Raw genomic sequence first — 144,179 nt, forward strand, 5'->3', positions numbered from 1 at the left:
ATCAGCGGAGGTAGAGATCAAGAAAGAACATCAAGTGTTGATGGTGAATAAAACCACTACGTTCAAGAAAGGCAAGGGTAAGAAGAACTTCAAGAAGGACGGCAAGGGAGTTGCCGCACCCGGTAAGCTAGTTGCCGGGAAGAAGTCAAAGAATGGACCCAAGCCTGACACTGAGTGCTTTTATTGCAAGGGAAGTGGTCACTGAAAGCGGAACTGCCCCAAGTACTTAGCGGACAAGAAGGCCGGCAACACTAAAGGTATATTTGATATACATGTAATTGATGTGTACCTTACCAGTACTCGTAGTAGCTCCTAGGTATTTGATACCGGTGCGGTTGCTCATATTTGTAACTCAAAGAAGGAACTGCGGAATAAACGGAGACTGGCAAAGGACGAGGTGACGATGCGCGGCGGGAATGGTTCCAAGGTCGATGTGATCGCCGTCGGCACGCTACCTCTACATTTACCTACGGGATTAGTTTTAAACCTCAATAATTGTTATTTAGTGCCAAGTTTGAGCATGAACATTGTATTTGCATCTCGTTTAATATGAGATGGCTACTCATTTAAATCCGAGAATAATGGTTGTTCTATTTATATGAGAGATATGTTTTATGGTCATGCCCCGATGGTCAATGGTTTATTCTTAATGAATCTCAAATGTGATGTTACACATATTCATAGTGTGAATTCAAAAGATGTAAAGTTGATAATGATAGTCCCACATACTTGTGGCACTGCCGCCTTGGTCACATTGGTGTCAAGCGCATGAAGAAGCTCCATGCTGATGGACTTTTAGAGTCTCTCGATTATGAATCATTTGACACATGCAAACCATGCCTCATGGGAAAAATGACCAAGACTCCGTTTTCCGAAACAATGGAGTGAGCAACCAACTTATTGGAAATCATACATACTGATGTGTGTGGTCCAATGAGCGTTGAGGCCCGCGGAGGATATCGTTATGTTCTCACTCTCACTGGCGACTTGAGTAGATATGGGTATGTCTACTTGATGAAACACAAGTCTGAGACCTTTGAAAAGTTCAAGGAATTTCAGAATGAGGTAGAGAATCAACGTGACCGAAAGATAAAGTTCCTACGATCAGATCGTGGATGAGAATATTTAAGTCACGAATTTGGTAGGCACTTAAGGAAATGTGGAATCGTTTCACAACTCACGCCGCCGGGAACACCTCAGCGTAACGGTGTGTCCGAACATCGTAATCGCACTTTATTGGATATGGTGCGATCTATGATGTCTCTTACCGATTTACCATTATCTTTCTGGGGATACGCTCTAGAGACAGCTACATTCACTTTACATAGGGCACCATCTAAATTCGTTCAGACGACACCGTATGAATTATGGTTTGGGAAGAAACCTAAGATGTCGTTTCTAAAAGTTTGGAGATGCAATGCTTATGTCAAGACCTGAAAAGCTCGAATCCAAGTCGTAAATATGTGTCTTCATAGGATACCCTAAGGAAACCATTGGGTATACCTTCTACCTCAGATCCGAAGGCAAGATATTTGTTGCCAAGAACGGGTCCTTTTTGGAGAAAGGGTTTCTCTCGATAGAAGTAAGTGGGAGGAAAGTGGAACTTGATAAAGTACTACCTCTTGAACCGGTGATTAGCGCAGCTCGGGAAGATGTTCCTGTGGTGCTAGCACCAACTGAAGAGGAAGTTAATGATGACGATCAAGGTACTTCGAATCAAGTTACTACTGAACTTCGTAGGTCCACGAGGACACGTTCCACACCAGAGTGGTATGGCAACCCTGTCCTGGAAATCATGTTGTTAGACAACGGTGAACCTTCGAACTATGAAGAAGCGATGGTGGGCCCAGATTCCAATAAATGGCTTGAAGCCATGCAATCCGAGATAGGATCCATGTATGAAAACGAAGTATGTACTTTGACAGACTTGCCCGATGATCGGCGAGCAATAGAAAACAAATGGATCTTTAAGAAGAAGACGGACGCGGATGGTAATGTTACCATTTATAAAGCTCGACTTGTCGCTAAGGGTTATCGGCAAGTTCAAGGGATTGACTACGATGAGACATTCTCTCCCGTAGCGAAGCTAAAGTCCGTCCGAATCATGTTAGCAATTGCCGCATACTATGATTATGAGATATGGCAAATGGACGTCAAAACGACATTCCTTAGCGGTCATCTTAAGGAAGAACTGTATATGATGCAGCTGGAAGGTTTTGTCGACCCTGAGAATGCTAACAAGGTATGCAAGATCCAGCGATCCATTTATGGGCTGGTGCAAGCATCTCGGAGTTGGAACATTCGCTTTGATGAGATGATCAAAGCGTTTGGGTTTATGCAAACTTATGGAGAAGCCTGCGTTTACAAGAAAGTGAGTGGGAGCGCTGTAGCATTTCTCATATTATATGTAGATGACATACTTTTGATGCGAAATGATATAGAACTCTTGGACAGCATTAAGGCCTACTTGAATATGTGTTTTTCAATGAAGGACCTTGGAGAAGCTGCTTACATACTAGGCATCAAGATCTATAGGGATAGATCGAGATGCCTCATAGGTCTTTCACAAAGCACATACCTTGATAAGATATTGAAGAAGTTCAATATGGATCAGTCTAAGAAGGGGTTCTTGCCTGTTTTACAAGGTGTGAAATTGAGCTCAGCTCAATGCCCGACCACGGCAGAAGATATAGAAGAGATGAGTGTCACCCCCTATGCCTCAGCCATAGGGTCTATTATGTATGCCATGCTGTGTACCAGACCTGATGTAAGCCTTGCCGTAAGTTTGGTAGGAAAGTACCAAAGTAATCCCGGCAAGGAACACTGGACAGCGGTCAAGAATATCCTGAAGTACCTGAAGAGGACTAAGGATATGTTTCTCGTTTTTGGAGGTGACGAAGAGCTCGTCGTAAAGGGTTACGTCGACACTAGCTTCGACACAGATCTGGATGACTCTAAGTCACAAACCGGATACGTGTATATTTTGAATGGCGGGGCGGTAAGCTGGTGCAGTTGCAAGCAAAGCGTCATGGCGGGATCTACATGTGAAGCAGAGTACATGGCAGCCTCGGAGGCAGCGCATGAAGCAATCTGGGTGAAGGAGTTCATCACCGACCTAGGAGTCATACCCAATGTGTCGGGGCCGATCGCACTCTTCTGTGACAACACTGGAGCTATTGCACTTGCCAAGGAGCCCAGGTTTCACAAGAAGATCAGGCACATCAAGCGTCGCTTCAACTCCATTCGTGAAAATGTTCAAGATGGAGACATAGATATCTGTAAAGTACATACCGACCTGAATGTCACAGATCCGTTGACTAAACCTCTCCCAAGGGCAAAACATGAACAACACCAGAACTCTATGGGCGTTCGATTCATCACAATGTAACTAGATGATTGACTCTAGTGCAAGTGGGAGACTGTTGGAAATATGCCCTAGAGGCAATAATAAAATGGTTATTATTATATTTCTTTGTTCATGATAATTGTCTGTTATTCATGCTATAATTGTGTTATACGGAAATCATAATACACGTGTGAATACATAGACCAAAACATGTCCCTAGTAAGCCTCTAGTTGACTAGCTCGTTGATCAACAGATAGTCATGGTTTCCTGACTATGGGCATTGGATGTCATTGATAACGGGATCACATCATTAGGAGAATGATGTGATGGACAAGACCCAATCGTAAGCGTAGCACAAAGATCGTGTAGTTCGTTTTGCTAGAGATTTTCCAAATGTCAAGTATCATTTCCTTAGACCATGAGATTATGCAACTCCCGGATACCGTAGGAGTGCTTTGGGTGTGCCAAACATCACAACGTAACTGGGTGACTATAAAGGTGCACTACGAGTATCTCCGAAAGTGTCTGTTGGGTTGGCACGAATCGAGACTCGGATTTGTCACTCCGTATGATGGAGAGGTATCTCTGGGCCCACTTAGTAATGCATCATCATAATGAGCTCAATGTGACCAAGTGTCTGTCACGGGATCATGCATTACGGTACGAGTAAAGTGACTTGCCGGTAACGAGATTAAACGAGGTATTGGGATACGGACGATCGAATCTCGGGCATGTAATGTACCGATTGACAAAGGGAATTGTATACGGGATTGCTTGAGTCCTCGACATCGTGGTTCATCCGATGAGATCATCGAGGAGCATGTGGGAGCCAACATGGGTATCCAGATCCCGCTGTTGGTTATTGACCGGAGAGGCGTCTCGGTCATGTCTGCATGTCTCCAAACCCGTAGGGTCTACACACTTAAGGTTCAGTGACGCTAGGGTTGTAGAGATATAGGTATGCAGTAACCCGAAAGTTTTCTGGAGTCCCGGATGAGATCCCGGACGTAACGCGCAGTTCCGGAATGGTCCGAAGGTAAAGAATTATATATAGGAAGTCAGGTTTTGGCCATCGGGAAAGTTTCGGGGGTCACCGGTATTGCACCGGGACCACCGGAAGGGTCCAGGGGGTCCACCGGGTGGGTCCATCTATCCCGGAGGGCCCCATGGGCTGAAGTGGGAGGGGAACCAGCCCCTGGTGGGCTGGTGCGCCCCCCCCCCCTTGGCCCCCCCCTGCGCCTAGGGTTGGAAACCCTAGGGGTGGGGGGCGCCTCCACTTGCCTTGGTGGGCAAGCCACCCCCTTGGCTGTCGCCCCCCCTTGGAGATCCCATCTCCTTGGACCGCCCCCTCCCTAGGGGGCCTATATAAAGAGGGGGGGAGGGAGGGCAGCCGCACCCATTCTCTTGGCGCCTCCCTCTCCCCTTGCTACACCTCTCCCTCCCGCAGAAGCTTGGCGAAGCCCTGCCGAGATCACTGCTGCATCCACCACCACGCCGCCGTGCTGCTGGATCTTCATCAACCTCTCCTTCCCCCTTGCTGGATCAAGAAGGAGGAGACGTCTTCCTCAACCGTACATGTGTTGAACGCGGAGGTGCCGTCCGTTCGGCGCTAGGATCTCCGGTGATTTGGATCACGACGAGTACGACTCCCTCAACCCCGTTCTCTTGAACGCTTCCGCTCGCGATCTACAAGGGTATGTAGATGCACTCCTCTCTCTCGTTGCTAGATGAACTCATAGATTGATCTTGGTGAAAGCGTAGAAATTTTTTATTTTCTGCAACGTTCCCCAACACAGACGACATTCCACACGCGTCTCCCCCTCATGTATAAATATCAACGTCATCAATAAAGAATGATGCATGGCTCACTTTACATCTCTGTTACTTTGTATCAATTGCTCTTTGTCGATCTCTTCTTTAAACAGAAACTAGCAGAGTGGCCCGCTCAATGCACGGGCTAGAATACTGTAATGATCGTTAGAACTTTTGAGTGTTTCAACTTAAGAAAGTTATGTTGTGTAAGACATAACGAAGGAGAAATAAATGTGGTTTATTCTTTCCTAGTAGATATATAATATCATATATTCATTTTATTCCATCACACTTAGAAAGGAGTTGGAAAACATTGTATGTAAGTCTACAATGATGTATATTTTCTATTGGTGAAAAATAAATTATTTATTAGCAAATGATCTTTCAAAGTGAATAATAGTTCTTATTGTATTGAAAAAAATCAATATGTGATATTACTTCATTTGGTTGCCATGTAGCATGTTTTCATTATTTTACTAATAGAACAACACAAGAAAGCTTAATAAAAGATCAACAATATTATATGTACATGTCATTGATTAGTGATTCTAGCAAGCATTGGAGTGTTTTCACGACATCATGGCATTGTGTTGAAACTTTCAATGTATTGAATTTTATTGTAGTTGTTTACACTCTAGTAAAATGTGTACGAATTAAGCAGAAGAACTACTATTTAATAACCAATTATATATAATAGAACTATTGATCAAAAAACAGCTCGAACAGATACAAAGCATCTATTGTATTGACAAATGTACCACTCAGCAAGAAATGTTATCTCTAACCATCTTAACCGGGAGGAAAATTATCTGTTGAAACAAAGAAGTCAAATCAAGCGACCAGATAATATCTCAAGCACATAGTACACATCTATTTTTAAATAAATAAATTACATTAGATGTCATTCTCTCAACTCCCGTAACAGCCATGTGCTTGCGGCAAGTCTGGCCTGGCACTGGGTATGAAGGTTGTTATCTGCTTGATCAAAGATACCAACACCATAATGAGGATGTTGCACGTGGACTCATTGCACTTGCATAATGCTGGGGAGACTTTGTCTTCATCTTTCCATGCATGTGTCATGGATTGATGATCACCGAGTCTTAGTCATGAACATTGATATAACTTCTCCCGGGCGAACATGCAGAAGATCAAAGGGACAGTGTACATGTATCCAGTGCTTCACTTGCTGTGACGCAGATACATATGGAGAGATGCGAGTGCCAGAAAGATAAAAATAATCAAGGTTCTTAAATATGTCGAGAAAAGATTGTATATGCTAATAATATGAGAGTACCAAAGTAATTGTAAAATCAAAACAAAATATAAAGCCAAAATGGCTTATAGTTGTTATACCTCATGATCAATTTGAGTTAGTATACCAAAACAGGGCATGTCGGGTATCAGCACAATTTTCATTTTTACCAAGGGGACCTTCCAATTAGAAAATTAGCATTAGAGAATTTATTATGGATATTTACAAAGTTTTTCATGGGATTAAACCTAAACCAGATAGCACTACATGCAGCTACTCACAGAGCAGGAAACTACAGTAGCTATGCATGAGGATATCTGGCAAAGCTAGTTGGGCCACAAATTTGAAAGATGATATTACCTAATTGAGAGCAGCAGGGAAACAACAGATCAATATGCACATTATATATGTTTTTTTTATCATCTGCATTTTATATGAGTTAGTAAAGCATACTGCAGATTTCCGAACGGAACATACCTACCACATGAACCGTTTCCCTATGGAATCATACCATTCATATGTAATAGTGAGCTTCCAAATTATGTTCAGACGACGCATTGCTTAAAGCCATAACGTGCATGTTAGCCAGTTGGAATACTTCAATCCCTCTAATAGCAATGGCAAATTACCCTGCAATTTTGAGAGGAAAATAGTAGATCCATGGCTGTCTAATACTACATAGACATGATTAAACAAAATCAGATAGCAATCAATTAGATTTGGACGAACTTGCCGTATGTATTGCATGTATATTCCAGACAAAATCAGATCCTTGTATGACCAGCTGCTTCACAACTCATGCACCTGGCTTGGACCAAGAAAAAAAAAAGATGTCATCCCATGCCATTCTCTCAGTGGCGCATAGATCACTCTGGGCCTTAATTCACCCAACTGTACCGCAAGTCTGGAACAACTTTTTTTTGTACGGACCACATCGAATAGAAAGAATATGAGATATGATGAAACAAAACTGAATCAAATAAATTTATATCTGTAGTGTATCGGAGCTCTGTTCAAAATCAGGCTTCGCAGCAGAAGATAAATAAACAAATCCATCGTTTAAACATATCACAACAAAATAGAGGAATCCATTATATAGACGAAACCTCACAAAACAGAAATTACACCTTCCCCTTCTCTCTCCTACATGTCTTGCAAAACCACATCAGCCTTTGCATCAAGGAAGCGCTCCTATTGGGAACATGGATTTGAGGATTCAAGATCAAAGGTCGTGTCTTGGTGGCAGCTCCCATGAGGGTGCGGCCGAGGGATCAATGGATCAGCACAGGGAGGAGGCGGCTAGGTCGAGGGTTCGCGGAGCTGCCCAGCTCGTGTGGGGTATATGATAGGTTAGTCCATCAGCTAGGGTATGGGAGATTTGAGGGGAAGTACGATTAGATTAATGGCATCTCACCCGCAAAAAAATAGATTAATGGCATCTAATTTTTTGCCGAAGGAAAATAACCTTCCGTGGAATATGTAACCTCCTATGGGATATGCAATGGCAAAGGTGCGTAATTTTCCTTTTACTTATATCGAACGGCTGTAGATTTTCAGTCAATCCATTAAATGGTCAGATGTTTCTAATTTTTGTGGTAATTTCTAGGTTATTTATCTTTTTTCTAGTTACCCCGTAAAGTACTTTTTATATATAATAGATTTCTAGGTTATTTATCTTTTTTCTAGTTACCCCGTAAAGTACTTTTTATATATAATAGATGATGCTCTGAAGACTTTTAGTAAACTCTAGCTGTGGCTTTAATTATATGTGAGTGCCAGGTTGCCATTAATTAGTGTACATTCATAATTACACAGGTTTTTCATACTTTAATACGGTTCTAGAGCACAACGCGCTAGCTAGCTCCATGGATCGGTCTTCAACCGCAGCTTGAGGAGCTCACTCTGGCCATCAGACATGACACCTCCGTGTCCATAGATTGCTCTTTTATTAGACAAGCACGGGCGGGCGTTGGTAAATGCGTATGGGGCTGGAGAGTGGATCCCCTTTCAATGGTGAATTCTGACATGAACAATCTGAACAATGTGAAAACACCAAGAAACTGGGATTAGGCTGCAAACAGGGATATGCTTAACATAACTCTGAACTGAAGCCTGCCTCGACATGTTCGCCGTGCTACATCTTTAGCATTCTAAAAAATCAACAACGGAAGAACTCCGCTGTCCTGTTTTGGCTTTAGTTATCACCAGGCAACACAGCATACCTTTCTATTTGCAATGTGTATGTATTGAATACACCGATGGTGCTGCAACAGAAGGCAACGAATACTACCGTAGTACTAACCAAACCTGACAACCGCATTCGATTCCATGACATGGGGGCATCAGGTTCGAAGCCACCAACAGATCTAAACCTGGGAGTCGAATGCAACTTCCTGGTAATGAGTTTCGCAACTGTAGTCTTGGTAATATAAGCTGGGAGGTCATTATCAAGAGCTTATATTACCAGAACAATTCTATTTCAGTGTAGAATACAGGGAGATTCGGTCATTAGTTGCAGTACTGTTCTGTAATTTGGACGAGGTCTTTTTTCTTGGTGCCTACGAACGAGGTATCTAAAGTCTTCAAGTCCTTTATGCTTTATCTGGGGTTGGTAATACTCCCTCCGTCCCAAAATAAGTGTCTCAAGTTGTACACAAGTTGAGACACTTATTTTGGACGGAGGGAGTAATTAATATACTTCCTATGGCTAAGTTGTTGATGATGTGTCAAACCTCTGTTTTTTCTCTTGAGTAATGTGCTGCTGATAGTGCTTTGCCTGTGTATTGCATCCCCTTCCTCCTTAACAGGCAGTTGTCATGGTGTGCTAGAAAGATTCAGTCGTGATATAAGCTCATACTAATAATGAACGGACTTGAAACATTCAGTCTTAAGTTCCGGAATTGTTCTGTGTAACTCGGAATAGTATCCTTGGTCCTAGAATTTTGTGCACGGTAATGCTTTCTCTACTGCTTTGCGCTACTTCAATGTTTAGACTTTTGTTATCTAGCATCTTCTCAAGGTTCAAACCGAAACTCTTAGTTACTCTGTTTGATCTTACTCTGGAATCTGGTGATCTCAGAGGAACCACAGAATGCGACGCTATTCTAAAAGTGCGAGGTGGACGTTACATGGATCATTTGACATACCGGCGATGTTAGAGTGGATCGTAACGTCGAGCCTGAATTACTTGTTGAAACGGACGTGGATTTTTTGAGCTCAGGCTCCTGGACACCTCTTATCCTTACCCTCCAATGTAGCTTTGAGATCTATGCTAGACAGCTAACTTACTACATGATTTTTTCTCTTTTTTGGCTTCAGTTAGCAGATCAACAGCTGAGGCAGCATCCATTTCCAGCCGCAGAGTTTATATATTGCACACTTTGATGGCACTGCAACAAGAAGAAGCTTAGTACTAACGAAACCTGAGAAAATGCATTCGACTCCATGATTCAAGTTCCAGAATTAAGAAACGTCTATGCAAAGTCACAGATTTGTAAATTAGCTGGGTGTTGCCATCAGAGAAAGATCACGTTGTGATATTAAACTCAGTGAGAACACACTAAATGACCTGACAAGAAACATTCACTCATAAGTTCCGGAATTCTTCTGTAACTTGGAGTAGTATCCTTGGTCCTAGAATTTTGTGCACGGTAATGCTTTTCTTATGAAAAAGAAGGGAACAAGGTAGTGAGGATGATTATCTCTGCTGCTTTGCTCTACTTCAGTGTTTAGACTTTTGTTACCCAACATCTTCTCAAGGTTCAGACTGAAACTCTTAATTACTCTGTTTGATCCTACTCTAGAATCTTGTGGTCTCAGAGCAGCCAGAGAATGCAACGCTATTTGAAAAGCGTGTGCTGGCGTTACATGGATCATTTCACACACCGGCAATGTTAGGGTGGGTTGTAATTTCGAGCCCGAATTGCTAGCTGAAACACCGGCCTGAAGTAAAACTACTACTCCCTGGGTATCAACAACTAGACAATTGACCCAGATCATTATCTACATTAATTTCCTAAACACTACAATTTGATCAGATTTTACAATGAAACGCCATATATAGCTAATAGTGATTGAAAGTTGTGATCTCCTTTTGCCTGAAGAATAATAAAGGACCCAAAGGCAAAAGGAGATGCAGTCATATCATTATACTATTGCGTCGTAAGTGTTGGAAGCTCGAATCACTGCGAGATGACCTCTGACAGAACACCGATGTTTTCAATTCTGAACTATCCATGTTTTAACCTCGTCCGTGCGTGATTTTGGAAACAAAGTGACTCTATTAGTAAAGATCTTGAGTGCTTGTTCAAGCACCAACTTTGTCCTCATTCTATCAACAGAACTTTGGCATATGACATTAGAATTGGTTTTGTTATTCTTATTGGAACTACTATGCAGTTAACAAAATTGAGAAGAGAAAAAAGATATAGAATTTCTTCACACCAATGGTGAGATAGCAGCGAGAGAACTATGAGATAAATCATGCTAATCATGTTTAGGTTGCACGCAAAGTGGTGCCGTTAATTGTGAAATTTTATCCTTTTGATGTTCCCATCACAAACTCTCAACACTCCTAAAGAATGACATACCAGTCAAGTATGCAACTCTCTCCAACTATATATACGTCCACTTTGTCTCGTGAATATCATATCAATGGTCTCAACATGATATCTTGTCAACTTCACTTGGCCACAGTGAGATTTTGGAGGAAACTGAATCCACACGTATGATGTAAAACTTCACAACAACTTAGGCTCGTTGGCTGAGAGGATATAATATAGGGTTGTCTTCAGCAATGGAAGACAAGAGATGACAAATCTTCCAGGATACTTGCCATGGTCATGTTTGGGTATGGTGGTAATTTGGCTCACCCGCTAGACATCAGGGAGAGTCCAATTCTACTGGCCATTTTGTAACTGGAATTCTGTTTATGTTTGCACTTGCTTGAGTGTTTGAGATGGACTCGAGCCAGTCGATCGGATTTTGAGATTTGAACTTGTGGTCGTTGCAAGTAGCAACAGTGTAACTTTCATACGGTTGGCCAACTCTGAGTAGACGTTGAAGCCGTTCAACTCATACTAGATTCAAGTGAGATATGAATTAGTTAAGGAACCATACTAGTTTAGCTTCAGGTTGCTCTTTTATTTTTCCTGAACCACACCCTGGCAGGTGTATCAGCTTGAGATTCTTGTGTGAAATAAAAATGCTTGAGGTTGCTCTCCGTGAAGTCGCCACTGTTCTTTGTCTTATTGTCTAGGGTATGGCTAGCTTTCATCTCAGATGGGAATTAACTAAGTCTTATCTTGGTAACAATAACATATCATGTTTGTGCTATTTTTTCTTCTTCTCACACTTATATATTCCCCCTTTTTATTTTTGTTTCTCAACATTTTGTTGTATTTATTGATAAAAAAAACGTAAAAATTCAATGGTCCCACTGCACCTCATCACATCGGCCACACATAATGGCAAGGCACACTACATTGATCTCCTCAGACCTAGTCTGCATTGGAAGAGCCAAAACTCTCCTCACTTGGAATATACGGGCGTCTGATGTGTGAAACATAGTGAGAAGAGGATCGGGAGATGGTAGAGAGAAGAGGAACCGAGAGATTCAGCTTCAATATGGAAGAAGCAGTCCTAAATTTCTCATGATCTACATGAGAGTCAGTAAACAAAAACACGCACTGTATCTGAGAATTATATGCTGTACTCCGATTGTAGCGGACCTTCTTCCAATTTCTATTTTTGACGGATCTTTACAATAACAAAAAATGCATCTAAAACATGGAAGTTAAGAAGAAGGCATAGTGGAAGCTAACAAAAAATGCATCTAAAACAATGAATAAGACACTATAGTTTCCTTTATGCCACTGTCAAGTTTTTAGTTAAGTTCAGATTTTTGTTGGTGATAGCAAATTAATCGATCCTGTGCTCGTATTACATAGGAGGTATCACGTGCCTACCTCTAACAAAGTACTAACAAACATATATATCTTGAAAAAACCTGTCTTTACAAATCGCTGGGTAGCAAGATATATTGCTCATGCTAATAGTGAGGTTGCAATCAAATAACCATTTGCAACTGTGAGCTATCATGATTTTGATTCTCCTTCAAGTTTCTCAAGCACGTAGAAAGCATTGGGAAAGACCACCACCGTGGTATGCAACACCACCCATATCCATCTATATATACTCCAGATCCAATCATATGATTCAATAAGGAAAGACCACCTCCGGGAATCACAACCATGGTCTCGAACTCTCGGTAAGATAGGCTTAACCAGCAATTCAATTGGCTTTCGTGAGAATTTGGAGGAAACCAAATCCGATCATATGATCCAAAACTGCTAGCTGGATGCATTCTTCTGCTGCTCTCGTCAAGTTCGCCTGGTTTTCTTGCTGAGTTGTGAGCTTTCTCGTGGCTGGAGAACCCGATAGCAAGCCCGAGCGAGCGTTGGGTTTTGACTTTGGACGATGCCAAAGAGGTCGCAGAAGTGCTGTGACGATGCGAAATTAGTTTCTCGTTCGCGTGGCCTAGTTCTCGAAGGATTTTTTAAAAAAGAATTGTCTTTATGTAATCATTCTGAATGTATAAAACGGGATTCAGTCCATTTTCTATTCCAAGAGCGCTTGGTCGATGAAGAGACCTCCGGCTTCAGTCCTTTGGCTGTCACGACCTAATTATACTGAAACCGAGTGGAAACAAAAGTGTTGGACGGTACAGTCTACTTCAGCTGCTGTTCGTCGAGAGAGGTTCAACTGAGCGAAACCGCGTGTGTGCGCCATATTTTAATTTTCAAAAACTCTGATGACTTGGGTTTTTCTCGAGCCTGGTATAGCCCGGCTGGTTTTCCTAGACAACCGCGATGTCTCTTGGTTAATTCGTGAGGAGAGAGTTAGGAAGGTTCCAGGTGAGTAGGCCACCGTAGTGACATAGGTAACTCCGTCCTCCGATATACGCTTCTACGCCCATGCAACCGGCGATGACCCCTTCTCCTTCAAATGGAGTTATGTCTGCTTCAGCTGCTTCGCTCCTCGGCGGTCATCTTCATCCTGCGCCTGCATCATCTCCCGGAGCAACAGGATCAGAGACGAGCAACAGGTACGTCATCCATCTCTGCAGCCTGCACTTATCCATCTCTGCAACCTGCACTTATCCAAGTCCTTCATCCGTAAACTAGTAGCTGCTTACTACGTATTAGTAGCTGCTTACTACGTACTGGTGCAGCCTGCGCCGCAGCTCGCAGGTTTCGAGGACAGGAAACAGAGTGACCGCACACAACCTGTTTGGTTCCAGGCGCCACCGCCTCCCCTTCCCTTTTCTTTTTCATTTTCGTTTGCAACTTTAATTATATAGAGTGGATTAGAAGTAAACACAGGACATGATCAAAGAAACACCTAACCTTTCTTGGTCACGGTCCGTCAATCTCGTTGTTTTTTTATTTAAGAAAAGGCATACGCCCGACTTTATAAATAAAGCCACCAGGCAGAGTATCACAACCAACAACCAAGACAACACAGTAGCAAAGCAACAGCTATGAAGGTTCGCATACATGGTTAACTAGCCAATCATGGCACGCAGGCCAGCTCTCAAAAGACAGGATAGAAGGAAGCTAGTTAAGGCACCGCCCGATTTCGTCGCGCCAAGGAGGAAGCCGTGGACCGAATCTTCGATGCCATATCGTCGAACGCCTCGTGGCCTGCTTCCTTAATCAATAATCTCCACTGCTGCAGAAATACACCAGTTTTAAATAAGCATCTCACGGGGTTAGCCGGGAAGGAAAGTTCGATAGTAAATTTGTTTCTAGTGGTCCACAACGACCAACAGATCGCTGCAAACCCAACCCAGAAGACCCTTTTAGAAGCCCCAGATAAGCCGCTGGAAAGTCGCCGCAAATCCTCGAAGGACGAAGGATTCCAGTTCACTTGCAATCAATAACGAATACAACACCAAACGAACTTAGCCAAAGAGCAATGAAAGAAGATGTGCTCGGTGTTTTCAATGGCCCCACATAAGGTGCATCTATCAGAGCCCGGACCATTCCTTTTTCCAAATTTGATCAGCCGCGGGGAGCTTCCACGAAAAGCTTGCCACATGAAAATTTTGATCTTAGGAGGGATACAGGCACTCCAAATGCACTTGAACTTGGACGTAGGGGAGCCAGATATAAGTTTAGCATAGACAGACTTAACCAAAAAGCGACCAGAAGAGGAATGGGGCCAGACAACCGAGTCCTCTTCGTCCGAAAGCATGGGGAAGCAAGCAGTAAGGCGATGCCAATCTTCCAACTCTTCAGGAGAAAGAGTTCTACGAAGGTCTAGATCCCAGTTATTTAGCGAGAGGTCGAAGATAGAGATCTCTGGATCAGAGCAGTAAGAAAATAAGATCAGGAAAGCCACTGCGAGGGTGGAGTTCCCGCGTCACCAATCTAACCAGAAGCGAGTAGACTTACCATTTCCAACTACAAACTTGACCAAGGATTGAAAAACCGCATGAACTTTAACGAGCTAAAGCCAGAACAGGGAGCCACCAGTGGATGAAGCAAACATGGGGCTCGAGTCCGGGAAATACTTAGCCTTGAGAATGGATAGCCAGAGGGGGCGCTCCACGGAGGTCATGATTTTCCACCACCACTTTAGAATGAGGCACTTATTCATGACAGCCGTATTAATGACGCCTGCCATTGGAATGGCAAAGAAGTACGCAGTAGGGGAATCACCTTTTAGAGTCCAATTAATGGTACCCCTTTGTCTCCAATACACTTCCTCCAGACGGTGCAGGGCTAAAAGGGCCTCTTATAAATCGTAACGAGCCTGCCAATCAGAGGGGGAAAGGCCAGAGCCATCGGCGCGAGCATCCAAGAGGCCAATTTGGGCAGCAAGCCAAGCCTTATCACGCCTTGACTCAGCAGCGTGGTTCTTAGCCGACCTGCGGAGAAATTTACGAAGGAAGTATGAGCATTGGTGCCAATCATCCATCGGTCCGAAAGAGCGTCGAGGAGAAGATAAGAAAGAGGAGATCTTATGCGCAATCAGGTCAGCAAAACCCTCAACTAGAAGCCAAGAAGCATCAAACTGGAAACGCGGAGAAGAGACAGTCCCATCGTCAAGAATCAGGGGCGAGTGATCAGACCCCACGATGACAGAGCCCAGAGGGAAGCCCGAGGAAGCAAGGAGTCCCACCTGGGGCAGATGAAAACATGATCAAGAACAGATCGAGTGGGAGCCGTTTGACGATTTGTCCAAGTGTAACGGGCACCAACCCTAGGTATTTCGCGCATAGCGGAGTCCCGAATGAAAGCGTTAAACGCGTCAGCAAGCGGCCAAGAAAAATTAGGCGAGTTTTTATCCAAAGGAGAGCGCATCAAATTAAAGTCGCCGCCAATAAGTAAAGGGAGGTCTCAAGACTCTATCTTATTCAGAATTTCATCCAAGAAGATATAAGAAAGAGAGTGGTCAGCCGGACCATAAACAACCATAACTTTCAAAAGCATATTGAGGGAGCGATGGGATACCATTGTACTAGCCCAAAAATGCCATGATCAAAGGCAATAAAATCAAACATATCTCTTTTGGTGCCAATAAGAATTCCACCCGAGTGACCAGACGAAGGCAAATAATTCCAGTTAAACTTGTCGATCCTAGCAACAACAGAGAGTTCATTCGGGGAGAAGGAAGGTTTCAGGGTTTCAACCAGGCCAATGATGTCTATGTTCTCAGAGCGAACAAGGTCTTTAATCTGGTCCCTGCGCCCCCTAGCGCCGAAACCCCTAATATTCCAAAATAAGGCCTTCATCGATGAGAAAGGTTTTTTATGCAAAGACTCGACCTGCTTGGGGCAATGCAGGATTTAGATCACTTGCCAGCCCCGCGCCGATGCGCAGGGGTGGGCACCTGATCCCTTTCAGGTCCCACCTCGACCCCACCGGCCACTACCAGTGAGGCGACAACCCTTGAGGCGGCCTCCTAGGCCCTAGAAATATCCGCCTGAGCCCTTTCATTTGCCCGGACAATGTCCAATAAAGAAGAAGGAGAACCGAAACTAGGATCACAAGAAATACCTACATCCTCTAAGATATGCAAAAGATGATCATTGGACTGCAACAGAAGGACTAGACGAACAGGGGAAGATGCAGGGATAAAAGGGGCAGGGGAGCATGGGGGAGTACCTGAGGGAGGCAGATCTCTGGCCGCAGCGCGCCGTGCCGCCCGATCAGCTACCTGCTCGCCGCTATTGGAGATGCCGCCGCTCTTGCGGGCAGTGGAAGCGGGAGAGCGCACCGGCGTGGGGCGGGCACGGCACGGGGAAGCCGCCGCAGACGAAGGACCCGATGCCGCACCCAGATCATCATCAAGCCTGCGGCAAAGCCCCTGCCGCAGACTGCATGGAATCACCAGAAGCCCTGCTGCGCGCGGAGAACTTTTTGACAGACGATTTCTTCTTTCTCGTGTACATGGGGCCGGTCGGGGGCAGATCTTCAATACCAGAGAGGGAAGGGGAGGCGGGGCAGGCTGGGAGGTTGGAGCACACATCAGAGAACGGAGTGCCCATTGCTCAACCAGAAGCCGCAACCCCCCCATCAGCGCCGTCCAGTGAGTCCTTGTTTCCACCCTCCACCGGGGCGTTCTCCTTGAGCAAGTCACGATCTTCAGGTGTTAATCCATCCCATTCCGACTAGGTGAAATGAGCAAATTGCCATGGAGAGAGTCATCCGGGAGGCCACCACCGTCCTTGTCCTTGTCGTCATTGCCTGAGGCTGGGTGAGGGGGTGGGGACGGGGGCGACGCCGGAGCCGCATCACCCTTGTCCCGAACCCTAAGACGGAAACCACCAGCAGAGGGGAAAACATCAACGGAGCCGCGAATGCAATGAGGATCAACGCACGAAACCCGCAGACGCACAGGGCCCAAGACAAGCAGAGACTCCGGATCGACCTCGATAGGTTTGCCAATGAGAACACCGAAAGCCATGATAAAGGCAACGGAACAAAGTGTAGGAGGGATGTCATCGACTAGGACCCATACACCAGTCAGCGAAAAGATAGCTTTCGAGCCATTGGAGGTTACCTTGACAGATACGACCAATTGGTTGAGGGGAAGAGTGAAACTATAACATGAAGAAATCATCCACAAACTTTCTTTGGAGGGGAACAAGGCAGGGAACTCAAACTCAGAAAGTTGGAGAATCTGCCAATCGCAACCACCATCATCCCATAGGCGGAGTTCGTCGAGAAGAACCTGGGGGGAGATAATCTTATCCTTGACAGTAATGATGCCAGAGTTCGAGAGAGCAGGAATGGGAACCACTAGAGGAACCTCACGGCCGAGAGCGAAAAAACAACAACCACGAAGACCAAGACCATAATGCACAAAGGCTGGGGGTTTGATGCGGTTTTGACAATCGACCTTAAGATGGATGTCCTCTCTGCAGATGAGACATAAGGGGGTGTTTTGACACCAAAGTGACCACGACGTTGGCATGCAAAATAGGTGAGGGTGGGGTTGTCCACGTGGGAAGGAGGAGGAACACGCGCCGGGCCGGGGGGAGGCGAAGGAAGAATACCATCACCAACAGATCCAGACGCAGAGCCAGAGACCCAGCCGCCGGAGGCGGGGCGGCGGTCTGGCACCCCAGAGGAGCCACGAGGCACGAACCGACTAGCCCCCCCCCCCAAGGAGCCGCCGGAACCCGCATTGGAGCCCCCGTCGAGGCCGCGGCACCACGCAGAGGAGGGGGCCACGGAGTCGGGCCAGCAGAGCCGGCCCTACTAGCCACGGCCGCCACCTCCCAAGGATCCGAAGCGCGCGACGCAGAACGACCCAGAGGCACAGAGGGACCAGCCGCCACCGAGCTAGAACCATGGGAAGGAGGACCGCCAGGCACAGCCGTAGCCCCCCCCCCCCCCCCCGCACCGGGCACGATCCGCCTGGAGCTTGGAGCGTCGCGCAGCCTCATACTCCAGATCAGCCTCCCCCTCTCGCCGCCGCTTTTGGCCAGACACGGCCTCGCTGTAGGACACGCGTGAGTGATCCATTGAGACAACCGCCGCGAATGAGAGAGAGAGAGAGAGAGAGGAGGAGGAGCAGATCTGGAGAAAACACAGATGGGGAAGCAGAGGTAGCACAGGTCAGAGGGAGAGGCTGGAAACCCTAGGAATGGGGGGAGCGAGCCCTTCCGCACCCATATATACCCCGACCGCGCCAGGCCAGGGCCGATGGGTTGGCCTGACAGGGGAGCGAGGGGATCGGCTTGGGCCACCTGAGGCCCAAGAGCCACAAGAGGAAGGGGGAAATCCGAAACACTGGCAAGGGGGAGAAGGGCCCCCAACCCAACAGGACCACCAGGCTGCACGGAAGCCCGAGACCCAGGAGCTGGCACCACCACGGAAGGCACCACTAGACCTAGGGTTACAGGCGACCCATCCGCCACCGACAAGGACACCAGCGAGCCCACGAATGGAGCCCTGGCGGGGGAAGTAGCCGGAGAGGAGGGGGAGAGAATGGGACCGACGCCGGTGCAAAACACCGACCAGGCCCAAGGATACCACGAGCAGGAGACGAAACAGGAGCGCGGCGGCGCCCGCGAGGCACGCGCGTCCAGCCATCCACGGCCAACGCAGCGGAGGCAGGATGACCGCGCCCGCCAGCCGCGAACTTACGACACCGACCCGGAGCCGAAACAACGGGCAGGCCGCACGGAGGTGCCGGTCGGGGAGGGGGAGGGGGGAATCGGAGTCAGAGTCCGAGGCCTCAGAGCCAAGAGCCCAGAATCTGTTGGCGGGGGGAGGATCTCGAAGGGCTGAGCGAGGAGAGGACGACGGTGAGAAGGCTGGGGACGAGCCCGCGCGGAAGCCGCACGGGGACGCCAGGGATGGGGAGGTGGAGGGGGGGGGAGCCCCACGCCGACACCGCCAGGGGGGGAGGGGGAGAGGGGAGAGAGGAGAGCCATGCACACCATTTGACAGTGCTTGGACGGGGGAAGCTCGTTGTTCTTGCACCCTGCGTGTTTGATAAAATGCCTTTAAGAGGACAGCAACAATGCTGTTCACTCATTTCGTAATAAATATTGTCAAAATGGTTGTTTGGATGTCCGGATGATACCGTACATTTATTTATAGTCTCCATGATAAAGCTGACTGGGGGATGCTTACTGAAAATTTTATTTACAAATTAGATTTAACTCATGGATTTGAATTAGTTGTAATCGCTTTATATAAACTTCAGATAAAGAAAGAAGGCAAAACTTCACTGGACATTGGTCTATTTTTACAACTCTCTGAGCCATTCACTTAAATGTAAAATTTAACTTCATATTGCTCTAAGTCTTATACTAGTTAGCATAAAATTCTTTTAACTAGGTGGCTACAAGCGCAACCACCAGGTCATTGCAGAAGGCATGTCAGACAACTAGTGCAGTCGACCTTCTCTCGGCAGAATAAAATCCCTGGGTCGGACTCCTTCTAACAGAGAACAGTTTGTACAAACCATAGTCCAGCAAAAGAGGGAAGGTACAATCTGTTCATATTGCATCTATCCTCACCTGAGATAATTGCTACTGCTTGAAAAACGTTCTTATATTATGGGATGGAAGGAGTAGTAGGTTTCAATATTGTACTCATCAAATCTTCACAATTAAGCTTAATTTTTTTTTGTATTCATCACAGCAGTGCTCAGACTGTTTATGGAAACATTCAAGGCAGTTGCTGGTGTATTTGCAGACATCAATGCATGTCGGGATTTTTTTGGCTGGGTCACGCCATGCATCCTAGTGGCCCGACATCAGCTGCTGGGTGAAGGCAATGCAGCTATGCAACACCAGATTCTGGCTGAAAGGGAGCAATTTCGTCATTTGGAAAATGACATTTGGAAGCTCCAGACAACTATGCCCAAGATGCTTGACCTTATTGAGCGCGTTGAATGGCAGAGCCATAAGAAACCAGCAGCCGAGCTTCTCCCGCAGTAGTATTGTGAACGGGTTGGTGGGGGAGCAGCTCGAGCGCCATAGGTGGGGTGGCTACCTGAGCGCTTGGGGCTTGTCATCCTTGTGGTGGCAGGCAAGGTTGGTCTTCGGGTGCTGGGGCGGCGTCGACTCTGTGACGAGTGGCGTCCGTTGGTGCTGGCCATCACCCATGGCCGTGTGGACGGCATGGGTTGCTCGGCTTGCGTGGCGCGCAGCGACAGGTTCTTCTCGCCGGACCTGGCGTCTGATCTGAAGAAACTCAACCCCACCTCCGGGCAACCTGTCTTGTCCCATCTGGTTCCTTGCCGACAGGGGTAGTTGGGGTGGGTGTGAGACCGGGGGAAAGCCTTGACCGGCGAGTTGGTCACAGCGATGTCGACGCCGCTGGTGCCTATCCCCTCCATGGAAGCTTTGTCGAGGTCCTTTACGCCCACCCATTCCCTTCCTTTCGGATGAAAATCCTAGTCCCCTGTTTTGGGCGACGGTGGCACTCCATGTCACTCCCCTTCTTGAAGGCGTCGCTTGGGGACTGCGAGGAGGCCTGTTGCTGTATGTGGTTGGTGGTGGTGCTATGGTTCTCTTCGTTCGCGTCTACGTTCAACTGCTCTTGTCTTGCCATGTGATTGTTCCATGTGCGGCAGTAGTATTCTTGGAATGACCTATGGTTGTTGTTTCCCAATCCTTTTCTGTTGTCAGCCTGATCCTCTTTGGTTATCCATGTTCTCGGGGGAACCACTCCGCCTGCTGTCGGTGCGGCGCCCTTCGATCCTGGGCGAGAGGGTAGGGGCCCTCTACAGAGGTGGAGACGGATGACTTGGAGATCTTGCTTGGCCTCTGAGAGTGGATAGCGGCACATTTCCGGTGGTAGTTCTAGACATTTGCTTCCTCCCTGGTGGCGGTCATGTTGGTAGACAATGGCATCGGCGCTGCAAGCTGTGCTTCATTTTCCTTCGGCTGGTGTGCTTGTTTTGCTGCTGCCTGTGAGCTGTTGTAGCAGCACTTTGTATCTGCCGTTTTTTTTTTCTTGGTTGTGGTTTATTCGATGTAACTCCTGGCCGGTTGATGGCTTTGTTAATTCAAAGCCGGGCTCTTCTTGAGCCTTCGTTCCAAAAAGCTTCTCCCGCACATCAAAGATGTAGTTTATGATGCTGAGGACTTTCTTGATGAGTTCAAATATTATGCACTCAAGCTGAAGCTTGAGGAGAGCAAGAATTCAGGTGAAGAACACATGCATGCTGCCTTTCAGGAGTTTTTCATAAGTGTCAATAATTGTGACCACTTCAACAAAGTGAAGGAAATCCAGGGTAACCTAGATCACGTCTATCACCAGTCGAAGGATTTGAGATTGCATAAAGCACCATTGAAGTTTGACAAATCAACCAGGCCAGACACAAGTACTTTTTCTGAGGTGCCACAAGTATTTGGTCGTGAACAAGAACTGAAGCACTTGGTGAAAATGCTAGGAGTACACCCTAGCAAGAGAGGGAGGACTGACGGTGCAGCAAGCTCAAATGAGTTGTGTGTGCTTCCCATATTTGGTATGGGGGGTGTTGGAAAAACAACTATTGCACAACAAATCTGCAATGATGCAAAAGTGAAGGAGCACTTTGACTGCATTATGTGGGCATGTGTTTCTGATGATTTTAACATAAAGAGGTTAACTAAAGAGATTCTGGAGCAAATGGAACAAGATACAACATCTGATAATCTGAATTATCTTATGAGAAAACTGGCTAGTTGTGTGGAATCGAAAAAGTTCTTACTTATCCTTGATGACATGTGGGGTGATACCATGAGAGATGGTGGGATGGAGTGGGAGAAATTTTGCGTACCTTTGAGAAAGGCTCTTCAAGGAAGTATGATTTTGGTCACCACTAGATTTATAGAGGTTGCTAATCTAGTTAGCACTGGCATGAAGAGCTACGAGTTGGAGGGTTTACAAGATGTTGTTTTTTGGGAGTTCTTCAAATTATGTGCATTTGGATCCAATAGGACCTGCAATGACCTAGAGTTGGAGCGCATTGGTGAAAAAATGCTTCCAAAGTTGAAGGGTTCTCCTTTGGCTGCAAAAACTCTTGGACGCTTGTTGCAAAGGGACCTAAGTAGAGCACATTGGGAATCTATATTAACAAGTGAGTTGTGGATGTTAGAACAAGATGTGACTGACATTTTGCCAGCCCTTCGACTGAGTTATATGTACCTACCACCATTATTGAAGAGATCAATTTGTGCACTGTATCCCAAGGATCACAAATTTGATAAGGAGTTTTTAGTCGACATTTGGATAGCACAAGGGCATGTGGAACTTCAAGATGCATCATTAGCTTTTGACGAGCTTGTAAAAGGGTCATTCTTTCAGAGATCAGCCAAGTCAAATTTTCAGTATGTAATTCATGACTTGATGCACGATACAGCACAACTTGTCTCGAAGGATGAATGTTTCATCATAAAACATTCAAGTGATCTTGATAAAATCCCTTCAACTGTTCGTCATCTGTCAGTATTCACTAACGAAAATATTGGCTGTTCTGAATTGAAGAGGTTATGCAACAAGAAAAAATTGTGTTCATTGGTATGCAATGAATCATACAGCCGCGCAAAAGATTTTGCTCCCGTCATTGACTGTTGGTTCAAGGAACTCCCAAGAATCCGTGTACTGAGTTTTAGGTTGTCTAGAGTAAGCCAGTTACCTGAGAGTATGGGGAACTCAAAGCATCTGCGATACCTTCGTTTACTCGGAAGTCATACTTTCAGAACCCTTCCTTCATCGGTTTGTCATCTATACCTTCTCAAAACTGTAGAAGCTAAGGATTGTGTGTTCCAAAGTTTCCCTGAAGACTTCAGTGATGCCATGAGCTTACAAAAAATTAAATCAAAGGGCTTTAATTATGACAAGGATCACTCTAATGCACTCTGTATACAATGGACTGGTGATCAGGCGATACACATGATGGAGAACCAGATTGAAGCACTGCCTCACTGGAATCTAAAAAATTTGAGAATACAAGATTATGGAGGTGAATCTTGTCCTAGCTGGCTCCATCCTAACCTCCTGCCAAGGTTAAGTTCTCTGGAATTGAGTTATTGTAAGAACATTCAGAGTGTATCATTTTTTGGGCCGTACATTTGTGATACAGATCAGGAAGACAACCTTCGCTGTCTTGAAGTTTTGGACATCAGAGGTTGTCCTCAAATCAATTGGCAAAGTTTTGTGGCCTTCACCCCTTCTCTTAGAAAGATTATCCTTCATGACTTCGGGTATTTCACGGATCACTTTGTGAGCTGCTTCCACGACCTCACTGTCCTCACCGAATGGAAAATGTCGACCAAATGGTTAACATCCATTCCCCTGCAAGTCTGGAGTAGCAATTTTCCAGCCCTTGAGAAACTGTATATTGTTGATTGTGCCTCTCTTATGTCAGTTGGGGTCACTGACGCAAGCAGCAGCAGGAGTGTTGGAGCATTCTCATCCCTTATTGTTCTATATATTAGCGGCTGCAGGAAATTGTTGAGCCTTGATGAATTCCTAACACCTGCTTATCTACCTGCTGCAAAGGAAATTTGGGTGACATGGTGTAATGAATTGACGTCCCTGCCAGTTGATAGGATCCACCATTTTACTTCTTTGCAGAGGCTCGTTATTGCAAATTGTCCAAAGTTAAATACACCGATGGTACTAAGATTACCATCCTCCCTTAAGCATTTCAGTTTGGAGTCATGTCTGGGCATAGAGTGCATCGATATTCGCCAGCAAGGGAGTACTCCAGCTCTGGAGGAATTGAAATTAACACACTGTTCAACCCTCAGATCCGTTGGCGGTTCAATAGCAGTTGCTCAAGTAGAGTCTGTGTATATTCTTCATTGCCCAGAGCTGGTAGATGTAAGACAGCCTCTTCGACAAGGAAACTGGTATGTATTATGTCACCAGAGTATGGTTGCATTATGCATTAGCATTTTTTTTCCTCTCAAAGTATATACGTGGCCAGCTATATGTTGATATCTTCACGTCTTTTTTTTGCGAAATGAAGCTCAGTATATCCTAACTTGAAACTAATTAAATTAACCTTTTTTTATAAACTCTAGAGTCTTTCTTTTTAGCCAGATCCACACATTGGAAAGTGTTCTACCGTTGCTGGATTTATGTTAAACATTTCATGTTGCAACAGCAATCAAGACCCAAGTTGCTTTGCCAATTTTTGGCAATGAGCCAAGCAGGCCCTCATATAATCCAATATGATTAGGGAGTTTTCTATTGTTAGGAGATATAAGTATTGATAAGAAAAGACGAGTGTAACTAGTATATGCTCAAATAGCGAATGAACAAAAATGGAAAATGATATAACTTAACCATATCCATGAAGGGCCCAGATTTTTTGGACAAGCAAGCAATATGTTAATTAATCGATAGCTCATCAAGAACCATTAGCCTTTCGTGCAAACTATCAAGAAATTTGCATTTTATAATTAAGTATTAGATTAACCACCAAAGAACCATCACTGTATGAAATGGAAAAAAGAGAGAGTGGCAACATCCATGATGGCTGCCTCCTCAGTAACGGTGATCATCCCCACGTTACTGCTCATCGGCTGTAGTTGGTCGGCCGAAGCCACTGGTGAGTCTGCATCAAAACATTATCAAGTGGAAATGAATGAATAGGCATAAAAAGTAAAGAAAAACTTCTACTCCTTCTGTTCACTTTTATAAGACGTTTTAGACAGTTCAGACAGAGCCCAAAACAGTTCAAGGTCAGCTGTCTAAAACTTCTTACAAAAGAGAACGGAGGGAGTACCATTTATTAAAAGATATCTGTAGCAATTTATAATTAAGTTCAATCTGATGGCTTGTATCTTCATGATGTTTAATGCGCCTGCTACATTAGCAGTAAGTTGTACAATAGAGAAGGATGGCAGAGGTTCATGATTTTTAAGTATACTATATCTCCTCTTCCTATCAGACTTTTGGAATAGTTGGTTGATAGGAATATATAACATGGTATCAGACTTAAGGTCTTGAGTTCAACTCTCAGTCCACGCATTAGAGCTGCATGTGTTGCATTGATAAAAATGGAAAACAATTAACATCCTTTTCAACAAGGCAGCAGATTTTCTTTCCCTCAATCATTGTAGTTACTTCACTAGGTTTTACTCCACGAGCACTCATGAGGTTCAGTTCAGTGCTTGGCATATTCCCTCAAAATATCCTTTAATTTAGTACTCCCTCTGTAAACTAATATAAGAACGTTTAGATTACTACTTTAGTCATCTAAACGCTGTTATATTAGTTTACAGAGGGAGTACTAAATGTTGAGTACGCCATGCTATCAAGTTCCATTACTCGTTTGAGAGAAGTTCGAGTACTCAAATAGCTAGGTTCCTGATTTGTTTTAGTTCAGTTTTCCACAAGGGATACAACTTATTTCTCAAAGCAAGTCTGGACAATCAATGTTAGATTCAGTTAAAGGATGAACAATATTAATTAACTTTTCTTTCAATAATCTACCATCTAGAAAAGACATTTGATGGATTTTATGACTGTATTTAATATACAGGGGGGGTCTGATATGATTCAAATTAAGGAGGATAGGTCTTTTCATCTTCCGCAAGTCACGACAGGTGCAATGGTGTGTCATCTCTGCATATTACAGTCCTTGGAGCATTGCATTGAAAGTATAAAGTTGTCTGGGTGATAAGTCAAACAGTACAATGCACTTTACTCTTCTCAACAATCCTGCTACCATGGTGCGGACATCGGTACAAGTAATTAGGAGCAGCCTCCTGCTCTTTGATGTTTGACAGACTCATTTTCCCCTTGCAAATCATACCCTTTTGGATTCCATCTGTCCGCTGAAGCTTGTTTTGGCGAAAAGGCTCCACTTTCTGTTCCGAGTATGTTCAAAAAATGTGTGGCTCGGAACTTTGAACTTTTTTTAGAAACAACTTTGTACTTGTTTGAGTGAATATATTTTCTAGTATTTTAATCTCTTATCTATTTCTTATCCCATTATCATGGAAATGCATTTGCACACTTAATTTTATCTTTGAAATAACTCACGAGGCAGATGAAAATTGCAATGCCATGGTGATTTACCAGGTTTTATGTGCGAACGTTACCTAAACCTGGTTTCTAATTAGTAAAATTTGGGGACTAGGATGATAGTAATCTTCTATCTATCTATCTTCTTCTATTATATGCTTATTAAAACGATAGAAAACAAACGGTTAAGATTCATCTGTACAAAGTTAAGATATTGAACGGTTGAGATTTGTTAAATAGGGCCGTGAAGGATCGCTAGGGGCTAGATTGGGTGCCGTCCGGCTGTAATAAAGGAAGAAAGTCCAGCTTAAAAAAAGCTGTCCGACTGCATGTAGGAGTTGTAGATGTTCTAAAAGAGCTGGTCGTCCACGTCTTCATGTAGGAGTTTTAGATTTTGTAAAAGAGTTGGTCCACGTGTTCCACTCAAACAAGTCCGTGACAATGAGGCGAATATATCTGTTTTTCGATAAATGACTAAGGGCATGCCCAACGCTCCACTTTGGACGGATGCCCCAGCTCTATACGTCACTCCCGATTGTCCAGCTCAGCTCAACTAGTAGCCTGCAGACCAAGACGGGATCCTGCAGAGGAGGTAGTCTCTTGGCTGACAAAAGTAGGAGAGAGTTGGGAAAAGGGAGAGAGATGAAGCGATCCAGCCCTCCACGTTCACTGAAGTACAGGAAAAAGAGGATGTATATGTCATGCATTGGTTTGATGGGGCAGCTTCATGCATTGAGGGTTTGACAAACTAAATAATGCCCCATCCATCTTTACTCACGTGGAAGAGGTGAAGCATTAGGAAGGTGATGCTTCCATTGTACATGCCCTAATACCCAGCCACAATTATATAAAAAGTAAGGGGCAGCTGCAAATACCTGCAGTAGGATGGAAACATAAAAAAAGCAAGAACTTTATACAGACTCAACTCCACGGGAACTCGCCACATCAATTTGAACAAAGGCATCCAGCCGGCTATACATGCATGTGTGATACTATCAAACATGACGTGCAAGGAAAAAAGAAAGGGAGATACAAATGTGTCATGGGCCGGTTTATACAACTGTAACGTGATCAAACTGAGAGATACGAGAACTGTCAGACGTACGTACGTGCACATGCCAACCCACCCGCAAGGACTCGGCTGAAATCACTATTATGACCTTTTCAGCAATCTTTGCCACAAAGTGAACTCGACATGAAAGTATTTCACGATCTGACCCTTTTAGCAACGCCACAGACCGTGGCGTTTCTTCTCCATATAAAAACGCCGAGCTAGCTAGCGTTTCAAATCCACATTCAAACTCCGGAGTAGCTAGCGTTTCCAATCCACATAGAAACACCAAGCAAGTGGGCGTTGCTGCCTTGGCCAGAAACGCCATAGGGCTTGGCGTTTAGGCCCTGGGTTTAGGAGCAGCTTTTTTACTTTGGCAACGGGGAAGCGAATGGGCTGGGTGCCAGCGCAGAAACGCCAAAGCCCTTGGCGTTGCTTACCTGGTCCGCAACGCGAGCAACCTGGGCGTTTCTCCTTTGGGCAGGAACGCTAGCTAGCTCGGCGTTTCTCCTTTGGGCAGGAACACTAGCTAGCTCGGCGTTTTTATTTGGGGAAGAAACGCTGCGGGCTGTGGCGTTGCTAAAAAAATCAGATCGTGAAATACTTTCATGTCGAGTTCACTTTGTGACAAAGTTTGTTGATAGGGTCAGAATAGTGATTTCGGCCCAAGGACTCAAGCCAACCAGTATAACACAGGCCGTCCGTTGCAAAAGTTATATAACACAGGCCATCAGTTTTTCTGATGGGATTCACTGGACCAACATACTTACGTACCAATCAAATATTATTTTTGACTGGAGTAAAAATGATAAATTAGTTCAAAACAAAGACAAAATTCTAGAAAAACATTAGAATATAGAACTATATATATATCAACCACGTGGGAAAATATTCTCTACTTTTGCTTTTAGATAAAAACATACTGATGAATACATGTCATTTGCATTTTTATTTGTATATAGTCTAAATGAAGCCAATAATGTATTAGATCTCATAATGAATTTATACAAAAATAATAGTTTGGATTTAAAAAATATATATGCTCTATACTCTATAACACCAGCCAGCGATGCAGTGACCTACTCGGTTGCTGATGCAGTGAACTAGCAACGCCATGTCGGTTTGCAACCTTGACAACCACTCCATCTATATGTATTATATTCCTGTGAAAATACTTGGTCGTTTGGAAACATATGGTAATTGATTTATCATTAGTTTTTGAATGCTTGGTCGTGACAATCACCTGAAGCCATAACCAGAAGTCTCCATCGCCTAATACTAACGGTCGGTCGCACCAACAAACGGTCGGTCGGACCCGTGTCTCATCGAAGGGACACGCATCGGCTTGGTCTGACATGTACGACCAGTTACATCACTGACTTGTGCGACCACATTTGAGTAGTAGTACTTAAAATTTATGTTCCACTAAACTCATCTGGAGCCGTTTCGTGCCTCGAAACCAAAACCATCAATTAATCGTTAGCTTGTTCCCATCTCATTCCAAAGTACTGCCATGCTATAATTAAGTGCAAACCTGCTCACACCTACTACCTCCATTCTGGTTTATTAGTCTTCTTTGTAATTTGTGCTAATTTTTTTTACCAATGATTTAACAGATGAATGTTAGTGCATGTTAATAAATTATATAGTTGGATTCGTATTTGAACATAATTTTTAATTATATAATATTTTACGACATGCATGAATATTTTGTTAGTGAAATTTATGGTCAAACTTTGGCACAGATTACATTGGAGACCAATAAACCAGGACACAGGTAGTAGTATGTATCAAACCTGAACGGGTTCCCACTATGCAGGTTTTAGTACTAGTGCTAGTACTAGGTTATAAAAAGGGGAACTACCTAGCCGAAAATTACTCTACCTTCCTCCTTGAGGGAGTCCTGGACTAGGGGGTGTCCGGACAACCGGACTATCATCGTCAGCTGGACTCCAAGACTATGAAGATACAAGATTGAAGACTTCGTCCCATGTCCGGATGGGACTTTCCTTGGCGTGGAAGGCAAGCTTGGCGATACGGATATGTAGATCTCCTACCATTGTAATCGACTCTGTGTAACCCTAGCCCTCTCCGGTGTCTATATAAACCGGAGGGTTTTAGTCCGTAGGACGAACAACCATTACAACAATCATACCATAGGCTAGCTTCTAGGGTTTAGCCTCCTTGATCTCGTGGTAGATCCACTCTTGTACTACCCATATCATCAATATCAATCAAGAAGGAGTAGGGTTTTACCTCCATCGAGAGGGCCCGAACCTGGGTAAAAACATCGTGTCCCCTGTCTCCTGTTACCATCCGCCTAGACGCACAGTTCGGGACCCCCTACTCGAGATCCGCCGGTTTTGACACCGACATTGGTGCTTTCATTGAGAGTTCCTCTGTGTCGTCACTGATAGGCTTGATGGCTTCTTCAATCAACAACAACGCCGTCCAGGGTGAGACTTTTCTCCCCGGATAGATTTTCGTGTTCGGCGGCTTCGCACTGCGGGCCAATTCACTTGGCCATCTGGAGCAGATCGAAAGCTACGCCCCTGGCCATCAGGTCAGGTTTGGAAGCCTAAACTTCACGGCTGACATCCGTGGGGACTTGATCTTCGATGGAGTCAAGCCACAGCCGAGCGTGCCGCACTGTCACGATGGGCATGATCTAGCTCTGCCGCTGGACAGTACCCTGGAGGCCGCACATAAGTCCGCTCTGACCCATAGTTCGGAGCCGACCGCGCAGATCGAGGACAGGTGGCTGGACACCGCCTCGGGAGCTGCAACTTCCACAACGATGGAGCCGAATACTGACCTTGTCCCTTATAAAGCTCGTGACTCCGAGGCGCCGGACTCCTTGTCGGACTCCGAACCTCCTACGCCCCCGCCAATCGAATCCGATTGGGCGCCGATCATGGAGTTCACCGCTGCGGACATCTTTCAGCACTCACCCTTTGGCGACATCCTGAATTCGCTAAAGTATCTCTCTTATCAGAAGAGCCCTGGCCGGACTGCGGCTAGGATGGCTGGGATGCGGACGACGAAGAAATTCAAAGCCCAGCCACCACCCACTTTGTAGCCACTATCGACGATCTAACTGACATGCTAGACTACGACTCCGAAGACATCGACGGTATGGATGACGATGCCGGAGATTACCAAAAACCAGCGCCTACCGAGCACTGGAAGGCCACCCCAACCCATGATGTATATATGGTGGACACCCCAAAAGGAAGCGATAACGAGGGACAACGGGACGCGGCAAAGGATAATTCCGCCGACAAACAACAGAAACGGCGACCCAGACGCCGCCCTAATTCCCGCCTCGACAAAAACAGCACTCCTAATGACCCAGCAATAGAGCAGGGCAAACCAGTGGACGACGAACATGCAACCAAGCAACCATCCGAGTAGGACGAATCGGATAATCAACCCATGCCCGGCGAAAACAACAGTCCAGACCTCACGCCGGACACACCACCGGAGCATAAGAACCTCGCCACTGCAAGAAGTCTGAAAAAAGGAAAAACGAAAGCTCAAAACAGCGGAAGACACACTCAGAATGAGGTGGAGCAAAGTACTCAAGACCGCGGACAAATATGGCAATAGCCACCAAACAAAGAGCTACCCGAAGCGCAAGCTGCTACCAGAATTCGACGAGGAGGCCATAGAGCCCCCACAGTCAAAAAGCAACGAGGCCGCCTGGCCGGATAGACGACCAGATGACAGGCCAAAAGCGACAAGCGGCGCCGCACACAAGACGACACACGATCCTCACAAAACAGATGGCCCGGTCAGGTCCATTTATGGGCCAAAAAAGAGGGCCCCAGAAAGCAACACAACACGCCGCATGCTTGAAGATAACAGCACGCCTAAATACAGGGGCGCCGCACACCCACTATGTTTCACCGATGAGGTGCTGGATCATGAATTTCCAGCGGGATTTAAACCCGTAAATATAGAGGCATACGACGGAACAACATACCCCGAAGTCTGGATTGAGGATTACATACTGCACATACACATGGCTAGAGGAGATGATCTCCACGCCATAAAATACCTACCCCTCAAGCTCAAAGGGCCAGCTCGGCATTGGCTCAAAAGCCTCCCAGAAAATACTGTTGGAAGTTGGGAAGAGCTCGAGGATGCGTTTAGAGCAAATTTTCAAGGGACCTATGTCCGACCTCCGGATGCAGACGATTTAAGTCACATAACTCAACAGCCCGGAGAGTCAGCGCGCAAATTCTGGAACAGGTTTCTTACCAAAAAGAACCAAATAGTCGACTGTCCGGACGCCGAAGCCTTAGCAGCTTTTAAACATAATGTCCGAGACGAATGGCTCGCTAGACACCTCGGCCAAGAGAAGCCGAGAACTATGGTCGCACTAACAAGCCTCATGACCCGCTTTTGCGCAGGGGAGGACAGCTGGCTAGCAAGATGCAGCACCAGCGACCCGAGTACATCCGAGATCAGAGATGGAAACGGAAAATCACAGCGCAGAAAGGACCAGCGATGAAATAAAGAAAAAAGCCCAAAGAATACGGCGGTCAACGCCGGATTCAAAAGCTCACGGCCGAACAACAAAGCACTGCCTCTTAAGGACAACAGTGAAGAGCTATCCAATTTAAACAAAATTTTGGATCGGATATGTCAAATCCACAGCACCTCCGGAAGGCCTGCAAACGATACCCACCGAGATTGTTGGGTCTTCAAACAGTCCAGCCGACTCAACGCCGAACACAAGGGGCTCGACGCGCCAAGCGAGGATGATGACGAACCCCACCAGCAGAGCGCCGGAAAACAGAAGACTTTCCCACAAGAAGTCAAAACAGTAAACTCACTTCATGTGATAACACAAAACAACAATGCGGCACCCGCCAAAGTAGGTGTCGCACGGTCCACCCCAGCGGAACCCCGAGATTGGATGTCAAAACCAATTACTTTCGACCACCTGGACTATTCCAGAAGCATTCGAAACGCAGGATGGACTGCTCTGATATTGGATCCTATAATCGACAGACTACAATTTACACAAGTCCTGATGGACGGCGGCAGTGATTTAAACCTGCTATATCCGAACACAATCCGCAAGTTGGGGATAGACCTTACTAAAATTCGACATAGCCGCACTTCCTTCAAAGGAGTAACGCCAGGCCCCTACGCCAAGTGCACGGGCTCCTTACTACTAGAAGTTGTGTTCGGGTCACCCGACAACTTCCGACGCGAAAAGCTAATCTTTCACGTTGCCCCATTCAAAAGTAGCCATCAAGCACTATTGGGACGTGAAGCTTTTGTCCGCTTTAATGCAATACCACACTACGCGTCTCTTACACTTAAAATGTCCGGTCCATGCGGCATCATCTCATTAAAAGGTAGTTCAAGACCCCGGACACGGCTAGACGAGTCCGGCATAAAATAAGCTAGGGACTCCCTAGCCGCACACCCCTTTACAAGGGGCTGTGCGTATGAGCTAGTATAGGCTCAGCTTCATTCATTCATTCATATTTCGATTTTTAATTCATTTTTTGCACAATTACTTTTCAAACTAAGTTCCTCTCTTTTACAGATGAACAACGTGTTACACCCGTCCAGGATACAGCACAACGGAGACACAAGCGCAAACGTGCAGTAGGGACCCATGCAAGGATTCTTTTCAGATTAAGACCCAGCGTAAACCTTTTTTACTGTCTCTTGTTGCTATATATCCCCTGGTTTTTCATTATAAACCAGAGAGGAGACTGACGTTTTGGCATCGGCCGCGTCAGAGGACCTTGCGTGTACCTGGACACTAGGTGCTTAGGGCATTGTTCTGCCCGCTATCATAAAGACCGAATACCTTAGGGAGTGTTCGGCGTCTCGAGTTAGGCCTTATATGCATCAGCTCTGAATCATGTCTTTGGTCAAATGTTGGGTTTGCCCGGCTCCTGTGTTTTGCTGCCTTACGTTCCGTATCATCGGCTAATGCGGCACCAGGAGAACTACTGCTATTGTGCCCCGGTTCGGCCGGGCGAGCACCTCAGTAGAGAAAGCCGAAAACTGACTGTCATGATACAGCGAGAGACTGGTCAACCACTCGATCGACTATCGGAATGTTTAGAATTCCTCCGCTTTGACGACGGACCGTTTCCCGGTTAGGCACATACGCGCCCCGAATTTGGAGAGCGCGGTGCCCCTAGGGGCTATATCGTAGCCCCTCCCTCGAACTCCTATGGCTAAGTGAAAGTGATAAAGCATTATAGTCCGGTTGCCTCGTTTGCTATGCTACCACCTCCTTCACAGGACCAAGACGTCGGATTAAGTGTGAAAATGCGCTATTTTTGCGAACACCCCCGCACCTTGTGCGTGGGGGCTGAAGCCGACGACTGCCATCTTTCAGGTTATACACACGTATACATAAACGACCGCACAGGAGATATTTCAATACTTGAACGCACGAGTACCAAAAAGCGCTGAAATCATAAACATCGTTTTACAAACCAAAATGTTCACTTGAACATGACATTTTTTGAGCACTGCGACTCTATTACACGAGGACCATGCAGAACTTCCCCAAAATAGTGCTCAACGGGTAACCGGCTCTCGTCCGAACCCTGGGTCACAACAGCGGTGGCATCCATCTCTGTCCAATGTGTCTTCACACGGGCGAGGGTCATCCGTGCACCTTCTATGCAAGCCGACCGCTTCATCGCCTTGATATGCAGCACTGCCCCAAGGAATTGCTGCAATAAGTCAAAATAACTCTTCGGCTTGGGCCTATCCGGCCAGACATGAGCCACGATATCCTTCATGGCAAGTCCGGACAATCTATTCAGTTCAGCCCACTCGGCCAGCCGATCGGTCAGCGGAAGTGAACGCTCCGGACTATGGAATTGAGACCAAAACAACTCTTCCGTCTTGTGATCCTTCTGACTTCGGAAGTGCACAACGGCATCTGCCGCACTCGCCGCTAAGTCCATATAAGGATCCTTCGGACCCCACAGCTGGCCAAGCTGAGCATACTTTGGATCTATAAACCTTCGGCGCAGCAGAAAGGGCTTGCCAGCCACAATGTCTCCGGCCTGGCGCAGCTCCTCCTTTATAGCCCGCATTGCAGAACGGGCATCCTTGGCTTCGGCGATGGCCTTCCTCAGGTCTTCTTGCTCCACTAGGCATTCCCTTTCAAGAACATCATTGCGGTCGGTAGCATCTTTCAACTTCACGGCCATTTCGGCCATCTCCTCCCTGCTTCGGCAGTGTGCAGCCCTTTCGGCTTCTAGCTCTTCGGCCGCCCTCGAGGCAGCCGTATCACTCCTTCTGGCTTGCTCCTTGGCTTGAGCAAGTTCTGCCCGAAGGCTCTCCACAGCAGCGGCACCATCTGCATTGAACACACATGCTGTAAGGAGTGGGCTTCGGCTCCCTTACTAGGTGACCACGGAGAAAAAACCTACCTTGTGACTCGTCAAGTCGTTTATTGACCAGCGCGATGTCCGCATCCGCAACGTCGAGCTGCCGCTTTAGTTAGGCAACTCCAACTGTCCGGCTAGCCACCGAACTATCCGCCACCTGCTTAGGAAAGGCGTAAATCAATACCTAGGATTTTGATCCTCGGCACGCTGTCGTTCTCGACACCCTACCGAGTCTCAGGGGCTACTATCTATAAAGGGCGCATTTTATGTATAAAACTGTCAAAGGGTACGTCAGTTTTACGTACCTCAAACCCCGCCAGCAAACTTCTGACGGCATCACGCAATCCGCCTTCGGCGGATGAAATTCTTTCAATCACCGTACTCATCAGTGTATGGTGACCTTCTGAGATGGACACGCTCTCAAGCAGATCCTTCAGCTCCCCCAGCCGTACACCAGTTGGTGCCGAATTATTCGGCCCTGCCGGACTCGGGGATACCCTCCGTGACGACACTTCAGGCTCGTCCGCCCTATCCGATTGGGCGGCAGATGGAGGCGTCTCGCTCTCCATCATCTCCGGACGGAGTTCCCCCGAAGACGAGCTCATCTGAGAAGGGCGGAGATCCGAACTACAAGGTAAAAACTTAAGTTATCCTCAGAAGCACAAATAGGGATGTCCCTTATTACAAAACTCCCTTTTTTCTACTCACGGCTCGCTGGAGGGCTGATCCTTTAGGGGAGACTGTGCGGCCGGAGCCTCTCCGGACGCAGGACCCTCTGGTGAAGATCTCTTCCCCCGCTTCGGGGCTTTGGCCTCCGGGTTTTCGGAGGCGGTCCTCTTCTCCCCCTGGAAGGAGGGTTCTCGATCCCCCCTTCCTCAAAAGCCTCCTTGGTTGAGGCGGTAGTTCCTCTGTTCTCCCCTTCGCCTTCCTCTGAAGGCGCAACCTCCAGCATCCTGACCAGCACGGGATCCGGCGCGGTCTCTGGGAGGGGGGCCGGACACCGTATCAGTTTTGCTTGCGCTATCCACTCCTATTTAGAGGGCAATTGGTCAAAAGGCGAATCATAGAAAGGCAAACAAACGGTATGTCCGGACACGGAACTACTTACTTGTGTATCCGGGCGATTGCAGCTTAGGCCGGCGTCCTCGGTCAATTCCGGACACGCCTCTCGTGATCCGAAGAACAGTTTGTACATCTCCACGGGTGTCGTACCCATGAAGTGTTGGAGAATTCGTGGTCCCTCCGGATTAAACTCCCACAGCCGGAGAGGACGGCGTTTGCAGGGCAGGAGACGCCTAATCAGCATGACCTGCATCACCACGACCAGATCGATCTCCCTCGCTTGGAGGTCTTGAATCCGGCCCTGCAATAGGGGCACGTCTTTTGACGGCCCCCAGTTGAGCCCTTGGCTGACCCATGACATCAGCCACTGTGGAGGGCCCGAGCGGAAGATGGGCGGCGGCTTCTGCCTGCTGCCCCTGGGAGCGGTTATGTAGAACCACTCCTGCTGCCACAAGCCGAGCTCCTCCTGGAAAGAGCCCTCGGGCCATGGAGCGTCGGCCCTTCTGCTTACAACCGCCCCGCCGCACTCTGCTTGACGCCCCTCGATCATCTTCGGCTCCACGTCGAAGGTCTTAAGCCACAAGCCGAAGTGAGGGGTAACGCGGAGGAAGGCTTCGCAGACGACAATGAATGAAGAGATATGGAGGATGGACTCCGGAGCCAAGTCGTGGAATTCCAACCCATAGTAAAACATGAGCCCTCTCACAAAAGGATCCATCGGGAAGCCTAAACCCCGACGGAGGTGGGATACAAACACGACATACTCGCCGGGCTCGGGGGTGGGATGACTTGCCCTTTGGCGGGCAACCTATGCGAAATCTCGTAAGTCAGGTACTTGGCCTCTTGCAGCTTTAGCACGTCCTCTTCCGTGACGGAGGAGGGCATCCACCGGCCCTGTAGGTCGGAGCCGGACATTGTTGAAGGTCCGAAGCGCTCGAATCTGGGGCTCTGGGTGTTGGAACTCGGGGCAAGGAGTAGATTCGATTGAGGATTGAAGAAAAGAAACGAGCCTTGGTCCCATTATAAAGAAGGGAGAATACCAAGAGCCGTCCCCGTGACCGTTCGGGACTCGCCTCCGATAGAGGGGGCGTGGCAACGGGCACGGTTGGGTTACCCATGTCCGTATTGATGGGAATCCCGGAATAAGGGGAACACGATCTCTGCTTCGACAAGACGTGCCAAGGAAACCGCTTCGCTAAACGCGTTGAGGTGGTATAATAAAAAACGATTCAAGTAAAGGCTTGGTAGTGGTGTGACGTCATGCCACAAAATACGTCAGCAGATTGAACTTGTGTACATATTATTCTCTCTACGGTGGAATGTGGAATTTATTTTGCAGAGCCGGACACTATCCTGGCGTTCACAATCTTCTATGAATTATTCGGAGGAGGAACCCGCCTTGCAATGCCGAACAATATGCGCGCCGGACTCATCGTCATTGAAGCCTGGTTCAGGGGCTACTGAGGGAGTCCTGGACTAGGGGGTGTCCGGATAGCCGGACTATCATCGTCAGCCGGACTCCAAGACTATGAAGATACAAGATTGAAGACTTCGTCCCGTGTCCGGATGGGACTTTCCTTGGCGTGGAAGGCAAGCTTGGCGATACGGATATGTAGATCTCCTACCATTGTAACCGACTCTGTGTAACCCTAGCCCTCTCGGGTGTCTATATAAACCGGAGGGTTTTAGTCCGTAGGACGAACAACCATTACAACAATCATACCATAGGCTAGCTTCTAGGGTTTAGCCTCCTTGATCTCGTGGTAGATCCACTCTTGTACTACCCATATCATCAATATCAATCAAGCAGGAGTAGGGTTTTACCTCCATCGAGAGGGCCCGAACCTGGGTAAAAACATCGTGTCCCCTGTCTCCTGTTACCATCCGCCTAGACGCACAGTTCGGGACCCCCTACCCGAGATCCGCCGGTTTTGACACCGACACTCCTCATAATAAAGTCTTTCTTGTTCGTCCGTCCTTGCCATAGCCGGTGTGCAGAGCGCTAGGTTGAGTACTACTCATAACAAGGCAGCGGTGATCAAGGCCGCAAAAAAAAGAGAGGGCTCGCCGCCTCGCGGAGACCTCAAAAGATCTCTCACGGGCAGGTGAGGGCTCCCAGGAGCGCCCTAGCCGCGGAGGCGAAGATGCCGAGCTGGCGGCGCTGGAGTCATTATCCCTCGACGACATGCCTGATCGGCTCAATAAGCAGAAGGAGTTCATTGATGGTTTGGTGGAGTTGCTGAAGGAGAGCCTCGACGACATGCCCGCTGAGCTCAATGAGCAGGGGGAGTTGACCGCCGGCTTGGTGATGCTGCTGAAGAAGAGCATTGCCTCGGATAAGAAGGCGACCGGTGAAATTCTGCAACTTCAGGAGGACAATGCGAAGCTCCGCCACGAGCTCGACCAGGTGAAGGAGGAGAACACTGGCTGGAAGAAACTGCATGAGAAGAGTAGTTCCTCGCTGAAGACGTTGCACACCCTCATCATGGGACAAAAGGAGGAGTTGGAAAAGCTCCGCATCGAGCACCCGGCTGTTGTCAAGGTACGTAATGCAGCCGTGGAAGAGATGATGAAGGCTCGCATCGAGAAATCCTGCATCATGGACAGAATGAAGAAGATGGCAGAGGAGATGCACGAGCAGATGGAGGTCATGGAGGCGATGAAGAAGCAGTTATGACTCCATGGTCAGCAACCCTTTATGTAGTAGAGAGCAGCGCCCCAGACTTTGTGTGTGCGTCTTCCTTCTTTTTGGGGGGGATAATCTTCCTTCTTCTTTTGCTCATGTGTTTCTTCTTTTGCCTCAGGTGTTTCGCCGCACGTGTCACGTTCTCTGCGAGGCATGAATAGAACAATGCTAACGATGAGCGGCACCGTGAGATCGATGACTAGCAAATTAGATCATTTTTATCGCCATATCGCACTGGGTTGCAGTGTTTCGTGCTCCTCAGTCGTACTAGTACTCTAGTGAAAAATTTGAGTATACCGCACGGTTCGTTGCTCCTTCTCAGGTCGTCGGCGACATTTATATGAGCAGTCAAATCACAAGGCCATGCCTTCCAGCAGTAATGAGTTGTCAAATCACAAAGGTCCTCGCCTCTCGTGAAACCGACCAAGCGAGACTGCCCCACCCTCTAGCCTTTTAAATGTATACTTTTGTATAGTAGTAGTATCAATGGATTGCGCCATGGAGCAAAACTCATAAGATGAAATTAAAGAAAAAAGGTGGTACATATAGAGAGCACTCGTCGTCAAATTATGCATATAGTACTATTAAAAAAGCTAGTACGTGCTTAGATAGGGTGCTAAATTCGATTAAAGAAATTAGCATACCTATTTAATTCCTGGGTTTTTATTATTTATGACACTAGTTGTGTCTCACTACTCAGTTTTGCCATTAGAAGTTACAACTACTCAAAAATGCCATCGATCCGTGAGGTGCTTGCTCAGAAATACAATTAGATATGTCAAAAATGCCATCGTTCCGTGAGGTGCTTGCTCAGAAATACAATTAGATATGTCAAAAATGCCATCGTTCCCTTAGATGTTTGCTCAAAATTGCCATTAGACATTGTTATTTTCACGTCAAACCCGTTGACCATGTTATATGACAAAAATAAGTTCAGACCCACATGTCGATTCTCTCTATCTCTTCCTCCTTTAGATTCTTCTCTTTTCCCAGGACTGTGGTGTACTCAAAATCTCGCCCAGTGACCCACTCTACCTTTGAGTTTTCGAAGATGCATCTGAAGTGAACAAGACATCCTTTCATCATCGCGAAAGAACGGATGTAGATGACATCGAACTCATCGCCGGTGATGGTTCTAACCTTGTACTCACCGCCGATCATGGAGATTTGGGACGCCATGGATTTGGGAGGAGGGTTAGGATTAATGGAACTGCTGTAATGTGAAAGGACGGGACGACTAGGAGCGAACTGCCGTAATGTTAAGGAACGGACAGGGACGAGTAGGAGCGAACTGCTAGCGGTTTTCCAATTGTAAAAATGTTGAGTGGGGCGCGCGAATGGCAGGGCTTTCTATGCTCCCATGATACTGGCTTCCGAGAGTCCTTGCATCTGAGATCGAACGGTTGCATGGCGTGATTCTAAACCTATGGGTGAATATCCTATCCTGTAGAGTTATTCTGCAAATTTTCAACAACTTAGCATGCAATCGTTCGATCTCAGATCCAAGGGCTGTCAGCAGCCCACATCATGGTCGCGCCTACCACAACCATTACCTCGCTCGCGCAGTCGCGCCCTTGGAGATTTCAGATGGCTATACATGAGCAATTTTTTTTGCCTATTTCGCATGCATGAAACTACTTCATCCGTCCAGGTATGTTAGGCTATCTGATGTTGGCATGTCGTATACAGTAATCCCCTCGGTCTCCCCGCCTAGCCCCCATTCCGGCAGTGCGTCTAGCATCGTTGGTGGGCGTGTGGAGGTGTGTCTACGGCAGATCTATCTTTGGTGGATTTGCTCGGATTTCGTCGTTGTTCGTCTACGTTCGTGTGTCTTCGGTTTGGATCCTTCCGATCTACGTTATGTTTCATCGGCGCGGTTGCTGTTCTAGGGCGCTGGTCCTATGGGGCGTTAGCACGAAGACTTCCCGACTGTCTACTACAACCAGTTGTGTCCGGCTCCGGCGATGGAGGGGCGAGGACGGCGGCGCGCCTTCGGCTCGCTTCGGTACTTGTAGTCGTCTCTAGGTGGTCTACGAATCTGGATGTAATTTTTATTTCTGGTATTCGTTGTACTACCTTGATTGAATATGAATAGGTTGGAAGTTTTTTCGCAAAAAGAAAAAAAAATCCCTTAGTCACTTATACAACATGTTTAGCAGTAAGGTTGGCTATAAGAGTAACTTTTTTTATTTCTCTCTATCTCTTTCTTCGTATTTCCTCCGTTTCAGTTTACATGTCCTACAAGTATACCTAGATTGTCAATTTTATTGGGAGCAGATCCGTGTTCATTGCTACAGGACGGGAGATGAAAATGAAGATGCCGCCATTGCTGTCGTGCAGTGAATTGGAGACAACGCGGAGAGGAATGGAAGGACGCTGCCGGTCCATGAAGATGAGCAAACTAGAAGACCATGGCGGGCTCCAGCAGTAATGGGTACATGACAAGCGCAGTGGCACTATTCAATAATGTTGCTCCCAACCAGAATACTCAAAGATATACAACAGTGTGCACGGATCCTTATGTGAACCAAGGACTGATAATGAGATCACATAGTACTATGACCCATGACAAATTCTCGATTTTTTTTCTGTTTTTTGGCTTCAGTTAGCAGACCAACAGCCAAGGCAGCATCCATTTCCAGCCGCAGTGTTTTTGGCTATTTTTTTTCTTCTTACACTTATATATTCCCCCTTTTTTATTTTTTGTTTCTCTACATTTTATTGTATTTTTTTCTTAAAAAAAGTAAAAATTCAATGATCCCACTGCATCTCATCACATCGGCCACACATAATGGCAAAGCACACTACATTGATCTCCAGAGACCTAGTCGGCATTGGAAGAGCCAAAACTCTCCTCACTTGCAATATACGGGCGTCTGATGTGTGAAATATAGTGAGAAGAGGATCGCGATATGGTAGAGAGAAGCGGAACTGAGAGATTCAGCTTCAATATGGAAGACTCAGTACAAAATTTGTCGTGATCTACAGAGTCAGAAAACAAAAACACGCACTGTATCTGAGCACATGTACTCGTATATCTGTTGGTTAGCAATCTGGTCTGAATTATATGCTGTACTCCGACTGTAGCGAACCTTCTTCCAGTTTCTATTTTCGACGTATCCACCGTTCCAGTATCTATGAAGGAGCAATCCTAACCGCCACCACCTCCTCCTTCACAAAAAGCTAGGGTTTCTGCCTCCCGCCGGCGTCGCCGAAGGTTTGCCTCCTCTCCGGTGGCCCTAGGGCCATGGGGCGCGGTGGATCTCGGCATGGGCCGGAGGGAGGGCTCCATGTTTTAGTCTTTCTTTCAGTTTTGCTAGGGTTTGTGTCTTGCTCAGGAAGACGAGACAGCGGCGGCTCCCTGAAGATGGAATAAAGGTCTCCCCACCTAACTCCCATTCCGGCGGTGCGTCTAGCACCATTGGTGGGCGTGTGGCGGTGTGTCTCCGGCGGATATATTTTTGGTGGATTTGCTCGGACCTCGTCGTTGTTCGTCTACGTTCGTGTGTCCTCGGATTGGATACTTCCGATCTATGTTATTCTTCATTTGCGGCGGTTGCTGTTCTGATGCGTTGGTGTTATGGGGCCTTAGCACGACGTCTTCCCGACTGTCTACTACAACAAGTTGTGCCCGACTCCTGGGATGGAGGGGTGATGACAGCGGCGCGACTTCGGCTCGCTTCAGTGCTTGCACTACCAGAACAGGGCCATACCCCGACGGCCAGAACAATGCCGACGGCCCCCGTCGGCTTCTCCGGAGATATGCCGACAGCCTGGTTCTGGCCGTCGGCGTACAAAGGCCGTCGGGCTACGCAGAGATAAGCCGACGGCACCCGTCGGCATAGAACGGCCGTCGGCCTAGCTACATATACGCCGACAGCTACCGTCGGCTTACGAAGGCCGTCGGCATACACGTGGGGCCCGGCCACCCCCTGGCAAACGGCGTCAGAGCTATGCCGACGGCCTAGACGGGGGGCCGTCGGCATAGGTCCGCAGGCCACGTCATTGATCCAGGCCGCACCATGCAGAGGCTATGCCGACGGCTGCCGTCGGCATATCTGCCACGTCAGTGATCCGCGGCACGCTGGTCGGATCTATGCCGACGGCTAGGCCGTCGGCATAGTTAGATTTTTTTCCGTACATATTTTTAATGCTTTTTTGTGTATTATTATATCAACTAACATGTAGCATGTTAAATATAAACATACATATGAATATATATCTAGTTTGTATTTTTTTCATATATTATGAATATATATATATATATATAGTTTGTATTTTTTCGAGCACGTTAATAATGTGCGGTCATGTTCTTTTAAATATAGATCCTTATATTTTATTAAAATCAAAAACAGCTATGCCGACAGAAGTTTTGTGGCAGTTGCAAACGCCCGACACCCGTCTCCAGAGAGTGACCCCCCTCACATCCGCGGTGTGCCCCCCCTCATGGACGGCGCCGCCGCCGGCACCTGGAGGGGGGAAACGGACGCGTCGGGTCTACACGGAGTGGATGTAGCTGTGGTTTTTGCCCGGATGTTGCTCCCGGGTGTCCCTCTGGGCCGACCTAACACAACCGGGTGGAGAGGTCCACTGGTCAAAGCCCGTCCGTGGGAAGTCAGAAGGCTAGATCTCGTGGTCAACCGCTCCAGGGTTAGGCGGGACGGGGGCCCTGGGGGGTAGCAATGCCACCGGAGCGTCGTATCGGGCCCTCATACATGCGGGGTGGTGTTGTGGCATGTCCGAAGAGGCGGCACGCGTCTCCGGTGCGTGCCCCCCCCCCCACGGACAGCGCCGCCGCCGGCACCTGGAAGGGGGAAACGGACGCGTCGGGTCTACACGGAGTGGATGTAGCTGTGGGTTTGGCCCGGATGTTGCTTCCCGGTGTTCCTCTGGGCCGACCCAACACAACCGGGTGGAGAGGTCCACTGGTCAAAGCCCGTCCGTGCAAAGTCAAAGGGCTAGATCCCGTGGTCAAACGCTACAGGGTTAGCCGGGACGGGGGCCCTGGGGGGTAGCAATGCCACCGGAGCGTCGTATCGGGCCCTCATACATGCGGGGTGGTGTTGTGGCATGTCCGAAGAGGCGGCACGCGTCTCCGGGTTGTGGCCCCCCTCACGGACGGCAATGAAACGGTAGTAGACGTTCTGCGGTAACGATGCAGCGTGAATATTATTAAATACTTGGAGCGCGATAAAATCATGAGTTTTTTACACAACGTGGGCACATGTGCTATAGGACTGATGGTAATTTTTCATAATTTTTTGTGATGGAGAAGTATCTGAACACTTCCCTCTACGCGGATTGCTCTTCGCACGTCTACGACTGTGGCCGGCGGCCTCCGGGGGCTAGCATACCATCAAATCTGTCAGGACCCCGACTCAATGCCACATCGATCTAGCATGTAACACCTCATATCACTTTGCGGCCTCACGCACGGTATTCCCACGGTGTCGCCTTACCTTTTCCCGGGACCGTTTGCGCCTTTTGGCACACGTATATGATAGTGTCGCTAGCATCCATATGATAAGGAGCCCGGGCTGACATGGCTAGTCGTAAACCCAAAGTGGCACAAACTTACAGGGACAGGCATCCATGACCCTGTTGGAAATATGCCCTAGAGGCAATAATAAAAGCATTATTATTATATTTCCTTGTTCATGATAATTGTCTTTATCCATGCTATAATTGTGTTATCCGGAAATCGTAATACATGTGTGAATAACAGACGCCAACATGTCCCTAGTGAGCCTCTAGTTGACTAGCTCGTTGATCAACAGATAGTCATGGTTTCCTGACTATGGACACTGGATGTCATTGATAACGAGATCACATCATTAGGAGAATGATGTGATGGACAAGACCCAATCCTAAACATAGCACAAGATCGTATAGTTCGTTTGCTAGAGTTTTCCAATGTCAAGTATCTTTTCCTTAGACCATGAGATCGTGTAACTCCCGGATACCGTAGGAGTGCTTTGGGTATGCCAAACGTCACAACGTAACTGGGTGACTATAAAGGTAGACTATGGGTATCTCCGAAAGTGTCTGTTGGGTGACATGGATCAAGACTGGGATTTGTCACTCCGTATGACGGAGAGGTATCACTGGGCCCACTCGGTAATGCATCATCATAATGAGCTCAGAGTGACCAAGTGTCTGGTCACGGGATCATGCATTACGGTACGAGTAAAGTGACTTGCCGGTAACGAGATTGAACGAGGTATTGGGATACCGACGATCGAATCTCGGGCAAGTAACATATCAATAGACAAAGGGAATAGCGTACGGGGTTGATTGAATCCTCGACATCGTGGTTCATCCGATGAGATCATCGTGGAGCATGTGGGAGCCAACATGGGTATCCATATCCCGCTGTTGGTTATTGACCGGAGAGTCGTCTCGGTCATGTCTGCTTGTCTCCCGAACCCGTAGGGTCTACACACTTAAGGTTCGGTGACGCTAGGGTTATGAAGATATGTATATGCAGAAACCCGAATGTTGTTCGGAGTCCCGGATGAGATCCCGGACGTCACGAGGAGTTCCGGAATGGTCCGGAGGTAAAGAATTATATATAGGAAGTGCTATTTCGGGCATCGGGACAAGTTTCGGGGTTATCGGTATTGTACCGGGACCACCGGAAGGGTCCCGGGGGTCCATCGGGTGGGGCCACCTGTCCCGGGGGGCCACATGGGCTGTAGGGGGTGCGCCTTGGCCTAGATGGTCCAAGGGCACCAGCCCCTATAGGCCCATGCGCCTAGGGTTTCCACCATGGAAGAGTCCATGTGGTGGAAGGCACCCCTAGGTGCCTTGGGGGGGAGGGAAACCTCCCCTTGGCCGCCGCCCCCCTAGTAGATGCCATCTACTAGGGCCAGCGCCCCCCCTTGGCACCCCTATATATAGTGGGGGGAGAGGAGGGATTTCAGACCAGCCCCTGGCGCCTCCATCTTCCCCGTTACGTCTCTCCCTCGTAGTCTCGGCGAAGCCCTGCTTCTGTGACGCCCTGCATCCACCACCACGCCGTCGTGCTGCTGGATCTTCATCAACCTCTCCTCCCCCCTTGCTGGATCAAGAAGGAGGAGACGTCTCCCGTCCCATACGTGTGTTGAACGCGGAGGTGCCGTCCGTTCGGCGCTGGTCATCGGTGATTTGGATCACCTCGAGTACGACTACATCATCACCGTTCTTTTGAACGCTTCCGTGCGCGATCTACAAAGGTATGTAGATGCATCTAATCACTCGTTGCTAGATGAACTCCTAGATGATCTTGGTGAAACGAGTAGGAAAATTTTTGTTTTCTGCAACGTTCCCCAACAGTGGCATCATGAGCTAGGTCTATGCGTAGTTCTTCTTGCGCGAGTAGAACACAATTTGTTGTGGGCGTAGATTTGTCAACTTTCTTGCCGTTACTAGTCCTTTCTTGCTTCAGCGGTATTGTGGGATGAAGCGGCCCGGACCAACCTTACACGTACGCTTACGTGAGACCGGTTCCACCGACTAACATGCACTAGTTGCATAAGGTGGCTGGCGGGTGTCTGTCTCTCCTACTTTAGTTGGAGCGGAATCGATGAACAGGGTCCTTATGAAGGGTAAATAGAAGTTGACAAATCACGTTGTGGCTTTAACGTAGGTAAGAACACGTTCTTGCTAGAACCCTAATTCAGCCACGTAAAACTTGCAACAACAATTAGAGGACGTCTAACTTGTTTTTGCAGCAAGTGGTTTGTGATATGATATGGCCAAAGTTGTGATGAATGATGAATGATCTATATGTGATGTATGAGATGTTCATGCTATTGTAATAGGAATCACGACTTGCATGTCGATGAGTATGACAACCGGCAGGAGCCATAGGAGTTGTCTTTATTCTTTTATATGACCTGCGTGTCATCAAGAAACGCCATGTAAATTACTTTACTTTATTGCTAAACGCGTTAGCCATAGTAGTAGAAGTAATAGTTGGCGAGCAACTTCATGGAGACACGATGATGGAGATCATGATGATGGAGATCATGGTGTCAAGCCGGTGACAAGATGATCATGGAGCCCCAAGATGGAGATCAAAGGAGCTATGTGATATTGGCCATATCATGTCACGTTTATTATTTGATTGCATGTGATGTTTATCATGTTTTGCATCTTGTTTACTTAGAACGACGGTAGTAAATAAGGTGATCCCTCATACTAATTTCAAGAAGTGTTCCCCCTAACTGTGCACCGTTGCGACAGTTCGCTGTTTCAAAACACCACGTGATGATCGGGTGTTTTATTCAGACGTTCACATACAACGGGTGTAAGACAGATTTACACATGCAAACACTTAGGTTGACTTGACGAGTCTAGCATGTACAGACATGGCCTCGGAACACAGAAGACCGAAAGGTCGAGCATGAGTCGTATAGAAGATACGATCAACATGAAGATGTTCACCGATGTTGACTAGTCCGTCTCACGTGATGATCGGACACGGTCTAGTTAACTCGGATCATGTAATACTTAGATGACTAGAGGGATGTCTAATCTAAGTGGGAGTTCATTAATAATTTGATTAGTTGAACTTAATTATCATGAACTTAGTCTAAATATTTTACAATATGTCTTGTCGATTAAATGGCCAACGTAGTCCTCAACTTCAACGCGTTCCTAGAGAAAACCAAGCTGAAAGACGATGGCAGCAACTATACGGACTGGGTCCGGAACCTGAGGATCATCCTCATAGCTGCCAAGAAAGATTATGTCCTACAAGCACCGCTTGGTGACGCACCCGTTCTCCCTGCAGAACAAGATGTTATGAACGCTTGGCAGGCACGTTCCGATGACTACTCCCTCGTTCAGTGCGGCATGCTTTACAGCCTAGAGCCGGGGCTCCAAAAGCGTTTTGAGAGACATGGAGCATATGAGATGTTCGAAGAGCTGAAAATGGTTTTCCAAGCTCATGCCCGGGTCGAGAGATATGAAGTCTCCGACAAATTCTTCAGCTGTAAGATGGAGGAAAACAGTTCTGTCAGTGAGCACATACTCACTATGTCTGGGTTGCATAACCGCTTGACTCAGCTGGGAGTTAATCTCCCGGATGATGCGGTCATTGACAGAATCCTCCAGTCGCTTCCACCAAGCTACAAGAGCTTTGTGATGAACTTCAATATGCAGGGGATGGAAAAGACCATTCCTGAAGTATTTGCTATGCTGAAATCAGCAGAGGTAGAAGTCAGGAAGGAACATCAAGTGTTGATGGTCAATAAAACCACTAAGTTCAAGAAAGGCAAGGGTAAAAAGAACTTCAAGAAGGACGGCAAGGAGGTTGCCGCGCCCGGCAAGCAAGCTGCCGGGAAGAAGCCAAAGAATGGACCCAAGCCCGAGACTGAGTGCTTTTATTGCAAGGGAAGCGGTCACTGGAAGCGGAACTGCCCTAAGTACTTAGCGGATAAGAAGGCCGGCAAAACAAAAGGTATATGTGATATACATGTAATTGATGTGTACCTTACTAGTGCCCGTAGTAGCTCCTGGGTATTTGATACCGGTGCAGTTGCTCACATTTGTAACTCAAAGCAGGGGCTGCGGAATAAGCGGAAACTGGCAAAGGACGAGGTGACGATGCGCGTCGGGAATGGTTCCAAGGTCAATGTGATCGCCGTCGGCACGCTGCCTCTGCATCTCCCTTCGGGATTAGTTTTAAACCTTAATAATTGTTATTTAGTGCCAGCTTTGAGCATGAACATTGTATCGGGATCTCGTTTAATTCGAGATGGCTACTCTTTTAAATCTGAGAATAATGGTTGTTCCATTTTTATGAGAGATATGTTTTATGGTCATGCTCCTATGGTGAATGGTTTATTCTTTATGAATCTCGAACGTGATGCTACACATGTTCATAATGTGAGTACCAAAAGAAGTAAGGTTGATAATGATAGTCCCACATACCTGTGGCACTGCCGCCTTGGTCACATAGGTGTCAAACGCATGAAGAAGCTCCATGCTGATGGACTTTTAGAGTCTCTTGATTATGAATCATTTGACACGTGCGAACCATGCCTTATGGGTAAAATGACCAAGACTCCGTTCTCAGGAACAATGGAGCGAGCAACCAACTTATTGGAAATCATACATACTGATGTGTGCGGTCCAATGAGTGTTGAGGCTCGCGGTGGCTATCGTTATGTTCTCACCCTCACTGATGATTTAAGTAGGTATGGGTATATCTACTTAATGAAACACAAGTCTGAAACCTTTGAAAAGTTCAAGGAATTTCAGAGTGAGGTTGAAAATCAACGTGACAGGAAAATCAAGTTTCTACGATCAGATCGTGGAGGAGAATACTTGAGTCACGAGTTTGGCACACACTTAAGAAAATGTGGAATAGTTTCACAACTCACGCCGCCTGGAACACCTCAGCGTAATGGTGTGTCCGAACGTCGTAATCGCACTCTATTAGATATGGTGCGATCTATGATGTCTCTTACCGATTTACCGCTATCCTTTTGGGGCTATGCTTTAGAGACTGCCGCATTCACTTTAAATAGGGCTCCGTCGAAATCCGTTGAGACGACACCGTATGAATTATGGTTTGGGAAGAAACCTAAGCTGTCGTTTCTAAAAGTTTGGGGATGCGATGCTTATGTCAAGAAACTTCAACCTGAAAAGCTCGAACCCAAGTCGGAAAAATGCGTCTTCATAGGATACCCAAAAGAAACTATTGGGTACACCTTCTACCTCAGATCCGAAGGCAAGATCTTTGTTGCCAAGAATGGGTCCTTTCTGGAGAAAGAGTTTCTCTCGAAAGAAGTAAGTGGGAGGAAAGTAGAGCTTGATGAAGTATTACCTCTTGAACCGGAAAATGGCGCAACTCAAGAAAATGTTCCTGAGGTGCCTGCACCGACTAGAGAGGAAGTTAATGATCAAGATACTTCTGATCAAGCCCCTACTGAAATTCGAAGGTCCACAAGGACACGTTCCGCACCAGAGTGGTACGGCAACCCTGTCTTGGAAATCATGCTGTTAGACAACGTGAACCTTCGAACTATGAAGAAGCGATGGCGGGCCCGGATTCCGACAAATGGCTAGAAGCCATGAAATCCAAGATAGGATCCATGTATGAAAACAAAGTATGGACTTTGACTGACTTGCCCGTTGAGCGGCGAGCCATAGAAAATAAATGGATCTTTAAGAGGAAGACAGACGCGGATGGTAATGTGACCATCTATAAAGCTCGGCTTGTCGCTAAGGGTTATCGACAAGTTCAAGGGGTTGACTACGATGAGACTTTCTCACCGGTAGCGAAGCTGAAGTCCGTCCGAATCATGTTAGCAATTGCCGCATTCTATGATTATGAAATATGGCAAATGGACGTCAAAACGGCATTCCTTAATGGTTTCCTTAAGGAAGAATTGTATATGATGCAGCCGGAAGGTTTTGTCGATCCTAAGAATGCTGACAAAGTGTGCAAGCTCCAACGCTCGATTTATGGGCTGGTGCAAGCATCTCGGAGTTGGAACATTTGCTTTGATGAGATGATCAAAGCGTTTGGGTTTACACAGACTTATGGAGAAGCCTGCATTTACAAGAAAGTGAGTGGGAGCTCTGTAGCATTTCTCATATTATATGTAGATGACATACTTCTGATGGGAAATGATATAGAACTCTTGGACAGCATCAAGGCCTACTTGAATAAAAGTTTTTCAATGAAGGACCTTGGAGAAGCTGCTTATATATTAGGCATCAAAATCTATAGAGATAGATCGAGACGCCTCATAGGTCTTTCACAAAGCACATACCTTGATAAGATATTGAAGAAGTTCAATATGGATCAATCCAAGAAGGGGTTCTTGCCTGTGTTACAAGGTATGAAATTGAGCTCAGCTCAATGTCCGACCACGGCAGAAGATATAGAAGAGATGAGCGTCATCCCCTATGCCTCAGCCAAAGGTTCTATTATGTATGCCATGCTGTGTACCAGACCTGATGTTAACCTTGCCGTAAGTTTGGTAGGAAGGTACCAAAGTAATCCCGGCAAGGAACACTAGACAGCGGTCAAAAATATCCTGAAGTACCTGAAAAGGACTAAGGAAATGTTTCTCGTTTATGGAGGTGACGAAGAGCTCGTCGTAAAGGGTTACGTCGACGCTAGCTTCGACACAGATCTGGATGACTCTAAGTCACAAACCGGATACGTGTATATTTTGAATGGTGGGGCAGTAAGCTGGTGCAGTTGCAAGCAAAGCGTCGTGGCGGGATCTACATGTGAAGCGGAGTACATGGCAGCCTCGGAGGCAGCACATGAAGCAATATGGGTGAAGGAGTTCATCACCGACCTAGGAGTCATACCCAATGCGTCGGGGCCGATCAAGCTCTTCTGTGACAACACTGGAGCTATTGCACTTGCCAAGGAGCCCAGGTTTCACAAGAAGACAAGGCACATCAAGCGTTGCTTCAACTCCATTCGTGAAAATGTTCAAGATGGAGACATAGAGATTTGTAAAGTACATACCGACCTGAATATAGCAGATCCGTTGACTAAACCTCTCCCTAGAGCAAAACATGATCAACACCAGAATTCCATGGGTGTTCGATTCATCACAATGTAACTAGATTATTGACTCTAGTGCAAGTGGGAGACTGTTGGAAATATGCCCTAGAGGCAATAATAAAAGCATTATTATTATATTTCCTTGTTCATGATAATTGTCTTTATTCATGCTATAATTGTGTTATCCGGAAATCGTAATACATGTGTGAATAACAGACGCCAACATGTCCCTAGTGAGCCTCTAGTTGACTAGCTCATTGATCAACAGATAGTCATGGTTTCCTGACTATGGACACTGGATGTCATTGATAACGAGATCACATCATTAGGAGAATGATGTGATGGACAAGACCCAATCCTCAACATAGCACAAGATCGTATAGTTCGTTTGCTAGAGTTTTCCAGTGTCAAGTATCTTTTCCTTAGACCATGAGATCGTGTAACTCCCGGATACCGTAGGAGTGCTTTGGGTATGCCAAACGTCACAACGTAACTGGGTGACTATAAAGGTAGACTACGGGTATCTCCGAAAGTGTCTGTTGGGTGACATGGATCAAGACTGGGATTTGTCACTCCGTATGACGGAGAGGTATCACTGGGCCCACTCGGTAATGCATCATCATAATGAGCTCAGAGTGACCAAGTGTCTGGTCACGGGATCATGCATTACGGTACGAGTAAAGTGACTTGCCGGTAACGAGATTGAACGAGGTATTGGGATACCGACGATCGAATCTCGGGCAAGTAACATATCGATAGACAAAGGGAATAGCGTACGGGGTTGATTGAATCCTCGACATCGTGGTTCATCCGATGAGATCATCGTGGAGCATGTGGGAGCCAACATGGGTATCCAGATCCCGCTGTTGGTTATTGACCGGAGAGTCGTCTCGGTCATGTCTGCTTGTCTCCCGAACCCGTAGGGTCTACACACTTAAGGTTCGGTGACGCTAGGGTTATGAAGATATGTATATGCAGAAACCCGAATGTTGTTCGGAGTCCCGGATGAGATCCCGGACGTCATGAGGAGTTCCGGAATGGTCCGGAGGTAAAGAATTATATATAGGAAGTGCTATTTCGCGCATCGGGACAAGTTTCGGGGTTATCGATATTGTACCGGGACCACCGGAAGGGTCCCGGGGGTCCACCGGGTGGGGCCACCTGTCCCGGGGGGCCACATGGGCTGTAGGGGGTGCGCCTTGGCCTAGATGGGCCAAGGTCACCAGCCCCTATAGGCCCATGCGCCTAGGGTTTCCACCATGGAAGAGTCCATGTGGTGGAAGGCACCCCTAGGTGCCTTGGGGGGGAGGGAAACCTCCCCTTGGCCGCCGCCCACCCTAGTAGATGCCATCTACTAGGGCCGGCGCCCCCCCTTGGCACCCCTATATATAGTGGGGGGGAGAGGAGGGATTTCAGACCAGCCCCTGGCGCCTCCATCATCCCCGTTACGTCTCTCCCTCGTAGTCTCGACGAAGCCCTGCTTCTGTGACGCCCTGCATCCACCACCACGCCGTCGTGCTGCTGGATCTTCATCAACCTCTCCTCCCCCCTTGCTGGATCAAGAAGGAGGAGACGTCTCCCGTCCCGTACGTGTGTTGAACGCGGAGGTGCCGTCCGTTCGGCGCTGATCATCGGTGATTTGGATCATGTCGAGTACGACTACATCATCACCGTTCTTTTGAACGCTTCCGTGCGCGATCTACAAAGGTATGTAGATGCATCTAATCACTCGTTGCCAGATGAACTCCTAGATGATCTTGGTGAAACGAGTAGGAAAATTTTTGTTTTCTGCAACGTTCCCCAACAGACCCAGCATCGAACGTGTCGGTCATCAGCGAGTGAATCCTGGCTGTAGCACTGGGCTAGCAGGACTCCGGTGAACCGGGCTGTAGCGGGCTAACAGGACTCCGGTATTCATCGCGTGACATTTCCCCGAAGGGACAGACGCAGGAACGAAGAAGGACACATGCCGGCCAGCCTAAGTGTTCCTGAGCAGTAGAAAGCTACCATGGCCCGGTGGAAACACTAGGAGACATTTCCCGGTAAGAGAGGCTACTAAGGATAAACAACTAGATAGTCAGATCCCACACATACCAAGCATTTCAATAACATACACACAATATGCTCGATATGTGCAATACAACATGGCATCACAACATGACTCTTCAACTCAAGTAAGTGTTCATTAGGCTCCGAGGAGCGAGATATTACAAACATGGGTCTCATGACCCAACACTTAGAGCATACCAGTCAAAGCACAAGCGGAAGCTTAACATGTCTGAGTACAGACAACTATAAATGAAAAAGGCTGAAAAGCCTGACTATCTACCAGATCCTGCCGAAGGCACAAGATCGTAGCTGAGGTAACAAGCTAAACGTCGAAGTCCACGTGGAACTACTAGTGAGACTGAAGTCTCTCTGCAAAAACATAAAATAGGCAAACATGAGTACAAATGTACCCAGCAAGACTTACATCAGATCTAACTACATATGCATCATTATCAACAAAGGGGATGGTGGGGTTTAACTGCAGCAAGCCAGCTTTGACTCGGTGGCTATCCTGAACTACGACTGCAAGTAACTCTTTTGAGGTGGCGCACACGAGTCCACATATTCACCATATCAATACACCACTATGGATCCTCTCTCGTCTCCCTACGAGAACGCCATCCATAGCACTCACGCTTATCTTGCGTATTTTAGAGTATCCACTTTCACTTGTCTATGAACTATGCAAGGGGTCCAAGTTTCCATATCCGAGGAATCCGGCTATTCGAATAGATAGTGATAACCCTGCAGGGGTGTACTTCTTCACACACGCTCTCGCCACTTATCGCCCTGTACACGTCATGTACCTCGGCAACCTTCAAGCGGAAGCCGGGCGAGGGAGTCGGCCACGACCTGACTAACCATACAAGTCTCTCGTCCAGGTTTATCGCCTATTCGGGTTCCATCCGCAAGGAGATCCGGCCGGGGTGTCACTCACGGCCCCAAACGATGTGATCAGGGTTCCCAAGCCCACCATCCGGGTGCCACTTGGTACACCGTGCCACTGTGCCTAGTCTGACCCAAGCCCACCTGTACCGGGTGCCACTTGGTAGACTACTAACACTACCTACAAACACCAGAAACTAGTTGCAACTCCTGGAGATCATGTTGATTAATAAGTCGAGAGGGGTCGAGTTACCGGAACCCAATGTGTGGTAGTAACTGGTCATGGATCACAAACACAGAACTCAGTTCCTGAAGACGACTGCAATGAGACAACCCACCATGTACTCCTACATGGCCTCTCACCGCTACCTTTACCAAATCGTGTTCACACACCTAGCTCACACACAGTAGGACATGTTCACACGCCTCTGGTTCATCCCCGATGAATCAGACCTGACTCAACTCTAAGCAGTAGCAGGCATGACAAACAAGCATGAATGAGTAGGCACATCAGGGCTCAAACAACTCCTACTCATGCTAGTGGGTTTCATCTATTTACTGTGGAATGACAGGTCATGCAAAGGATAAAGGGGTTCAGCTACCGCAGCAAGTAACAGATGAATCGTTGTCGTCCTAATGCAGTAAAAGAGAGCAGGAGCGAGAGAGTGGGATTGTATCGGAATGAACAAGGGGGTTTTGCTTTCCTGGCACTTCTGAAGATAATATAATTCTTCATTGGTGTCATCGATCTCATCGTCGAACCACGTCTATCGAGAGGGGACAAACACTGGCAACAGAGAAAGAACACAATCAATGCAATGCAACAATATGATGCATGAGTGTGATATGGCAATATGCTGTGGTTTGAGCTAATGCAGCTAGCAACAAAGTTAAATGAAGTTGGTTTGAACCCTAAGTTCAAAACCAAACTCCATATATGAAATTCAATTGTCATTTAATTGATTTGTCCTAAACAGTAGGCATAAGTTGTTCTAACATGCATGAAAATGGTACAGATGGATTCCTTGAATTTTTCTGATCATTTTTCATATATAAATTATTTAATTTGGAGTTACGGTTGAATTTCTATGAATTATTGAAGTTTAGGGCATTTTCTGAATTTTCCTGAATAATAATAAATCCAGAAAATGATTTATGGCGTCAGCACCACGTCACTGTGACGTCAGCAGAGTCAACTGGGCGTCCCAGGTCAAACCTGACTAGTGGGGCCCACTGGTCAGTGACTTAGGTGACTAACAGAGTTAATTAACTCTAACTAATCAAATTAATAGCCACAGGGCCCACTGTCAATGTCAGCAGGGGTAATTAGTTTAAGTAATTCAATTAGTACTAACCTAATTAACTAACAGGGCTGGGCCCCACCTGTCATTGAGTCAGGGGCGTCCAACTGGGGTCAAACCCGCCAGACTTGGTCCACGGCTCGTCGCCGGTGAAGCCCGAGACGGCGGAGGGGGTCGGAATTCCTCCTCCGGCGACCAAATGGCCGGCGGAGGGCATCTACATGACGCTGAAGATCCTGCGCGTCAAGTGGTGCAGTCAGTTATGCCGGGGGCGATCTATATCGACGGCGGCGAGCTCAAAGGCGGCGGCCGGAGTTCGGGCAAACTCGGGGTGGCGTTACAGAGCACGGGAGGAGGCGTTGTGGTTGTCTACGGATTCATGCGATCGTGCTGAGCACGATGGTGTGCTCGGGAATGAGCTGCGGTGGCTGTGGCCACGGTCACGCCATGGCCGGCGGCGAGAAGCTCTCGGCCGCGGTGGGAGATGGGGCTAGGGGGCGCGAACGGAGGGGGCGAGCACAGGAGAAGCAGCGGAGGCTCACAGCGGATCCATTCGAGGCGGAGACGAGGCCGGGGACGGTCCGGAGCCGACGAATCGGGTGACGGCGACCGGCGGGTCCGAGGAGGGGAAAAACGTCGGGGCGGCGCTTCGGGGCTTCTGGAGGGGCGTGGCTCGGTGAGGTGGGTCGGGGATGGAGTGGCGGAGCTTGTGGGCTAGTCGGGGAAGCGAGGGAGGCCCGGTGGCCGTGGTGGCAGTGGACGGCGGCGACGAGCTCCGCTCGGGCTGCGCGAGAGAGAGAGCCAGGGGAAGGGAGGGAGAGCAGCGAGTGAGGGAGAGGGAACAGGGTCTTCAGGCGTCTCCGTGGCGCTGGTAGAAGGCCCGGGGCTCCCAGGAGGAAGCAGGAGGTGGCCGAGGGCTCTCGGGCGCGCGCCACGCCTCGCCTCTGTCCTTCTGGCGAGGGAGGAAGACGACAGGGGGGAAGCGGCGGTGGGCTGGGCCGTGCTGGGCCGGTTGGTGGCGCCAGGTAAGTGGCTGGAGGAGCTGGGCCAGGTAGGTTTCTCTCTTTTTTTATTTCTGTTCTATTTTATTTTTTAAAATTTGTTTTGCCACTGTTTTGAATTTAAAATAATTCAAACAATGCCAAAAACTCCTCTGAATATTTTTATTTTGCTAGATGGACTTTTCCAAAAGCTCATAAAATATTTCAGGGGTATTTGAAATTATATTCTAATTATATGAATATAATTCAAATTCAAATAGCTAATGAATTAAATTCAAAGTCCCAAAAATAAATCCTTAAAAATGTTCAATATTTTGGTTGGGACCAGAACCCTTGCCAAAAATTATCAAACATTTAAGAAGAGCATTTTGGAACAATGAATGAGATTTTTGGGTTTTTGCCCTTCTTTTATTTAGGGTTTTGAGGCTTCCAATTTCCCTCAGTTCAAGTTTCAAAATTTAAACATGATGCAAACACTAGGCAGCACCAGAAGCTAGGGATGTGACAAGTCGCCCCCACTAAACAAGAATCTCGTCCCGAGATTCAAGCGTAGGGTAAGACGAAGGGAAAACGCCAACTAACATAATCTTCACGATCCAGGGTGCACTCCATAAGAGTGTTGATTCGATCACCATCTTTTTCCCGTCGTCTTGCTCTGAGAACTTCAGCTAATCATGACAAGAATGGGAAGGGAAAACTCTAGAAGGATCGATTTTCTCGAATATCGAACAACTTAGGATCAGCTCACAAAGTGAGTCATAGCAACATCTCTTGAGCTGAGACACGAAGCACACATCTAGAGGGATGGAGTGGAACAGATGACGAGGGTTCACTAGGTAGACAACAATTCCACACCTAAGAAGGTGGTAAACGATTGTCAACGTAGCGAGGAGTTGAGTTGCCATGATACCACGACGAAACATCCTGGAGGAGGGTGATTCGTAGATTATTACCTTAAGTGGCAAAAAGAATTACCTTTGATCCAGAGATCATTGAAGCTCTTTAAACCAGCCTAAGGCAATTCTCGAGCGATCGTTTGGAGGGGTTTGGTAGAATGGCATACCCGGATTAGAATGGATGATGTGGATTACCTTGTTGAAGACAACGTAATGGATGAGTTTTCTTATCACCGGAAATGGAAGAGACCCATGGTAGAATGGCACATTGGCGGTGCAAACTGGGAACAAAATGCAAATGCTGGGAATGATTCTGGTAACTGGGGAAGAACCCAACAATAGAGAGTGAATTCACTGTTTGAAAAGGTCATAGCATTGCCGAGGAAATTGAGAGGAATCCCAGTTAGTGCCGATGATAACACATAGCGCTTGAGCGTGCTCTCAAGAACTTGAGCATTTCCATAATCATCAAGATTTTACCAGCATCCGTGTCAAGGATCCTAGCAACACAACATACTACCATGATGGCTAATGATGGATGATGCAGATGCAAAGGAAGATAACACCTTCTCAGATTTCACCTTAGCGAGGCCAAGGAAACAAAATCTGGATGATCGACCGAGAGACATTTAGCACTCCACCTCTAATGTTCTCCTTGATGTGCTAGTGTATCCCATCCCATGGTTTGATATCTAGAACATCAAGTAAAAGGTCGGACTTCGGAACACAAAAAATCATAAGGCACAACTAGGGAGTAAATCCTACGAAGTCCTTATGGGAAGGTGGCCAACTTCTTCAATCAAGATACTACAATAATAGGTCTTTCGGCTGGGTGGTGCTGGCCAGGACATCCACTTTACCAGTTATCGAGGGACCAATATTATAGTTCTTGGGGAAATGTTCCAACCATCATATCTGCCTGAGATTCAGATCTGGTTGGTGTCAGGATATTCCAGACTCATCGAGTCTAGGAAGGAAAATGAAAGTTTGCAACACAAATCGACGAGATGACATTGCAAGATTCTCGGGAAATGAATTACGATAGCAAGCTCCAAAACATGAGCTGGTTCTGCTACAACATGTGAACATGATGTCCTAGACAAACATTATCACATGGTAGTCTTACAATAAAACACTACCGAGTTCAGGTGGGGAACCATAATCTAGGATATTGAAGTCTTGTGCATGACCTAGGATTAGCACATCAACTCCTTTTCCGTGAACAAATCAATCAGTGGCTTGGTGTGCTAGGATATACATATGGAATGGAGGTTGCAAGTCTCCGAACCACAGAATACTTCGCACGTATGCATGACTGATTTGGGATGATTCCAAAGGAAACAACATTGACTTTCTCGAGTCCACGGCGGCAACTTGCATCCAATGCACATGAACTAGAGGAAGTCACTCCTTACATCCGAACATATGCTTCATGAGCTAGCATGAACAAATGATTTCAAAAGTTTCCAACACTAGCTTAATGTTCAGCAAAATTATGGAGAAGACAAGGATGTTGTCGATGGGCTCAACAACAATTCAACCAGATTCCCATGAAGATGGAATTCCCTAATTATGTGAACAGGTGATAGCATTGGTCAGACCCAAAGGATATAATGGTGTATGCTCGAGGAAAAACCACGAGTAAAACAACATTACAAACATCGTTGGTACTGATTTGATTTGATGATAGCCCACACCCAAATCAAAGGATTGATGAGACAATAGGTCCAGCAACTGATCACAAGGACCAATCGATGAAGATATCATCTTTCTGCAACACACACTACACAAGAATATCCCTTTGGAACGAACTAAGTCAGGCAAGCTTTTATCTTCCAACTCTCCAAGTTGTTGTCTAGCTTAACCAACTAGCTCAGGGATATCTAACACCGATCTTGGAGAGAGAGTGGTTCACAAGAAACCAACTTGATCACGAGCTCAACATAGCGGTCAGGTGACAACCTGGTAATACTTCCGAGAAGATCTTCGAAAAATCACGAACCACCGATATGTTACTAAGCTCGAGAACAATCTCGCTTTTGAGGGCAAGACGATATGATCAAATGAGTGAGGACTTGACAAGATCCTAACTCATCAATCGAAGGGTGCACCGAAATAAGGACTAGGTAGCATGATCAGTCTTAGAAGGATGATTCAAAAACCAACACGCTAAGAATAAAATTATTGTCCTTTAACTACCAAGCAACAAGGTTGCTAGGAGTATTGATTTCACACATCACAATTCATTTGTCGGTATTCCGGTTATAATAACACAGGAACCGAGGAATGAATAATGATGGCAAGAAGTATCACTGTACCAAGAGTTCATAGGATGGTGTGCAATTCCTATAACAATCCCGATATAAAGATGGTAATACTCCAAGGTAGAACAGAGCAAAAGCTGGATTGGCATTTTGATCTGCGGAGCACAACTTCTTTGACCCAATCCTGGATATGGAAGAGGTACTGGAGTTTGTTTCTCCTAGTCATTCCGCGATAGAACGGCTTGACGGACCACAAGAGTAATAGGCATCGATAAACGAGCGCACGCATACTCTTGACTATCAATTGATAGACGAAGGTCGGTAGACAACTAAAAAGGGACAACTCAAAGGAACATATAAATTTCTGAGTTGTGGACACATGGATTAGTATGCCGAACAAATTCAGCATATTTCTTCCGGATAACCCATGCTGAAAAGGAAGGAGATGCAGATTCACAATGTGGAATGGAGAACCCATCAAAAGCACTCTGGTAGTGATCTTTTGATCCACCAAACATCTGCCATAAGCGGTTCATAGTATTTGTAAGAAGGAAATACCATGAACATCGAGGACTATCGCAAAGGTTACTAATATCCTAAAGGAACTAGCAAACACTATCAACATGAAGTAAGTAGAGTGAATCTCGGGTTCAAAACCCAGGAATAGAATACCTACTACTAAGTAGCATCACGGAATGCTTTCGAGAATAAAGGCCAGAATCATCACACTGGGACACAAATCATGGCTAGCTTACTAGGTGACTCCCTAAACTCCTAGGGTCATAATAGTAGCTCCAACATATATACCGAGGCAACGGAGTACCTCAACCGGCGATTAGTGTGCTTATTCTGACCAAACGGACACCAAAACAGAGGGAAAGGATTTGCAAATGCTTCAGACTATTTAGAAACCTGGGATGACTCGGACAGCATAACGGCTGTAAATGCTCAGAAAAGATTTGAGACATTCACAAAAAATGGTGGCATAACCACTCAGAAGCACAATATCAAGGTTTCGAGATCGACAATTAACATACGAAGGTAATAGGAACTGAAACGAGGCTTAAGTCCAACAATCTATAAGTCTACGGATTAGTAACACGTGATCCTAATAGAAAGAAGAGATAGCCTAGTTCTTAATCCCCGTAGGAAAGATAAGATGACTCAGATCAGAAGGGCATAAGGTATAAGGAGTAAAAAGAGCCTTACGTTCCATCCCACAATCAATTCCCTTATATAATTAAAGAATTTCTAGATTCAACTTCGACCAGTTTGGCTTGGTAATCCTACAGGCAGTCAAGCTCTGATACCAAAGCTGTCAGGACCCCGACTCAATGCCACATCGATCTAGCATGTAACACCTCATATCACTTTGCGGCCTCACGCACGGTATTCCCACGGTGTCGCCTTACCTTTGCCCGGGACCGTTTGCGCCTTTTGGCACACGTATATGATAGTGTCGCTAGCATCCATATGATAAGGAGCCCGGGCTGACATGGCTAGTCATAAACCCAAAGTGGCACAAACTTACAGGGACAGGCATCCATGACCCAGCATCGAACGTGTCGGTCATCAGCGAGTGAATCCAGGCTGTAGCACTGGGCTAGCAGGACTCTGGTGAACCGGGCTGTAGCGGGCTAACAGGACTCCGGTATTCATCGCGTGACATTTCCCCAAAGGGACAGACACAGGAACGAAGAAGGACACATGCCGGCCAGCCTAAGTGTTCCGGAGCAGTAGCAAGCTACCATGGCCCGGTGGAAACACTAGGAGACATTTCCCGGTAAGAGAGGCTACTAAGGATAAACAACTAGATAGTCAGATCCCACACATACCAAGCATTTCAATAACATACACACAATATGCTCGATATGTGCAATACAACATGGCATCACAACATGACTCTACAACTCAAGTAAGTGTTCATTAGGCTCCGAGGAGCGAGATATTACAAACATGGGTCTCATGACCCAACACTCAGAGCATACCAGTCAAAGCACAAGCGGAAGCTTAACATGTCTGAGTACAGACAACTATAAATGAAAAAGGCTGAAAAGCCTGACTATCTACCAGATCCTGCCGAAGGCACAAGATCGTAGCTGAGGTAACAAGCTAAACGTCGAAGTCCACGTGGAACTACTAGTGAGACTGAAGTCTCTCTGCAAAAACATAAAATAGGCAAACATGAGTACAAATGTACCCAGCAAGACTTACATCAGATCTAACTACATATGCATCATTATCAACAAAGGGGATGGTGGGGTTTAACTGCAGCAAGCCAGCTTTGACTCGGTGGCTATCCTGAACTACGACTGCAAGTAACTCTTTTGAGGTGGCGCACACGAGTCCACATATTCACCATATCAATACACCACTATGGATCCGCTCTCGTCTCCCTACGAGAACGCCATCCATAGCACTCACGCTTATCTTGCGTATTTTAGAGTATCCACTTTCACTTGTCTATGAACTATGCAAGGGGTCCAAGGTTCCATATCCGAGGAATCCGGCTATTCGAATAGATAGTGATAACCCTGCAGGGGTGTACTTCTTCACACACGCTCTCGCCACTTATCGCCCTGTACACGTCATGTACCTCGGCAACCTTCAAGCGGAAGCCGGGCGAGGGAGTCAGCCACGACCTGACTAACCATACAAGTCTCTCGTCCAGGTTTATCGCCTATTCGGGTTCCATCCGCAAGGAGATCCGGCCGGGGTGTCGCTCACGGCCCCAAACGATGTGAGCAGGGTTCCCAAGCCCACCATCCGGGTGCCACTTGGTACACCGTGCCACTGTGCCTAGTCTGACCCAAGCCCACCTGTACCGGGTGCCACTTGGTAGACTACTAACACTACCTACAAACACCAGAAACTAGTTGCAACTCCTGGACAGAGATCATGTTGATTAATAAGTCGAGAGGGGTCGAGTTACCGGAACCCAATGTGTGGTAGTAACTGGTCATGGATCACAAACACAGAACTCAGTTCCTGAAGACGGCTGCAATGAGACAACCCACCATGTACTCCTACATGGCCTCTCACCGCTACCTTTACCAAATCGTGTTCACACACCTAGCTCACACACAGTAGGACATGTTCACATGCCTCTGGTTCATCCCCGATGAATCAGACCTGACTCAACTCTAAGAAGTAGCAGGAATGACAAACAAGCATGAATGAGTAGGCACATCAGGGCTCAAACAACTCCTACTCATGCTAGTGGGTTTCATCTATTTACTGTGGAATGACAGGTCATGCAAAGGATAAAGGGGTTCAGCTACCGCAGCAAGTAACAGATGAATCGTTGTCGTCCTAATGCAGTAAAAGAGAGCAGGAGCGAGAGAGTGGGATTGTATCGGAATGAACAAGGGGGTTTTGCTTGCCTGGCACTTCTGAAGATAATATAATTCTTCATCGGTGTCATCGATCTCATCGTCGAACCACGTCTATCGAGAGGGGACAAACACCGGCAACAGAGAAAGAACACAATCAATGCAATGCAACAATATGATGCATGAGTGTGATATGGCAATATGCTGTGGTTTGAGCTAATGCAGCTAGCAACAAAGTTAAATGAAGTTGGTTTGAACCCTAAGTTCAAAACCAAACTCCATATGTGAAATTCAATTGTCATTTAATTGATTTGTCCTAAACAGTAGGCATAAGTTGTTCTAACATGCATGAAAATGGTACAGATGGATTCCTTGAATTTTTCTGATCATTTTTCATATATAAATTATTTAATTTGGAGTTACGGTTGAATTTCTATGAATTATTGAAGTTTAGGGCATTTTCTGAATTTTCCTGAATAATAATAAATCCAGAAAATGATTTATGGCGTCAGCACCATGTCACTGTGACGTCAGCAGAGTCAACTGGGCGTCCCAGGTCAAACCTGACTAGTGGGGCCGACTGGTCAGTGACTTAGGTGACTAACAGAGTTAATTAACTCTAACTAATCAAATTAATAGCCACGGGGCCCACTGTTAATGTCAGCAGGGGTAATTAGTTTAACTAATTCAATTAGTACTAACCTAATTAACTAACAGGACTGGGCCCCACCTGTCATTGAGTCAGGGGCGTCCAACTGGGGTCAAACCCGCCGGACTTGGTCCACGGCTCGTCGCGGGTGAAGCCCGAGACGGCGGAGGGGGTCGGAATTCCTCCTCCGGCGACCAAATGGCCGACGGAGGGCATCTACGTGACACTGAAGATCCCGCGCGTCGAGTGGTGCAGTCAGTTATGCCGGGGGCGATCTATATCGACGGCGGCGAGCTCAAAGGCGGCGGCCGGAGTTCGGGCAAACTCGGGGTGGCGTTACAGAGCACGGGAGGAGGCGTTGTGGTTGTCTACGGATTTATGCGATCGTGTTGAGCACGATGGTGGGCTCGGGAACGAGCTGCGGTGGCTGTGGCCACAGTCACGCCATGGCCGGCGGCGAGAAGCTCTCGGCCGCGATGGGAGATGGGGCTAGGGGGCGAGAACGGAGGGGGCGAGCACAGGAGAAGCAGCGGAGGCTCACATCGGATCCATTCGAGGCGGAGACGAGGCCGGGGACGGTCCGGAGCCGACGAATCGGGCGACGGCGACCGGCGGGTCCGAGGAGGGGAAAAACGTCGGGGCGGCGCTTCGGGGCTTCTGGAGGGGCGTGGCTCGGTGAGGTGGGTCGGGGATGGAGTGGCGGAGCTTGTGGGCTAGTCGGGGAAGCGAGGGAGGCCCGGTGGCCGTGGTGGCAGTGGACGGCGGCGACGAGCTCCGCTCGGGCTGCGCGAGAGAGAGAGCCAGGGGAAGGGAGGGAGAGCAGCGAGTGAGGGAGAGGGAACAGGGTCTTCGGGCGTCTCCGTGGCGCTGGTAGAAGGCCCGGGGCTCCCAGGAGGAAGCAGGAGGTGGCCGAGGGCTCTCGGGCGCGCGCCACGCCTCGCCTCTGTCCTTCTGGCGAGGGAGGAAGACGACAGGGGGGAAGCGGCGGTGGGCTGGCCCGTGCTGGGCCGGTTGGTGGCGCCAGGTAAGTGGCTGGAGGAGCTGGGCCAGGTAGGTTTCTCTCTTTTTTTATTTCTGTTCTGTTTTATTTTTTAAAATTTGTTTTGCCACTGTTTTGAACTTAAAATAATTCAAACAATGCCAAAAACTCCTCTGAATATTTTTATTTTGCTAGATGGACTTTTCCAAAAGCTCATAAAATATTTCAGGGGTATTTGAAATTATATTCTAATTATATGAATATAATTCAAATTCAAATAGCTAATGAATTAAATTCAAAGTCCCAAAAATAAATCCTTAAAAATGTTCAATATTTTGGTTGGGACCAGGACCCTTGCCAAAAATTATCAAACATTTAAGAAGAGCATTTTGGAACAATGAATGAGATTTTTGGGTTTTTGCCCTTCTTTTATTTAGGGTTTTGAGGCTTCCAATTTCCCTCAGCTCAAGTTTCAAAATTTAAACATGATGCAAACACTAGGCAGCACCAGAAGCTAGGGATGTGACAACTCGCCCCCACTAGACAAGAATCTCGTCCCGAGATTCAAGCGTAGGGTAAGACGAAGGGAAAACGCCAACTAACATAATCTTCACGATCCAGGGTGCACTCCATAAGAGTGTTGATTCGATCACCATCTTTGTCCCGTCGTCTTGCTCTGAGAACTTCAGCTAATCATGACAAGAATGGGAAGGGAAAACTCTAGAAGGATCGATTTTCTCGAATATCGAACAACTTAGGATCAGCTCACAAAGTGAGTCATAGCAACATCTCTTGAGCTGAGACACGAAGCACACATCTAGAGGGATGGAGTGGAACAGATGACGAGGGTTCACTAGGTAGACAACAATTCCACACCTAAGAAGGTGGTAAACGATTGTCAACGTAGCGAGGAGTTGAGTTGCCATGATACCACGACGAAACATCCTGGAGGAGGGTGATTCGTAGATTATTACCTCAAGTGGCAAAAAGAATTACCTTTGATCCAGAGATCATTGAAGCTCTTTAAACCAGCCAAGGCAATTCTCGAGCGATCGTTTGGAGGGGTTTGGTAGAATGGCATACCCGGATTAGAATGGATGATGTGGATTACCTTGTTGAAGACAACGTAATGGATGAGTTTGCTTATCACCGGAAATGGAAGAGACCCATGGTAGAATGGCACATTGGCGGTGCAAACTGGGAACAAAATGCAAATGCTGGGAATGATTCTGGTAACTGGGGAAGAACCCAACAATAGAGAGTGAATTCACTGTTTGAAAAGGTCATAGCATTGCCGAGGAAATTGAGAGGAATCCCAGTTAGTGCCGATGATAACACATAGCGCTTGAGCGTGCTCTCAAGAACTTGAGCATTTCCATAATCATCAAGATTTTACCAGCATCCGTGTCAAGGATCCTGGCAACACAACATACTACCATGATGGCTAATGATGGATGATGCAGATGCAAAGGAAGATAACACCTTCTCAGATTTCACCTTAGCGAGGCCAAGGAAACAAAATCTGGATGATCGACCGAGAGACATTTAGCACTCCGCCTCTAATGTTCTCCTTGATGTGCTAGTGTATCCCATCCCATGGTTTGATATCTAGAACATCAAGTAAAAGGTCGGACTTCGGAACACAAAAAATCATAAGGCACAACTAGGGAGTAAATCCTACGAAGTCCTTATGGGAAGGTGGCCAACTTCTTCAATCAAGATACTACAATAATAGGTCTTTCGGCTGGGTGGTGCTGGCCAGGACATCCACTTTACCAGTTATCGAGGGACCAATATTATAGTTCTTGGGGAAATGTTCCAACCATCATATCTGCCTGAGATTCAGATCTGGTTGGTGTCAGGATATTCCAGACTCATCGAGTCTAGGAAGGAAAATGAAAGTTTGCAACACAAATCGACGAGATGACATTGCAAGATTCTCGGGAAATGAATTACGATAGCAAGCTCCAAAACATGAGCTGGTTCTGCTACAACATGTGAACATGATGTCCTAGACAAACATTATCACATGGTAGTCTTACAATAAAACACTACCGAGTTCAGGTGGGGAACCATAATCTAGGATATTGAAGTCTTGTGCATGACCTAGGATTAGCACATCAACTCCTTTTCCGTGAACAAATCAATCAGTGGCTTGGTGTGCTAGGATATACATATGGAATGGAGGTTGCAAGTCTCCGAACCACAGAATACTTCGCACGTATGCATGACTGATTTGGGATGATTCCAAAGGAAACAACATTGACTTTCTCGAGTCCACGGCGGCAACTTGCATCCAATGCACATGAACTAGAGGAAGTCACTCCTTACATCCGAACATATGCTTCATGAGCTAGCATGAACAAATGATTTCAAAAGTTTCCAACACTAGCTTAATGTTCAGCAAAATTATGGAGAAGACAAGGATGTTGTCGATGGGCTCAACAACAATTCAACCAGATTCCCATGAAGATGGAATTCCCTAATTATGTGAACAGGTGATAGCATTGGTCAGACCCAAAGGATATAATGGTGTATGCTCGAGGAAAAACCACGAGTAAAACAACATTACAAACATCGTTGGTACTGATTTGATTTGATGATAGCCCACACCCAAATCAAAGGATTGATGAGACAATAGGTCCAGCAACTGATCACAAGGACCAATCGATGAAGATATCATCTTTCTGCAACACACACTACACAAGAATATCCCTTTGGAACGAACTAAGTCAGGCAAGCTTTTATCTTCCAACTCTCCAAGTTGTTGTCTAGCTTAACCAACTAGCTCAGGGATATCTAACACCGATCTTGGAGAGAGAGTGGTTCACAAGAAACCAACTTGATCACGAGCTCAACATAGCGGTCAGGTGACAACCTGGTAATACTTCCGAGAAGATCTTCGAAAAATCACGAACCACCGATATGTTACTAAGCTAGAGAACAATCTCGCTTTTGAGGGCAAGACGATATGATCAAATGAGTGAGGACTTGACAAGATCCTAACTCATCAATCGAAGGGTGCACCGAAATAAGGACTAGGTAGCACGATCAGTCTTAGAAGGATGATTCAAAAACCAACACGCTAAGAATAAAATTATTGTCCTTTAACTACCAAGCAACAAGGTTGCTAGGAGTATTGATTTCACACATCACAATTCATTTGTCGGTATTCCGGTTATAATAACACAGGAACCGAGGAATGAACAATGATGGCAAGAAGTATCACTGTACCAAGAGTTCATAGGATGGTGTGCAATTCCTATAACAATCCCAATATAAAGATGGTAATACTCCAAGGTAGAACAGAGCAAAAGCTGGATTGGCATTTTGATCTGCGGAGCACAACTTCTTTGACCCAATCCTGGATATGGAAGAGGTACTGGAGTTTGTTTCTCCTAGTCATTCCGCGATAGAACGGCTTGACGGACCACAAGAGTAATAGGCATCGATAAACGAGCGCACGCATACTCTTGACTATCAATTGATAGACGAAGGTCGGTAGACAACTAAAAAGGGACAACTCAAAGGAACATATAAATTTCTGAGTTGTGGACACATGGATTAGTATGCCGAACAAATTCAGCATATTTCTTCCGGATAACCCATGCTGAAAAGGAAGGAGATGCAGATTCACAATTTGGAATGGAGAACCCATCAAAAGCACTCTGGTAGTGATCTTTTGATCCAACAAACATCTGCATAAGCGGTTCATAGTATTTGTAAGAAGGAAATACCACGAACATCGAGGACTATCGCAAAGGTTACTAATATCCTAAAGGAACTAGCAAACACTATCAACATGAAGTAAGTAGAGTGAATCTCGGGTTCAAAACCCAGGAATAGAATACCTACTACTAAGTAGCATCACGGAATGCTTTCGAGAATAAAGGCCAGAATCATCACACTGGGACACAAATCATGGCTAGCTTACTAGGTGACTCCCTAAACTCCTAGGGTCATAATAGTAGCTCCAACATATATACCGAGGCAACGGAGTACCTCAACCGGCGATTAGTGTGCTTATTCTGACCAAACGGACACCAAAACAGAGGGAAAGGATTTGCAAATGCTTCAGACTATTTAGAAACCTGGGATGACTCGGACAGCATAACGGCTGTAAATGCTCAGAAAAGATTTGAGACATTCACAAAAAATGGTGGCATAACCACTCAGAAGCACAATATCAAGGTTTCGAGATCAACAATTAACATACGAAGGTAATAGGAACTGAAACGAGGCTTAAGTCCAACAATCTATAAGTCTACGGATTAGTAACACGTGATCCTAATAGAAAGAAGAGATAGCCTAGTTCTTAATCCCCGTAGGAAAGATAAGATGACTCAGATCAGAAGGGCATAAGGTATAAGGAGTAAAAAGAGCCTTACGTTCCATCCCACAATCAATTCCCTTATATAACTAAAGAATTTCTAGATTCAACTTCGACCAGTTTGGCTTGGTAATCCTACAGGCAGTCAAGCTCTGATACCAAAGCTGTCAGGACCCCGACTCAATGCCACATCGATCTAGCATGTAACACCTCATATCACTTTGCGGCCTCACGCACGGTATTCCCACGGTGTCGCCTTACCTTTGCCCGGGACCGTTTGCGCCTTTTGGCACACGTATATGATAGTGTCGCTAGCATCCATATGATAAGGAGGCCAGGCTGACATGGCTAGTCGTAAACCCAAAGTGGCACAAACTTACAGGGACAGGCATCCATGACCCAGCATCGAACGTGTCGGTCATCAGCGAGTGAATCCAGGCTGTAGCACTGGGCTAGCAGGACTCTTGTGAACCGGGCTGTAGCGGGCTAACAGGACTCCGGTATTCATCGCGTGACATTTCCCCAAAGGGACAGACACAGGAATGAAGAAGGACACATGCCGGCCAGCCTAAGTGTTCCGGAGCAGTAGCAAGCTACCATGGCCCGGTGGAAACACTAGGAGACATTTCCCGGTAAGAGAGGCTACTAAGGATAAACAACTAGATAGTCAGATCCCACACATACCAAGCATTTCAATAACATACACACAATATGCTCGATATGTGCAATACAACATGGCATCACAACATGACTCTACAACTCAAGTAAGTGTTCATTAGGCTCCGAGGAGCGAGATATTACAAACATGGGTCTCATGACCCAACACTTAGAGCATACCAGTCAAAGCACAAGCGGAAGCTTAACATGTCTGAGTACAGACAACTATAAATGAAAAAGGCTGAAAAGCCTGACTATCTACCAGATCCTGCCGAAGGCACAAGATCGTAGCTGAGGTAACAAGCTAAACGTCGAAGTCCACGTGGAACTACTAGTGAGACTGAAGTCTCTCTGCAAAAACATAAAATAGGCAAACATGAGTACAAATGTACCCAGCAAGACTTACATCAGATCTAACTACATATGCATCATTATCAACAAAGGGGATGGTGGGGTTTAACTGCAGCAAGCCAGCTTTGACTCGGTGGCTATCCTGAACTACGACTGCAAGTAACTCTTTTGAGGTGGCGCACACGAGTCCACATATTCACCATATCAATACACCACTATGGATCCGCTCTCGTCTCCCTACGAGAACGCCATCCATAGCACTCACGCTTATCTTGCGTATTTTAGAGTATCCACTTTCACTTGTCTATGAACTATGCAAGGGGTCCAAGTTTCCATATCCGAGGAATCCGGCTATTCGAATAGATAGTGATAACCCTGCAGGGGTGTACTTCTTCACACACGCTTTCGCCACTTATCGCCCTGTACACATCATGTACCTCGGCAACCTTCAAGCGGAAGCCGGGCGAGGGAGTCGGCCACGACCTGACTAACCATACAAGTCTCTCGTCCAGGTTTATCGCCTATTCGGGTTCCATCCGCAAGGAGATCCGGCCGGGGTGTCGCTCAGGGCCCCAAACGATGTGAGCAGGGTTCCCAAGCCCACCATCCGGGTGCCACTTGGTACACCGTGCCACTGTGCCTAGTCTGACCCAAGCCCACCTGTACCGGGTGCCACTTGGTAGACTACTAACACTACCTACAAACACCAGAAACTAGTTGCAACTCCTGGACAGAGATCATGTTGATTAATAAGTCGAGAGGGGTCGAGTTACCGGAACCCAATGTGTGGTAGTAACTGGTCATGGATCACAAACACAGAACTCAGTTCCTGAAGACGGCTGCAATGAGACAACCCACCATGTACTCCTACATGGCCTCTCACCGCTACCTTTACCAAATCGTGTTCACACACCTAGCTCACACACAGTAGGACATGTTCACACGCCTCTGGTTCATCCCCGATGAATCAGACCTGACTCAACTCTAAGCAGTAGCAGGAATGACAAACAAGCATGAATGAGTAGGCACATCAGGGCTCAAACAACTCCTACTCATGCTAGTGGGTTTCATCTATTTACTGTGGAATGACAGGTCATGCAAAGGATAAAGGGGTTCAGCTACCGCAGCAAGTAACAGATGAATCGTTGTCGTCCTAATGCAGTAAAAGAGAGCAGGAGCGAGAGAGTGGGATTGTATCGGAATGAACAAGGGGGTTTTGCTTGCCTGGCACTTCTGAAGATAATATAATTCTTCATCGGTGTCATCGATCTCATCGTCGAACCACGTCTATCGAGAGGGGACAAACACCGGCAACAGAGAAAGAACACAATCAATGCAATGCAACAATATGATGCATGAGTGTGATATGGCAATATGCTGTGGTTTGAGCTAATGCAGCTAGCAACAAAGTTAAATGAAGTTGGTTTGAACCCTAAGTTCAAAACCAAACTCCATATGTGAAATTCAATTGTCATTTAATTGATTTGTCCTAAACAGTAGGCATAAGTTGTTCTAACATGCATGAAAATGGTACAGATGGATTCCTTGAATTTTCTGATCATTTTTCATATATAAATTATTTAATTTGGAGTTACGGTTGAATTTCTATGAATTATTGAAGTTTAGGGCATTTTCTGAATTTTCCTGAATAATAATAAATCCAGAAAATGATTTATGGCGTCAGCACCATGTCACTGTGACGTCAGCAGAGTCAACTGGGCGTCCCAGGTCAAACCTGACTAGTGGGGCCGACTGGTCAGTGACTTAGGTGACTAACAGAGTTAATTAACTCTAACTAATCAAATTAATAGCCACGGGGCCCACTGTCAATGTCAGCAGGGGTAATTAGTTTAACTAATTCAATTAGTACTAACCTAATTAACTAACAGGACTGGGCCCCACCTGTCATTGAGTCAGGGGCGTCCAACTGGGGTTAAACCCGCCGGACTTGGTCCACGGCTCGTCGCCGGTGAAGCCCGAGACGGCGGAGGGGGTCGGAATTCCTCCTCCGGCGACCAAATGGCCGACGGAGGGCATCTACGTGACGCTGAAGATCCCGCGCGTCGAGTGGTGCAGTCAGTTATGCCGGGGGAGATCTATATCGACGGCGGCGAGCTCAAAGGCGGCGGCCGGAGTTCGGGCAAACTCGGGGTGGCGTTACAGAGCACGGGAGGAGGCGTTGTGGTTGTCTACGGATTTATGCGATCATGTTGAGCACGATGGTGGGCTCGGGAACGAGCTGCGGTGGCTGTGGCCACGGTCACGCCATGGCCGGCGGCGAGAAGCTCTCGGCCGCGATGGGAGATGGGGCTAGGGGGCGAGAACGGAGGGGGCGAGCACAGGAGAAGCAGCGGAGGCTCACAGCAGATCCATTCGAGGTGGAGACGAGGCCGGGGACGGTCTGGAGCCGACGAATCGGGCGACGGCGACCGGCGGGTCCGAGGAGGGGAAAAACGTTGGGGCGGCGCTTCGGGGCTTCTGGAGGGGCGTGGCTCGGTGAGGTGGGTCGGGGATGGAGTGGCGGAGCTTGTGGGCTAGTCGGGGAAGCGAGGGAGGCCTGGTGGCCGTGGTGGCAGTGGACGGCGGCGACGAGCTCCGCTCGGGCTGCGCGAGAGAGAGAGCCAGGGGAAGGGAGGGAGAGCAGCGAGTGAGGGAGAGGGAACAGGGTCTTCGGGCGTCTCCGTGGCGCTGGTAGAAGGCCCGGGGCTCCCAGGAGGAAGCAGGAGGTGGCCGAGGGCTCTCGAGCGCGCGCCACGCCTCGCCTCTGTCCTTCTGGCGATGGAGGAAGACGACAGGGGGGAAGCGGCGGTGGGCTGGGCCGTGCTGGGCCGGTTGGTGGCGCCAGGTAAGTGGCTGGAGGAGCTGGGCCAGGTAGGTTTCTCTCTTTTTTTATTTCTGTTCTGTTTTATTTTTTAAAATTTGTTTTGCCTCTGTTTTGAATTTAAAATAATTCAAACAATGCCAAAAACTCCTCTGAATATTTTTATTTTGCTAGATGGACTTTTCCAAAAGCTCATAAAATATTTCAGGGGTATTTGAAATTATATTCTAATTATATGAATATAATTCAAATTCAAATAGCTAATGAATTAAATTCAAAGTCCCAAAAATAAATCCTTAAAAATGTTCAATATTTTGGTTGGGACCAGAACCCTTGCCAAAAATTATCAAACATTTAAGAAGAGCATTTTGGAACAATGAATGAGATTTTTGGGTTTTTGCCCTTCTTTTATTTAGGGTTTTGAGGCTTCCAATTTCCCTCAGTTCAAGTTTCAAAATTTAAACATGATGCAAACACTAGGTAGCACCAGAAGCTAGGGATGTGACAAAATCTTGCGTAGGCGGCCTCTCACAAATCTGGAAGTGTTGAGGCGGTTGCAAACGCCCAGCACGCGTCTCCGGGGTGTGCCCCCCCCCCTCACGGACGCTGCCGCCGCCGGCACCTGGAGGGGGGAAACGGACGCGTCGGGTCTACACGGAGTGGATGTAGCTGTGGGTTTGGCCCGGATGTTGCTCCAAAGTGTTCCTCTGGGCCGACCTAACACAACCGGGTGGAGAGGTCCACTGGTCAAAGCCCGTCCGTGCAAAGTCAAAGGGCTAGATCCCGTGGTCAAACGCTACAGGGTTAGCCGGGACGGGGGCCCTGGGGGGGTAGCAATGCCACTGGAGCGTCGTACCGGGCCCTCATACATGCGGGGTGGTGTTGTGGCATGTCCGAAGAGGCGGCACGCGTCTCCGGGTTGTGGCCCCCCCTCACGGACGGCAATGAAACGGTAGTAGACGTTCTGCGGTAACGATGCAGCGTGAATATTATTAAATACTTGGAGCGCGATAAAATCATGAGTTTTTTACACAACGTGGGCACATGTGCTATAGGACTGATGGTAATTTTTCATATTTTTTTGTGATGGAGAAGTATCTGAACACTTCCCTCTACGCGGATTGCTCTTCGCACGTCTACGACTGTGGCCGGCGGCCTCCGGGGGCTAGCATACCGTCAAATCTTGCGTAGGCGGCCTCTCACAAATCTAGAAGTGTTGAGGCGGTTGCAAACGCCCGGCACGCGTCTCCGGGGTGTGCCCCCCCCCCCTCACGGCCGCCGCCGCCGCCGGCTCCTGGAGGGGGGAAACGGACGCGTCGGGTCTACACGGAGTGGATGTAGCTATGGGTTTGGCCCGGATGTTGCTCCAAAGTGTTCCTCTGGGCCGACCTAACACAACCGGGTGGAGAGGTCCACTGGTCAAAGCCCGTCCGTGCAAAGTCAAAGGGCTAGATCCCGTGGTCAAACGCTACAGGGTTAGCCGGGACGGGGGCCCTGGGGGGTAGCAAGGCCACCGGAGCGTCGTACCGGGCCCTCATACATGCGGGGTGGTGTTGTGGCATGTCCGAAGAGGCGGCACGCGTCTCCGGGTTGTGCCCCCCCTCACGGACGGCAATGAAACGGTAGTAGACGTTCTGCGGTAACGATGCAGCGTGAATATTATTAAATACTTGGAGCGCGATAAAATCATGAGTTTTTTACACAACGTGGGCACATGTGCTATAGGACTGATGGTAATTTTTCATAATTTTTTGTGATGGAGAAGTATCTGAACACTTCCCTCTACGCGGATTGCTCTTCGCACATCTACGACTGTGGCCGGCGGCCTCCGGGGGCTAGCATACCGTCAAATTTTGCGTAGGCGGCCTCTCACAAATCTAGAAGTGTTGAGGCGGTTGCAAATGCCCAGCACGTGTCTCTGGGGTGTCCCCCCCCCCCTCACGGACGCCACCGCCGTCGGCACCTGGAGGGGGGAAACGGACGCGTCGGGTCTACACGGAGTGGATGTAGCTGTGGGTTTGGCCCGGATGTTGCTCCAAAGTGTTCCTCTGGGCCGACCTAACACAACCGGGTGGAGAGGTCCACTGGTCAAAGCCCGTCCGTGCAAAGTCAAAGGGCTAGATCCCGTGGTCAAACGCTACAGGGTTAGCCGGGACGGGGGCCCTGGGGGGTAGCAATGCCACCGGAGCGTCGTACCGGGCCCTCATACATGCGGGGTGGTGTTGTGGCATGTCCGAAGAGGCGGCACGCGTCTCCGGGTTGTGGCCCCCCTCACGGACGGCAATGAAATGGTAGTAGACGTTCTGCGGTAACGTTGCAGCGTGAATATTATTAAATACTTGGAGCGCGATAAAATCATGAGTTTTTTACACAACGTGGGCACATGTGCTATAGGACTGATGGTAATTTTTCATAATTTTTTGTGATGGAGAAGTATCTGAACACTTCCCTCTACGCGGATTGCTCTTCGCACGTCTACGACTGTGGCCGGCGGCCTCCGGGGGCTAGCATACCGTCAAATCTTGCGTAGGCGGCCTCTCACAAATCTGGAAGTGTTGAGGCGGTTGCAAACGCCCAGCAAGTGTCTCGGGGTGTGGCCCCCCCCCCTCACGGACGCCGCCGCCGCCGGCACCTGGAGGGGGGAAACGGACGCGTCGGGTCTACACGGAGTGGATGTAGCTGTGGGTTTGGCCCGGATGTTGCTCCAAAGTGTTCCTCTGGGCCGACCTAACACAACCGGGTGGAGAGGTCCACTGGTCAAAGCCCGTCCGTGCAAAGTCAAAGGGCTAGATCCCGTGGTCAAACGCTACAGGGTTAGCCGGGCCGGGGGCCCTGGGGGGTAGCAATGCCACCGGAGCGTCGTACCGGGCCCTCATACATGCGGGGTGGTGTTGTGGCATGTCCGAAGAGGCGGCACGCATCTCCGGGTTGTGGCCCCCCCTCACGGACGGCAATGAAACGGTAGTAGACGTTCTGCGGTAACGATGCAGCGTGAATATTATTAAATACTTGGATCGCGATAAAATCATGAGTTTTTTACACAACGTGGGCACATGTGCTATAGGACTGATGGTAATTTTTCATAAATTTTTGTGATGGAGAAGTATCTGAACACTTCCCTCTACGCGGATTGCTCTTCGCACGTCTACGACTGTGGCCGGCGGCCTCCGGGGGCTAGCATACCGTCAAATTTTGCATAGGCGGCCTCTCACAAATCTAGAAGTGTTGAGGCGGTTGCAAATGCCCAGCACACGTCTCTGGGGTCTGCCCCCCCCCCCCTCACGGACGCCACCGCCGTCGGCACCTGGAGGGGGGAAACGGACGCGTCGGGTCTACACGGAGTGGATGTAGCTGTGGGTTTGGCCCGGATGTTGCTCCAAAGTGTTCCTCTGGGCCGACCTAACACAACCGGGTGGAGAGGTCCACTGGTCAAAGCCCGTCCGTGCAAAGTCAAAGGGCTAGATCCCGTGGTCAAACGCTACAGGGTTAGCCGGGACGGGGGCCCTGGGGGGTAGCAATGCCACCGGAGCGTCGTACCGGGCCCTCATACATGCGGGGTGGTGTTGTGGCATGTCCGAAGAGGCGGCACGCGTCTCCGGGTTGTGGCCCCCCTCACAGACGGCAATGAAACGGTAGTAGACGTTCTGCGGTAACGATGCAGCGTGAATATTATTAAATACTTGGAGCGCGATAAAATCATGAGTTTTTTACACAACGTGGGCACATGTGCTATAGGACTGATGGTAATTTTTCATAATTTTTTGTGATGGAGAAGTATCTGAACACTTCCCTCTACGCGGATTGCTCTTCGCACGTCTACGACTGTGGCCGGCGGCCTCCGGGGGCTAGCATACCGTCAAATCTTGCGTAGGCGGCCTCTCACAAATCTGGAAGTGTTGAGGCGGTTGCAAACGCCCAGCACGCGTCTCCGGGGTGTGCCCCCCCCTCACGGACGCCGCCGCCGCCGGCACCTGGAGGGGGGAAACGGACGCGTCGGGTCTACACGGAGTGGATGTAGCTGTGGGTTTGGCCCGGATGTTGCTCCAAAGTGTTCCTCTGGGCCGACCTAACACAACCGGGTGGAGAGGTCCACTGGTCAAAGCCCGTCCGTGCAAAGTCAAAGGGCTAGATCCCGTGGTCAAACGCTACAGGGTTAGCCGGGACGGGGGCCCTGGGGGGTAGCATTCCCACCGAACCTTCGTACGGGCCCTCATACATGCGGGGTGGTGTTGTGGCATGTCCGAAGGGGCGGCACGCGTCTCCGGGTTGTGGCCCCCCTCACGGACGGCAATGAAACGGTAGTAGACGTTCTGCGGTAACGATGCAGCGTGAATATTATTAAATACTTGGAGCGCGATAAAATCATGAGTTTTTTACACAACGTGGGCACATGTGCTATAGGACTGATGGTAATTTTTCATAATTTTTTGTGATGGAGAAGTATCTGAACACTTCCCTCTACGCGGATTGCTCTTCGCACGTCTACGACTGTGGCCGGCGGCCTCCGGGGGCTAGCATACCGTCAAATTTTGCGTAGGCGGCCTCTCACAAATCTAGAAGTGTTGAGGCGGTTGCAAATGCCCAGCGCGCGTCTCTGGGGTGTGCCCCCCCCCCCCTCACGGACGCCACCGCCGTCGGCACCTGGACGGGGGAAACGGACGCGTCGGGTCTACACGGAGTGGATGTAGCTGTGGGTTTGGCCCGGATGTTGCTCCAAAGTGTTCCTCTGGGCCGACCTAACACAACCGGGTGGAGAGGTCCACTGGTCAAAGCCCGTCCGTGCAAAGTCAAAGGGCTAGATCCCGTGGTCAAACGCTACAGGGTTAGCCGGGACGGGGGCCCTGGGGGGTAGCAATGCCACCGGAGCGTCGTACCGGGCCCTCATACATGCGGGGTGGTGTTGTGGCATGTCCGAAGAGGCGGCACGCGTCTCCGGGTTGTGGCCCCCCTCACGGACGGCAATGAAACGGTAGTAGACGTTCTGCGGTAACGATGCAGCGTGAATATTATTAAATACTTGGAGCGCGATAAAATCATGAGTTTTTTACACAACGTGGGCACATGTGCTATAGGACTGATGGTAATTTTTCATAATTTTTTGTGATGGAGAAGTATCTGAACACTTCCCTCTACGCGGATTGCTCTTCGCACGTCTACGACTGTGGCCGGCGGCCTCCGGGGGCTAGCATACCGTCAAATCTTGCGTAGGCGGCCTCTCACAAATCTGGAAGTGTTGAGGCGGTTGCAAACACCCAGCACGCGTCTCCGGGGTGTGCCCCCCCCCCTCACGGACGCCGCCGCCGCCGGCACCTGGAGGGGGGAAACGGACGCGTCGGGTCTACACGGAGTGGATGTAGCTGTGGGTTTGGCCCGGATGTTGCTCCAAAGTGTTCCTCTGGGCCGACCTAACACAACCGGGTGGAGAGGTCCACTGGTCAAAGCCCGTCCGTGCAAAGTCAAAGGGCTAGATCCCGTGGTCAAACGCTACAGGGTTAGCCGGGACGGGGGCCCTGGGGGGTAGCAATGCCACCGGAGCGTCGTACCGGGCCCTCATACATGCGGGGTGGTGTTGTGGCATGTCCGAAGAGGCGGCACGCGTCTCCGGGTTGTGGCCCCCCTCACGGACGGCAATGAAACGGTAGTAGACGTTCTGCGGTAACGATGCAGCGTGAATATTATTAAATACTTGGAGCGCGATAAAATCATGAGTTTTTTACACAACGTGGGCACATGTGCTATAGGACTGATGGTAATTTTTCATAATTTTTTGTGATGGAGAAGTATCTGAACACTTCCCTCTACGCGGATTGCTCTTCGCACGTCTACGACTGTGGCCGGCGGCCTCCGGGGGCTAGCATACCGTCAAATCTTGCGTAGGCGGCCTCTCACAAATCTGGAAGTGTTGAGGCGGTTGCAAACGCCCAGCACGCGTCTCCGGGGTGTGCCCCCCCCCTCACGGACGCCGCCGCCGCCGGCACCTGGAGGGGGGAAACGGACGCGTCGGGTCTACACGGAGTGGATGTAGCTGTGGGTTTGGCCCGGATGTTGCTCCAAAGTGTTCCTCTGGGCCGACCTAACACAACCGGGTGGAGAGGTCCACTGGTCAAAGCCCGTCCGTGCAAAGTCAAAGGGCTAGATCCCGTGGTCAAACGCTACAGGGTTAGCCGGGACGGGGGCCCTGGGGGGTAGCAATGCCACCGGAGCGTCGTACCGGGCCCTCATACATGCGGGGTGGTGTTGTGGCATGTCCGAAGAGGCGGCACGCGTCTCCGGGTTGTGGCCCCCCTCACGGACGGCAATGAAACGGTAGTAGACGTTCTGCGGTAACGATGCAGCGTGAATATTATTAAATACTTGGAGCGCGATAAAATCATGAGTTTTTTACACAACGTGGGCACATGTGCTATAGGACTGATGGTAATTTTTCATAATTTTTTGTGATGGAGAAGTATCTGAACACTTCCCTCTACGCGGATTGCTCTTTGCACGTCTACGACTGTGGCCGGCGGCCTCCGGGGGCTAGCATACCGTCAAATCTTGCGTAGGCGGCCTCTCACAAATCTGGAAGTGTTGAGGCGGTTGCAAACGCCCAGCACGCGTCTCCGGGGTGTGCCCCCCCCCTCACGGACGCCGCCGCCGCCGGCACCTGGAGGGGGGAAACGGACGCGTCGGGTCTACACGGAGTGGATGTAGCTGTGGGTTTGGCCCGGATGTTGCTCCAAAGTGTTCCTCTGGGCCGACCTAACACAACCGGGTGGAGAGGTCCACTGGTCAAAGCCCGTCCGTGCAAAGTCAAAGGGCTAGATCCCGTGGTCAAACGCTACAGGGTTAGCCGGGACGGGGGCCCTGGGGGTAGCAATGCCACCGGAGCGTCGTACCGGGCCCTCATACATGCGGGGTGGTGTTGTGGCATGTCCGAAGAGGCGGCACGCGTCTCCGGGTTGTGGCCCCCCTCACGGACGGCAATGAAACGGTAGTAGACGTTCTGCGGTAACGATGCAGCGTGAATATTATTAAATACTTGGAGCGCGATAAAATCATGAGTTTTTTACACAACGTGGGCACATGTGCTATAGGACTGATGGTAATTTTTCATAATTTTTTGTGATGGAGAAGTATCTGAACACTTCCCTCTACGCGGATTGCTCTTCGCACGTCTACGACTGTGGCCGGCGGCCTCCGGGGGCTAGCATACCGTCAAATCTTGCGTAGGCGGCCTCTCACAAATCTGGAAGTGTTGAGGCGGTTGCAAACGCCCAGCACGCGTCTCCGGGGTGTGCCCCCCCCCTCACGGACGCCGCCGCCGCCGGCACCTAGAGGGGGGAAACGGACGCGTCGGGTCTACACGGAGTGGATGTAGCTATGGGTTTGGCCCGGATGTTGCTCCAAAGTGTTCCTCTGGGCCGACCTAACACAACCGGGTGGAGAGGTCCACTGGTCAAAGCCCGTCCGTGCAAAGTCAAAGGGCTAGATCCCGTGGTCAAACGCTACAGGGTTAGCCGGGACGGGGGCCCTGGGGGGGTAGCAATGCCACCGGAGCGTCGTACCGGGCCCTCATACATGCGGGGTGGTGTTGTGGCATGTCCGAAGAGGCGGCACGCGTCTCCGGTGCGTGGCCCTCCTCATGGACGGCGCCGGCGCCGGCACCTGGAGGGGGGAAATGGACGCGTCGGGTCTACACGGAGTGGATGTAGCTGTGGGTTTGGCCCGGATGTTGCTCCCGGGTGTCCCTATGGGCTGACCTAACACAACCGGGTGGAGATGTCCACTGGTCAAATCCCGTCCGTGCAAAGTCAAAGGGCTAGATTCGATGGTCAAACGCTACAGGGTTAGGCGGGACAGGGGCCCTGGGGGTAGCAATGCCACCGGAGCGTCGTACCGGGCCCTCATACATGCGGGGTGGTGTTGTGGCATGTCCGAAGAGGTGGCACGCGTCTCCGGTGCGTGGCCCCCCTCACGGACGGCAATGACACGGTTAATAATATTTGAAGACAGTTAATAATATTTGAAGACAGTTAATGCCACGTGGCGCCTTCACCTCCCCTCTGTGTATAGAAATATAACTGATGACTATAAAAACATCAAAAATTTATATGAAATAAAAAAACAGAAGGAAGAAAAAATATAAGCTATTAAAATCATTAAAAAAATATGCCTACGGCTAAGCCGTCGGCATAGCTGCCATGTGGCGACCTCAGCTATGCCGACGGCTTAGCCGTCGGCATAGGGTGGCCTTATCCACCCACCAGCGCGCAGCAGCCTGCAGCCACTCGTTCTTTGCCACCCCGACGACGACCTGCGCCGCCGCCGCACCCCACGACCTGCGCCGCCGCCCCCCCCCACCCCGACCTGCGCCGCCGCGCCCCCCCCACCCCGACCTGCCGCCGCCGCCGCACGGCCCTCCCCCGACCCCAACATCGCCCCGGCCTCCCCCCGACCGCGCGACCCTCCCACCCCGTCGCTGTCTCCACCCGCCGTCGCCCCGGCCTCCCCCGGCTGCGCTGCGTCGCCACGGCCTCCCCCGACCCCAACATCGCCCCGGCCTCCCCCGACCGCGCGACCCTCCCACCCCGTCGCTGTCTCCACCCGCCGTCGCCCCGGCCTCCCCCGGCTGCGCTGCGCCGCCACGGCCTCCCCCGACCCCAACACCGCCCCGGCCTCCCCCCGACTATGCGCCGGCCGCGGCTCCTGCCGGCCCGCACGCCCGGCCCTCCCGTCCCCGGCCGCCCCTACCTTGGCCCTCCACCGCCGCCCCCTGCTCGCCGCTGCCCCGGCCGCCCCTGCCTCACCGTCCCCGGACGCCCCTGCCTCACCGTCCCCGGCCGCCCTGGTGAGGTTTTTTTCATTATTTTGCATTTGTTTTGCATTTTTTTACTGCTTGTTATATGATAGATGCATGTTGTATGGATGAATGGATGGATTGATGTATATTGGTTAGTTATAGCTTTGGTCAACTTAGTGAAGTTGTCAAATGTTGTCAAATTTGAAGAACAAAATTGGCATATTTGAGATGTTGTCAAATAGCTATAGTTTCATTTTGTGATGTTGACAAAATTGGTATCTGATGAGTAGTTATTTTATCATGATGATCTTGCTAAAAAAATTGAAGAACAAAATTTGACACTTGATGAAAATTAGGATTTGAAGTATCATGATGATCTAAAACCTTGACTAGATGTCATTAGCAATATGATTTTTTTTCATAGTTTGAAGTGTCAATGCTTTATGTGATGTGGTGCCGTCAAAATTTACAGGCTTTGTGGTATTCATCTCCCTGGAGCCTTCGTCGTCTGGGTTTGGTCTGTGATCCTGCCGCTGCTCGACTACTTCTTCTACAGCGGAGGGTGAGCTACGAATCCACCTTCACCTCCTAGCCTCTTTTAACTAGATTGAATTTTCACATCAAGTCGCGTAACCTAGGTCTCCCGTCCGAAAGGGTTGCATCGATAAATATGCATTCAATTGCATATTTATCACCGCAGCTCTTTCGGATTGTCCAGCGCTTTCCACGGACAGCCCGAGGATGTGTAGATTGGGTACGTTGTTCATGCTCTACCCCGTTCCGAGACAGGATTTCGGCGGCGCCTCCCTGTTGTTCTCCGGATGCACATTCTCTCGGCATTTTGCCGAGACGTGTATTTGGAGAACAGCGGGGAGGTGCTGCCGAAATTTTGTCTCGGAATGGGGTAGAGCATGGACCGTACTCAATCTACACATTCTCGGGTGGGATTAGGACCCATCTTTACCTATTAGAGATGTAGGTGGATTACTCGTCAACCTTGTAAAAAATAAAATATTGATGTTGGTAATTAAAATGAATCCTTAATTTTGTTGTGTGGCTTCCAATAAAGCAGAAATGGCAGATAATCAGTGGATGTATAGTGGGTTTTTCCGTCGGAATCAAGTAACAACAGAGTGGGTCGAGAAAACTGATGTGTTTTTGAAAGAGATATTCCGTAGTCCAATGAGGATGGTGCCAGAATGCCCGTGTGCCAGATGTAAGAGACGTATCCGCAGAGATAAGAGTGAGATGACTAAGCACCTTCGCACGCATGGATTTATGCCCAACTTTAATATGCCGATAAACTTTGCCCAGCGGGACCGTGGTAGAGAGGATGTGATACGACAACGCATCGCTGGTTATGAGGACGATGGGGTTAGAGACATGCTAGATGATGTCTTTGCTGCACAGCCGACACCTCCGTCACATTCAGCGAATGAACCGGAGGAGCCGGAGGAAACCGCAAAGGCCTTCCTGGAAATCTTGGCCTCGTCAAAGAAACCTCTCTATGAGGGTGCCAAGCTGTCTGTGCTGGATGCCATCTCGCAACTGATGGCAGTGAAGGCTGAGTACGGCTGTAGCCGAGGTTGCTTCGAAGCATTTCTGGGAGTATGGGCTAACAGCCTGCCCGAGGGCCATGAACTGCCGAAAACCATGTACGGTACGAAGAAAATCATGAAGGCGCTCTCCATGGACTATGAGAAAATACATGTTTGTCCAAAGAATTGCCTTTTGTTTAGACATGAGTATGCGGATGACAACTACTGTAGGAAGTGCGGTTCCTCTCGGTATATTGAGGTGGTCGATAAGCATGGTCAGAAGCGGCAGCTAAAAATCCCTGTGAAGGTTCTTCGGTATCTTGATTTTATAAAAAGACTGCAGCGCCTTTTCATCACCGAGGAGTCTGCCAAAATGATGAAGTGGCACAAGGAAGGGAAAAGGTACAATCCAAAAAAAATTGTACATACATCAGAAGGTGAAGCATGGAAGTCATTCGATATAAAGTACCCGGAGGAAGCAGCCGAGGCTGGGAATGTCAGAATTGCTATAACAGGTGATGGGTTCAATCCATATGGTATGTCGTCTAATCCATACAGCTGCTGGCCCATATTTGTTATTCCGCTCAATCTCCCTCCCGGCGCCATAATGCAACGCAAGACCATGTTCCTGTCGCTTATAATTCCGGGGCCTGAATATCCAGGGAAGAATTTGAGTGTGTTTATGCAGCCGTTGGTGGATGATTTGCACCATTCTTGGTACTTCCCGAGGTTGACATACGACCGGCATCTGCAGAAAAATTTCTTGATGAAAGTTTGGCTACAGTATTGCATGCATGACTTTCCCGGCTATGCCCTGTTCTGCGGATGGTGTACAAGTGGAAAGATGCCTTGCCCAGTGTGCATGCAGGCCTTGATTTTCATTTGGATGAAGAAGGGTGGCAAGTATGTTGCCTTTGACCAGCATCGACAATTCCTCCCTCCAGACCATCCTGATAGGGAAGACAAGAAGAACTTCACAAAAGGCAAAGTTGTCCATGAAGTAAATGAGATTCCAACGTTTTCTGGTGAGGATGTGCTTGCTCAGCTCAAAGCTCTTAAGCCTGCCTGTGAAGGGAAAGGCAAAGGCAAAGGCAAAGGTAAAGGGAAAAAATATTTTGAAGGATATGGTGAGACGCACAACTGGACTCACATTACCCCCTTCACGCAGCTTCCCTATTTTAAGGACCTCAAACTTCCATACAACATCGACGTGATGCACACCGAAAAGAATGTCGCAGAGTCCCTTTTTAACACGATCCTCAACATTCCTGATAAGACAAAGGATAATGTTAATGCTAGAGTCGATCAACAGAATATTTGTGATAGACCACGTCTTCACATGCAACCTCCCACAGGCAGTCGAAAATCTTGGTTCAAGCCAGATGCTGACTTCGTACTTAAAAAGGATCATAAGATGGAGGCATTCAAGTGGCTGAAACACGTCGTGAAGTTCACTGATGGTTATGCGTCGAATATAAGTAAGGGGGTCAATCTTTCAACGGGCAGAGTGACCGGGCTCAAGAGTCATGACTATCATGTATGGATTGAGCGGATTATGCCGGTGATGGTTCGGGGCTATGTTCCCGAGCGTGTCTGGCGTGTGCTTGCGGAGTTAAGCCATTTCTTCCGAACGCTTTGTGCTAAAGAAGTATGTCCTGAGAAGATAAAAGAAATGCATAAGAAGGCGCCGGAGTTGATATGCAAGCTAGAGAAGATCTTCCCGCCAGGCTTCTTTACTCCGATGACACATCTCATTTTGCACCTTGCGAACGAGGTATTGTTGGGGGGCCCTGTGCAGTATCGTTGGCAGTACGGCCCTGAGAGACAGAACAAGCATCTGAGACGGAAATGTGGAAACAAAGCTAAGATTGAAGCTTCCATAGCTGAGGCAGTTATCCTAGAGGAGGTGGCAGACCTCAGGACAGCCTACTATCCGGACCATGTTCCCACGTTGCACAATAAGGTGTCTCGATACAATACAGAAGAACCCAAGTATAAACCCAAGTTGCCTCTATTCACCGGGCAAGGTGGCAGGGCTGGATGCTCGACATCTTATGTCATGCCACGAGATGAGTGGGAGGATGTCATGTTCTATATCTTGCACAACATCAAGGAAGTTGAGGATGAGTGGATGAGGTAATACCTTTGCACCATTCTTTTAGTCAATTCGTTATGTTCACTTTGCCTAGTTCTTATACCGCTTTTCTTATTGTAGTCGATTCGTTGAGGAAGAATGGACAGGAATGCTGCCTCCTACTGAAGCGGAGGCACTTGCTCTTCTCCGAAAGGGTGCTGATGGAAGGAAAAATTTCGTTGCGTGGTTCATGGAGAAAGTAATTTTTCACACTTTCAATTAAACTCATGCACCCTATAATTTCAATTAAACTCATGCACCCTATAATTTCAATTGAACTTGTAGGGAAATGATCCGACCGAATCAATGGATGAAGAATTGAGATGGGTTTCCATGGGTTTTGACCCTGTCGTCATGACATGCGAAAAGTATGATGTGAATGGGTATCGCTTCCATACAGAGGAGCACCAGAACAGTCGGCCTGATCCCAAAACCATAAATACCGGAGTCTTCACTGAAGGAGATAATAAAATAGATTACTACGGAAGGGTAGGAAAAATATACGAGCTTACATTCAAACTTGGCCGCGAACACCTAAGTCTCACTGTGTTCAAATGCCGATGGTTCGACCCCAAAAAGGGCCTGAGACATACGCCTTCTATTGGTTTAGTTGAAGTTAAACCATCAACCGTCTATGCCGGAGCTGATCTCTTTATCGCCGCTACCCAGGCCACACAAGTATATTATCTGCCTTACCCATGCCAGAAAGAGTACCTAAAGGGTTGGGAAGTTGTGTTCAAGGTGTCGCCGCATGGTAAGCTACCGGACCCGAACGATGATGATTACTACAACATAAACCCCATGACATACGAGGGAGTGTTCTATCAAGAGGAACATGATGACGTGGTCCGAAACAACGAGGATGATGACTTGGGTTATGTTGACCTGGACCCAAACGACGACGACGCAAGGATTGATGGTGAGGCAGTTGTGAATCAAAGAGACATAATTATGCTTGAAAAGTTAAATGAAGACGCTGATGATGAGGAAGAGCCTCCACCTCTGTCAGACAACGAAGAAGATATGCGTGATAGTGATGATGAGACCGCTCCACAAATAGATTACAATAGTGATGATTCATATGGGTTCTAGAAAATGTAAGTTCTTTTAATGATCATTACAATAGTATGCTTAATATGCACTTCTGGTATTAATGTTTTTCCTGTATGCTTGTTTAATTGATATCCTTACTAATTGTTTATTCTCTTCTCAATGCAGGTTTGCTAATCATGGGCAAGTCCAGTGGTGCCAGTTTCCTCAGTAAACTCAAAGGAGGACTTACTCGGAGTGGACGAGCCCACAAGGTTCCCTCCCGACTACGCGAGGATGGCACCTCACAGGGAGGTGGAGGGGTCGGGGGAGGAGACCCTAGAGGAGGAGGCGGTGGGGGGAGAGCCCCTAGAGGAGGAGGAGGTGGGGGGAGAGGCAGCCGGGGCAAAAAACTCCGGGCCGTGTCCAAAATAGGAGGGTCTTCTTCGATGCCCTCCCATACAGAGGCACCTTCTGAGTCTGAGGAGGAGTATGTTCCTGATGGCGAGGAGGAGGAGGCCGAGGAGGAGGGTGAGGAGGAGGAGGCCGAGGAGGAGGGTGAGGAGGAGGAGGCCGAGGAGGAGGGTGAGGAGGGGGGAGGGAGGAGGGCGAGGAGGGTGGAGGGGAGGTTGATCCCGAGTTGTGGGGTGACTTGCCACCGGGTGCTCCGCAGGGGTGGCTGCGTGGTAATGCCGGACTACCTACACCACCTTCTATCGAGGAGCACAAGTGGATCATTGAACCTGTGGGGACAGAGTAAGTGCCTCTCAATCATATTTTCAACACATGACAACATTTTCTTATTGTACACATGGCAATCATTTGATTCTTTTGCAGAAACTGGATCCTTCGCGGAAATGGCCGTAAACCGAACGGCCTTATCACTGTCCTGTTGAAGCACTTTTGGCCTGGCCTATTCTGCCCACAGCCAGACAGGGACCCGCAGCTGCGGGTTTTGGCCACGAGCTGGGCCCACTACGAGGCTTGCAGCAACGCGGAGTACGGGACAGCCGCTAAGGCCGTGATCACCAAATTTTGGGTAAGTTCTCTTCTTAATCACTTGTCTTCAGTTTCGTTCATAGTTTATCATTGGATCACTCAACTCATGCCTTGTTTGCTTCTGGTTTATGCAGCAACTCTATAGAGTTCTTGACGAGCACAAGGCCAGAGCCGACGTGGTCTTGCTTGCGGCTGCGAAGAAGAAAGCTCGTCAGTTGCAGTACGAGGTGCGCTGGGTTGCCGTCTCGCAGTACTACCACTACTACCTGCACCAAAAGATGACCAAAAGTCAAGCGCAGAAGCAGCGACTTACCTTGAACAGGGAGCAGTTCATGATGGTAACTATTACTAACTTTTCATTGTTTCAAGCAGTCAACTCTATGTTTCGTGCTCACATGTCATGCTTCCAAAATTTGCATAGGTTGTTCCTCGTTGGTGCTATGGAAGGCATGACGGATGGGCGAGTTTGGTGGATAGGTGGCTCGGCGCCGATGCAGAGTTTGCTGCCAAGAGCATCAAGGGCCGGGCTAACCGTGGAGCCGACGGGACACACGGCCAAGGAAACAGGAACCACTGGAGCTTCAAGGCCATGAAGGTATATCTATGTGCATGATGCATTTTTGTTCTTCTTTACCGTCATGTTCTTATGTATGGCTAACTTCTATTTGACGTTGTAGGAGGACAAGTTGAAGAGGCCGCTCTCAGACATGGAGTCGTGGAAGCTGGCCCGCGAGCGGAGTCGTCGCAAGGAGGGCGAGAGCCAGTACTACGGCAAGACCGAGGAGCACCTGGGGTCTTACATTCATCACTATCAGGAGTTGCATCCGGATGTTCCTGTTGCCGAGGTCGCCCAGTCTCAGATCGACGACACGGCGGTGGTGGCCATCCAGGGGAAGAAGAATGGCCGGTATCTGTGTTTCGACGGCTTGATCACTCCTTCGATCTCGTACACACAGCTTCGGGCTAGCAACCCGAGCCAGTTAGAGAGTACGGGGCGTTCACAGACTCCTTTAGCCCGCCAGCATGCTGTAAGTACTTCCTCTTTATCTTTTTCTATCTAGCATTCTCAGTTTATTTTCAGCATTGCTCACTTAGAAACAATCTAAATTATGTAGGCATATAAGGAGTTTGTCGAGCATAGGAATCTCGAGGTGCGGGAGTACTTGAAACGAGTGAAGGCAAACGATGATTACAACCGTCAGATGATGACGGTTAGTTCTGCCCTCTTAAAACCAAGCTAAATTTTTGCACTTTCATTCCTTCTGATCTTCTAGTTTGCTTGTTTAACTAACATTCAGGCTATGTTGGCGGCTTGGAGTAACGGCACGGGTCCACCACAAATGGGACCCCCACCACCACCTGCGGGAGAACCCCCACACGTGCCCACGTTCGATGAATGGGTGGCACTAGGCAGTGATGGTCCGGTTAGTACATTTGCCTAACTACTGACAAACTAGTTCTCGTTCATTCAACACTATCATATCATATTTACTGTTAGAATCTTTTCTGAAACATGTAGGGGACCGGTGGGTCGACTCCTGCTCCGTCGACCCCAGTCACTCCGATCTGGCAGAGTGGTGGTGGTTTTGGTGGAGGTGGTGGTTTTGGCGGAGGTGGTGGTTTTGGTGGAGGTGGTGGTTTTGGCGGAGGTGGTGGTTTTGGCGGAGGTGGTCTTGCTTGATGATTCCGTGCATGTGGCCGTCGTGCCATGCCTTTCATATTCCTACTTTTATGATGTTTCATGTCTTGCACAACTTTTATGTTCATGAACTTGAGTCGGTGATGATCTTTAGATGATGTGATGAACTTGAGTATGTTTAGATTATGATGGTGAACTTGAGTATGTTTAGATGATGAACTGTCATATTTCTGCATAATTTCATATTGTTCTGTTTTGAAATGCTGTCCAATGAATTGGAAAAGAGAAAAAATAGGGAAAAAAAAAACTATGCCTACGGCAAAGCCGTCGGCATATATAAGCCCAGGAGTCACCAGGGCTCGCCACGTGGCGGATCTATGCCGACGGCTTTGCCGTAGGCATAGGTGAAAATCTATGCCGACGGCAAAGCCGTAGGCATACCTCTGCTGCCAGGAGTAACCAGAAGAAGACACGTGGCAGGGCTATGCCTACGGCAAAGCCGTCGGCATAGATTCATCTATGCCGACGGCTTTGCCGTAGGCATAGCCCTGCCACGTGGCCTTGCATGATTCGTCCCCGTTTTTGACAGCGCCGTCCGTTGCCGTCAGACGAAAAAGACTGCCGACGGCTATACTATGCCGACGGCTGACGCCAGGCCGTCGGCATAGGCCCCTATGCCGACGGCTTTACTATGCCGACGGTCTGACAAGACTACACTGACGGCATCTACGCCGACGGGTCTATGCCGACGGCAGCCGTAGGCATAGACCTATGCTGACGGCTTGGGGGCCTATGCCGACGGCCCTTGGCCGTAGGCATAGACCGCGAGTCCGGTAGTGTTGTATTCGTCGCAAGGTGGTCTACGGATCTGGTTGTAATTTCTATTATTTCTGGTATTCGTTGTACTGCCATGTTTTAAGATGAATAGATCGGAAATTTTCTCGCAAAAAAATGCATCTAAAACATGGAAGCTAAGAAAGAAGATATAGTGCCTGCTAGTGACACTGAATGAGACACTATAGTTTCCTTTATGCCGCTGTCAAGTTTTTGTTGTTCTGATGAAATCTGAAGTACCCACCTCCTCGGGCGACACGGGGGATACACCAGCCGCCGCCGCCGGAGGGTCGGCCGGCGAACTCTCGCTGCTCCTTGGAATGGTGGCGGTGGGACGGATCTGTCTCACCCTCGCACGTCAACCAGCCACCGTCGCCGGGAGTAACCCGCCTCTTTGCACGCTTCTGCCGTGCCACCGCCGGAGGGCCGGCCGGCTAGGCCGCGCCGCGCTCCGGGATGGCCGCCACGAGTGCGGATCTGTCCCTCTCGTGCTTCCCCAACGCCGCCACCTCCCCCCGCGTCCCGAGTTCCTCGTGCGTCGCAGCGCACCCTCCCAGATGTTCCGTCTCTGTTGATCTGGCGACGGGCACGGCATGCTAGGCCATGGCCTTGTGTGCCCTTTCCTTCCCTGCAGTCCCCCCCCCTCCCGGCGTGTTGCAGCCCTACTTGTGCTACTTGGGCGAGGACCTGCGACCGTTCACGGGGGTGTTCGCGGCGCCCTTCCTTCTGTGCGCAGGCAACCCCCTCGTCTCCGGCGGCCCTTCCCCCCTTCGAGCCACGGTGACAGCTCATACGGAGGCGACGAGGCTATGTTGCTTGTGGCAGTCCCCGGGGCTCCTCAAGGCGGGTATTTGCTGGTGCTACTCCGGCCCCGGCGACCTTGGACCCATCTCTCTACCGTGTCCATGGTTGACAGCGTCCCTTGCCGGTAGTTTCAGCCTCGGGGACCCAACAACCGCATCCCTTCCAGCTCGTCTAGCTCACGATGTCTGATGGCTATGGCCATGGTAGCATGGATCCGTGTCCCTCCAGTCCCTGCTTGCCGGCGTTGTTGTTCACCATCGCCCCACCCCCTCGTGGTTTGCTTCGCCGCCTGCCCTAGCATGCACGACTCAAAGCCCCCCTTTTGCCAGATCCAATGCTGGTGGGTCGGGAAGTGATGCCACCCTCCAACAGCTGGTGCAGCCCCGCCAACCCCCTTCTAACATGGTGTCTCCGACCAGCGAGGGCCTCCTCATCTCCGACTCCAGATACAACGGCTATGCGATTGCTCGCCTCAGGCCAAGGAGAAATCCTTGCTCAGCTTATCAATGCTGGCAGCAGCGGCATCTGCGAATGTCATTTCCCTTCTTGCAGGCTCTGTCAAGGACCTCGGCTAGCTGCGCCCCTCTTCGAGCTTAGGGGAAACCCTAGGTCCGGTTCCTCTGGACCAGATGGCGACGGTGTCTCGGTGTCGACTTCCTTCTTGAAGGCGCTATTTTGTTCACTCGTGGTGTCCCTAGTTTTGGCTTAGGCAATGTCTGAATTCTCGCTAGTTCGGCGTTACTGTTCTTGGTTCGGGCTTGGTAGGTTTAGCTGTGATGTATCCTCTGGTCGAGTTGAGCATCCCTTGTCACTCTGTTCCGGGCACAATGTTCACGTCTGTGTGCGTTCGTGTCATGTGTTGTACCCCCTATTTGTACTAATTCTACTCCTTGTATCAATACAACAATATACAAACTTGCGTATTCACGAAAAATAACTGTCAAGTTTTTAGTTAAGTTCAGATTGTTTTGGTAATAGAAAACTACCCAATACTGTGCTTGTATTCCCATGGAAATATCGCGTGCCTACCTCTTACAAACATATATCTTGAAGAAACATGCCCTTACGGATCGCTGGGTAGCAAGAAAATATTGCTCATGCTAATAGTAAGGTTGCAACCAAGGAACCATGTCCAACTGTGAGTTATCATGCTTTTGATTCTCCTTCTAGTTTCTCAAGCATTTTGAAAGACCCCCACCGTGGTATGCAACTCCATCCATGTCCGTCTATTTATACACACGTGTTTTCCTTCCGGGTATCACATCCATGGTCTCAAACTGTCATTGAGATAGACTTAACCTCCAATTAAATTAGTTTTCGTGAGAATTTGGAGGAAATCAAATCCAATCATGGGATTCAAACCTGCGAGCTGGATGCGGTCATCTGCTATGACAGTCACCATTGCCAGGTTTTCTTGCTGAGTTGCGAGCTTGCTTGTCGCAGGAGCACTCGACAAGCTGGAGCGTGTGTTGGGTTTGGACAATGCAAAAGACGTCGCAGAAATGCTGTCATATGATGTCAGTAGTAGAAAAAACCCCATTCGTCCCGGTTTGCGAGGGCCATTTGATCCGGTTCACGAACCGGGACTAAAGGGTCGTCACTAAAGCCCTGTCCCTTTAGTCCCGGTTCGTCCAGGAATCGGGATAGATGGGGCTCCACGTGGCCACTGCCGCTTGCCCGGGCAGGGGGGCCTTTTGTCCCGGTTGGTGCCACCAACCGGGACCAAAAGGCTTTCACGTGTCAGCATTTCAGGGGCTGCGTTTTTCTTTTTTTTTTTGAATGGGGGAGGGGGTTTGCGGGGTTTTGTAGGGCTAATTTAGGGGATTCATATATTGTGTTAGCTAACTAATAGAGAGATGTGTCCTCTCTTATCTCCGTGCTTGGTCGACGCTACTTATAGAGAGGACTCGACACGCTAGCTAGCTAGTAAGAAAATAAAGGAAACTATTAAGTACAGAAGATCGTCATGAACGTATATAGAGAGAAGTGATCGACCTCTCCTTCTCTCCGAGAGATTGGTTGAACAACAAGTTTTCGTATATCTTACCGACGGTACTGGCTACATATATATATATATATATATATATATATATATATATATAGACACACACACACAATGTGTAAGATCTCTTACAATACCCTAACATATGGACTCAACTTTCACATGCATGGTGGTATGCTACCTCTTGAGCTTGCGTTGGTTTTCCTCCAAAAGGAGAGGGTGATGCAGCAAAGTGTAGCATAAGTACTTCCCTCAGTTTTGAGAAACAAGGTATCAATCCAGTAGGAGTCTCCTCAAAAGTCCCATGCACCTGCACAAACAAACTAAGAACTCGCAACCAACGCAATAAAGGGGTTGTCAATCCCTTCACGGCCACTTGCAAAAGTGAGATCTAATAAAGATAGTATGATAAGATAAATATATTTTTGGTATTTTGTAATATAGATGTAAAAAGTAAAATGCAAATAAAAGTAGATTGAAAGAAAATATGATAGGAGATAGACCCGGGGGCCATAGGTTTCACTAGTGGCTTCTCTCAAGATAGCATAAGTATTACGGTGGGTGAACAAATTACTGTCGAGCAATTGATAGAAAAGCGCATAGTTATGAGATTATCTAGGCATGATCATGTATATAGGCATCATGTCCATAACAAGTAGACCGACTCCTGCCTGCATCTACTACTATTACTCCACACATCGACCGCTATCCAGCATGCATCTAGAGTATTAAGTTCATAAGAACAGAGTAACACATTAAGCAAGATGACATGATGTAGAGGGATAAACTCAAGCAATATGATATAAACCCCATCTTGTTATCCTCAATGGCAACAATACAATACGTGCCTTGCAACCCTTTCTGTCACTGGGTAAGGACACTGCAAGATTGAACCCAAAGCTAAGCACTTCTCCCATCGCAAGAAAGATCAATCTAGTAGGCCAAACCAAACTGATAATTCGAAGAGACTTGCAAAGATAACTCAATCATACATAAAAGAATTCAGAGAAGATTCAAATATTATTCATAGATAAACTTGAGCATAAACCCACAATTCATCGGATCTCGACAAACACACCGCAAAAAGAGTTTACATCGAATAGATCTCCACAAGAGAGGGGGAGAACATTGTATTGAGATCCAAAAAGAGAGAAGAAGCCATCTAGCTAATAAGTATGGTCCCGTAGGTCTGTGGTAAACTACTCACAACTCATCGGAGGGGCAATGATGTTGATGTAGAGGCCCTCCGTGGTAGATCCCCCCTCCGGCAGAGTGCCGGCAAAGGCTCTAAGATGGGATCTCGCGGATACAGAAGGTTACGGCGGTGGAAATTGTGTTTTGTGGTGCTCCAGAATGTTTTCGGGGTATGTAGGTATAAATAGGAGGAAGGAGTATGTCGGTGGCCGCCCGAGGGGCCCACGAGACAGTGGGGCGCGCCCTACAGTGGGGCGCGGCCTCCTATCTCGTGGGGGCCTCAGATGCTTCTTGACTTGCACTCCAAGCTCTCCGGATCACGTTCGTTCCAAAAATCACGCTCCCAAAGTTTCATTCCGTTTGGACTCCGTTTGATATTCCCTTTCTTCGAAATACTGAAATAGACAAAAAAACAGCAATATGGGCTGGGCCTCCGGTTAGTAGGTTAGTCCAAAAAATGATATAAATGTGTAAAATAAAGCCCATAAACATCCAAAAGGGGTAATATAATAGTATGGAACAATAAAAAATTATAGATACATTGGGGACGTATCAAGCATCCCCAAGCTTAATTCCTGCTCGTCCTCGAGTAGGTAAATAGGTAAATGATAAAAAGAGAATTTTTGATGTGGAATGCTACCTAGCATAGTTCTTAATGTAATTTTCTTTATTGTGGCATGAATGTTCAGATCCAAATGATTCAAAATAAAATCTTATAAAACATAAAAATAATAATGCTTCAAAGCATACTAACAAATAATCATGTCCTATCAAAATAACATAGCTAAAGAAAGCTTATCCCTACAAAATCATATAGTTAGGCCATGCTTCATTTTCATTACACAAAATACTCCCATCATGCACAACCCTGATGACGAGCCGAGCAATTGTTTCATACTTTTTAACGCGCTTCAGCTTTTTCAACTCTTACGCAATACATGAGCGTAAGCCATGGACATAGCACTATGGTGGTATATGGTGGTGGTTGTGAGGACAAAAAGGGAGAAGATAGTCTCACATCAACTAGGCGTATTAACGGGCTATATGGAGATGCCCATTTATAGATATCAATGTGAGTGAGTAAGGATTGCCATGCAACGGATGCACTAGAGCTATAAATATATGAAAGATCAACAAAAGAAACTAAGTGGGTGTGGATCCAACTTGCTTGCCCACGAAGACCTAGGGCATTTTGAGGAAGCCCATCATTGGAATATACAAGCCAAGTTCTATAATGAAAATTCCCACTTAGTATATGAAAGTGACAACATAGGAGACTCTCTATCATGAAGATCATGGTGCTACTTTGAAGCACAAGTGTGGAAATAGAGATAGTAGCATTTTTCCTTCTCTCTTTTTCTCTCATTTTATTTTTCTCCTTTTTTTCTCTTTTTTTCTTTTTTTCTTTGGCCGTTTTTTTATTTTTTCTTTTTGGCCTTTCTATTTTTTTCTCTTTTCTCATTTTTTTTCTTTTTGTATAGTGTGAAGTCTCATCCCGACTTGTGGGGGGAATCATAGCCTTCATCATCCTTTCCTCACTAGGACAATCCTCTAATAATGAAGATCATCACACTTTTATGGATTTACAACTCAAGAATTACAACTCAAAGCTAGAACAAGATATGACTTTATATGAATGCCTCCGGCGGTGTACCGGGATATGCAATGAATCAAGAGCGACATGTATGAAAATTATGAAAGTGGCCTTGCCACAAATACGATGTCAACTACATGATCATGCAAAGAGCAATATGACAATGATGGTACGTGTCATAATAAACAGAACAGTGGAAATTTGCATGACAATATATCTCAGAATTGCTATGGAAATGCCATAATAGGTAGGTATGGTGGCTGTTTTGAGGAAGCTGATACCGGCGAAAGTTGCACGGTAATAATAAAGGCTAGCAACGTAAAAAGATGAGTGTGCATATATCCATGGACTCACATTAGTCAAAAAGAACTCATATACTTATTGCAAAAGTCTACTTAGCCCTCAAAGCAAAGTAATACTACGCATGCCCCAAGAGGGATAGATTGGTAGGAAAAGACCATCGCTTGTCCCCGACTACCACTCATAAGGAAGACAATCAAAAGCGCACCTCATGCAACAAATTTGTCACACAACTTTTACCATACGTGCATGCTTCGGGACTTGCCAACTTCAACAAAAGTATTTCTCAATTTCATAATTACCCACTAGCATGACCCTAACATTACTACCTTTATATCTCAAAACAATTATCAAGCATCAAATTGATCATAGCATCCAATTATTTTTCTATGATAGTTTTTATTATACCCAACTTGGATGCTCATCATTCTAAGACCAACTTTGTAACCATAGCAAATACCATGCTGTTCTAAAAGACTCTCAAAAGATATAAGTGAAGCATGAGAGACTAGAAATTTCTTCAAAATTAAGACACCACCATGCTCTAAAAGATATAAGTGAAGCACTAGAGCAAAAACTATCAAGCTCAAAAGATATAAGTGAAGCACATAGAGTATTCTAGCAAATTCTAATCAAATAGGCTTCTCCCAAAAGGTGTGTACAGCAAGGATGATTGTGGTAAACTAAAAGGCAAATACTAATATAATACACGACGCTCCAAGCAAACAACATATCATGTGGCGAATAAAAATATAGCTCTAAGTAAAGTTACCAATGAACGAAGACGAAAGAGGGGATGCCTTCCCGGGGCACCCAAGCTTAGGCTTTTGGCTATTCTTGAATATCTTGTGGTGCCTTGGGCATCCCCAAGCTTAGGCTCTTGTCACTCCTTATTCCATAGTCCATAAAAGCTTTACCCAAAACTTGAAAACTTCACAACACAAAACTTAACAGGAAATCTTATAAGCTCCGTTAGTGAAAGAAAACAAAACCACCACATAAGGTACTGTAATGAACTCATTCTTTATTTATTTTGGTGTTAAACCTACTGCATTCCAACTTCCTTATGGTTTATAAACTAATATACTAGTCATAGATGCATTGAAATAAGCAAACAACACACGAAAAACAGAATCTGTCAAAATCAGAACAGTCTGTAGCAATCTATAACTAACGCAAACTTATGGAACTCTAAAAATCCTAACAAAATAGGAAGTCCTGGACAATTTGTTTATTGAACAGCAGCAAAACGAATCAACGCAAAATCACGTTCCTGTGATTTAACAAAATCATACTCGTGCGTGCAAAGTTTCTGTTTTTCAGCAGAATCAAATCAACTATCATCGTAGGTTACCCTATAGGTTCTACTTGGCACAAACACTAATTAAAAGATAAAAACACATCTAAACAGAAGGTATATGCAAGATTTGTTACTAAACAGGAGCAAAAAAAACAGAAAGAAAATTGGGTTGCCTCCCAACTAGCGCTATCGTTTAACGCCCCTAGCTAGGCATAAAAGGAAGGATAGATCTAACGAGTGCCATCTTTGGCACTCAATTCATAAGTAGCACACATGGTAGATTCATAAGGCAATTTGACTTTCTTTCTTGGAAAGTGCTACATGCCTTTCTTTAATGGAAATTGGAATCTAATATTCCCTTCCTTCATATCAATAATCGCACCAATCGTTCTAAGGAAAGGTCTACCAAGAATAATAGGGCAAGAAAGATTGCAATCTACATCAAGAACGATAAAATCTACGGGCACCAATTTCTATTTGCAACAATAAGAACATCATTGATCCTTCCCATAGGCTTTTTAACGGTGGAATCCGCAGGGTGCAAATTTAAAGAGCAATCATCAAGATCATGGAAACCTAGAATATCACATAAAGTTTTCGGAATCGTGGAAACACTAGCACCCAAATCACACAAAGCAAAACACTCATAATCTTTAATTCTAATCTTTATAGTAGGTTCCCACTCATCATTAAGTTTTCTAGGTATAGAAACTTCCAAATTAAGTTTTTCATCATAAGATTGCATCAAGGCATCAACAATATGTTTGGTAAAAGCTTTATTTTGACTATAAGCATGAGGAGAATTAACAACGGATTGCAACAAGGAAATACAACCTTTTAAAGAGCAATTATCATAATTGTAATAGCATGGAACAATCAAAAATTATAGATACGTTGGAGACGTATCATGGTATTCTCCGGCTTTATTGATGACGTGGTCAAGAAAGAATCCAACCATATCGTCTTAAATTGCTCGCATGTGATCTTGTGGTAGGAGTTCATTCCGCATCTCCCACATCTAATTTGAATAAGGGGGTCAATACATATATATGAATGAAACTCAACAGAAATGATGGTAATAAAATAAACTTGTGAATATTTTTGCTTACGCACTTCATATTGTCTTCTAGAGTAGCCCCGCCTATTCTTGGCCGTCGCGTTTTAGATGAACTCGCAGACATAGTATCCACAGTAATTATTCCCGGGTTCCTGCCACAAGCACTTTACGAGAAATAGAGGTCAATCAAACTGATAATGAAGCATTATAAATGGCATTGATGAAAGCAGCTAGAATCAACGGGAGATGCACGGAACTAGCTAGCTAGTAGTACTTACTTTCGGGAATTTCCATTCCAGATCCCGCGGCAGTCCCGAAACTTGTGCGATGAATACTTTCCAAGCACTGCGAGACAAAGAAAACAATTACTTGATATCATGAAATGAACAAAGTTGCCGATATGATGCAATAATGATTGATTCAACTTACTTCTCCAGCATTTTAGACATGTCCGCATATTCCTTGCGATCTTTTCATCTTGAGCCTAAGACGCTTACTAGTCCCTTCTCGAGCTTAATCTCTAAGAGAATATAGTGGAAACTGTGCACACATGCATATAACTCATTAGTTACATTAATTACTATAACCTCGAGTAATAATTAAGGGAAACCGAATTATGCACAAGACAGTAACACTCACCTGAAGTTGTAAGGAAAGAGTATTGTATCTTTGTTTTGATTTATTAGCAACGATCGTAGCAAGTTCTGCTCGGTTTCTTCGGCATGAAATTTAACCATAAATTCATCTATGAGATTTGAGTTAATGAACCCAATATCATACATTTCAGCTCTTCTGCATTCGACAATCTTCAATCCACATAATATAGTGAGGATAATTATATATACATGCAATGAAAGAGCTGAGCTATATATAGAGAATTAATGACAGAAGTAGGACTTACAGACAGTAGCAAGTAACCGTTAATTTATCGAGGGCCTTTAGATTGAAAAACTGGAAGAACTCCTCAAATGGAACAGACAACTCCTTAGTTCCAACGAGGTCGTGTACATCCTCTTTAACTTTCAGCGTCAAAGTATCGATTTTATTCCCAGCCGACTGCACCTTTCTGTAGGTTTCCATGTACCAATCATTGAATCTTCGCATCATCGTTGTTAGAGTAGTTCCATCTTTGACGAGAGGCTTCCTGTACTCGTATTTGAATTCGTCCGGCTCCATTATATCAAAATGTGCATCGTCGTAATCTCCAGGATTGGTACCGGGCAAGACCCCTGGATGATTAGCGACGATATTGCTAGACATCTTGAGCGGGGGGGCACAATTGGTTCACTTGTTCGCCGAGCTGGGGAATTTTTTTCCTAGTTCTTCGTTCTTGTAACCTTTTGTCACTGCATGTACTTCCCGACCGCTTCGCTTCCTTATATGTCTTTTCAGTAATCCGCTCATAGTTGGTTTGCAGCGGAGACGGTGGTGGTCGCTGCAGGGCATCCAAAGTGCGCTTCGCTTTCACCAGATCTATCTTCTCCTTCGGAGGTGGATATCTCTTAGCTCTTTGCGTTGCGAAGTAGTCCCACACTTGGGCTTGACAGATCTCCTCGTTTTCCTTCTCGGTCCTCTCGTATGGTAACTTCTCTGGAGTCTTGAGAGATTGACCAAATCTGTATTGCCTCCCGCCTGTACTGCTAGACGCCGGAGCAGGCCGAGTGGCTGCGGCTTTCTTCTTTAGTTGCTTACGAGGCGGAGGAGAAGGACTGCGATGCGCCAGAGCAGTTGGAGCGGCGGCGGGTCTCTTCTGCCCTTGCTGACGAGGCGGAGAAGGAGGAGGCTGGCTGGTCGGGCGCGCCGGCGCAGGCGGAGAAGGAGGCGGAGTGCCGCCACGCGCCATAGTAGGAGGCGGAGTACCTTGATCACTCGCCGGAGGAGCAGGCGGAGGAGGAGGCGGAGTGCCCTGACTCGCCGGAGGAGAAGGAGGAGGCGGAGGCGTCCAGTTCAGAAGCTTGATGAGCTCCTTCCTCCATAGGCATGGAGTCTTCAAAACACAACCCATCTGAGTCTCCCCTTCATCGGTAGGGTGGTCGAGCACGAGCTCCTCAAATCCCTCCGTTATTTCTTCCACCGTCACCCTAGGATATCCTTCTGGAATTGGATGACAGTGAAAAGTTGCGCCGGGTTCAGGAGGTCGAACAGAGCCGACAGCCGCCTTGACTTTGTACTTCTCCCATTGCGTCATAAGGTGGCAATGTTGAGACTCTGTGATAGCATCCACGGTGTAGCTAGCAGGAGCCGTGAAGACAGGCTCCAGCTGAAGCTGCTCGGTGGAAGCCACGCCACTTTTCCACTGAGATGGCGGGGTAGCTTCGTGGGTAGCTTTGGCAAGTCGCTTACTTCTAACTGCATCTCGTTCCTCTAGCTTCTGTACCCTTGAGTGCAGCTCCTGCATTTCGCTCTGCTCCACCTTCCTCCTCCTCTCTTGGCATTTGTAACCACCTGCGTCCGGAAACCCAGCCTTCCACGGAACGGAGCCTGGCATGCCTCGTGTCCATCCAGGGTGCTCAGGATTCCCGAGGGCCATCGTGAGCTCGTCCTTCTCTCTGTCTGGAACGAACGTCCCTTCCTGCACTGTGTTAATATAGTGTTGAAGCTTCCTGAGGGGTATTCGCAGTCGCTTTCTCGTCCAAACGCACTTCCCTATTACAGGGTCCAAGGTTCCGCCAACCCCGAAGAACCAAGTCTGGCAACGGTCTGGCCAGTTCAATGTCTCTGGTTCGACCCCTTTATCAAGCAGGTCGTTCTCAGTCTTGCCCCACAATGGTCAGGCTTTGAGGTAGCCACCTGACCCAGTGTGATGGTGATGCTCCTTCTTCGCAGCATTTATCTTGTTTATGGCTGACATCTTCTTACTCCTCTCCAATTTCTTGTTGTCCACAAATGCATCCCATTCATCTATGAGCTTCTCGTACTGGCCGATGAATTCTGGTGTCTTTTCTTTGTCGACAAACTTTGCTTTCAGGTCATTCTTGAAAGTGCTAGTATTGACTAGAGTGGGGGTGAATAGGCGATTTTTATGAAAGTCTTCAAAACTTGGAAGTTCGAAGACAAACAACAGAAACAACCTAATTGATATGCAGCGGAAGATAAACTACCCTAGACAAGCCATAGTCTAGTAGGTAATGACGTGAAAGTACAGGACTAATAGCAATTAGGTAGTAAGGATCAAGATGGAAGATAGTGTGAAGCCAATCAACAATAGTAGTCAAGCAATGAAGTAAAACAGATATACAGATAAGCAATGACTTCACGAAGACAAACTTAAATAAGGATGGGAAGGGATAGAACCAGTTGCATGTTGAAGACACAGGATTTGTTGGACCAGTTCCAGTTGCTGTGACAACTGTATGTCTGGTTAGGGAGGCTGAGATTTAACTCAGAAGACCGTGTCTTCACCTTATTCCCCTTGAGCTAAGGACACCCAGTCCTCGCCCAATCACTCTGGTAAGTCTTCAAGGGAGACTTCCAAACCTTCACAGACTTCGTTCACCGGCAATCCACAATGACTCTTGGATGCTCAGAACGCGACGCCTAACCGGCTGGAGGATTCACAGTCCTCAAGTGTAATAAGTCTTCAGGTCACACAGACAGAAAGACTTCAGTGATTCCTAACACTCTTTGGCTCTGGGTGTTTGGGCTTTGTCCTCGCAAGGATTTCTCTCTCTCAAATGCTTCGAGGTGGGTTTCTCTCAAATGACAAAAGCCGTGCACAAACTCTGAGCAGCCACCAATTTATGGTGTAGGGGGTGGGCTATTTATAGCCACTAGGCAACCCGACCTAATTTGTCCAAAATGACCCTGGGTCACTAAGGAACTGACACGTGTTCCAACGGTCAGATTTCAAACACACGCGACAACTTTACTTGGGCTACAAGAAAAGCTGACTCATCCAGCTCTGGATAAGATTTGCTCTCATTGTCTTCACTCGAAGACATAGGATTTGGGTTGAGCATCACTTCAGTCACTCTGACTTAGTTCACTTGGACCCCACTTAACAGTACGGTGGTTCCTATGACTCAACAAAGAAGAAAAGGAAACGACGAAACCACACAGTCTTCACGCTCCATTGTCTTCACATAATGTCTTCTCATGTCATAGCCTTCAGTATGAATATCTTCTCATACCACCATTGTCTTCAATGTCTTCATACATTTTTAGGGGTCATCTCAGGTAGGTAAACCGAATCAATGAGGGACACTACCTGCGTTATCCTGCAATTCTCACAAACGCATTAGTCCCTCAACCAACTTTGTCGTCAATACTCCAAAACCAACTAGGGGTGGCACTAGATGCACTTACAATCTCCCCCTTTTTGTTGATTGATGACAAACTGGTTGAAGTTTTCAACGGGGATAAATATGTGAAATTGTAGGGATAGGGAATTGTCTTCATAAGTTGCAAGGGCTCCCCCTGAAAATGTGCATATAAGTAATTTGCTTTTGGAATGCAAATGCACATGGCAGGTTGTACTTGTGGAGATCCACTTCAACTTATGAAGATAATTGATCATGCATGAAATAATATAACAAGTAGAATGACATGCATAATGAAAAATGGACGTCTGCAGAATGATCTAAGTGCAGAAGTTATCATCGCACATGCGGAATTTATCATCGCATCATAGTAAGGCTAATAAGTAGCATAGGTAGCAGACGGCCATCAAGTTTAGGTGTTACAACTCAAAGAACCAAATGTTTCAACACGCAAGAGTTGTAAGCACGCAGCAAAATGTAATGCAACCGCCCATATGAACCCGCTTGAAGACTATCAACTCATACGCTTCTCCCCCTTTTGTCAGTAATGACCAACAAGGTTTGAAGACATAGAGCATCTACTCGTCATGAGTAGGTGAAGCGGCAGGGTTGTCGTCGTTGGTTGGCTGTGCAGATGTACTCGGTGTAGTGTCGATGCGCGCAGTTGTAGGAGGTGGTGAAGTAGCGTCATCTTCATCATCAATCACTCTGGCATTAACTGTTGCCGCGAAGGAGGAATATTCAGAGTCTTCAAGAGATGGAGTTCGACGCAGGGTAGCAGTCCGTGGAGGAGTGGAGTCAAACTGGAATCTTTCATTGAAGCCATCATCTTGAAGATCCGCTTCAGCACTGAGCAGGGTCAAACTCTTCCATGATCTTCAGCAAGTTTCATGAGCAACAAAGGCATTCTTGGTGGCAAGGTTGCGAATGCAATTGACGTCCACCAAGAGGCTTTGCATTTGGCGCTTGAGCCAGAAATGATGCTTATCCTGTTTCTGATGAAGAGCCACAAGAAGTTCTCAGTCATTGAGAACGCAAGAACGCTTGCGAGGCCTTTGCGCAATGGTGCTTTCAGTGGCTTCAGTGGGCGCTCTATGAGGTAGACGAGTGTTACCATCCCGTGGATAGATTCTTGTTGCTGCTTGAACACCTTCAATAGGCTGAGTGAAGCTTTGGTGCTCAATGTTCTGAAGACAGAGCGGCGTCTTGGCAGGGTCAGAGTATATAGCATCAACTAACATATCAACCTCTGGCAGAAATATTATGTGATTGCGAGCAGAGGGCTGATAATTGACAGATGAGTGTCGCTTGATGAGGCGCATGACCCATGGAGCATAAAACTTCAGACCAAATAGGTCGAAGCCGGAAGTAGCAAGTTGCCTGATGAAGAATTCCTGAGTGTTGAAGCTGATGCCATTGAGAATGTAGAAGACCAAAGTCTTCATAGCTCCTTCAAGCTTGGCCGCTGATGAGTGTCCCTTGACTGGCCATAGAGTTCTCCTGATGATATGATATATGGTTTGAGGCAGATACTCAAGGTCTTCAACAAAAAAATGTGTGGGATACTTAGCGTCAGATGGCAAAAGCTTCATCATGCTCAGCATCTGGCTCATATTGGGTTCAGGCTTGTGGAAGATGCTCTCCACAGCATTGCGGTGTAGCTGACAGTTAGGCTCATACAGTTCTCCAGGAGTGGCTAGCCCAGTAAGCTCGATGATATCCATAGCTTTGGCTTCATGATGAACGTTTCTAGTCATCCACTCGAGAACCCAAGTCTTGATGTCTCTGTAGTAGCCGCGAATGTGCAGAGTGGCATAGAATTGAAGCAATAGCTCTTCATTCCAATGTTCTTGTCTGTCACAAAATGGAGCAGACCAGCATCACGAAAGCAATCAAGTGCTTCTTCTAAGCACGGCAATCCAGCAATAGCTTCAGTGTCAAGGCGCATATGAAGGAAAATGCGCCCTTGATCATATAGCACGCATGAGTAATAGCTTCTCTGCTGATAGCTCTAGAACCGATCTGATGATATCCTTTGCTTGGAGTAGGGGTTCCTGGCGCTGTCAAAGAAGGTATTGTGGCTTTTGAAGCCATTAGCATTGAAGGACCCGGGTGAGTTGGCAGTACCTGGAAACCTTGGCAACCTGGGCTTTGGCTTCTGGACCTGAGGCCTATGCTCAACATGATAGTCAAATTGCGGTTCTGAGGCAGAGGGTGGAGGCACCAGAACGGGCCATCGGACAGTAGTAAGCTGACCCTGACTGTATGCTTGCTCAATGGTGTGAGGCCTTGGTGGCGGAACAGGAGCAGGGGCAATAGCTGAGGCATCAGGCTGCACGACAGGCGCTTCAGGAGCAGTTGTCATATTTGCTTCAGGTGCAGCCTCCTCATTGGCGTCAGGTGCAGCATTCTCATGAGCTTCAGGTGTACCATTCTCATTGACTTCAGGTGCAGCATCCTCATTGGTTTCAGGTTCAGTGGCCACATTTGCTTCAGGCACAATGGCCTCATGGGTTTCAGGCACACTGGTTGGTGCAGGATCCACATTAGCATCATCCATGACTACGTCACTGGCTGTATTGGCGTTGGTGGTGGCAGCCTCAACATTATCAACCTCCTCTTGACGAACAGGAGGGTCGGGCACAGGCACGTTCACATTTGGAACTGCTTCTTCTTCAATCGCTGGGGGGGTTGGTACACGCACTTCTTCTTGATTTTCTTAGGCTGATGCAGCCGGAATGTCTTCAGCAGCATGTGCTTCATACTCGGAGACGTTCACTGTTGGAGCTGGTTAAGAAAATACTTGCCGTGCAACAGGTGAACGTTGCACTTCTCCTTCTGGAACGCTCGACAGAGGGACTTCAGGCCTAGCTTTGTCCTCTGCGAAGCCTGCGAAGTGCTGGCTTCAAGTTAGGAGATGGAGTTGGCTGAGCCTGAAAGTCTTCATCCTCTTCTTGCGCTGGGGGTGTAGCTGGTTGTTGTTGTTGGGGAGTACTGGGGGAGTCTTGTTGTTGTGGGTGATCAGCCCACGAAGCATCCTGAGCAATTGGCGTCAATGGACGACCAATGCTGATGAGGTCGCTATTCGTGTGAACAAGCGATGATACCAAGTCATTTTCGATCTGAGGAAGAACTTCATCATCAGCTACATTGTCATCTTGACCAATGTCTTCAGCAACGTTGGGTTCAGCTACTGGAATATCTTCAGCCTCATGAGCCTCTGTGGTAGCAGGCTCATGGACAACCATTATTCGTTCTTGATGTACTGACACAGGGCGGACCACGGAAATGGGTTCAACGACTAAGGGCTCTGTGGAAGCAGCCCTAGTCTTCTTGGTCTTGAGCTTCTTCTTGGAGGGAGCGGCATCATAAGCTTCAGTATTCTTTCTCTTTCTCGCTTCAGCCTTGGCAGCCCTCGTCTTCTTCTGTTCTAAAGCGGTTGTGGTGACCTTTGGCTTCGAGCCAGTCATGCTGCTTGGGAAGATAATGCGAGGGGCTTCTTGGCTTGAAGGGTCAGGCTGATCAGCAGGGAGCTTGTTCTTCTTCTTTGCAGCCATCCTGGGATCAATGCCAGGACGGCCAAGGGACTTGCGCTTCTCAGCCTCATTGTAGGCAAGCACACATTTGTCAGCCAGAAGCTTCATGCATTCTCGAGAGCCCTGAGCTTCTTGGCGTTTCTTCAGAAAAGCTTCTTTAAGCTCATTCAGCATGACCTTGAAGTTGCGGATGTCTTAAACACTTAGCTTGGCCACATGCTTCTTGAATTGAGCCTTCTCAAAGTCAATCTTGTTCTTGAGCTCAACTATGCGCTAAGCAAGGGCTAGCTCAGAAGCAATGGCGCCATTGAAGGCGACGCTGAGGCCAATTGGAAGCTGTAAGTCTTCAAAGCTGACGTTGGGGGTGTCGAACCACTCATCAATGAAGTTGTGAATGATGGACACATCAAAGAGAGGCAAGTTGCTGAAGATTTCAGCTTCTTCCTTGCTCTTGATCAGCTGCTCAAGGGCATCATCAACAAGATCTTCATCACTTGATAGATCAATGGGTTCTTCACGCAGAATGGCAGCATGAGTCATGGCTCTTTGATCAGATGGTCTAACAAGCTGCTTTTTCTTGTCCGTTCTCTTGGAGACACGGGACAGATCTTCAGATTGCACACTGGCTTCAGGAGGTGCAGTTGCCAGTGGTTTCGCATGCAAAGTCTTCGGTGGTGCAACTGAGGTTGAAGCCTTTGACTTCTTTTGCTTCTGCGGCTTTGGAGGAGGAGCAGGGGCTTCATCAGAGTCAGCACCATTGTCAGAATGATCTACTCTGGCGCCTTGGACCATGATGTAGGTGATGAGGCCGTCAAGGTTGGCGTAGGGGCCAATGACATTGGGATTAGCTTCACGGGAGCCGTCAGCACGAGGAGCAGAGGGACCTGGGTTGAAGTCCAAACCCAAGGACTTTTTGTTCTTCTTGGCCCAAGCCACAGCAAACTGGTAGTTGCGCTTGAAGAGAGGGTCGTCACGACACCATAGTAGTGAGGTGGGATCTGCGTTCGCTGGCTGTGCCCCACGAACCATGCATGGATAGAAGCCTTGTTCAATGGCTTCAGCTCGGCTCTTGGGTTGAAGGCCTCGATAGAGGATATCACCCCAAGGTCTCTTGATGGCATGCTTCTCTGCATATTCCTTTCTTACAAACTTGTACTTGAACCACTCCTCAGCCCAATAGCGTCGAATCCATTGGATTCGAGTCTTTCTCTGATGATAGTTCTCTTCAGGATCTGTCTTGTACATTTCTGCTAAGTCATTAGGCAGATCTTTAGATGTTCCTTCTCTGCGCTGTCTGCCACCCTTCCTTGCTGATTTCTATGTAGCCATGAACTTCAAGCTGAAAGGCTTCAGTATGTTCAAAGGCTTTAGAGATTTACGCTTGCTGGTCAAGCAGGAACTGGCTTCAGGAGAATTTATATGATGCTGTAAGTATTCTGCAAACGAATGCAGACTATGAGAACCAAGGGATTCTCCCACGGACATGTACCTGTGACAGCATTAGATATGCGAGGGAAGGGGAAGTGGTCATATGCATTCACAGAAGATTTTGAAGATAAATCAGTTTGAAGACATTGACCTCATGTTGCGAAGACATTCAGTTATATAGGTGAGTTGGTTCCAGATTTGTACCAATCCGTGAATAAGTACAAGTGAGGAATTAAACTAGGCAAGAAATCTAAGTGAATTGACTAAGCAGTATGAGATGCAGACGGAATAGATCTAGCTTTGAATAGAGTTATAATTACCGCACGAAGAACTGCTAGATGGAGGAATAGGAGACCGAGCAGTTCAGCCCACCGTGCCCTAACTTGGCAATGGAGGACACCTACGGCGACGGCGGAGAGGACGATGTCCGCGGCCGGTGTGAGGACGTCGTCGGAGAAGTCGCGGCAGCTAAACGCTTCGTCGCCGGCGTCGTCGCGAGCTAGCGGTGGCGCTAGGGTTTTGACGGAGGTGGAGAGGTGGGATAAGGATTTCTTTACCGCAGGGGGACAGGTATTTATAAGTAGGTGAGAGACACAACGCAATTACGCTGGTGCCCCTGGCGGTTCACATTTGAGGTGCACGTGGCAAGCATGCAACACACTCAGGGTTGTCCCACGTTCCCACGCCCGCCAGGCATGTCGGAGAGTTGTTCCGGCTTCTCCGGATTTCAATAGTAAAGACAAGCCATTAAAACAGATTTAATGTTTGTCTCTTTGCCTTCTACGGACAAGGACGCAGAGAAGACATTCGACAGTTTCAATAGAATGCATATGATTTGGACAGATAGATTTTGAGATAGGAAGCATAGAGAGGTTAGGGTCCGATCACATTCACTTAGTTCAAAAGATCCAATCTTGAAGACATAGCTATAAGTGAATGCTATAGAGGACAGAACACTAGTATATATATATATCCGAATGCAATCAAATCATCATAGTGCAGAAAGTCATGAAGACAAATTGAAACTGAAGACAAACAAAATGCGAAGTCATTGCAATATAATGCCTTGAGTGAAACACTTCAAACAAAGAAATTTGGTGGCGGCGTTACCCACCGTATAGGAAGTATTAGACCCAGACATGGCGCACAATTATCGTGGCGCTCCGAAGTCAAATTCCATGTTAATGTATTCACACTCAGAGTGTAAATCTTCATTGATTGAAGATATACATTACTTTGTGTGTTGCACATCTAAGTCATCAACATGCATAAGTGTTAGGATGTGTGCCTGATCACAGGACATTGGAGGATTCCAAGATATTTAGCTCACACCGTAACTCGCAAAACCTTTTGTCATCCAAGGGCTTTGTGAAGATATCTGCCAGTTGCTCTGCAGTGTTGACATGAATGATATCGATATCTTTCTTCATAACATGATCTCTGAGAAAGTGATGATGAATTTCAATGTGCTTTGTCTTCGAGTGTTGGATTGGATTGTTGGCAATTTTGATGGCACTTTCGTTGTCGCAGAAGAGAGGTACAAGCTTCAGATTGATGCCATAATCCTTGAGAGTTTGCTTCATCCATAGAAGCTGAGCACAACAGGATCCAGTAGCAATGTATTCAGCTTCAGCAGTTGAGAGTGATACACAGTTCTGCTTCTTCGAAGACCAACAGACAAGTGATCGACCAAGAAAATGACATGTGGACAGATGTAGACTTGCGATCCACCTTGTCACCAGCATAATCAGCATCCGAGAATCCAACCAAATCGAATCTTGAGCCCTTGGGATACCATAATCCGAGTGTTGGGGTGTAAGCCAAATATCAAAAAATTCGCTTCACAGCTAAGTGATGCGATTCCTTTGGTGCCGCTTGGAATCGAGCACACATGCAAACACTAAGCATAATATCTGGCCTAGATGCACATAAATAAAGCAAAGAACCAATCATGGAGCGGTATACCTTTTGATCGAACTCTTTACCATTGTCGTCGGGACCAAGATGGTGTTTGGCTGGCATTGGCGTCGTGTAGCCTTTGCAGTCTTCCATTCCAAACTTCTTCAGACAGTCTTTGAGGTATTTCTCTTGAGATATAAAGATGCCATTCCTCTGCCGACGAATTTGAAGACCAAGGAAGAACTTCAGCTCACCCATCATGGACATTTGATATTGCTCTTGCATCATGTACCCAAACTCATCACTGTACTTCTGGTTGGTGCAGCCGAAGATTATGTCATCCACATATATTTGCCACACAAATAGTTCACCATCATATGTCTTCGTGAAGAGAGTGGGATCGAGGGATCTAGGTTTGAAGCCTTTGCTCTTCAAGAAGTCTTTGATTGTATCATACCAGGCACGAGGGGCTTCTTTGAGGCCATACAGTGCTTTGTTCTGTTTGTACACCATATCAGGATGTTTTGGATCTTCAAAGCCAGGTGGTTGTGCGACATATACTTCTTCTTCAATCTTGCCATTGAGAAATGCACTCTTTACATCCATTTGATATAGCAAGATATTGTGATGATTAGCGTAGGCTAGCAGTATTCGAATAGCTTCAAGCCTAGCAACAAGAGCAAATGTTTCATCGAAGTCAATTCCTTCAACTTGAGTGTAACCTTGAGCCACAAGACGAGCTTTTTTTTCTGACGACTTGACCATGCTCATCTTGCTTGTTTCGATATATGCATTTTGTTCCAATAATGTTATGCTTGCGAGGATCGGGTCGCTTGACAAGTTCCCAGACATTATTCAGTTTGAACTGTTGAAGTTCTTCTTGCATGGCTTAAATCCATTCAGGTTCCATAAAAGCTTCAACAACTTTCTTGGGTTCTGATATTGACACAAATGAAAAGTGCCCACAGAAGTTTGCTAGCTGTGTTGCTCTTGATCGAGTGAGCGGACCAGGTGCATTGATGTTGTCAATAATCTTCTCTATTTGAACTTCATTTGCAACACGAGGATGAACAGGACGAAGGTTTTGCTCTGGCTGATCATTGTCATCATTGAGAGGATTTTCTTCAGTCTGAGCATTGTCTTCAGGTTGATTTGGTGCAGAGATGATAAGTTCCTCTTGAGGCTGTGCTTCAGAGGGCATGATTTCACCAGTTCCCATCAGCTTGATAGACTCACTTGAAGGAGCTTCATCTAGTGTACTTGGCAGAATCTCTCTTTGTGAACCATTGGTTTCATCAAATTTCACATCCACAGTTTCAACGATTTTGTATAAATAAAGGTTGAAGACTCTGTAGGAGTGTGAATCCTTTCCATAGCCAAGCATGAAGCCTTCGTGAGCCTTAGGTGCAAATTTTGACTTGTGATGGGGATCCTTTGTCCATCATCTTGCTCCAAGTACTCTAAAGTAACTGACATTTGGCTTCTTGCCAGTGAGCAGCTCATATGATGTTTTGTTCAAAAGCTTATGAATGTATACACGGTTGATGATGTGACATGCTGTATCAATAGCTTCAGGCCAGAACTTTCTTGGTGTCTTGTACTCATCTAGCATTGTTCGAGCCATCTCAATGAGGGTTCTATTTTTGCGCTCAACGATGCCATTTTGCTGAGGTGTGTATGGGGCAGAGAACTCATGAGTGATTCCCATTGTATCCAGATACAGATCAAGTCCTGTCGTGGTATTCTCTCGAGGGGTGCAAGACGACATATGCCACAAGGTGGCTTCGTGTGAGGGCAAGACTGCTGCCGGAATATCCAGGGACGGGTATGCGAGTAGCACGTGCTAGTTTACCCAGGTTCGGGGCTCTCCGGAGAGATAACACCCCTACTCCTGCATGTCTGAGTATATCTGGTATGTATATCTGGTACAGAATGCTCCTCGAGCTGTATCTAAGCTCAGTGCCATAGGCATATGGCTTTGCATATGTCTTATATGGGTGTATAAGCTAGCTAGCAAGTGGGCACAAGAGTGCTCCACCGTGAGTGGCATGTATGCACGCGTGAGGGAATTCATCCTCCCTAGATGGATGGATGTGAGCCCATATATATAATGTGGAGCTAGCTTGATATGTAAGCTATGTGGGTAGCTTAGGAAGTAAGCTAGGTAGTGGCATGGGAACAAGGGGCCATGATGGGGTGTCATGCTTGTCCCATCGGTCACTTCATAAATAGTTCCAGGGGACAAGTGACACTATAAATGATGACATGAGGTACAGCCGTCTCGTCCGCGGTATGGCCGCCACGTCGGGGTCTTATCGGTGTCGGGTCGGGCTGCAGTCGGCAACCGGCTGGTTGGCGTAGTCGGCAGCCAGCAGTCGGCCTGGTGGTGCAGTCGGCAGCCAGCAGTCGGCCTGGTGGCACAGCCAGCAGCCAGCAGTCGGCCTAGTGGCGCAGTCGGCAGCCAGCAGTCGGCCTGATGGCGCAGTCAGCAGCCAGCAGTCAGCAGCCGACCGGGAAGTCGGACTGAGGGGCTTTGCTAGCCCCGATGTCTTGAAATATCGTCTCGCCGTCTTCGGGGTATCCGTGTCCAATTACTCCGACAAGTCCAGTGTTCTTGAATTCAGTGCCATTGTCACTTTTGATGTGCTTGATCTTCACGCCATAATTGTTCATTGCTTGATTTGCAAAGCGCCTGAAGACATCTTGCACTTCAGTCTTGTACAGAATTATATGAACCCATGTGTATCTTGAGTAGTCATCAACAATGACGAAGCCATAGAGACAGGCAGTTGTTGTGAGGGTGGAGTAGTGCGTAGGTCCAAATAAGTCCATGTGTAACAGCTCGAAGGGTTGAGATGTTGTCATGATTGTCTTCGAGGGGTGCTTTGCCCTTGTTATCTTTCCAGCTTCACATGCACCACACAGATGATCCTTTTTGAACTTAACATCTTCGATGCCTATGACATGCTTCTTCTTGACGAGTGAGTGTAAGTTCCTCATGCCAGCATGTCCCAGCCTTCGATGCCATAGCCAGCATTCTGAAGCTTTTGTGAGAAGACATACGGCAAGTTGTGGACCTGCTGAGAAATCTACCATGTATAGATCATCTTTTCGATACCCTTCAAAGACTAGCGATTTGTCAGATTCCATTAGTACAAGGCAACGATATTTGCCAAATATCACAATCATGTTCAAGTCACAAAGCATTGAGACAGACATTAAGTTGAAACCAAGCGATTCAACAAGCATCACTTTATACATGTGTTGATCCTTTGAGATTGCAACTCTAGCTAGACCCAATACTTTGCTTTTACCAGTGTCAGCAAATGTGATGTGACTCTTGTCGGATGGACGTAAGGTTGAGTCCATGAGAAGACTTCGATCACCAGTCATATGATTTGTGCATCCACTGTCCATAATCCATTCTGAAGCTTTTGGTGATGTACCCTACAGTGCAGTTAGGAGGATAGGCTTCACAAAAGCGTTGTGAAGCATATGCATTTGATACATATAGGGACAGTCACAGCTTATATCAATGTTAGGACATAGTATGACTAATAAGAGATTTAGATGAAGTATATATAATGATATTTTAACGTGCGTCCTCAATGAGTTTAAGGTCCCCAGCAATAGTATCGGACGCCATTGATTGCTGGCTGGAGACTGTTTTCTGCAAAAGAGAGTTAGTTCTTCTTTGCCACCCACATTTTCAGTGGGGGCTTAGAAGCAATGAGTCTAAGTGCAGCATCTGAGAATTTTGGCTTTGAAGCCCTAGCAAATAGCCTTGCAGGAGATGAATGATACTCATATGAATAAGCAGAAAAGTTCTTAGTCCTATGAACATAGCGGTTTGAAGATACACGCTCATATTAATAAGTCTGAGTATGATTTCCCTGCAAAACATTGGCGTTAGGGTGACTCATGTGAGTCCTGTATCTGTATGAAGCCTTTGGGCCACATGAAGCTATAGGTCTGGGGTTTGTCTTCTTCCTTGGTGGTGTCATGACGACATTCACAGGAAGATTCTCAATGTACCGCTTAGGTACCCAGATACTCTTCATAGGTGGTCCATTCCTGCAGTTAGTACCAATGTACCTGGCAAACACTTCACCATTCTGATTTTTGAACAGCTTATAGTTTGTATCAAAGGATTCATCAATGATAATAGGATTAGCACAGGTAAAGCCAGATAAGGTAGATGGATATACTGAAGGTTCCTTTGCAGCAACCCATGTGGTCTTGGGGTACTGCTCAGGCTTCCAGTACGAGCCATCAACATTCATTTTCCTCTCGAACCCAACACCCTCTTTCCTAGGGTTTCGGTTCAGAATCGGCTTTTTGAGGACATCACAGAGAGTCTGATGTCCCTTCAAACTTTTGTACATCCTTGTTTCAAGCAATGTCTTTAACATAGCATTTTCATCAGCAACAGCAGTGGTATCCTCCACAGAGGGGTTAGTGACCACATCAGTAGGTGAAGACAATGAAACAGTAGTAACAGTGGAACATTCAGCAATAGATGTAGCGTTATCACGCTCAATGCATTTTAGACATGGTGGTTCAAATCCTTCCTGAGCAGAACTGATATGTTGGGCGCGAAGTGACTCATTCACCTTTTGAAGATCTTCATGAGCCGCTCTCAATTTCTCAAGCTCTTGTTTCCTTTGAAGATAATCATAGGAGAGCCTTTCATAAGTAGTTGAGAGCGATTCATGATGACCTTCAAGTTCTTGGTACTTAGCATGAAGATTTTTTATGTCATCAACTAAGGACTGTGAGCGGGTCATTTCAGCGTCCAACAGGTCATCGCTTTTGTCTAACAGTTTTTGAGTATGTTCCATAGCCTTTTGTTGTTCAGTTGCAATTTTAGCAAGTGTTTGTAGCTTGGTTTGGATTCACAATCAGAGTCATCTTCACTTGAAGTTTGAAAGTAAGCATCGCGTGATTTTACCTTGGCACCACGTGCCATGAAGCAGTAGGTGGGAGTAGGATCGTCTTCGTTATTAGCTTCATCGTTGGTGTGGAAGTCATTGTCTTCAGTGTTGAAGATAGACTTGGCAACATAGGCAGTGGCTAGAGCCAGACTTGCAATGCCAGGGTCAGACTCCTCTCCAGACTCCACCTCTGCCTCCTCCGAAGCAGACTCCTCCTCTGAATCCATTTCCTTGCCAACAAAAGCACGAGCCTTGCTAGATGAGCTCTTCTTGTATGATGAAGACTTGGAAGAAGACTTAGAAGACTTTGAGGATTTCTTCTTCTTCTTGTCATCAGAATCATATTCCTTGCTTTTCTTCTTCTTCTTCTCATTGTCCCACTGTGGACACTCAGATATGTAGTGACCAGGTTTCTTGCACTTGTGGCAGGTTCTCTTCTTGTGACCATGTGTGGAAGCTTCATCATTCCTTGAGCTAGATCGTGAAGACTTTCTGAAGCCTTTCTTCTTTGTGAATTTCTGGAACTTCTTCACAAGCATAGCAAGTTCCCTTCCAATGTCTTCAGGATCTTCAGAACTGCAGTCAGATTCTTCTTCAGATGAGGAAATAACTTTTGCCTTCAAAGCACGAGTTCGGCCATAGCTTGGACCATAGATATCTCTTTTCTCAGATAGCTGGAACTCATGTGTGTTGAGCCTCTCAAGTATATCACACGGATCGAGTGTCTTGAAGTCAGGACGTTCTTGTATCATGAAGGCAAGGGTGTCAAAGGAGCTGTCAAGTGATCTCAGCAGTGTCTTGACGATTCCATGCTTGGTAATCTCAGTTGCGCCAAGAGCTTGAAGTTCATTTGTGATATCAGTGAGGCGATCAAACGTGAGCTGGACATTTTCGTTGTCGTTTCTCTTGAAGCGGTTGAAGAGGTTGCGAAGAACACTGATTCTTTGATCTCTCTAGGTTGAAACGCCTTCATTGACCTTGGATAGCTAGTCCCAGACTAGCTTCGACGTTTCCAGAGCACTCACACGACCATACTGTCCTTTGGTCAGATGACCACAGATGATGTTCTTCGCAGTAGAGTCTAGTTGAATGAACTTTTTGACATCAGTGGGGGTGACACCTTCACCAGTTTTGGGAACGCCATTCTTGACGACATACCAGAGGTCGACATCAATGGCTTCAAGATGCATGCGCACCTTATTCTTCCAGTAGGGATATTCAGTTCCATCAAACACGGGGCAAGCAGCGGAGACCTTGATTATCCCTGCAGTCGACATAGCTGAAACCCCAGGGGGTTAAACGAAATCACACAGAACAAGGGAGTACCTTGCTCTGTTACCAATTGAAAGTGCTACTATCGACTAGAGGGGGGGTGAATAGGCGATTTTTATGAAAGTCTTCAAAACTTGGAAGTTTCGAAGACAAACAACAGAAACAACCTAATTGATATGCAGCGGAAGATAAACTACCCTAGACAAGCCATAGTCTAGTAGGTAATGATGTGAAAGTACAGGACTAATAGCAGTTAGGTAGTACGGATCAAGATGGAAGATAGTGTGAAGCCAATCAACAATAGTAGTCAAGCAATGAAGTCAAACAGATATACAGATAATCAATGACTTCACGAAGACAAACTTAAGTAAGTATGGGAAGGGATAGAACCAGTTACATGTTGAAGACACAGGATTTGTTGGACCAGTTCCAGTTGCTGTGACAACTGTATGTCTGGTTAGGGAGGCTGAGATTTAACTCAGAAGACCGTGTCTTCACCTTATTCCCCTTGAGCTAAGGACACCCAGTCCTCGCCCAATCACTCTGGTAAGTCTTCAAGGGAGACTTCCAAACCTTCACAGACTTCGTTCACCGGCAATCCACAATGACTCTTGGATGCTCAGAACGCGACGCCTAACCGGCTGGAGGATTCACAGTCCTCAAGTGTAATAAGTCTCCAGGTCACACAGACAGAAAGACTTCAGTGATGCCTAACACTCTTTGGCTCTGGGTGTTTGGGCTTTGTCCTCGCAAGGATTTCTCTCTCTCAAATGCTTCGAGGTGGGTTGCTCTCAAACGACAAAAGCCGTGCACAAACTCTGAGCAGCCACCAATTTATGGTGTAGGGGGTGGGCTATTTATAGCCACTAGGCAACCCGACCTGATTTGTCCAAAATGACCCTGGGTCACTAAGGAACCGACACGTGTTCTAACGGTCAGATTTCAAACACACGCGACAACTTTACTTGGGCTACAAGCAAAGTGGACTCATCCAGCTCTGGATAAGATTTTCTCTCATTGTCTTCGCTCGAAGACATAGGATTTGGGTTGAGCATCACTTCAGTCACTCTGACTTAGTTCACTTGGACCCCACTTAACAGTACGGTGGTTCCTATGACTCAACAAAGAAGAAAAGGAAACGACGAAACCACACAGTCTTCACGCTCCATTGTCTTCACGTAATGTCTTCTCTTGTCATAGTCTTCAGTATGAATATCTTCTCATACCACCATTGTCTTCAATGTCTTCATACATTTTTAGCGGTCATCTCCGATAGGTAAACCGAATCAATGAGGGACACTACCTGCGTTATCCTGCAATTCTCACAAACGCATTAGTCCCTCAACCAACTTTGTCATCAATACTCCAAAACCAACTAGGGGTGCCACTAGATGCACTTACAATTCTTCCTCTTCCTGAATAGATCGGCCATCTTCTTGAGAGCAAAGGACTTGATCAATGGCTCTATAACTGGATTCTCCGGATCGTCCTCTTCCGGTAGGGTGATATTTACCTTCAGCGCTTTCCAAAGATCAGCTTCCTCTCTATCTTCGACAAAAGAAACTTGAAGCTCTTCATCCTTAGGCTGAGTCCATAGCTCTATGCTGATCGGGATCATGTCCTTAACAAGAACCCCGCACTGAGCAGTAAATGCCTCCTGGGTCCGGAGGGGTTCAATCGGTTGGCCATCACGCGCGATTGTTGTGATCGTGAACCTTTCATCTGATCGCAACTTTTTCTTTGGGCCTCGTCTCTTACCGAAGTTGTGCTCGATCCAGAGGGCTAGAAATAAGAAGAAAGACGAGAGTGAATATGTGTAGATACCAAAACAATGAATGCATCAATTAGCTATAGTCAGCACAAGCTTAATTAATATATATATACTTGGCCGGACTGTATTCGGTCACCGGAGCCGTCATCATAGCCTCCTTCTTGCACCGGCATTCGGTCAGCGGTCACGGTCTCCTCCGTTTTTCGAGGACCGTAGCCTGCTTCTTCACCCTCTCCTTCTAGACAATCGCTTTCGTTGAGATACGACATGACATCAGCTCTGGCTATGATTATGTCCCCCAACACCCGTTCTGCTTCCTCGTCTCGGTCGTGCTCCATAGTTTCTGCAAATATTACAACATGGCAATTATTATACAAATATGATAGATGGATATATTAGTGGCAAACGTAGACATAGCTATAGCTATTCACAACAAGGAATTATATTAATTAATGGCCTCGACGCTTCTATAGTGTTTGGGGTGGCCTCGGCAACGCTTAAAGGGTTCGGGTGGCCTTGATACGTCTCCAACGTATCTATAATTTATGAAGCATTCATGCTATTATTATCTGTTTTGAATGTTTATGAGCTTTATTATACACTTTTATATTACTTTTGGGACTAACCTATTAACCGAAGGCCCAACCCATATTGCTGTTTTATTGCCTATTTCAGTGTTTCGAAGAAAAAGAATATCAAACGGAGTCCAAATGGAACGAAACCTTCGGGAGCATGATTTTTGGAACGAACGTGACCCAGGAGACTTGGAGTTGAAGTAAAGGAAGCTTTGAGGAGACCATGAGATAGGGGGCGCGCCCACCCCCCTGGGTGCACTCTCCACTCTCGTGGGCCCCTCGTGTCTCCCCCAACCGACTTCTTTCGCCTATATAAGCCCACATACCCTAAAACCTTCGAACAACAAGATAGATCGGGAGTTCCACCATCGCAGGCCTCTGTAGCCACCAAAAACCACTCAGGAGCCCGTTCCGGCACCCTGTCATAGGGGGGGATCCCTCACCGGTGGCCATCTTCATCATCCCGGCGCTCTCCATGACGAGGAGGGAGTAGTTCACCCTCGGGGCTGAGGGTATGTACCAGTAGCTATGTGTTTGATCTCTCTCTCTCTCTCTCTCTCGTGTTCTCTCTATGGCAAGATATTGATGTATCGCGGGCTTTGCTATTATAGTTGGATCTTATGATGTTTCTCCCCCTCTACTCTCTTGTGATGAATTGAGTTTTCCTCTTGAAGTTATCTTATCGGATTGAGTCTTTAAGGATTTGAGAACACTTGATGTATGTCTTGCCGTGCTTATCTGTGGTGACAATGGGATATCACGTGATCCACTTGATGTATGTTTTGGTGATCAACTTGAGGGTTCCGCCCATGAACCTATGCATAGGGGTTGGCACATGTTTTCGTCTTGACTCTCCGGTAGAAACTTTGGGGCACTCTTTGAAGTAATTTGTGTTGGTTGAATAGATGAATCTGAGATTGTGTGATGCATATCGTATAATCATGCCCACGAATACTTGAGGTGACAATGGAGTATCTAGGCGACATTAGGGTTTGGTTGATTTGTGTCTTAAGGTGTTATTCTAGTATGAACTCTATGATAGATTGAATTGAAAGAATAGCTTCGTTTTATTTTACTACTGACTCTTGAATAGATTGAGCAGAAAGGATAGCTTTGAGGTGGTTTCGTACCCTACCATAATCTCTACGTTTGTTCTCCGCTATTAGTGGCTTTGGAGTGACTCTTTGTTGCATGTGGAGGGATTGTTATATGATCTATTTGTGTTATTATTGTTGAGAGAACTTGCACTAGTGAAAGTATGAACCTTAGGCCTTGTTTCCTACCATTGCAATACCGTTTACGCTCACTTTTATCATTAGTTACCTTGCTGTTTTTATAATTTCAGATTACAAATACCTATATCTACCATCCATATTGCACTTGTATCACCATCTCTTCGCCGAACTAGTGCACCTATACAATTTACCATTGTATTGGGTGTGTTGGGGACACAAGAGACTCTTTGTTATTTGGTTGCAGGGTTGGTTGAGAGAGACCATCTTCATCCTCCGCCTCCCACAGATTGATAAACCTTAGGTTATCCACTTGAGGGAAATTTGCTACTGTCCTATAAACCTCTGCACTTGGAGGCCCAACAACGTCTACAAGAAGAAGGTTGTGTAGTAGACATCAAGCTCTTTTCTGGCGCCGTTGCCGGGGAGGTGAGTGCTTGAAGGTATATCTTTAGATCTTGCAATTGAATCTTTTTGTTTCTTGTTTTATCACTAGTTTAGTTTATAAAATAAAACTACCAAAAAATGGAATTGAGGGTGCCTCGTATGCTTCATCTTTTTAATGTCTTCCGTGAAAATAAGGATTCCGATAATTCTGATAATTGTGGAGAGTAGAAAATTTTCTATGCAAGTAGATCATGAACAGAATGCTTTAGGTGCTGGTTATATTGTTGAATTCATTCATGATGCTACTGAAAATTATTATGAGAGAGGAACTTATGCTTGTAGGGATTGCAATAATATTAAGTTTCCTCCCTATGTGTTGAAAATTTTGAAGCTATGCTTGTTTTGCCTTCCTATGCCAGTTGATTATTGTTCCCACAAGTTGTTTGCTCACAAAATCCCTATGCATAGATTGAGCAGAAAGGATATTAATATGTAATAATTCCAACTCAGTTTTCATGAAAGATTGTAAAACTTCGAAATGTTTAACCTCTGTTAAATGCCAGTCAGAAAAAGTTCTATACGCTGAAACTAAAATTGTTTTTGTGTGAGTAACCATAAAATAGAGAAAAAAATTTAAAAAGAGAAACACACGGAAGAGGCAGCCCCGGCCCATCTTTCTTTAAGCCCACTATACGTAGTCGGCACACCCTCAACGCTAGCCTCTTCCATTGCTCTGTCCCTAGCCCCGGCACTGTTCTGCTCACTCTAGCCTTGCTCTGTCTCCCCGATCCGCCTGAGAGCCTCCTGCACACAGCGGACTCCCTCTCCTCTGCCTCATCTCGCCGTCCTCCTGCTATCTCACATTGGAGAGACCACCACGACGACGCTCGCTTCCCTTCACTGTACTCGTGAGGCCAGCGCTTTCCTTCGTGTCTGCCGTCGGCGCGAGGCAACGGCTAGCGGCTGCTCTCCCCACTGCCTCCTCTTCCCGGCACGCAGTCGGATGCTTTGTCCTCTCCCGCCACGACATTGCCCAGCACATTCTACCCCCTCCCCCCTCCCATGACTTTGCCCGCCGCTTCCTCTCCCCATCATGATCTTATATTTGGGCTAACCCCGTCGGTATTCCCTTGATCTACTCTGCTGTCATCGTCCGGGCGGAGCTATACAACGCGTGGGGTACGGCGGCGGCAAGGTATCATGATTCCTCGCTAATTGTTGGTGCTTATCTTGTGTATGTATGCCTGTGCGTTGCAACGGTGGTGCCGGCGACGAGATCGGCGCGGGCGATCGACGGCGGTGAGGATGGTGACGGAACGGGACGGACCGCCAAACCTAGACAAATTTTGAGGAAAATGGAGGTTAGAGGTCGAGCTTGGAGAGGGAAAAGCTTAAGTGTGGCTCGGGCATTTCATCGAACACCTCATGTGCATGCATAGAATTGAAAAGAGAGGAGCGCATGCACACCTTCCACATGGCCAAAAAACAGAGGAGTGTGCGGGCAGGGGCGAGGGTATATATAGGCATCTCTTTAGTCCCGGTTGGTGGCTGGAACCGGGACTAAAGGTCAGTCTTCTGTCCCGGTTCTAGCCACCAACCGGGACTAAAGGTGTTGCGGCCCATTGGTCCGGTTTGTGTCTGGAACCGGGACCAAAGGGGTCAGACGAACTGGGACGAATGGCCCACGAGGCCCGGCCGGCGCCCTGGCCTCACGAACCGGGACTGATGTAGCCATTGGTCGCCGTTCGTAGAAGAACCAGGAATAATGCCTTTTTCTGGCCTGGACCAAAGCCCCATTTTCTACTAGTGTATAGAAGTTCCTAAATATGTGCTTTTAGATCTTTTATGGATTTTGAAGCTAAATATTATTATATTGATTCATAAAAAATCAAAAAAGCCCCAAAAGCACCTATTTAGGAGCTTTTATGGATTTTTTTGCCCAAGTGGAAAAGCTACAAAAGTTTAAGCAAAAGCCCAAATAAAAAATCATAAGTCTGCGTGCTCCGAACGATGTTCAACAACTCCAGACCTAGGAATAAGGAGTGGAAAGAGACTAAGCTTGGGGATGCCCAAGGCACCCCAAGGCAATATTGAAGGACAACCAAGAACCTAAGCTTGGGGATGCCCCGGATGGCATCCCCTCTTTCGTCTTCGTTCATCGGTAACTTTACTTGGAGCAATATTTTTATTCGCCACATGATATGTGTCTTGCTTGGAGCGTCATTTTATTTAGTTAGTATTTGCTTGATGTTATTTAGAATAATGTTTTGCATCTTTATTTTCAATAAAAATGTCAAGGATAGCCTTTACCATGCTTATTTTGCTAGTATACCTGTTGCTGTTTGAAAACAGAAAGTTTACCACTGTTGCAAAAATTCCCTAGAAACTTCAGAGAATGGTATAATGTTGAAACTTTTTGCATATTGAGCTATGATAAATATTATACAGTGAGGTATTTTTCTCATAATTTTTGGAGTGAGGGAAGTATGATGAATCTTGCATTCTTTACAGACTATACTGTTTTGGCAGATTGCTGTTATGGTTGCATTGTTTGCATATGTTTGCTTGTTTAATGATTCTATTTGAGGATAGGAGTATTAAATATGCAGAGGCATTTAGTATGCAATGTTGAATAATAATTTTAGTGATTTGTTACAGCAGAAAATGATAAAGGTTTTGCATTGGTTTATACTAACCTATCTCACGAGTTCTTGTTGAGTTTGGTGTGGATGAAGCTTTTGATAAAAAGAGAAACCATGATATGAGAGGAATTAAGGAGACACAAAAGTTCAATCTTGGGGATGCCCAAGGCACCCCAAGATAATATCTCAAGAAGTGTCAAGCATCTAAGCTTGGGGATGCCCCGTGAGGCATCCCACCTTTCTTCTTCAACAATCATCGGTTAGTATCAGTTGAGCCTAAGTTTTTGCTTCTTCACATGAGTTGTGCTATCCTTGCAATGTAATTTTATTTTGCCTTGCTTTCTATTTGAATAAAATACCAAGATCAGAAGTTCTTAAATGAGAGAGAGTCTTCCCATGAGCTACATAATTATTTAGCTACTCATTGATCTTCACTTATATCTTTTTGGATTAGTTTTTCGTTTACTCGTGTGCTTCACTTATATCCTATGATTAAATGGTTGAATGAGTTGAATGTCACAAATCTGAAATTATATATGTCTCATTTGCTTATCCCATGGGGAGTAATGACTTCACATCTAAGAAGTAGAGGTTGTAAATTTATTGAAGGTTAGCAAGCATTGTATTGGTCACTTGAACAATTCATGAAAGAATATTGAAGGAAGAGAGATTTCACATATAAATATACTATCTTAGACATCTTTTATAATTGTGAGCACTCATTAAGTATGACATGCTAAAGAGTTGATGCTGGACAAGGAAGACAACGTAATGGTTTATGTTTTCTCACATCTCAGTTAAAGTATATTGTCATGGATCATTCAAACATGTTGAGCTTGCCTTTCTCCCTCATGCTAGCCAAAATTCCTTGCACCAAGTAGAGATACTACTTGTGCTTCCAAATATCCTTAAACCCAGTTTTGCCATGAGAGTCCACCATACCTACCTATGGATTGAGTAAGATCCTTCAAGTAAGTTGTCATCGGTGTAAGCAATAAAAATTGCTCCCTAAGTATGCATGATCTATTAGTGTGAAGAAAATAAGCTTTATATGATCTTGTTACGGAAGCAATAAAAGCGACAGACTGCATAATAAAGGTCCATATACAAGTGGCAATATAAAGTGATGTTCTTTTGCATTAAGATTTTGTGCATCCAACCATAAAAGCGCATGACAACCTCTACTTCCCTCTGCGAAGGGCCTATCTTTTACTTTATGTGTTTTACTTTCTACAAGAGTCAATGTGATCTTCACCTTTCCCTTTTTCATTTTATCCTTTGGCAAGCACCTCGTGTTGGAAAGATCTTGATATATATATCCAATTGGATGTAAGATAGCATGAACTATTATTGTTGACATCACCCAAAGGTGAATATGTTGGGAGGCAACACTATAAGCCCCTATCTTTCTCAGTGTCCGATTAAAACTCAATAACCATAAGTTTTGCGTGAGTGTTAGCAATTGTAGAAGACTATATGATAGTTGAGTATGTGGAGTTTGCTAAATCAAAGCTCTGACACAGACCCTTCCTGAAAATAAGATGAATTGCAATTGTTTGGTGACTAAGAATGAAGTTTGCTAGTTTTCAAGAAAGTTTATGGTCTATGCTTTAACATGCGAATTGCTTGTTACTTGTTCGTGAGAAGTTTTATGAGATGAACTACTGTTATGACATATAATCATGCTAGAAAAGGTGATTGAAATTATCATTGATCAAACTTGTGCACCTACTAGCATTCACACTTCATAAATTCTTTCTTTTATCATTTACCAACTCGAGGACGAGCAGGAATTAATCTTGGGGATGCTGATACGTCTCCAACGTACCTATAATTTATGAAGCATTCATGCTATATTATTATCTGTTTTGAATGTTTATGGGATTTATTATACACTTTTATATTACTTTTGGGACTAACCTATTAACCGGAGGCCAAGCCCATATTGTTGTTTTATTACCTATTTCAGTGTTTCAAAGAAAAAGAATATCAAACGGAGTCCAAACAGAACAAAACCTTTGGGAGCGTGATTTTTGGAACGAACGTGACCCAGGAGACTTGGAGTTGAAGTAAAGGAAGCTTCAAGGAGGCCACGAGATAGGGGGCGCGCCCTCCACTCTCATGGGCCCCTCGTGGCTCCCACGACCGACATCTTTCGCCTATATAAGCCCACATACCCTAAAACCTTCGAACAACAAGATAGATCGGGAGTTCCTCCATCGCCAGCCTCTGTAGCCACCAAAAACCTCTCGGGAGCCCATTCCGGCACACTGCCGGAGGGGGGGATCCCTTACCGGTGAGCATCTTCATCATCTCGGTGCTCTCCATGACGAGGAGGGAGTAGTTCACCTTCGGGGCTGAGGGTATGTACCAGTAGCTATGTGTTTGATCTCTCTCTCGTGTTCTCTCTATGGCACGATCTTCATGTATCGCGAGCTTTGCTATTATAGTCGGATCTTATGATGTTTCTCGCCCCTCTACTCTCTTGTGATGAATTGAGTTTTCCTCTTGAAGTTATCTTATCGGATTGAGTCTTTAAGGATTTGAGAACACTTGATGTATGTTTTGCCCTGCTTATCTGTGGTGACAATGGGATATCACGTGATCCACTTGATGTATGTTTTGGTGATCAACTTGCGGGTTCCGCCCATGAACCTATGCATAGGGGTTGGCACACGTTTTCATCTTGACTCTCCGGTAGAAACTTTCGGGCACTCTTTGAAGTACTTTGTGTTGGTTGAATAGATGAATCTGAGATTGTGTGATGCATATCGTATAATCATGCCCACAGATACTTGAGGTGACAATGGAGTATCTAGGTCACAATGGAGTATCTAGGTGACATTAGGGTTTTGGTTGATTTGTGTCTTAAGGTGTTATTCTAGTATGAACTCTATGATAGATTGAACAAAAAGAATAGCTTCGTGTTATTTTACTACGGACTCTTGAATAGATTGAGCAGAAAGGATATTAATATGTAATAATTCCAACTCAGTTTTCATGAAAGATTGTAAAACTTCGAAATGTTTAACCTCTGTTAAATGCCAGTCAGAAAAAGTTCTATACGCTGAAACTAAAATTGTTTTTGTGTGAGTAACCATAAAATAGAGAAAAAAATTTAAAAAGAGAAACACACGGAAGAGGCAGCCCCGGCCCATCTTTCTTTAAGCCCACTATACGTAGTCGGCACACCCTCAACGCTAGCCTCTTCCATTGCTCTGTCCCTAGCCCCGGCACTGTTCTGCTCACTCTAGCCTTGCTCTGTCTCCCCGATCCGCCTGAGAGCCTCCTGCACACAGCGGACTCCCTCTCCTCTGCCTCATCTCGCCGTCCTCCTGCTATCTCACATTGGAGAGACCACCACGACGACGCTCGCTTCCCTTCACTGTACTCGTGAGGCCAGCGCTTTCCTTCGTGTCTGCCGTCGGCGCGAGGCAACGGCTAGCGGCTGCTCTCCCCACTGCCTCCTCTTCCCGGCACGCAGTCGGATGCTTTGTCCTCTCCCGCCACGACATTGCCCAGCACATTCTACCCCCTCCCCCCTCCCATGACTTTGCCCGCCGCTTCCTCTCCCCATCATGATCTTATATTTGGGCTAACCCCGTCGGTATTCCCTTGATCTACTCTGCTGTCATCGTCCGGGCGGAGCTATACAACGCGTGGGGTACGGCGGCGGCAAGGTATCATGATTCCTCGCTAATTGTTGGTGCTTATCTTGTGTATGTATGCCTGTGCGTTGCAACGGTGGTGCCGGCGACGAGATCGGCGCGGGCGATCGACGGCGGTGAGGATGGTGACGGAACGGGACGGACCGCCAAACCTAGACAAATTTTGAGGAAAATGGAGGTTAGAGGTCGAGCTTGGAGAGGGAAAAGCTTAAGTGTGGCTCGGGCATTTCATCGAACACCTCATGTGCATGCATAGAATTGAAAAGAGAGGAGCGCATGCACACCTTCCACATGGCCAAAAAACAGAGGAGTGTGCGGGCAGGGGCGAGGGTATATATAGGCATCTCTTTAGTCCCGGTTGGTGGCTGGAACCGGGACTAAAGGTCAGTCTTCTGTCCCGGTTCTAGCCACCAACCGGGACTAAAGGTGTTGCGGCCCATTGGTCCGGTTTGTGTCTGGAACCGGGACCAAAGGGGTCAGACGAACTGGGACGAATGGCCCACGAGGCCCGGCCGGCGCCCTGGCCTCACGAACCGGGACTGATGTAGCCATTGGTCGCCGTTCGTAGAAGAACCAGGAATAATGCCTTTTTCTGGCCTGGACCAAAGCCCCATTTTCTACTAGTGTATAGAAGTTCCTAAATATGTGCTTTTAGATCTTTTATGGATTTTGAAGCTAAATATTATTATATTGATTCATAAAAAATCAAAAAAGCCCCAAAAGCACCTATTTAGGAGCTTTTATGGATTTTTTTGCCCAAGTGGAAAAGCTACAAAAGTTTAAGCAAAAGCCCAAATAAAAAATCATAAGTCTGCGTGCTCCGAACGATGTTCAACAACTCCAGACCTAGGAATAAGGAGTGGAAAGAGACTAAGCTTGGGGATGCCCAAGGCACCCCAAGGCAATATTGAAGGACAACCAAGAACCTAAGCTTGGGGATGCCCCGGATGGCATCCCCTCTTTCGTCTTCGTTCATCGGTAACTTTACTTGGAGCAATATTTTTATTCGCCACATGATATGTGTCTTGCTTGGAGCGTCATTTTATTTAGTTAGTATTTGCTTGATGTTATTTAGAATAATGTTTTGCATCTTTATTTTCAATAAAAATGTCAAGGATAGCCTTTACCATGCTTATTTTGCTAGTATACCTGTTGCTGTTTGAAAACAGAAAGTTTACCACTGTTGCAAAAATTCCCTAGAAACTTCAGAGAATGGTATAATGTTGAAACTTTTTGCATATTGAGCTATGATAAATATTATACAGTGAGGTATTTTTCTCATAATTTTTGGAGTGAGGGAAGTATGATGAATCTTGCATTCTTTACAGACTATACTGTTTTGGCAGATTGCTGTTATGGTTGCATTGTTTGCATATGTTTGCTTGTTTAATGATTCTATTTGAGGATAGGAGTATTAAATATGCAGAGGCATTTAGTATGCAATGTTGAATAATAATTTTAGTGATTTGTTACAGCAGAAAATGATAAAGGTTTTGCATTGGTTTATACTAACCTATCTCACGAGTTCTTGTTGAGTTTGGTGTGGATGAAGCTTTTGATAAAAAGAGAAACCATGATATGAGAGGAATTAAGGAGACACAAAAGTTCAATCTTGGGGATGCCCAAGGCACCCCAAGATAATATCTCAAGAAGTGTCAAGCATCTAAGCTTGGGGATGCCCCGTGAGGCATCCCACCTTTCTTCTTCAACAATCATCGGTTAGTATCAGTTGAGCCTAAGTTTTTGCTTCTTCACATGAGTTGTGCTATCCTTGCAATGTAATTTTATTTTGCCTTGCTTTCTATTTGAATAAAATACCAAGATCAGAAGTTCTTAAATGAGAGAGAGTCTTCCCATGAGCTACATAATTATTTAGCTACTCATTGATCTTCACTTATATCTTTTTGGATTAGTTTTTCGTTTACTCGTGTGCTTCACTTATATCCTATGATTAAATGGTTGAATGAGTTGAATGTCACAAATCTGAAATTATATATGTCTCATTTGCTTATCCCATGGGGAGTAATGACTTCACATCTAAGAAGTAGAGGTTGTAAATTTATTGAAGGTTAGCAAGCATTGTATTGGTCACTTGAACAATTCATGAAAGAATATTGAAGGAAGAGAGATTTCACATATAAATATACTATCTTAGACATCTTTTATAATTGTGAGCACTCATTAAGTATGACATGCTAAAGAGTTGATGCTGGACAAGGAAGACAACGTAATGGTTTATGTTTTCTCACATCTCAGTTAAAGTATATTGTCATGGATCATTCAAACATGTTGAGCTTGCCTTTCTCCCTCATGCTAGCCAAAATTCCTTGCACCAAGTAGAGATACTACTTGTGCTTCCAAATATCCTTAAACCCAGTTTTGCCATGAGAGTCCACCATACCTACCTATGGATTGAGTAAGATCCTTCAAGTAAGTTGTCATCGGTGTAAGCAATAAAAATTGCTCCCTAAGTATGCATGATCTATTAGTGTGAAGAAAATAAGCTTTATATGATCTTGTTACGGAAGCAATAAAAGCGACAGACTGCATAATAAAGGTCCATATACAAGTGGCAATATAAAGTGATGTTCTTTTGCATTAAGATTTTGTGCATCCAACCATAAAAGCGCATGACAACCTCTACTTCCCTCTGCGAAGGGCCTATCTTTTACTTTATGTGTTTTACTTTCTACAAGAGTCAATGTGATCTTCACCTTTCCCTTTTTCATTTTATCCTTTGGCAAGCACCTCGTGTTGGAAAGATCTTGATATATATATCCAATTGGATGTAAGATAGCATGAACTATTATTGTTGACATCACCCAAAGGTGAATATGTTGGGAGGCAACACTATAAGCCCCTATCTTTCTCAGTGTCCGATTAAAACTCAATAACCATAAGTTTTGCGTGAGTGTTAGCAATTGTAGAAGACTATATGATAGTTGAGTATGTGGAGTTTGCTAAATCAAAGCTCTGACACAGACCCTTCCTGAAAATAAGATGAATTGCAATTGTTTGGTGACTAAGAATGAAGTTTGCTAGTTTTCAAGAAAGTTTATGGTCTATGCTTTAACATGCGAATTGCTTGTTACTTGTTCGTGAGAAGTTTTATGAGATGAACTACTGTTATGACATATAATCATGCTAGAAAAGGTGATTGAAATTATCATTGATCAAACTTGTGCACCTACTAGCATTCACACTTCATAAATTCTTTCTTTTATCATTTACCAACTCGAGGACGAGCAGGAATTAATCTTGGGGATGCTGATACGTCTCCAACGTACCTATAATTTATGAAGCATTCATGCTATATTATTATCTGTTTTGAATGTTTATGGGCTTTATTATACACTTTTATATTACTTTTGGGACTAACCTATTAACCGGAGGCCAAGCCCATATTGTTGTTTTATTACCTATTTCAGTGTTTCAAAGAAAAAGAATATCAAACGGAGTCCAAACAGAACAAAACCTTTGGGAGCGTGATTTTTGGAACGAACGTGACCCAGGAGACTTGGAGTTGAAGTAAAGGAAGCTTCAAGGAGGCCACGAGATAGGGGGCGCGCCCTCCACTCTCATGGGCCCCTCGTGGCTCCCACGACCGACATCTTTCGCCTATATAAGCCCACATACCCTAAAACCTTCGAACAACAAGATAGATCGGGAGTTCCTCCATCGCCAGCCTCTGTAGCCACCAAAAACCTCTCGGGAGCCCATTCCGGCACACTGCCGGAGGGGGGGATCCCTTACCGGTGAGCATCTTCATCATCTCGGTGCTCTCCATGACGAGGAGGGAGTAGTTCACCTTCGGGGCTGAGGGTATGTACCAGTAGCTATGTGTTTGATCTCTCTCTCGTGTTCTCTCTATGGCACGATCTTCATGTATCGCGAGCTTTGCTATTATAGTCGGATCTTATGATGTTTCTCGCCCCTCTACTCTCTTGTGATGAATTGAGTTTTCCTCTTGAAGTTATCTTATCGGATTGAGTCTTTAAGGATTTGAGAACACTTGATGTATGTTTTGCCCTGCTTATCTGTGGTGACAATGGGATATCACGTGATCCACTTGATGTATGTTTTGGTGATCAACTTGCGGGTTCCGCCCATGAACCTATGCATAGGGGTTGGCACACGTTTTCATCTTGACTCTCCGGTAGAAACTTTCGGGCACTCTTTGAAGTACTTTGTGTTGGTTGAATAGATGAATCTGAGATTGTGTGATGCATATCGTATAATCATGCCCACAGATACTTGAGGTGACAATGGAGTATCTAGGTCACAATGGAGTATCTAGGTGACATTAGGGTTTTGGTTGATTTGTGTCTTAAGGTGTTATTCTAGTATGAACTCTATGATAGATTGAACAAAAAGAATAGCTTCGTGTTATTTTACTACGGACTCTTGAATAGATTGAGCAGAAAGGATATTAATATGTAATAATTCCAACTCAGTTTTCATGAAAGATTGTAAAACTTCGAAATGTTTAACCTCTGTTAAATGCCAGTCAGAAAAAGTTCTATACGCTGAAACTAAAATTGTTTTTGTGTGAGTAACCATAAAATAGAGAAAAAAATTTAAAAAGAGAAACACACGGAAGAGGCAGCCCCGGCCCATCTTTCTTTAAGCCCACTATACGTAGTCGGCACACCCTCAACGCTAGCCTCTTCCATTGCTCTGTCCCTAGCCCCGGCACTGTTCTGCTCACTCTAGCCTTGCTCTGTCTCCCCAATCCGCCTGAGAGCCTCCTGCACACAGCGGACTCCCTCTCCTCTGCCTCATCTCGCCGTCCTCCTGCTATCTCACATTGGAGAGACCACCACGACGACGCTCGCTTCCCTTCACTGTACTCGTGAGGCCAGCGCTTTCCTTCGTGTCTGCCGTCGGCGCGAGGCAACGGCTAGCGGCTGCTCTCCCCACTGCCTCCTCTTCCCGGCACGCAGTCGGATGCTTTGTCCTCTCCCGCCACGACATTGCCCAGCACATTCTACCCCCTCCCCCCTCCCATGACTTTGCCCGCCGCTTCCTCTCCCCATCATGATCTTATATTTGGGCTAACCCCGTCGGTATTCCCTTGATCTACTCTGCTGTCATCGTCCGGGCGGAGCTATACAACGCGTGGGGTACGGCGGCGGCAAGGTATCATGATTCCTCGCTAATTGTTGGTGCTTATCTTGTGTATGTATGCCTGTGCGTTGCAACGGTGGTGCCGGCGACGAGATCGGCGCGGGCGATCGACGGCGGTGAGGATGGTGACGGAACGGGACGGACCGCCAAACCTAGACAAATTTTGAGGAAAATGGAGGTTAGAGGTCGAGCTTGGAGAGGGAAAAGCTTAAGTGTGGCTCGGGCATTTCATCGAACACCTCATGTGCATGCATAGAATTGAAAAGAGAGGAGCGCATGCACACCTTCCACATGGCCAAAAAACAGAGGAGTGTGCGGGCAGGGGCGAGGGTATATATAGGCATCTCTTTAGTCCCGGTTGGTGGCTGGAACCGGGACTAAAGGTCAGTCTTCTGTCCCGGTTCTAGCCACCAACCGGGACTAAAGGTGTTGCGGCCCATTGGTCCGGTTTGTGTCTGGAACCGGGACCAAAGGGGTCAGACGAACTGGGACGAATGGCCCACGAGGCCCGGCCGGCGCCCTGGCCTCACGAACCGGGACTAATGTAGCCATTGGTCGCCGTTCGTAGAAGAACCAGGAATAATGCCTTTTTCTGGCCTGGACCAAAGCCCCATTTTCTACTAGTGTATAGAAGTTCCTAAATATGTGCTTTTAGATCTTTTATGGATTTTGAAGCTAAATATTATTATATTGATTCATAAAAAATCAAAAAAGCCCCAAAAGCACCTATTTAGGAGCTTTTATGGATTTTTTTGCCCAAGTGGAAAAGCTACAAAAGTTTAAGCAAAAGCCCAAATAAAAAATCATAAGTCTGCGTGCTCCGAACGATGTTCAACAACTCCAGACCTATTTGTTTTATCTCATTGGCTTTCTCTACGGGATGTTGAAAGGATCGATATAGTTGACTAGAGGGGGGGTGAATAGGCAACTAACAATTTTTACCTTTTCTTTACCAAATTAAACTTTGCATCAAAGTAGGTTGTCTAGATATGCAACTAGGTGAACAACCTATATGATGCAACAACAACAAGCACACAAGCAAGCATGGGATATAACAGAAGTAAGCTTGCAAAAGTAAAGGCACGAGATAACCAAGAGTGGATCCGGTGAAGACAAGGATGTGTTACCGAAGTTCCTTCCTTTTGAGGGGAAGTACGTCTCCGTTAGAGCGGTGTGGAGGCACAATGCTCCCCAAGAAGCCACTAGGGCCACCGTATTCTCCTCACGCCCTCACACAAGGTGAGATGTCGTGATTCCACTATTGGTGCCCTTGAAGGCGGCGACCGAACCTTTACAAACAAGGTTGGGGCAATCTCCACAACTTAATTGGAGGCTCCCAACGACACCACGAAGATTCACCACAATGGACTATGGCTCCAAGGTGACCTCAACCGTCGAGGGTGCTCAAACACCCAAGAGTAACAAGATCCGCTAGGGATTAGTGGGGGGAATCAAATTTCTCTTGGTGGAAGTGTAGATCGGGGCCTTCTCAACCAATCCCGAGCAAATCAACAAGTTTGATTGGCTAGGGAGAGAGATCAGGCGAAAATGGAGCTTTGAGCAACAATGGAGCCTGGGGATGGAAGAGGTAGTCAACTAGAGGAAGAAGACACCCCTTATATAGTGGAGAGACAAATCCACCCGTTATCCACTTTACTCAGCCCGCGACCTGCGGTAGTACCGCTCCAGACAAGCGGTACTACCGCAGGGGCTCACGGTACTACCGCGGTGGACCGCGGTACTACCGCTGCAGCAGCAGGGGCTAGTCCAGGCCAGAGCCGCCAAGGCTAAGAGCGGTACTGCCGCTGACGCGGTACTACCGCTCCCCCTTGCGGTACTACCGCAAGGCCAGAATGGATTAGGCTGGGAAGGGCACGGATGAAAAAAAATACATCGGTGTCTACTTCCGCTGAAAATCGAACAGTGCAAAAATCCGACACGGTACTATCGCGCCTGGCTTGCGGTACTATCGCGCAGGGAGCGGTGTAAAAAATTACATCCGCCCCTACTTCCGCTCGTGCTACTAAGCTAGACCAGGACTCACGGTACTACCACGCGCTTGGGGCGGTACTACCACGTAGGGCGCGGATGTAAAAAATTACATCCTCCCCTACAGCCGCAAGAGAGGCTGAGCCTGGCCCGAGGCCACGGTACTACAGCTCCAAAGGAGCGGTACTATCGTGTGCGCCTACGGTACTACCGCAAGGGCTTGCGGTACTACCGTAGGGGCCTGCGGTACTACCGTAGGGGCCTGCGGTACTACCGCTCCTAGGAGCAGTACTACCGCATGCTTCAGAATAGCAATACTAGGTATCCTTCTTTTTGCACAAAAATGGAGATAACGGAGGATGCTCCAAAGCGCAAAGGGAAAGGCGGGCCAAAGGGATAAAATGTGTACGTGATGATTCCACACAAACCTTTCCACCGCGGACCCCCTCTTAATAGTACGGCTATCCTACGACTCAAATCCACCAAACGAGACGTAGAACACCGCCGTCTTCAATAGTCTTCGAGGGGTACCAAACCGTCTTGAGCCTAACGACGAAGTGACTGAAATACTCAAGGCACACGATTAGTCCGCAAAAGCATTGTCATCTATCACCAAAACACCTTAGGGATAAACATGCCCTTACAATCTCCCCATTTTTTGTGGATTGATGACAATACGAGATTTGCACAAAGGGAAAGAATATAGCACAGGCAAACCCCACATCTCTAGAATATAGACGAGCTCCCCCTAGATTCGTGCTATATAGTAAAGTGCTTTGGACTGCACGACACGAATACTAGGATCACCACTCCCCCTATATTTTAGAGACAAAGCATATCTTGCAATAATAAGGCTAACACTAAACAAGATGGTAAATATGAGCATAACATGAATAGCACGATATAGCATAAGCTCAATAAGGCAATAAGGTACGATAGAGTGCATATGTCTTACACCATATGATAGACCAAGTCTCACGAGCAAACTAACCCAAAGCAAGCAAGGTTCAACGGAACAAACACGAGCAAAGCAAACACAAGACACAAGACTCTCGCAAATCCCTACACTCTCTCCCCCTTTGGCATCGAGATGCCAAAAAGGCAGAGAGGACACCTACACGCAAGTGGTGGCTCAAGTGGAGTAGTCAGACGCACGGTCCTCGTCTAACTCGGCAGCAGGAATGGTCTCCTTGAGGTCCTTCTCAGAGTCAGCCCACTTGAAGCCTTGTTTCGCCATCCACTCAGCCTCTTGAGTGATGTGATCCTCAGAACCGCCAGAATCATCCTCTCCAAACAGCCTCATGATCTTCTTGTCACGGCAGCGACTCTCCTTGGAGGCAACATGAGACATGTACTGTCCCTTGGCCTGCATGCAGAACAGGGTCTTCATCTTGTTCTTCAGCCTCTTAGCCCAAGATGGCTCAGAGGTGGGAGGGGTGTAACCCTCAGAGCTGACCTCATCTGCTAGCTCCTCCTCATCCTCATCTGCATCCACATCCATGGCAGCCGCAGCCTCAACACGAGAAGTGGTGTTAGCCCACTGAGTCTTGACACGGAGCCGGATGGAATCATGTAGAATCCAATCAGGGGCCTCAAAGTCATCCCAAGGGTAGAGCTTCTCCCAAGTTGCAGAGATCAACTGAAACAGATATGGTCCATAGATGGGGACCTTGCGGTTGAAGATGGTAAACCGAAGCTCACACCACATGATGTGTGAGACATCAAGTGGTAGCGTCTGAGAGTTGCGCGCTTCTTCACATAGGAGCAACATGTCCACAAGATAAGCGTGCACCTTGTCCTTATCCCCAATGAATGGGAAGAGAGAGTTGCGGAAGATACGGTACATGATGTCAAGGAAGGAGTTGAGCACCCACGAAGACTTGCCACTGGAGAGCTTCTTCTCAACAAGGAAGGGCTGAAGCCTGTTCTTGTTGGCTGACTCGGTATTGGCATGAGGACGAACACCTTGGGGTGTGGCCAGCCCCTCATCCAAAACACCAAGCAAAGTTATGAACTTCTTCCAGGTAGCCGTCAGCCGCCGACCATCAGTCATCCAAGTCATCGTCCGGTCCTCTTAGGATGAAAGTACACCGAGGTGAAGAACTGAGCCACAATCTCCGGATCATAGTCTTTGTGAAAAGAGATGATATGATCAATGCCAAACTGCTCCACTAGATCCAGAGCCTCACCAAAGTATGCCCGGTGCTTCTCTTCCCTCATATGATGCATGTCGATCCAATGCACATCCACATAGATATTCCGCTTGGCCTTGATCACATCCAAATAAATGAGATTCTGTTGCTTGGTACAGAACTCATTCCCTCGAAGGTTGGCACAAGGATTCACATAGGGATTGGTCTTCCTTCAAGAGACGAACTCAGCAAGCAGCATCTCATCCATACTCATGACTGGTTCCTTGTCCTTGGTGGCAGTGGTCTTGGTCCTGCGTTGGGGGGCACTGGAGCCCTCAGGAGCTTCATCTTGATTGCGCAGATGCTTGGAGCCCGTGTCCCGGCTTGGATTGGAATGGCAAGTATGAGAACCTGAGCCACACACCACAAAACAAACAAGCAAGAAAGGTGAGAAGGATCAGGCAAAGAACGAATCAAAACAATGAAACAAGTAGAATTCGCACATGATAGATTTGACAGCAACTGTAGCACTGCTTGGTCGAGCGGAACTAAAAAATTAGTGCCGCTCCAAGTTACGGTAGTACCGCACGAGCGGTAGTACTGTGCCAGAGGTGCGGTAGTACCACGCGTTTTCAGATCTGAAAGAGCAGTTGAATCTGGGAAGTACCACGGGACAACATATTATGTATAAACTCTACGCATTACTACTCTCCTCCAACCTACTCTTGCAAAGATTTAGCCTAAAATCGCAAGAACAACTAGCATCTCCCCAAAACCTACAAAGCAAAGGAACAAACCAACAAGAGAGGGATTTCGGGAAAGACCTTGTTCCATGGCAAGAGGAAGTGGTGGGGAACGATCCCACCGGTCGGAATCCGAGGAGAGCAGCCGGAGAGGGAGATCCGGCGAGGGTCTCCGGCGCCGTTTGTGGGCAGGAGAGAGAGAGGTGGCGTGGGAAGAAGTGAATGGGTATGGGGGAGTTTGAACTCCCCCTGCCCGCTCTTAACCCTCGCGCGCTCGCTACTCCACGGTAGTACCGCGACTCATTGCGGTAGTACCGCCTGGGCGGAAGTACCGCGCCGTGGGCGGTAGTACTGCTCCACCAGCAGCAGTAAAAAATTACTGTCGTGCTGGTTGCGGTAGTACCGTGCCCTGTGGTAGTACCATGGCGGACCACGGTAGTACCATGAACCCAAGAAAATGCAGTTTCAAGCACGAGAGAAAACGACTTTGCACGGAACCTTCAAGACAACACACACACCAACGAGCTAACAAGCGACACATCGCAAACAAACAAGAGACAACAAAAACCAAAACGAGACACAACCTCTACAAGGAGGGGGCAGTGGCCGGAGCCACCACTACTAGCAAAAGGGCTATAGAAGGGATGGACACTAATGGTGCACTGTACATGTGGTGCGCCATTACTAAATACTAATGGCGCACTATGTGTTGGTGTGCCATTAGTGTGCAAATACTAATGGCGCACCACATCCCACGGTGCGCCATTAGTAAAAAAAAATTAATTTTTTCAAAACTACTAATGGCGCACCGTGGGAGTGGTGCCGTAATGCACCCCCCCTGTAGACCGCCTTTTCAGTTTCAAAAAAAAAAGAAAATGATAGAAATGTCAAAAAAATAAAAGAAAATAAGATTCCCATGTGATATGTGGTCTAGTTGTTAGCAAAATTTACAAAGATGAATTTTCGACTTTTTTGCAAAATCTCTCGAGAATTTGTAAAAATGGGCATAATTTTTGCATACGAACTCGGATGAAAAAGTTTTTTATATGAAAAGTCATCTACTCGAAAAGTTACATCCGAATTTAACTGGGGCAACCCCGTTATACATTTTCAAAATCCTCAAAAACCTAACAGAAAAAAGATGCGGAGCTTTTAAGATCTGGAGAGGCAAAAAAAATTCAAAAAAATTCAAACTCACTAATGGCGCACCTGCCCATGGTGCGCCAGTACTATCTTCCTGCCTTCAAAATTCAAAATAAATCGAAAAAATAAAAAAAGTTACTAATGGCGCACCTTCCCATGGTGCGCCATTAGTATCCTCCCGCCTTCAAAATTCAAAATAAATAAAAAAATAAAAAAATAGTAATGGCGCACATGCCCACGGTGCGCCATTACTATGCCGTATATATGGCTGGGCGTGTCCTCTCCTCCTTACCTCTTCATTCTTCTCCTCCACTCCACCTCTCCTCCACTCCACCTCTCCTCCACTCCTCCACTCCATCTTCCCTTCTCTCCTCCACCATACTACCCTCCTCCTCTCCGGCGACCTCCTCCTCCTCCTCTCCCGCGACCTCCTCCTCCTCTCCGGCGACCTCCTCCTCCCTCCTCTCCTCTCCTCTCCTCTCCTCCCCTCCCCTCCCCTCCGCTCACGGTTTCTCCTCCCTCCTCTCCAGTGAGCTCCTCCTCCCTCCTCTCCGGTGAGCTCCTCCTCCCTCCTCTCCTCCCATCCCCTCATTGTTTCTCCTTCCTCCTCTCCGATGGTCCGGTGAACTCCTCTTCGGCGATGTAGGCGAGCGCCTCTGCGGTCACCTCCTCCTCCTCCTCTCCGGCGAACTCCTCTCCGGCAAAAGAACACGGCAAAAGAACGTACAAGATCCAAAAACAGGAACAAAATTTGAAATAATATCGTGAAAAAAAGAGCAAAAATGGGCAAAAAAATCGCGATCCAGATCCAAATTCAAAATTCAAAAATCGCAATGGCGCACGGTGGGGGTTAGACGGTGCGCCACTACTATTTTCCCGCCTTCAAAATTCAAAAATACTAATGGCGCACCGTGGCCTATACTAATGGCGCACCAGTGGCCTATACTAATGGCGCACCGTGGCCTATACTAATGGCGCACCAGTGGTGCGCCATTAGTATACCAGATACTAATGGCGCACCACTAGTGCGCCATTAGTAAAAAATACTAGTGGCGTGATACTAATGGTGCAACAGTAGTGCGCCATTAGTAGGCAAAACTGGTGCGCCATTAGTAGGCCTTTTCCTAGTAGTGCACATATGTTAGAGTTGATTGGTATGGCACCGCGAAGAATTATCCTTGGGCCCATGACCAAAACTCGTCTTTGAAGCACATGTACCATAAAAATGGCTAATGTGAAAGAGTTGAACAATTTATGCATAATGGGGGTGGGAGAGTTCATTGAGAGAACAACACTCCCCCTATGTCCATGCCTACACCTAAACTAGACAAAAAGTTGAGTGTGGTAGGATGTGCAAGGGTTCAAGTCACATTGCTCTAATCAATGATATTTAGCTCATGCCTTAACTCGCGAAATCTTGCTTCATCCAAGGGCTTCGTGAAAATATCTGCAAGGTTATCATGAGTGTTGACATACTTGAGCTCGATCTCCCCTCGCCTAATATGATCCCGGATGAAGTGATACCAAATCTCAATATGCTTCGTCTTGAAGTATTGCACCGGGTTGAGAGAAATCTTGATGGCACTTTCATTGTCACACCAAAGAGGCACTTTGTCACAAATGACACCGTAATTCTTTAAAGTTTGCCTCATCCATAGGAGTTGTGCACAACAACTATCGGCATCCACATATTCCGCTTCGGTGGACGAGAGAGACACACAACTTTGCTTCTTGGAAGACCAACTTACCAAAGAGCAACCCAGAAATTGGCACCCTCTAGAAGTGGACTTCCTATCCACTTTATCTCCCGCCCAATCGGAATCCGAATATCCTTCAAGCTTGAAGTTTGCTCCTCTTGGTTACCATAAGCCAAAGTTTGCGGTATGAGGAAAATATCGAAAGATTCGCTAGACCGCCACATAGTGACTTTCCTTCGGTGCGGCTTGAAACCGTTCACATATTCCCACACTCAACATGATATCCGGTCTAGATGCACAAAGGTAAAGCAAGGAGCCAATCATGGAGCGATATACCTTTTGATCCACCGCTTTACCATTAGGATCAATGTCAAGTTGGCACTTGGTAGGCATTGGAGTAGAAGCCGGCTTGACATCACTTAGCTTGAATCTTTTGAGCATGTCTTGAGTGTATTTGGCTTGGTTGATGAAGGTACCTTCTCTTCTTTGCTTGACATCGAAACCAAGGAAGAACTTCAACTCTCCCATCGAAGACATCTTGAACTTAGAGGTCATGAGAGCGGCAAATTCCTCATTGAAAGCTTTGTTAGGGGAACCAAAGATAATATCATCAACATATAGTTGGCACACAAACAACTCCCCTTTGACCTTCTTAGTAAAAAGAGTGGGATCAATTTTCCCAACCACAAATCCACGATCTTGTAACAACTCGGTAAGGTGCTCGTACCATGCACATGGGGCTTGCTTAAGGCCATAGAGTGCCTTATCGAGTTGATACACATGATCCAGGAAGTAGGGATCCTCGAACCCGGCGGGTTGCTTGACATAAACCAACTCATTAATAGGACCATTAAGAAAAGCACTCTTCACATCCATTTGTTGTAACTTAAAGTTGTGATGGGAAGCATAAGAAATCAACAAACAAATGGATTCAAGGCGAGCAATGGGAGCAAAGGTTTCACCGTAGTCGATACCCTCAACTTGGGAGTAGCCTTGTGCTACCAATCTTGCCTTGTTGCGAATGAGGTTACCATGAGCATCTTGCTTGTTCTTGAATATCCACTTGGTTCCAATGACGTTGTGGTTCACCGACGGCCTTGGCACCAATCTCCACACCTTTTTGTACTCGAAGTTGTTGAGTTCTTCATGCATGGCATTGAGCCAATCCGAATCTTTGAGCGCCTCATAGACCTTTTGGGGTTCAACACAAGAGACAAACGCGTGATGTTCACAATAGTTTGCTAATTGTCTACGAGTGCTTACCCCCTTTATTAGGCTTCCAACCACGTTCTCCATGAGATGACCTTGGGTGGTGAGCTTGGAAGCAATCTTCGCGGCACAGCGCTCTAATTCCTCCTCGGATGTGGAAGGAGGAGGATTAACTTGATTATCCTGAGCGCCGTCTTGAGCTTGTTCTAGATCTTGAGCTTGCTCTTGATCTTGAACTTGCTCGAGGGGCAGAACTTGACCTTGGGCATCATTTGTTGGTTCACCACCATCTTGAGGTTGATCTTGCCCTTGGTCTTGTTCACAAGGTTGAGGGCCTTCACTTTGTTCTTCGGAAGCGTGTGGGTCTTGGGGAGGTGATGTCTCCACTTGAGTGGAGCACTGTCCTTCTCCTTCGGCCACAAGGGGTTCCTCAATGGGTAGAATATGACAATTACCCATTCTTCTTATGGCTTGGGGAGGAATTTCATCACCTACATCACAAGTACCACTTTGCTCCACTTGGGAGACGTTATTTTCGTCAAACTCCACGTTACACGTCTCCTCAATGAGTCCAGTGGACTTGTTGAGGACATGGTAAGCATGAGAGTTTGTAGCATAACCAACAAATATGCCCTCATAAGCTCTAGCCTCAAATTTAGACAAACGAACACCTTTCTTGAGAATGAAACACTTACACCCGAACACCCGGAAGTACTCGAGGTTGGGCTTGTTACCGGTAAGTATTTCATAAGGAGTCTTGTTCAAGCCTTTGCGGAGATAGAGCCGATTGGATGCATGACATGCTGTGTTGATAGCTTCAGCCCAAAAGTTGTATGAAGACTTGAACTCCGCCATCATGGTCCTTGCCGCATCCATCAACGTCCGGTTCTTCCTCTTCACGACACCATTTTGTTGAGGGGTATATGGTGCGGCAGATTGATGCTTGATCCCCTCATCACTAAGAAACTCATCCAAGGTGTAGTTCTTGAACTCAGTGCCGTTGTCACTTCTTATTGTCAAGATCTTTGCATCATGTTGACGTTGAGCTTCATTTGCAAAGTCGATGACGGTTTGTTGAGTTTCACTCTTCCTCTTGAAGAAATATACCCAAGTGTATCTTGAATAATCATCCACAATCACCAAGCAATACTTTCTACCTCCAAGACTATCAAAGGATGGAGGCCCAAAGAGATCCATGTTAAGGAGCTCCAAGGGTCTCTTTGAGTAGATGATAGTCGTGGGAGGGTGAGCCTTCTCATGAAGCTTTCCTTCAATACAAGCACTGCAAGCACGATCTTTGGCAAAACTAGCACTTGTTAGTCCACGGACATGGTCCCCGTTGAGAAGACTTTGCAAAGGTCTCATATTGACGTGGGCTAAACGGCGATGCCAAAGCCATCCCGCATCAACTTTAGCCATTAGGCATGTCGCGGTCTTAGTGGGTCGCTCCGAAAAGTTAATCACATAAAGACCGTTCTCTACATGCCCAACAAAGGCTACTTTAATATCTTGCTCCACAAGAGGGCCACGGTATCAATATCAAAGAAAGTGGCAAAGCCCATGAGTGCAAGTTGACGAACGGAAAGTAGATTTAATGCAAGGGACTCAACAAGCATGACTTTCTCGATCGTTAGATCATGAGAAATGACAACCTTTCCAAGACCCAATACCTTAGAAGACGAGGCATCACCCCACTCGACGTTGGTGGGCATAGAAGGAATCTTGTGCATGTCCACCACCAATTCCTTGCTTCCGGTCATATGATTCATTGCTCCACTATCGAGCAACCATGATCCCCCACCGGAAGCAAACACCTTGTTGGTGGCCTTAGCCATGAGACACTTAGCGATGATGTTCTCATTGGGTGAGTCGAAGAGGGAGACCCGTGGAGTTGTGGCAATGGCAACGGAGGCCATGACCATGGCTTCACTATCTTCATCATCATCGTCATCCTCATGGTATTCTTCTTGAACCACCAACCCTCGAGTAGGAGTCTTTTTGGTGAATTTGTTCTTGTTGGGGAAGGACTTGGCTTTGTCCTTTCGAATGAGCTTGCCACCATTGTCTTCTCACTTCTCATAAGGGCTTGCCACAATTGTAACACGTTCTCACACGTTGCTTGCCCTTGAACCCACTTGAGTTGTTCTTGTTGAAGTTGGGCCTTGTGTTCTTCTTGCTCCAAAATTGCCTTGAAGCAAGAGCCATGTGCTCATGATAATAATATTTTGTATCTTTGGGGTTGCTCTCCTCATCTTCCTCTTCTTCCTCTTCTTCCACAATAACCTTGGACTTCAAGGCAAGGTTGGGCTTCTTTACCCTTTGGGAGCGCAACACCGCATTGTCGGCGGTCTTGTCCAAGATCCTCATTGCCACAAACTCATCCAACACTTCGTTTGAGGTCAAGGAGTGGAAGTCCGGTCTTTGACGAATGAAGGACGACAAGGCCTTGTGGTAAGGCATCATTGCTTTGAGGAACTTGCGCTTGATCCTATTGTCATCCATGTCCTTGCTCCCGTGATCTCGGAGTGAGACCGCAAGCTTGGTTACCCTCCGAAAGAGCTCACGAGGTTCTTCATCTTCTTTCATTGCATACTCATCGGCTTCATCTTGCACCACTTCATAGTTGGAGCATTGAATGCTTGCACTTCCCTTATAGAGGGAAACAACACAATGCCATGCGTCTTTTGCCATGGCGAAGGGTCGAAGATGAGGGAGATCTTCGGGAAGAACACATCTTGAATGATGAAGAGAGCATTCACATTGAATTGATGGTCCACGGCTTCTCTAGGGGTGAAGTTGCTTCGGTCATGTGGACGAAAACCTTCTTCAATGATTCTCCAAAGGTTAGTATTCACATGATTTAAATGACGCTTGAAGCGATACACCCAAGAATCAAAGTCCTCATTTTTCACAATCTTAGGAGGAGGCCCGGCATGATTTAAATGAGTAGAAGGAATCGGTCCTCCATAAACCGGAGGTGCCACATGGGCAAAGATGTAGGTAACATTTCCACCACTAGTAGAAGGTTCCTGTTCACTAGTACCTTCCCCCTTGTCGAAGTTAGCATCAATCACCTTGTCCGTGGGATCACCCACTTTCAACAGCGAGGTAGATAGTTTAAGTCCTTCTAAGAATTTATTAAACATGCTTTCAACCTTGGTTGTCATGGAGGTTTTCAATGTGTCCAAGGCCACATTGAATTCCTCACGGGACACCGTGGTTTCCCAATCACACGTAGACGAGATTGGATTCACACCAGAGTGCTCCTCCCCACCGTTTACGGTGTCAACCATACTCTTCGGATGGCAAAGTCCTTAATAAAGAGACGAGGCTATGATACCAATTGAAAGGATCGATATAGTTGACTAGAGGGCGGGTGAATAGGCAACTAACAATTTTTAGCTTTTCTTTACCAAATTAAACTTTGCATCAAAGTAGGTTGTCTAGATATGCAACTAGGTGAACAACCTATATGATGCAACAACAACAAGCACACAAGCAAGCAAGGGATATAACACAAGTAAGCTTGCAAAAGTAAAGGCACGAGATAACCAAGAGTGGATCCATTGAAGAGGAGGATGTGTTACCGAAGTTCCTTCCTTTTGAGGGGAAGTACATCTCCGTTAGAGCGGTGTGGAGGCACAATGCTCCCCAAGAAGCCACTAGGGCCACCGTATTCTCCTCACGCCCTCACACAACGCGAGATGCCGCGATTTCACTATTGGTGCCCTTGAAGGCGGTGACCGAACCTTTTACAAACAAGGTTGGGGCAATCTCCACAACTTAATTGGAGGCTCCCAACGACACCACGAAGCTTCACCACAATGTACTATGGCTCCGAGGTGAACTCAACCGTCTAGGGTGCTCAAACACCCAAGAGTAACAACATCCGCTAGGGATTAGTGGAGGGAATTAAATTTCTCTTGGTGGAAGTGTAGATCGGGGCCTTCTTAACCAATCCCGAGCAAATCAACAAGTTTGATTGGCTAGGGAGAGAGATCGGACGAAAATGGAGCTTTGAGCAACAATGGAGCTTGGGGATGGAAGAGGTAGTCAACTAGAGGAAGAAGACACCCCTTATATAATGGAGAGACAAATCCAACCGTTATCCACTTTACTAAGCCCGCGACCTGCGGTACTACCGCTCCAGACAAACGGTACTACCACAAGGGTTCACGGTACTACCGCGGTGGACCGCAGTACTACCGCTGCAGCGGCAGGTGCTAGTACAGGCCAGAGCCGCCAAGGCTGAGAGCGGTACTGCCGGTGATGCGGTACTACTGCTCCCCCTTGCGGTACTACCGCAAGGCCAGAATGGACTAGGCTGGGAAGGGCACGGATGAATAAAAATACATCCGTGTCTACTTCCGCTGAAAATCAAACAGTGCAAAAATTCGACACGGTACTACCGCGCCTGGCCTGCGGTACTACCGTGCAGGGAGCTTATGTAAAAAATTACATCCGCCCCTACTTCCGCTCGTGCTACTGAGCCATACCAGGACTCACGGTACTACCGCGCGCTTGGGGCGGTAATACCGCGTAGGGCGCGGATGTAAAAAATTACATCCGCCCCTACAGCCACAAGAGAGCCTGAGCCTGGCCTGAGGCCACGGTACTACAGCTCCATAGGAGCGGTACTACCGTGTGCGCCTACGGTACTATCGCAAGGGCTTGCGGTACTACCGCAGGGGCCTGCGGTA

General features: G+C 47.0%; 1 protein-coding gene across 1 annotated transcript; it reads left to right on the plus strand.

The window, feature by feature from the left end:
• The first annotated feature begins 16,574 nt into the window (after positions 1 to 16,574).
• Positions 16,575 to 81,978, plus strand: LOC123138674 (disease resistance protein RGA2-like). The gene is made up of 7 exons (XM_044558608.1): positions 16,575 to 17,010; positions 20,082 to 20,376; positions 21,476 to 22,747; positions 22,898 to 24,286; positions 80,829 to 81,465; positions 81,523 to 81,563; positions 81,885 to 81,978. The coding sequence occupies exons 1-7, from the start codon at positions 16,575 to 16,577 to the stop codon at positions 81,976 to 81,978; spliced, it is 4,164 nt and encodes a 1,387-aa protein (XP_044414543.1).
• Positions 81,979 to 144,179: the final 62,201 nt, after the last annotated feature.

Source organism: Triticum aestivum, chromosome 6B, assembly GCF_018294505.1.
Source record: "Triticum aestivum cultivar Chinese Spring chromosome 6B, IWGSC CS RefSeq v2.1, whole genome shotgun sequence".
In the NCBI taxonomy this organism is placed as follows: Eukaryota; Viridiplantae; Streptophyta; class Magnoliopsida; order Poales; family Poaceae; genus Triticum; species Triticum aestivum.

Coding starts and splice junctions, on each gene's coding strand:
- LOC123138674 (XM_044558608.1), top strand. CDS start 16,575: ATGGGGGAGTACCTGAGGGAGGCAGATCTCTGGCCGCAGCGCGCCGTG. Junction 24,287..80,828: donor CCTCTTCGACAAGGAAACTG/GTATGTATTATG, acceptor TGGCGACCTCAG/CTATGCCGACGGCTTAGCCG. Junction 81,466..81,522: donor TCCCCGGCCGCCCTGGTGAG/GTTTTTTTCATT, acceptor GTTATATGATAG/ATGCATGTTGTATGGATGAA.